Here is a 121,499-nt window from a genome sequence, read left to right on the forward strand (position 1 = left end):
CTAACCCTAGCTTACATACCAGGGATTCATGGACTTTCTAAGCACAGAAGAATCATACACACAGGAGTAGGGTATTATGCTTCATAGCGGCCCGAACCTGTATAAACCTCTTTTGTCTCATCGTCTTGGAGGAGCCTCCGAGATCAAGATCACACACAGTTTCGCTCACCAAATCCTCGAATCTCACCCGCTGCCCCCGGCCGAACTCTCAAAGGGGGGCCTCACAGCCTCCCGCTAGAGAGGGTCACCCCTCGACAGTTGCCTATCTGATATATCGATCCTATTTTTAACTGTACCGTTGTTTAGAGTCGTATTGGCTTAGTTAGATCTTTCTCAGTTAGGTCCGATATTCTAATTAAGTTAATATTTCTCCAATCACATTGTTGTTTTAGATTGATTCAATATATCCATCACGGTTTTGTAGATCTATCGGCTAAATAGGGTTTTCTTATTATCTTCAATCTTATACTGTTTCGGTCAGCTCCGATCTATTAGATTATTGCTAGTAAGTCTGATTCTAGTAAACCGATAGGTTTTTATGCAACGTTTCATCGGAGTTCTAGGTGATGAGTTATCTTGCTACTATTTCTAAGTGATGTATTGGCTTATACTCAAACTCGTATACTCACTAGTTAAATCTCTCTTTATTAACTTCAATCTTATATTGTCTCGGTTCGATCCGATCTATCAAGATTGTATTTGACAAAGAATGGTTTATTGATAATTATGTGAAGTTTAGTTCTAGCCGATGATAGCAAGAATCCCATTGTTTATCTGATATTTGAATCTATATCGAACCCATAACCGTTGATCTAAACCTTATCGATATTGGCTGGTCACTCGACTTCACATCAGCCCATTGGCTGATCAGCTCCTTGATCCGATACGATCTGTCTATTTATCTTGTTAGTTGCATGATTAAACGAATTGACACGTCCTGAACCCGATTGATAGGACCTGCACTGGATTTATTCAGATCTCTCAGGTCTTCATGTGTCGTGACAAATTTCACGTAATAAAAGGATGAAGCTAAAACTGTTTAGTTGACTTCAGTTCTATAAGAGGTGGAACATAAGTCTACCGAACATGCTTGAAGTATTTAACTATTTAAGTAGGACAACAAACTTTGTTCAGTAAATTGACCCCGACGAATTCTCCATGTGTTGTGTTCGTCTTCTTCCTCCAGCTAGGTAGCTCCCAGGAAAGCAGGGTGGCTAAGAATGGCGCTATGGCAGGCAAGGCACTTTCTAATAATAAAGCATGTGCCGCTCCCTAATTATGCTCCCCCTCTTCCCCGGGGCTTCTTCTTACCGCGACAATGCGGACGATCGATCGAACCACCCGGTTCTTGGATTACCGGGACAAACAACAATCATCATCACCTCGGGATTAATCATTTCAACCCTCCCCTTTTTGTTCCTTCTCGTGGCTCTCTCTGCGTGGGTGTTCTGCAGCGCCAATCCTGGATCATCATCGTTTGCTTCTGCACACGTCGCTCGAGGCCGCAGAAAGCTGCGTCCTTTACAGGTATATACACTTTGGGTAGTATCATGGTGGGATTTCCAGTCTTTTCGACGTGTCGTGTCACCGGATCCATTTCTTTGTTGCCGTTGTTGTTGTTGCTGTTTGGTTGGTTGCCGAGAAGCTGGCCACGGTGGAGTTGATCGGTTGATGGCAGCGAGCGGCGGTGGGTCGCTGCTAGAGAGACGAAGCTCGGTGCGACGGTCGCAGAGTATGGTGAGCGAGGAGGGCCGGGGCACGCCGGCCGATGAGGATCTCGGCGGCGGCGGCACGCTCAAGATTGGCGCCGTGCTCGACAAGGACAGCGCGGCGCCCAAGTCGCGGCTCGCCAAGGACACCGGCGAACACGGCGGCGGAGGACCTTCCGGTAAGTCGTCGCCATGATCGAACACGGCCCGCCGCCGCGCATGGACAGAACGGCTTTGGTTTTGAAGCGACGCTAGACGCTTGCGTGCAGAGATGGAGCTGATGAAGGAGAAGTTCGCCAAGCTGCTGCTCGGGGAGGACATGTCGGGGTCCGGGAAGGGCGTGCCGTCGGCGCTGGCCGTGTCCAACGCCATCACCAATCTTGCAGGTAAGGTGACTGCCTGCCCAAATTCCATCTCTATCTTGGGGGGGCACACGCAAGAAATGTAGCAGTGGTGAGAGCAACTTCTTTTGTCATCAGCTTCTGTGTTTGGTGAGCAACGGAAGCTGGAGCCCATGGCGCCGGACAGGAAGGGGAGGTGGAAGAAAGAGGTCGGCTGGCTTCTATCCGTCGCCGATCACATCGTCGAGTTCGTCGCGAAGAAACAAGTCTTGGACAACGGCGTTGAGATGGAGGTCAGCCATGCAGCAGCGGCAGCCGCTTGTAGCTCAGGATAGATCACAGCTCACACAAGTCACAGGTGTGCAGCTCCATCAAGTAACCTGCTATCTTTCTCTCTCTGCTCGTCTCAGGTGATGGGCACGCAGCAGCGGAGAGATCTCCAGGCGAACATACCGGCGTTGCGCAAGATCGACACGATGCTCCTGGTAAAAGCGCGACATACATCGATCTCACCATCGCTAGAACTCGCAAAGCTACCGAGACGAACAGCGTGATATTCCCCCATTGCGTTGCGTGGCAGGATTACCTGGACAACTTCAAGGATCGGAACGAGTTCTGGTACGTGAAGCGCGACTCGTGCTCGGATAGCGACGAGCAGAGATCAGACGAGAAATGGTGGATCCCGATCGTGAAGGTCCCGCCTGGCGGGCTCTCGCCGGCGTCCAGAGGGTGGCTCCAGCACCAGAAGGAGCTGGTGAACCAGGTGCTCAAGGCGGCCATGGCCATCAACGCCAACTGCCTCATGGAGATGGCCATCCCGGAATCCTACCTCGAATCCCTCCCCAAGGTGAGAACTGGCAGCTCACACGATCCATCCATCCATCCACCGTGCAAGAAGACATCTGTTGACAATGGCAAGAATGTGGGTGGCTGCAGAACGGGAGGGCGAGCCTCGGCGACGCGCTGTACCGGATCATCACCGACGTGGAGTTCGACCCGGACGTGTTCCTGTCGACGGTGGACCTTACGTCGGAGCACAAGATCCTGGACCTCAAGGACCGGATCGAGGCGTCGGTGATCATCTGGAACAGGAAGGTGCACAACAAGGACGGCAAGTCGGCGTGGGGATCGGCCGTCAGCCAGGAGAAGAGGGAGCAGTTCGAGGAGCGCGCGCAGACGCTCCTGCTCATCATCAAGCACCGGTACCCCGGCATCCCCCAGTCCACCCTCGACATCGCCAAGATACAGGAAAACAGGGTAAGATCACACACGATTTTACTCCAGTGTGAGCCGTCCGACCAATGTCGGGGTAGTGTCCAGCTTGATGACACACGCACTTTTCGCCTTTGGGCTGCCAGGACGTCGGGTTCGCCATCCTGGAGAGCTACTCCAGGGTGCTGGAGAGCTTGGCCTTCAACGTCATGTCCCGGATAGAGGACGTCCTCAACGCCGACGACCACGCCAGGGAGAAGGCCAAGAAGGAGGCGCCGCCGGCGCCGGCTATGGCCAACGACGCCGCGGAGCACCACCACCAGCAGGCTGGCGAGGTGGATGCCCCCTGCAAAATGACAGGGTCACCCAACGGCAGGACGCTGCTCGACTTCATGGATGACTGGAACGGTGACGCCGATAGGCCCTCGCCGACGGCGCCTGAGCCGGCCGCACAGGAGGACGGAAGGCTGATGAAGCTGCCCAACATCATGACGAACCTGAAGCAGACGTACATGGACAACCTGTTCGGGGCGCATAGAAGCCCACCAGGTCGCCATTAAAAAGTGGCACGATATTTTGCATGTATTATCACATAGTGTACATATATATTTTGATCAAACTGGGCTCTCGCTTGAGTAGCCCGCCGTTTTCGGCTTCTGGGTTTGTAGAGCTGAGAATCTTCTGTACCATTTCAAGGGGTTGAGGGGTTGACCAATGTATACGACAGAGACATCTACTGACGTTCATGCAGGTGTGCAAGAAAAGGACAATCCCCAGATGTGTCAACAACCGAAAAACTTAAGATATAACATTTCCTGGATGCAACAGAAATCGTAATCCGAGGGCAAGAACACAGAACGAACACAAACACCAATTCATAATACTACCTCCGTTTCGAAATGTTTCGCGCCGTTGACTTTTTAGCACATGTTTAACCGTTCGTCTTATTCATTCTTTTCCTATCATTTGATTCATTGTTAAATATATTTTTATGTAGGCATATAATTTTACATATTTCATAAAAGTTTTTGAATAAGACGAACGGTCAAACATGTGCTTAAAAGTCAACGGTGTCAAATATTTTGAAATGGAGGGAGTATTTGGCAATTTTGATTGGCACTTGCTCTAGTTTGAGCATTGATATCTTTCAAATTGTTTAACTACGATGAACGGGATTTATATGTTCATATTTACTGTGATCATACTTCAATAATATGTTCTATTTTTCAATACTCTTGTAGGTTTATCTATAAAATATTAGTGGTCAAGCTAAAACAATGCCAAGTCAAAATTACCAAGTACTCCCTCCGTTTCTAAATATTTGACGCCGTTGACTTTTTTAAATATGTTTGACCGTTCGTCTTATTCAAAAAAAATTAAGTAATTATTAATTATTTTCCTATCATTTGGTTCATTGTTAAATATATTTTTATGTATACATATAGTTTTACATATTTCATAAAAGTTTTTAGATAAGACGAACGGTAAAACATGTGCTAAAAAGTCAACGGTGTCAAATATTTAGAAATGGAGGAAGTATTATGGAACGGAGAGTGTTATATTATAGAGTAAAATACACCAGTAGTCTTTAAACTTGTAAATAGATAATTATTTAGGTTCACGAACTTGTAAAAGACAGATCCAAATCCCACTTATTACAGTACTCCAATAGCATATAAGTCCAGAGCTGCCTGCCATGTGTCCTTCTAGGACTAGGAGACTATGTGGCACTGATGTACCTAACGCCTTACGCACCTCTCCCGTCTCACCATTTTTATTCTTTTTTCTTATTTATGTGCCACATCACATGCATAGTGTGTCACCTCAACATCCACATCAGCACTAGAAAGGTATATAGTGATTTTGGATCGAGACAGCATACTTAAGCAAATTCAGGGACCTAGATTTGCTTTATACAAGTTTGTGGATCTAAAAGGCACCTGCTTACAAGTTTTAAGGACCGCTGACATATTTCACTCAGGTCGCTTTATATTATATACTGTGCAACCGTAAACTTGACACGCCCAATGGTTTTTATGATAGCAACATAAAATTCCTGAAGTAGATCGACTTACCCATTAGATGCCATGTAGATGAGGCATTCCTGCCTCATGGAGGTCGTTTGATCACTGCTGAGTCCAGTGAAAGTAAACATTCCAATTTGCTTAATAGTGTGGCTCCAATTCCAGGTGTTTCTTCATGAAGCTAACAAGGTAATGTTCAGAACATTGGCGGCAGGATTAAAAAGCACTGGAAAAAAAATAGAAAAGGTAGAATTAATAATCATAAAATAACATATCAATAGGCCAGAACTGCTCTGAGTTTTCCCGTTCAAAAAAATTGATGTAAAATCTGTCAACCCAGTTGCTGAAGAACCATTAGTTCACAGCAGTTGTATAAATTCTAGAAAATGGGGCAAGCAACTCAAAGTTGTAATAAAAGATCTTGAGAAAAAAGCATAGACTAAAAGGGCAATGATCAAGCCTTACCAAGTTTACATATAACTTTAATTAAATTGCCATAAAGAACGAAATAGAGTTGGTTGAAACTTCAACCATGGTTTTCTGCGTATAGCTGTTGCCTCAGATCTTGGTGTCCACAAATATGGTTCTGTGCAAGGCTGCAAGAAGAGACCAGAACTTATACTTCCATTCTCCAAAAGCTATGACTACAGCTCCACGGTCCATTCGTTGAATGCCTCACTAGTAGACATAATCAACAGCAAGAACTAAGCACTGTTTTTCTTTAATATTTCGTGAATCTGCAATAACCAATAAGCATGCATTTCAACCAGAACTGTAATATGAGTGTTGCTTGTCCTTAACTATGATAGGCATGAGAGGCACCATGAATAGGAGAGTTTGTGTATATAAGAATTAGAATAGTTACAAGCTTGAGTTGAGTTTCAACCCCAATAACAGCTATACAACACTTCCACAGACCTTAATAAGCACAAAATTGCAGTTTTAGTTTCTCAATGCAAATGCCTATTACCTCGTATCTTTTTATCAAAAATAAATCGCTACAAACAATTAAATTGAATGGGAATCAATGTAGAACATTACCTTACTTCAACATCGAAGTATCAGCATCACATGGTTGTTAATTTGTACTATGATCTTTGGAGCTGACAGAAATAAATAATTGTTCACCAACTTTCATCTGGCAGTTACCATAATGCAAGACTCCCATCCAACATCGTGAAACATCTCTAATTATATGATAGAAGAAATCACCTCTAGCTAGAGACTAAAACTGTAGGGATCAGTGGCTGCTGGAGACGACTAGTTTCTTTTGCCTGATAGAATATTCCTCTTTTTATTCATCTTGACACAATTGAGATATACAATTCAGGCATCTGACTAGGTCACTTCAGAACTACCTGAGCTGATACTTTTAATAGAATGACTAATAAAAAGAACAGTTGAGCCAGGGGGAAGACATCCCAAAATAAAATGACCAATAAGATGAGAAATGAAAAGGAGAGAAATGTATATGTTTGCCAGTTATTAATTACTAAGATCAACACCAGAGGAAGATGCCTGAAACCTTGTGCGTGTTAAGACTAGGATCACATCACAAAGGTGAAAGTAACAAGAGAGTGCTTTAACCAAAGAAGCAAACCTGTGCAAATTGTGTAGACAAATTTTCTTTTGTTATTTGATGATCTGGGGCATTTTGTACAGTGTTTATGAAAAGCCACACTGAAAAGAATATATTGGTGAAGTCCTAAGCTATATGAATCAACTAAGCTGAACATTTGTAAGAAGCCTTGTGAGTTTACTGAGGGTTTCTCGAGCAGAAACCGTGTTAGGATGGTGCTCGCCACAAATGGAAGTCAGGATGAATATGGCCTTCCTTATTAGGTCATCTCCAGTGTCATACTGTCCACCTCGAAGCATCAGCTTGGCCCGTGTTTCCAATACAGATGCTTTCAGAAGAGCCAGCTCCTGCCAAAGGTAGGTGTATTGGGCTTCTGACTGAGTTGGCCTGAAACAGGACAATGGTGTTTCTCTCCATTTGCCAGCATGAGAAAGCATTGAGTCAGCTGCCCGCTCCAATGCCTCAGTGCATAGACGCAGCAGCTCCAGTGCTGCATTACATCGGGAATATGTGATGAATGTGTTGATTGCAAGTGGCACGACGATCTGCTTCACAAAGAAAATCAACTCTGATGGCCTCGGTTCTACCAGGAAAGGATCAGAACCAAATCCAAAAAACATGAAGCAGGCAGCCCACAGATGTTCAGAAGAATGTTTAATTGAGCCTCGGAGGTAGATCGATTGGACCACAGCTTGTGCCATTCGTGTGCCTCCTCGCTTTCGAGCATATAGCCTGATCAGATCATGGAACTGTACATATTCAGGCTTTGTGCTGCATCTGGCAATTCCAAACCTCATCAGCATTGCAGCTGCTTCAGCTTCAGATCTCTTCATCCTAGATGTAGCCAAGCCACAAGTCAGCGTTCGCCACCACTTCCTCCACCTTGGACCCCTCCGATGCTTCTTTGGGACTTTATGTGCAGCCAACGCCAACATATGTATTGGGACCGCAGAAGGTGCAAACCAACCACACACTTGAACCATCCGGGTTGCCAGACTCCTAGGACCATCGGCATGGTCAAATATTGATAGGCAGACATCCAGGAGCCGGACAAGGATTTCATGATTTTTCAAACTGATAGCATCTCTCTCATTCCAAGAACAATCTCTTATGGGCAGTGTCCGACTCAACGTATCAAGAAGCCTGCTCGGAGTGATTGGAAGCTCTGAGAGTATAGATCCCACAATACCAAGGCCAAGAGTGAGTCTTCCAAGCTTTTCTTCAATGGCCTTTAGTGCATCAATTTCCACCAGTGGATAATCCTTGACGCCTCCCTTCATCAAAGACATTGCCTCGGCACCAGACAAATAAGAAAGCTTCATTGGCTCCAAGTTCATCACACGTGGAAGGCGTGTTGTTATGATGAAGTGGGTCTCTCCACCAAAATGTGGAAGAAGGTCTGTTATGACTCTCTTATCCCACCAGTCTTTCTCACTCTCAAGATTATCAATGATTACTAAAAACGGTATGTCCCGCATCAGCTCTTGCCGTATTTTGGCAATGGCTTCCTCTTCCTGCTCTTCAAAGCATCGGTCACTTCCTTTCTCATGCAAGTGACTATCAACACTTAAATCTACTTCCAGAAAAGTCCGCAAAGCTAAGTAGTTTTGTCGAATGTACCTGCTTTCCCCTCTGACCCATAAGACCATCTTATATCTCTGGGAGAACCTGTATGCATACTCCAAAACCAAGTCTGTCTTGCCAATTCCAGATTCCCCTGAAATGCAAGCAATACCCTTTCCGTAGAGTATCTTCCTACATCTTCTTTTCCTCCCATACCTGCCATCATTCTTTGTTCTCGATGGCCTTCCATGTCGTGGTGGACTCCCCAGTCTCTGCATCTCAATGTTTTCCTTGGTTTCCTTCCACAAAACCGGCTCCTTTCCTTTACCATCATCAGTATTTACTTGCTCATAATTGTTAACAGACCGTCCAATTACGAGGCCCTTTCTTCTCTGCTTTGTCTTGATCTCAAAATACTCTCTTTCCCCATCTCCGCTGACATCTCCAAATAAAATGAGTTCCAACTCTGAGAGCTCTTTTTTCCTACCAACAAAATCAGCATTACGAGGGAAAGGGAATTCCTCCTTCTCCACCCTTCCTCTCCACCTATTCACCCGATCAACCACACTTCTCCTGCCCAATTTTGTGGCCAAAACAATGATAGTTTGAAGTATGCAATGTCTCCAATTGCCATCATTTGCTTCTAATTGCACATCTGACACCCGAGAAAGAGCATCAACTGATTCCCTCCATTCCTGTTCCATTCCACCATATAACATCCAAAGCTCGCCGCCATGTCTCTCCCACAGTTCTCCTCTCTTCTCAATAATATCTCTGGCAAGGCAATCAGCAGCACCCAAGTCAAAGAATATAGGGATCAGATTTTTCTTGCCAAAGAAGTTCCTCAGCTCCTCGATGGTATAAGGATTGCCAAATGATTTTCTTGTAAGGATGACAACTCCATATGTGGAAGCATTCATAATCCTCTCAATAGTATCATGGCTGTGAGAACTCCGGCATCTAGACCTGTCAGAAGCAAAGCAGCTGATTCCATGGATCTCAAGCTCTGCACGAAGCCAATTAGTGAACCTCAGTAGTGAAGCCTTACGGCCATGAAATCCTATGTACACATCAAAGCTCCGAAGTCTGTTGACAGAGGTAGCTGATGTCGTAGGTTGAGAGGATGAAGATTTCCGATATAATCCCCACTGTCTCTTATGCTTCTCCTTCTGAGTTGAACGGACACCAGTGCTAGTTGCTGATGAACTGCCTTGACATGGGTCACTGAAGGTGGAAATGAAGCTAGGATTGTTATAGACAATTGCTGGAGTGTCAAAATTGCTTGAAGTGCAAATACTAGGAGGAGGAGAAGCATCCGATGGCAATAACCCCACAGTGGCTGATGGTAATTGCTCCCGCTTTAACAGAGTGTCGCTGGAAAGAATATCACTGATTTTCAGCACAGTACCACTCAAGGAACTATTGTTCTCAGGATGTGCGTGATCTGAGACACGGGCAGATAGACATCGTGGCGTGAAGAAAGGGGATTGGTTAGCAGAAACAAATGCTGATGAAGAGGATGATAGGTTCCTTGATGGCGCCGAGAACAAAGTCCCCGCATCCGAGCTTTCCTGCTGAAGCTCCATTTGGTCCCCTTTTCAGCAGTATCCAGCTCCCACAAGTTAGACCGTAGCTTAATGCATCCCCGTGAAAATCAGTATCTGCAGAAGAAACAAAAGATTCCCTCCATAATTTGAACTTCTAGAATAAATTTTCATAAACTCAAACTAGAACTTTGAGAATAGCAACACTTTTTACTGATCAACACGACGCATGAGCATTACAACTTAAATGCCAGATTTCAATGACCTTCATGATGCAGAAACTGCCAAAAGGTGAGCAGTACTAAACATTTCTATTTCAGGCAAGGACAGCTACCTTCCTACCGTTTAAATAGAAAATCAGGAAGAGTGAAAATCGGAGAAACAGGAAAAGAAAAACTGAATGAGAAATTGAAAAGCGCATCATACTGTCCAAGGAAAAATAACCATAACATCTCGGCAGGTACTTGCAGACAAATAGAACAGTTCAGGACGTTGATATGTTGATCTGAGATGCCGGCAAGAAAGAAAACAAAAAAAAAAAGTTGATATGAGCTGTGCGCTTTACCGTGCCAATCAACATGGGTGGAGCAGAAAATAGCATGGAGTTCGGTATAGGGATTGTAAGCGAAAAGGTGAAGGGGATTGGAAAACAGGGGATTTGGGGTTGAAGTGGGCGATTGCGGAATATTTTTTTAGTTTTCTGAACGATTACAAGGCATTGAATACCATTTCTGCGATTCGTGGAGTATATCCTGCTAGCTAGTAGCTAGAGCAGTGGAGAACGACAGGACGGAGATGGAGGAAATGGAAGGAGCAAGGCACCTCGGCTACTACGAGAACTCCGGCGACGAGCTTGACGCCGCGGCGGCGGCCATTGCAGTTGAGCTTGTGGCGCAGCGTGAAGAACAAGCAGACCGAGATGTTGCCGTGTGCCTCCGAGGATGCCGCCAGATTCGGAACGCCTCGCCCCGCTACCGGGGCCGTTCGCGCGGATGAACTCCCCGCCTCGGGAGGCCGACGCGTGGTGAGGCTGGCTCAGGCGAAGACGACGCCGTCCAGATCCACCTCCTGCTCGCCGGACTGCCGCTTCGCTGCACGCGGCGCTCTTCGTCCAGCCGCAACGCCTCCTCGGCCGCTATCAGCACGTGCTCGCCGGCCGGCCGGGCGCCTCCTCCCGCGTCGCTAGCCGCCGGGAAATCGAGTGAGGAGAGATGGGGAGGTCAGATCGCGAGAACGAGGAAGAAAGGATCGAGCTGGTGGCTGGAGGAGGAACCAACTTTCCATGTAAACGAGATCTGAAACCACTCGGTTATTAGGACTTAGTAGGACTTAGGAGTGTAAACGGGTTGGTATTGGGCCGGGAACCTTTTCCAGGGATCCGATAAAAAAATTTAAAATATGCTGGAATGTGGAATCTCTTTCCGCTATTAATCAAATCACGCCATAAAAAGTTGGAACAAACATTTGCTAGTATCCACTCATTTTAAGGGGACATATTTTCAAGAGGAACTCATTTATTTATGAGTTAATAGGGACAGAACAAGAAAAAATTAATCAGCATAGAGTTGAACAAATATACCCCAATTCAACATCCTCCTGACGGCACTGGGTATATGGTGAGAGTCTATTCAGTTTGTGGGTACTAAGTTTCTATAAGTAGATACTTAGGCTTCATTTGAATCAAATACTTGACTTAGCTACTTCATCGTTCTTTTTTTGGAGCATGCATTCTCAAACTGCTAAACAATATATTTTTTCTATAAAAGTTTTCTATATATATTCTTATAAAAACAAATTATTTTTCAAGTTTATAATATTTAATTACTCATGCGATAATGATGATTTGCCTCATTTCACATATAGCTAACCAACACCACATTCGAACGCAACCTTTAGAGCTAGAGATTCTGGGAGTACCTCTCCAGCTGTTAAAAGTTCCTCGAAACTTGGCTTTGTCTTACTCTGGGTATTTCTTCGGTTTGAATTTTATCTAGGAAGATTCCTAAGACAAGTTTGTTCAGTTTTACTAATAATTTATTTTGTTGTTTTCTTCAATATTTTTTGTGGTTTATCAGCCATAGAGTAGGGGATAATAGATATATTGATTAAAAGTTAGGACTACCACATTTGCTCAATATATAGTTAAAAGTTTTAGTAGCTATGGTATCCATTCCCACACCACCCTTGCCACTAACATTTGGGCTCCACAAATCTATAATATTAACCCACATTTCAAAAATTACTCCCCTATTTTACTATTGGCTCCACCAAATTTTTGATTCACCTACCTGTTCAATAAGAAAAAACCATAGTATTACTTAGACTTATTCGGTTATTAATTGATTTAATATGTTAGAAACTCTATAATTTCTGTTGCGACGCTCGGGTTTAAAAATATGTAGAGATTCATCAGAGTTTAAAACTAAAACTAGTTAAATTTCCTACGCAATTGTAAGGCTGTTTGAACTGAAGTTTGAGTACATGCTATATATCCTCGCAAAAATGTTTACTTATATAACCTGTTTTAGTTATATATTTGAACCCATTTCTAGAAATATTTTTATATACAATTATATCTATTAATCTACATGATATATGGAGCCACCATGATCTGATCAAGACGATTAACTTCTGGATGTGGAAGTGAAGGTGATTTGGTTCTTTAACTTTTCTTTATTATTAACATTGTAGTTTCTAGGCCGTCGCGAGTGGACATGTGCATCTCTCTTTTTCTTTAACGAAGTAATTTGCACTTTTGCAGGCCCTCTAAACGAAAGTGGTAGCTTATTACTCGTCTGTCCAGATTTATAGCATTAGTATGTGTCACATCCCTCTAAAATATCTTATATTATGGGACGAAGGGAGTAGCTCTTTAGTTTCCTCTTAATAGTAAAGATCCAGAGTCTTCAACAATGAACGGTATGGTATAGAAGACTGGAAGTGTGGCCACAGCAAAACGCATGTTTCATTCATGGCCTGTTTAGATCTCACCTTAAAATTTTACACCATGTCACATCAAAGGTTTGAACAGGTTGCAACTACTCTGCGAGATAAATCTTTTAAGCTTAATCGCTCCATGACTTGACAATGTGGTGCTACCGTAAACATGTGCTAATGATAGATTAATTAGGCTTAATAAATTCGTCTCACGGTTTACTGACGGATATTGTAATTAGTTCTTTTATTAGTACCCGAACACCACATTCGACACCCTATATAATACCTAATGTGACACGTTAAAACAGTTCTTTTATTAGTACCCGAACACCCCTTTCGATATCCTATATAATACCTAAATGTGACACGTCAAAACTTTACAGCTTTACAGCCCTGAAACTAAACACCCCCTCATTCTTTCTTTATTTTTCCCCTTTTTTTAAACAAAGGCAAGAGCTTTGCCCTGTGTATATTGATATAGGGCAAAACGCATGTTTCATTTCATATTAAAGGGCAGAACATGGCGTGCCCTACATAACCCGACTTAAATAGGAGTAATCAATACTGAGTTACTTGTGCATCACAGACCAGGTTCCACCAAATCCACATGTGACCAACTCCGCGAAAAAAAAAATGCATCTGAATGGCACTGATGCTCTGTATCAGCGTATGTCGTATACCCTGTCCGCCAATGGAAGGGAACGGAAGGTACGCATTTGTTCGCATAAAACAAGCACTAGCTTCCTAGAATTCTAAGATTATATAACGCTGCATATGGTAAAAGCATCACCGATGGAGCTTATTAGGTGATTCGAAATCACCACTTTTTCTGAATCCACTGGTACAAAACTGCTCCCAAAAGCAAGTCACACGAGTCTATTACAAGGAAACTTCCAGGATGTGCTCAGCCAGCAAACATCACTGTCTGAATCCTCAGAACACTGCTGCGGATGGTTTTAAGATGTTATTCTTGGAGGGAGCTGCTATGCTACCATCATTCACTTCAGTTTTGTGACTGCGGCATGGATTGCATCTGCAAGATGCGGAATGGTCCTCCCGCTCAAACCAGCCATACTGATCCTCCTGCAAGAGAAATATTTGGCTTGTAAAGATGAGCTAAAAAGGAACATTTAGCAAAGGAAACTACCATAGAAACAGTAAGATAGATCATCTACTGTTATAGAACTAAAAATTATATAGTTTGTATAACTGCAGACTTAGATCATACAAACATAATTGCGAGTGTTGCACAATAGCTAAATTAGACAATTACCCATCAGATGTCATGTAAATGTGGTATTCCTGCCTCATGAAAGCCACTTGATCACTGTTGAGCCCAGTGAAAGTGAACATTCCGATCTGCTTAATGATGTGACTCCAGTCTCCAGGAGTTTCTGCATGATGTTATCATGTCAACAATGATTAATATTTCTGACAATGTACCTCACTTTTAGCCATAGAGAATGGATTCAGAAAAAGGGAAGAAAAACTCCTTTTTAAAACAAAAATATTGAGCAATCATAAAACCCAGATCAACGAGCCAAATACGCATTGCAGCTTTTCCATGTAAAACAATGTCCTTCTATCATTAAGGTTATAAGTGCAAGCCAAGTAGAATCATATAAATGCTTTAAAAATATACTATTGGTTTAGTGCACTATTTGGAATTCAGGGAACTTGTCTCAGGAGCTTGATTAATCAACTCGAAAAAAATAGAATATAAAATTTTCTCATAGCCAAAGAAAATCTAGTTTAAAACAACATTACTGCTTTGACAGTAAGAAACATTAGTCAAAATTCAATTGTAGCATTCACAGAAAAAAGGGAAATAACGCCTCCAGATCAAATAAACGTAAAGACTAAACATAAACAGAATTAGTCAAAATTGCTGTCAAAACAGAACTTGAAATAAACGTAAAGACTAAAAGGCCAATGATCAAATTTCTTTGTACATAGCATTAGTTATGTACTTCCAGCAAGGACGATATAGAGGAGTTGACAGAAACTATTACCTCTCGTTTTCAGAGCATCAAAAAGCTGTTGCCTCATGCTAATAATCCTATCAGCCATGCCCTTCAGCTCCACAGTCCATTCATTGAACATTGCACTAGTAAAAATATAATCAAAAAGAACTTAGCACACACTTTTATTCCCTGAATCTGCCTCTAGGCATGCCTTTCTCAACATATAGCTCACTTTCTATGGTTGACTAGAATTATTATGACATCAATGTTACCTGTCCTTAAGTATGGTAGCCACGATAGATGCACCATGAATAGGAGGGTTTGAATACATAGGCCTAATTACAAGCTTAAGTTGACTTTCAACCCTGACAGCTACATCAGCACTTCCACAAACCTGAAATACAAAGTTACATTCCGTTCAGTTTTTCTATGCAACTAAATAGGATATTATTATCTGGGTCGGCATCAACTTAGAATCAAAATTTAATTTCAACAATTAAAGCATCGGTGGCATGTGATTGACAAAATTGAAAGAGATATTTGGAGCTGGAAAGAATAAAAATTCACTGTCCTACTTTCGTTTAGAACTTCCCACCTTGAAAGACTCTCAACCTCATTAAACATCTCCAATATTTTTTGGAGACAAGACAAAAAAACAATTATAATACTTGAATTGTAGCCATCATGGCTCATAGTGATTATATCTCTTACTAGTAGTAAAATAGCCAGTGTGAGATGAAATAAAATAGACACACAAATTTCCATGCATGACAGGTACATCAGTTGCTACTATGAACAGCATGAAGATGACAGCAACCTCGGTCAAGACTACGAACAAAGTATGGGCAAGCCACAAAGCTGAACTTGACAAATATTAGAGTGAAGATATCTTACTATGCTTAAAGCACCGACACGCTCTCCATACAATCCCATGTTCTTAGCGTAGCTCTGAGCCATGAGCAATTCACCACCATCAGCAACAAACATGCGCACTGATTGAGCATCTTGGTCAAGACTTCCACTTGCAAATCCCTGAACAAATAAAGCATAGCAGGCACAATAATGAAGTCAAAGTCTATTTTGAAATAAAATGTCGTATGGACAAAAACCAATGGAATTTACGGCTACAGAAAGAAAAATTAGTATAAGTATTAAGTATAAGAACTAGAAGTATAAGTATTAACCAATGTCATGCTTCCTAAGAACTAGAAGTATAAGTATTAAGGATGCCAATAATTTACCTGATAAGCGCTATCAAAGAATGGCAGCAATGCTTTTGATCTCATCAACTGCCTGATCTGTTCCCACTGGTCCAAAGTTGGGTCTACTCCAGTAGGGTTGTGGGCACAAGCATGAAGCAGTACAATTGCACCTGAAGGAGCTGAACCGAGATCTTCTAACAGCCCTGTAACACGAAAACACATCCTTGATCAAGTCAGACAGGTGCAAACAATCTTGCAATTAATCTTCTTCATAAGAACAAGTTCCTCCATGGAAAATTGAAATTGGTACCTTGGAAATCCAGTCCACGGGTTGCAGGATCATAGTAGCGGTAACTCCTAACAGTCAGGCCAGCTAAAGTGAACACTTTGGGGTGATTCCCCCAGGTTGGCTGTGGGATGTATATAGTGCGCTGGAGAACACGTTTATAATTTAGCGATCATACTTTGCATTGTAATGTAGAACCATATCAGTATCTATGAAGGAGCCAAGGCAGATTCCTTACTTCATGATAATGCCTTGCAAGAAATTCACCTCCCACCCTTAAAGAACCAGTTCCTGACAAGCACTGAACTGTAGCCACCCTATTCTCTTGAATGGCAGGACTGTTCCAATAAATAGTATAATCAGTTTTGTGAATTACCTAATACAAGAATAAGCCAAAAGTAGCAAAGGATCTGAAGAAGTTATCTTAGTGAGATAATTTTACTGTTTGTTACAATTGGTCAAAGGTAACAGATGAGGAAACCATATGACCATATATATTCTTGAGAGCAGGAACGCACCTGTCAGCACCAAAAATAAGCTTAGCACTCAGCTTATTGAAATCGGCCAGTCCAGTGATCGGCAAATACTCCTTAACACGTGACCTAGTCAAAGCAAATAATCACAGGTAAAATACAACTGGGAATATCATCATAAGTTTGCTGTAAAAAATAGTCAATGGTTTTTTCTTCCTGTAAACCCATCCAAGAAATTGTCTATACATAAAAAAAAATGTATACTGTGTACACACACAAAGCTGCAGACCTGCAGTACTCGTAAATTAACATACTGTGCCCCTCACTAAAAATATATATCTAAGTGGTAATAATGGGCCAAACAAACTAGTGGCAGTGTGGCACTGATAAGGCAAACCCAGTTGGATACCCAGCGCTGCAACAACATCAATCAATCCTACACGCTAGTATATAACAAAAGCAAAGCAAAAAAATGACCTGAAATATTATAAAAACAGGTAGGTAGAGCAGGAAAGGTCACTAAAAGACCAAAGGTCAACAATTATTTTCGTAGAATAAAATAAGTCAGCCGGACGATTCAAAGCAAGAATGGTGCCAAATACTAATATATTATTAGTACATAACCTGCAAGCGTTCGCAAAAAAAGTACATAACCTGCAAGCTAGGTGGAGTATACCGTATTATCTACAGGTTAGATCTAGAGGCAAGTTGAACACGGAATCTGTACACTCAGCCAGCCTAAAAAAAATTCCCAGGTCCGAAATCATGCGGATCATCTGGTTTTCAAATCAGACTTACGGGTTGTTGATCAGCATCTGCTCAGCGCGCCTGACCACATTCAGCACCAGGGGCTTCCCTTCCTACTCCGATCAGACCACAAAATCGAAGTCAAATCCACCACCAATCCAATCCAAAATACGAAGGAGCAAAAAATCAATAGAAATTCCCCCAAAACACCTTACCTCGGTCCGGTAGGCGCCGACGCCGAGATTGACCTTCACGGGGCTGGGATCCTTGTTGTACGCGACCGTCACCTACCACAACACCAACGGGAGCACCGATCAGGTCGAGCGAACCCAAAAAACCGCGCGATCACGGCCGAAACCGGTGAAGACAGCGATGGGGAGCGGGAGTGAGATTGGGAGACGAGAGGGGGATCTTACCCCGAGGATGGGGTCCTCCGGCGCCTGCGCGAGGCCAGCGAAGACGGACGACGACGCCATGGTGGGGAAAGCTTGGAGGGAGGAGTCGGCGTCGGCGGCGGAGGAGGAGGTGCTGGTGGTGGTTGCTGTTCGTGCGGAGGAAGGCAGTAGGTGGCGCACCAGCGTACTTAACCTGCGGTCGGCGCTAGGCTGCGCCCCGCGCACGTTAGCGGATGGCATCGTGGCCCAAGCTAGGGTGCGCCGCGCGCGTGAAGCGTTTCTCCCCTTTCTGGCGCGGCCGCGCGGGGGAAACGAGGCGGGGGAGCGTGGCGTGGGGGGGGGGGGGGGGGGGGAGCGGCGTGCGCAACCGGGTGCGGCCGCCGAGTCGCGCCTGGAAAAGGGAAAACGGCGGGCGGCCGCCGCGGATGACGTGGATAGCTGTTTCTCGCGGGGCTCGTGGACGCGAGTATGCGGCGTCGAGGCGAATGCGTGCGCGCTATTCTTTGTTCGATGGTGGTGCCGTGGCCCGTGGCAGTGTGGCACGACGACTTTTTATATAGGCAGCTTGGCCCGATCCGTCAGGGAAAGCGTACCGTGGCGGCAAGGGCCAGCTCCACGCCTCCACGAGGTAAGGCCCGAAATTTTGCGACAAAGGCCGAGTTTATTTCCAAACTCTTTAAACAAAGGTTCTGTTTAGATTCCAATCTTGTTCTATAAATTTTTAACTTTTCCGTCATATTAAATTTTTCTACACACATAAACTTCCAATTTTTTTATCCCATCGTTTTAATTTATTCAAACTTTCAATTATGGTGTGGAATAAATACAGCCAAACTTCCAACTTTTCCATCACATCAAAACTTTTCTACACACATAAACTTCCAATTTTTCCGTCACATCGTTCCAATTTCAACCAAATTTCTAATTTTGACGTGAACTAAACACACAAATTGGAGAACTTCATTTAGAGCAAGTTTAATAGTATAGCCAACTACTAACTACAAATCATCCATAGCCAATATAATAGTCAATTCATACAATAGTTGCTTACTATACTATTAACAAGCATGGTGGCCAGCGCAGATTGCGCGGCTAGCATCATTATATTTTCTCTCATATAATAGTATATATGTTTTCTCATTATATTATTAAAATATATTACAATGACAACATAATTTTAAATTTTGCAATAACTTTACGAAACTACTAATGTGTAATAACTACTCTAGTCTCCTCTTCTAATATTCCTTATTTTTTAATTCCGAATTTCAGTTATTTCTAAATTGTATTTCTATATGGACTCTGCTTTTTTTTCTCCGATTAATATGAGAATTTCTAGGCCAGGAGAGCGAACGTGGAGGCCTCTTTTTTTTCCGAATTTTAGTTAGTTTTAAATTCCTATATGGACTCTATACTCTACTTCTAATATTCCTTATTTTTTTAATTCCGAATTTCTATTATTTTCTTAATTGTATTCCTATATGGACTCTATACTCTACTTCTAATATTCATTATTTTTAATTCCAAATTTCTGTTATTTCCTAATTGTACTTCTATACGGACTCTATACTCTACTTCTAATATTCCTTATTTTTAATTCCGAATTTCTATTATTTACTAGTTATATTTCTATATAGACTCTATACTCTACTTCTTCTAATGTTCCTTATTTTTAATTTCAAATTTCAGTTATTTCCTAATCGTATTTCTATATGGAATCTATACTCTACTTTTAATATTCCTTATTTTTAATTCCGAATTTCAGTTATTTCCTAATTGTATTTCTATATGGACTCTAGTCTCCTCTTCTAATATTCCTTATTTTTCAATTCCGAATTTCAACTATTTCTAAATTGTATTTCTATATAGACTCTAGTCTCATCTTCTAATATTCCTTATTTTTAATTCCAAATTTCAACTATTTTCAAATTGTATTTCTATATGGACTCTGCCTTTTCTTTTTCTCCGATTAATAAGAGAATTTCTAGACCATGAAAGCGAACGTGGATGCTCCTTTTTCTATTCCTTTAATTATATAATAGATAGATACCTGGTCCCACCTGTCATACGCACATTACGTATTGGAGTTCATGCTGCAGCTGGCTATAGTTCTGCAGTCCGTTGCTTTTCTCTCTCTTTTTTTATCTCTTTTTATCCTGCTTTTAGACGAATTTTTATTGTGTTTGAGTTTTTATTTTCGTGTGCACACCCAGTGGCGAAGCCACCGGGGGTGCCGGGGTGGGCCTGACACCCCCATCCCCATGCACTGCAAACCCCCCGGGTGATTAGGCATCTAATCCATACAATTAACTCATTAGTTAGTTGCAAGTTGAGCCTATACATAACTGACCAATAGATTTTAGCTTTACGTGATTACCTGAGTTAACGTAACTAAGCGATGTGGTTGCAAGTCTCCAAAACTAAAAAGGATGAATAGAAATGATGTCTTGTCATTCATGTATTTTGTAAAATTGGTGCTATTTAGTTGCCTAATTTTAAAAAATGATTCTTTTGGCGACTACGCATATTAGAGCGAACAAGAGGTGAGGTGAGGCCAATCTGCTACTCAGCATGAACTGAGCCATCAAGATCCACACCATTGTCTACCGAGAGGTTTACCGAGGAGCTGGTGAGTTCTTACATCTCGTAGCCAGCACCCCCTATCACTAAATCCTGTCTTCACCACCGTGCACACCTTTGACCAGCCTAGTTGTGCACTGTTGCTACCAGCGCTGCACGCAAAATTGTTGAGAGGGAGAAGGGATTTGGGAAGCGGCGGCGACGACGTGCCGAGCAGGAGCGACGCGGTGGTCGGATTTGTAGAAGATGATACGGGCTCACCGACGCAGCGGCCCAACGTCATCGGTGTGGAGACGTGATATCATTACGTCTTGGGCTGGTCTTTACGTTTTGTTGCGTTCCATTGCAACGGATATGATCGAGTTCCAAGAAACCGCCCATGGCACGGCTCTCTGCTAGTTGCGGTGACCATAAAGAAGTCTGCAAGACGGGGGATTTTTAACGCTTAATTGTTGACTTTACAGTACCGTGTAGTTCTATAGTACGAGTATCCCTTTAGCTGTACACTTATGTTCATGGTAAGTCACGATGCAAATTTACTTTGCAAACATGGTCACGTGGAGTCGTGGAGTATCATACGAATAACGAATCCGAAGTAGGAGTAGAATATTTCCGCGTCCCGTGGACTAGAATTCCTCCTCGCACGAGTCGCACCCCAAGGCTTTCCTGATGTTACGCAGAGTGGAGGAGACCAGGACCGTCACGGCCTCCACCGAGTCCGGCGAGAGCGTGGCCGCCGCCGCCGACGGGCTGGCCGGGACCTGGAACGCCACGGTAACCAGCGATCCGGCCCCCGAAGCCTCGCCTCCCCTCCTCGACGCCGTGATCACCGCCGGCTTGGACTCGAGCCCGTCCGGCATCACCGAGATGAATCCGCACGGCAGGAGGTGCACGCCGCTCGAGTCGTGCCCGGCGATGACCGGCTGCAGCGCGGCGGCGTCGATCGCCGCGTACGCGATCGTCGACTCGCAGGGGTTGGTGCAGACGTCCTGGAGGACCCACTTGCCGCCTCTCTCTTCTTCTTCTTCCGGTCGAGCGGCCTGCAGTTCATCCATCCGAAGGAAAGCAATAATGTACGTGTCGACGAGATGCACATGTAGCTGCCAGGGAAGGTTAGCTTACGTAGGCGGTGACGCAGTTGGTACGGTCCTTCCCCTTTGCAAGATTCACGCGGCTCTGAACAGATTTTCCGGGTAGCATCACGTCCCACTACAACAATTTGATTAGTGAGTCAGAGTGTGCATAATGTGCATGCAGGGTAAGTTGAAATGCGCGCAGCGGCGGCTCACCTCTGGTCGCCGTGATTCATCCCTCAGTAAGTCGAGGAGAGCCGTCGGATTCACCGGCAGCCACGTCGACGCCGCGGCGCACGCGATCAGCCCCTGCGGCTCGCCAGGGTCGTCGCCGGCGTTCTCCCGGGACGTCAGCCAGATGTCGTCGTCGCCACCGCCGCCGCTGCCTCCTTTCGGCGCCCTGCGCCACGCCATGTCACACGATCCACCGGTGGTGCGGCAGAGGCTCGACGTCATCCGGTGCGCCAGTTTCAGAACGCTCCTCCTGCCCGCGAGCGTGGAGACCCCTGTGTACGGGAGAGATCCGTGAGACGGCCATGGATGATGATGGATCACGCGGCGCTGCATGCGACGTGTCAGTAATGGTTTTACCGGTCGAGTCCCTCGTTGGAACGTTGGTCGCCACGGCGAAGACCATCCTCTCGCACTGGAGCTGGAGCGCGGCCACCCAGCGTCTCGCGCCGAACGCCACGCCGCTCGCGGTGACCGCCCGGTACAACGGCGCGACCGTGCACCGGCGGCATCTGGTGTGCTCCACCCAGGTCATCTAGTCAAACCACGGTGCAGAGATTTGGTTGAAAGTTGAAACGGCCGTACGCCAGCTTGAACCATACTGTGTTCTACGTATATACCTTGCACCGGCCGTTGTTCTGCTCTTCGATGAGGCAGCCGGATGGGTTCTTCCAGCACCTGACCGCCGACGACGCGTGGACGCCAGTCTCAGACTCGTCGAAGGACACGTCGACGATCGCCCATCTCTCCGCGGCCAGCTTCTTGCAGTAGCGGGCGAAGTATAACTCCCTCGTGGGCACCATTGGTGTCAGTGTCTGAAGCTCTGCATACATCTGGAAACCATATCGAGCAAGGTATGACACGTTTAGCACTATGAATTTCGTCGGTCAGAAGCAGAGAGACACAAGACGGGTCACCAGTTGCAGGACGCCGTCTCGGCCATCGTCTTCGCGGTTGCTGATCATTTCCAGCGTCGCTGCCTTTGAGATCATGGTAGGGAATAGGTCCTTCCACTTGTCCTGCACAAAAAAAAAAATCATGCAAGGTGTATGCATGTATGAGCTAGTGTCCGTGTGTTCACAATATCGGCATATCGCCATGCACATACCACGTCCATGAAAGTGTGCACAAGATGCATCGTGTCAAGGTAAACTAGTCCACATTCCCTGGAAGCCTCAACCGTCCAGCCGGCCATCTGATCGCCGGAACCACCGTGGTCGCGGCGGAACAAGCGCACGTACTCGTCGTAGTTCAGAATGTCCCTGCCGGTCTCGACGCCCCGCACCCACACAGGCTCGCCGGAGGAGCACATCCCAACCAGCTCGTCCAGCGCACGGGTGGCCAGCTCCAAGATCCTCGGCTTGTCGTCGTCGTGGCGTAAGAAGCCGCCGTCGTGGTCGTGCAACGGCGGGCTCCTGCTGTTCGTCTGCATGGCGCCCGCGGACGCGGAGCACGGCGGCGAGGCGATTCCATCGGCGGCGGACTTTCCTGGCGTCCCTCGCAGCCTCTCTATCTGAAACAAGTTCAACATCGCCAGTTCGCCGGAGTCAGTGTCTTGCAGTGTAGCGCACCGGAAAGGACGGGCGCGGCTTCGCGGCGGCGGCATACAAACCTCAGCTTTGAGCTTGGCTTTCTCGAGTCGCAGCCGCTGTTCACGGGTGTCCGCCGCCGTGGCGGCGGCGGCGGCGTCGCTGGAGGTTGCCACGACGCCGCAGTTTAGGCAGCGAGATGGCTTCTTGGCGAGCTCTCTCATCGCGCGGTGCTCGTCCTGGAGCTTCTCCAGCTCGGACTTGAGCAGCGAGTTCTCGTGTCGCTCCTGAACCGCCTGCACAGATCAAAATCCCCATGCATTCATGATTCATTTGCTGTTTGCTGTTGATCGGTGGGACGAGCACACTGGTATAGTTAAGACTGAGCGCTAGTAATTAACCTTGATCTGAGTTCGTCGGTTCTGAAACCAGAACTTGACCTGGCGTGCAGAGAGGCCGAGCTGCTTACTGACCTGCTGCCGCTGCCTCTCATCCGGATGTGGGGACTCTTTGAATAGCCTGCTCATTCAACCGATTCAGAACAAAATTCCATTTTGAAAAATATTTTCATGTCAGATCATTGAGGAACTACTGGAACGCTTGCTTAAACTAAAAAAATCTCCCTCTCATGCAAGTTCATCCTTTCTGGGCCTGGCCCTATCTGATCCATGGGCCTGGTGAAGCACCCCTTTCACCCGCGGCCCAGGGGACAGGAAACACCTGACGCTGATATTCACGCAACAGAAATGGAGGAAATTCTCACGCTTCCATGATCCTGATTTGTTCGGCGGTGTGCCTGTGGTAGTTCTTCCTCCTCCTCTTCTTATTACTACCCTCTCCGTCGTCGTCGTCATGGCCGCCGTCTTCCCCGGAGCCACCGCCGGACTGGGACTGTCTACACCCCGGCCCCGCGTTCTCGCTGCTGATCTCCACCGCCGCCTCGCCTGCAGCCTGCACCTCCTCGTCGCCTTCCTCCACCCCGTCTCCACCCGACGCCGCAGGTCCATTTTTCCGGCCGAACACGCCTGCCTACGCACGTACATAAACACAAACAAGCACACAGGTGATTAGGTGAAAATTTCAGACAAAATGATCTACATAAAGATCGGGCCGTCGATAGAACGATGTGACGAACCAGTGTGAGGGAGAGCGCCGGAGCTGCGAAGAAGTCCTTGGTTCGTGGCCGCGGCCGGTTGGTCCCCATCTCTCTCTGAACTCTGAAGGCTAAGCTAACACTAGCAGATGGATGCTGTCTTTTGTAGGGCTTAGAAAGCTAGGGTTGATCGACCGGGCAAGACGGCAATGGCGTAATTGAAGAGAAAGGGAACAAAGAAGTTACGTGAGACCATCAGGAGGTAGTACAACTGTTCTACTGGTACTAGATACATGGCATTTTACAGACCGAGATGGAGAGAAATGGCAGACAGGCAGTTAGGGATTTGAATGGTAGTTATCTACGTACGCGCGGCGCGGGGCGTTCATGCAACCGGACGGTGCTTCTTGAATGAAATGCGTGAGCCGGTCGATCGATATGATGTTGAGCGGGCTCATCGAATTGGCATAGCTTGTGGCAGGAGCTTACTACTTAATTAGTAGTTATGCGAGTGCTTTTAATTAGTCCTATGATGGGCCAGCTACCCTCAAGAATGTCGCGTAAAAAGCGAAATTCCTTTATACTACTACTAGTAGTAGCACGCCACAGTACAGTACGAGAGTTGATTCACACCGTTATGAGAATTACTGCATGTATATATATGATATATCGGGATTCGGGAGTTGATTTCTCAAGCACAAAGGAAAAGATGCCCTGAAGTACTGAACGTACATGTATTTTTCCTTGATGATGCAGAATTTGCTGAATTCGTGTTCAGGTTTCCTTTTTACGAAGTCATCGGAGGGGAGAGATTCCTCACCTGAATCTTTGTCATTGATAATAAGGAGACAGATTAAAGTTTGTTACATGATATTGAGAGTTTGTAGAGGGGAAGAAAAACTAGCTTTCCAAGCAGATATTACTGCTCGATCCTTCAAGTTTGTTACATGTTCAGGATGATCGGGCCGAATTTACTGCTGGCACAAATGCAAAGCTAAACATACATGATGGTCAATGGACACTGGTTTGACAGAAATTGGGGATTCAGTGATATTAGGTTGTACATTGTTGCCAATCAATACTGAATTCATTAAAGTATGCGTGCATATATCCAGTCTCGAGCTATTCCGGTGGCGCTTTTGGCTCTTACGCATGCCGTCTACCTTTCCTGATAAATGACAAGATATTGCTGCCATGATTTGCCTTCTTCCTGTGTTCAGCTAGAACAATGGGAACGTCCTGCAAACGGGCATCTTGTTATGCTAAATTGTCACAAAAAGGGTAGCACGCTAACTGGCTAGTATGAAACTATTCGCCAGCGTTTTGATTTGGTAAAGTAAATAATGTTTAAAAACATATTTTTTAATTTGAAAAAAAAAAGGAGCTCTTTGCTCTTAAAGAGAATACCTCTGCTCTGAAAGAGAATGAACTCTTTGCATCCGTTGTTGGGCTTTCAGAGTCTGTAGTTGCCACCGAACGTTCTCTCCCTAAAGACAAACAACATCATGAAAATAAACAAACAGTCAATCTACCACAAATATCAAGAGAGAAAGCTTAACACATAACTCGGGATAACATGCAAATGCTATTATTATACGGAAAACAAAACTATAACTGTGGTAAACTATAGTCTATAGAAGGTTGATGACAAATCTATTCCATGCATAAAACATACACACTTAGGAGAAAAAAATGTACAGATTCCTCTATCAGTTAGTTTGTGTCATTACGTAATACATGTTGATTAGGGATCTTCACAATTTTCTTCAAGTTCATAACACAAGGAAACTAGACAATTATGATCTCATCAGAAACATATCAGAATTTCATATAACATTTCTTCTAAGATTTACATAGTTACTTGTAAAAAAAAACAGATTTACATAGTTACTACTTCCTAGTTCTTAAATTGAAGATAGTAAGGAGTACTAATCAATGAGAAATGTATATCATACACTGAAAACAATAATAAGCATACATATCTTCATAACATGAGCAAGATACCGAATTTACCAATGGTTGACTGAATATCATATGGCTTGAAAGTAAGAATTGCTCCAGGTATGGTTGGGCTGTTGTACTCCACAAATTTTACATCATCTTTCCTGTGTGCAGAACTACTAATGTTATAAATCGATATGATGCAGGTCACATGCTATAATAGTAAAATGATCAAAGGAAAATTTTAGTTGGCATAAACCTGGAGTTAGCACCATTTTCCTCTTTGGTTCCTCCAGTAGCTGTAGTGAATAATATAGTTAGTCAATGATAACAGAGTTGAAGCTGTCCAAATGACCACATATCAGCAACCCTTTTTTTTATAAGAAGTAATGGCGACAACACAAAATCAAATGAGTTAGAGAATTTACATTGCGAGAGGTAACGGCGATGATACTGAATGGCATCATTGTCCCCACGTACGGTCAATAGTTTGAGAGTAATTGCATACTGTTCACATGTCAGGAGCCTCTGGTACCATGAACATGAAGAGACTAAAAATTAAAATAAGTGGCAGTACTAAAGTGTCGTTTGATCGATGTTCATCAGCAGTAACCATGAACCGTTCACTTTCAAAATCTATTACACTAACTTCTTGAAATTGGAACGGAAAAGTTATCCCTGAATCAAAGAACGGAAAAAGTTGAAGGAGTACAGGATCTTCACTTGCCTTTTTTAGATAATGAGCTAAGTTACCTAATCATACTAAAGTACTAAGCATTTAAGCAGTGAGTACTCTGTTTCTTTCAACTACTTCTTCATCATTGAAATGGTTCAAGCTACTAGTCATGTTGCGAGCTACTAGTGCTATTTTCTGTAACTACACTGACTCTTATTGTCATGCGAAATTCACGGAAAATAGGTTCAGTCGACGGATGTCCTGACCTGCTTCAAGAAGTTGAGCTTTTTCTCTGTTTGTGTGATCTCAATCTTCTCCTGCAGCTGTTGCTCGAGCTTGGATGAGACGGTCCCCAAATGATCAATCACCGCTACAATCGCGTCGCAGATGTAACCTTTCGTGCTCTCCAGAATTCTTCAAGCAAAACAGTGGCAAGTGAGAGGACATGTTAGGCACGAGAGAAACAAAACAGTGGCGGGAGAAGTGTATAATTAAATGTGATAGCTGAAGCTTTGCACTGACAGCTTCTTCTTCTCGGTGTCGAGGAACGCCTTCTCGCAGCAGTCCGCCGTCTGGTGCAGCTGGGAGCGAAGGTCCTTGAGCTCCTGCGGATCACAAGACCAGCCCAAATGTTCAAGGTCAGAGACACAACGCACACGGGAGACACGATCGGGGAAGAAGGCAAGAAGCCAAACAAGTGCTCAACTCTCAGCGCGCCGTCGAATCCCGCGGCGCCGATGAGCGACGAGGACCTGCCGAACGGCGCCGCGCCGGACGCCTCCTCCTGCTGCCGCCTCCCCGCCACGCCGTCGACGCCGGCCTCTGCTACCTCCATCTCTCTGCTCAGCCCTTCGCCAGTTCACCCTCTCTACACGCGAGCGTAGGATGCTAGCTAGGACGGACAGGCAGGCAGGCAGCAACGGAGTGGGCACTGCTCGGTCGCTACTAGGCCAAGTAGTGAATAGTAGTGATGGTGATGATGGAAGCTGAAAATGGCATGTGCAGACGCGCGGGAAAGAGGTTCGCCCGTCCCGGTGACAAGAAGGAACCAGGGAGGAAGACGACACGGGGGGCTGCGCCTGTGCGCGCCAGGCGGTCTCGTGACACCCTCCGTGGCGCGGCGCGGCGCCGAGCGCCAACCCGGCGTGCGTGCTCGAATCTATCAAGCGGGGCGCGGTGGCAGCAGCGAGCGACGCGTAGCGAAGCAACCGAGCTGGACAGAGGCGACACCGCGGCTAGTCCGAGGAACGTGGGGGCGCGAGAGGTGGTGGAGGTGAGTGAGACTCGAACGCTTGGACGGCGCCACGCTGCGCCTGTGCGCGGGCGGGGTCACGGGGGGGCGTGTACTGCCGTCCTGCCGGTGCCACAGGGATCACAGCCTCAGTCGCAGGTGGTCTCGGACAGACAGATTCTCTCTTCCGCGAGAATTTTGGTTAAAGCTCGCCGTCGATTGTACGACCCCGATGTAAGTTAAGGAATCCGATGTTTGTTTACTGCTCGTTTAGTTTCTACAGTATTATGCAGAGTTACAGGGGAGCTTGCAGCAGTGCTGGTTTGTCATTATCGTACAGATTCCAGTTACGTAGCGCTCGTAGTATAAATAAAGGAAAAAAAAATGGATTTAATAGAAAGAAATGTTCACACATATCACGCGTAAAATCTCAACGTTAGCTAATCAAATCATAAGTTGAATACGAGTTTTATAAGTTATATCGTATTTACAATACAATTGCAATGTAGTTATACTTTAATTATATTGTAGTTATATTTTTTTAACGAATCGGTAAGCTGCCAATTTCATTGAATAGAGGAGGAGTAAACTTTATAAGTGTGAAGCAAAAAACAAAGCTCAGGACCTTCGGTTCGAGCAATTAAAAAGAAAGTCAACACATTTGAATGTTTTTACTAAAAAAGTTGTGACGGTTTAGTTTTTTAATATACTCCAAAAAAGATACAAACTGAAACATCTGTGTGTCACTAGTCAGTCACTATAAACCTAGCGAAATCTGAAGCTGTATCCCAGCGTGAACTTCCCCGGTCTCCCGGACAGGCAGGCGGTACAGTAATACTCGTAGAATGGAAATTAATCAGAATATCTGCAGAAGGCAAGGGGCAATCTGCAAATCTGCCAACCGATGGTGCTTTCGTGGACGAGGAGCCTTCCACTCGCATCCGCTGCAGCAGACGAAGGCCAAGCAGTAGTTCTTCCCAATATCCACCGCTCGCGACCTCCGCAATTCCACCGTATTCTCGGGGGAAGCTAACCGCGATGGCCTCTGCTCTCGCCGTTGCTCGGCCTGCGGCTCTCGTTCCGCGCGGCGGCAGCGAGAGCATCACCGGGAATCTCCCCATGCTGCCTGCAGTGCCAAGCACCAGATTTGTTTCAGGTGTTTTTCTTTTTAATTTCCTCCAAGGGTCCCAATCAATCTCAACCTTCTCTTGCACTTCTTTTTATATTGTTGTTTCTTTGCAAACGAGCCATTGAGTATCATGTGCTCTAATGTGCTCGTATGCAGGGAGGATGAGGAGTCGCAATGTCGTCGCTGCAAAGGCTGCGCAGGACAGTTCAGAACCGTCATCCGGGAGCGTTGTGAAGTATGTCCAGAGTTCGGTGAGTTTTTTTTATCTCTACTAATCAATTTGAGCTTTGAGGTAGATAGTAAGTTCAGGAACCCTGATGACATTGGCAATTTTTTTTTCTGACGCAAGTTCAGAAAGCTTCGTTGTACGCACTTACGCTTCTGATCAGCTTTCACAGTCTGCTACTTTACCTGGAGTAATTATGCACTGAAGACAACTTGATACCATAAATTGTTCTGAATTGTGTTTGAGGCACCTGATTATGTATGGAGGTTCTCATCATACTTTTGTTTCCTGAAAAAAAACTGAAACAGTTCAGCAGTCCTGAAGACCTCTTTGCTCTAGCTGGTATAGGATTTGCAGGGATTGCCGCATTATGGGCTTCTATAAATCTTGTAGAGGTAACTTCCAGATGATCTAGCTTCAAATGTGCAGTTTTTCGATTGTTGGAATAAGAGCGTTTTCATGATAATACAATAAATCAACTTCAGGTCATCGACAAGCTTCCTGTTCTCCCTCTACTCTTTGAATTAATTGGCATATTGGTTGCATGGGTAAGTTTTAGGCAGCGACTATTCTCCTTTATGAATTATATTTTCTAATCTTATGAATCTTCACTGTTGAACTCTTTGCAGTTGTTCATATATCAAAACCTACTATTCAAGCCAGACAGGTAACTTTGTAATCGCCATATATCACACTTGCAAAAGTTTACATGGATCTGTTTGAGAAATGGCTCCATTTCTGTATATTTACATAGCAGATGCTTCCAAGCTTGAAAGATCTAACTTGCTTTGTATCATTAACAAGCCCTTAGAGATCTTACTTTTTTTGAATCATTGATGAGAAGATACTGATAGTTTGATATACTTTACGATGAAGTTTTATGGAACTTTCACATTTACACACAACATAACGTCAATTTCTTTTTGGTTTGCTGCACTATGCCTGCATACCTGCATCATTGAGAATACTGGATATATATTGAACTGGCACCGTACTGACACTTTATAATGCAGCTCGGGACATCTGTATTATCGTTCTGAGCACCATAGTTGAAGAGTTTCTTTTGTTGCACTTTCTTTACTAGCCCAGTTGTTTTTCTGCAGGGAAAAGTTTCTGAACAACATCAAGAGTTCCGTATCTCGCGTCTTGGGGCAGTAATTTGAGGCGAAAATGGAGCACAAGCAGCCTTAACTCTTGCCGTCGTGATTCGCTTTCTTCAGGCCTGGAGAAACCAATGAATATTTAACTGTATGTGCAAAATGTGAGAAGCTTGTTTTCGCCATTGTCCACTCAAGAAGCAATGTCCATTTCATGTACAGGATAGAGTGATATCAAGTGTTCTATTAATAGAAAAAAAAAGTCTTTCTTGATCCCTGCTCCCTGCATTATTTTCAACAGAAAATTGCGGCTGATCGATATGATATTGAAGGATAAATCCATGAAATAGACGTCTCCACTTTCCAGTACTCATATGCATCCATGTTTTGCGGCACATTGCAGCGGAATAACTTCATCGGAAAAGAGTGTTACAGTATGAACTGAAGGCAAATTTGGAGATAAGATGGTTCTGCAATTCTGCAATTCTGGTAGTTGCCAATAGGATGAAGTATGGCTTCACACTTTCACAAAAAGTTTGAAGCGTAGGTGAACCAGTCTGGAACTATTACCATTTACAACCAGCCACAACCAATATGAATTAATCGCGTAAAGTGGAATAATCTCATCTAAAATACTAGCATGGTGATTGGCAAAATTTCACGAGGGAAATGGTAAAGGTAAAGGAACAAACAATGTAGACACTAAGATAAAGGCTAAATGCATATTTATGACTAAGCTAACTATCCAACATTACACTTATTTTTACCAATGAGAACAAATTGGAGCTTTCTTGAACCTAAGACAAGAATGAAGACTGATACAAGCTTCTGATCAACATGTTAGAGGGAGAAAACATGATTCTCTTGACCATGCTACCCAAAATACAAACCCCGGACACCTATGTATTTTCATGCTTGGGTTTTTTGTCCAAATGCCCAGTTGCGGAGTTTCCAGCAGCAGGATGTCTACTGGAACTCTGTAGAAATGTTTTTACAACAGGTACATCTACTTCTTTTGAATAAGGTATTCGTGAAACACCATTCGCCTGCATGGGATGGGCAGGCACTTCAGATTTGATTGCCATGGAAAACTTCTCCTCTGCAAGGAAGAACCATCAGGATCAAACTGTACACGTTTTACAAAGCAAAAAATGGAGAAGTTCAATAATTCTGTATTAGCATGACACATGGGAAATTTCGATGTACCTTTCATTCTTCCGAATGTCACAAGCTTATGGAGACAATCACGGAATTCTGTAAGCACACACCTTTCTTGTTCTGCATACAATTCAGACTGGTTCTGGTTGACAGGTGCTGGCTGCTGCGGAACTACATTTTGGGAAGTCATAAACATCGTGTCTTGTTCATCACACATCAATGCTAGTGTTCCTGGAGACATTGGCCTATTGGATTTCTGATCATCATTGCAATCATGTTTAGACTCTTCTAGAGAAGCTTTGCCTGCACGAGTTCCTCCAGTTGATGGGTCATCAGCTGATGCCTTTTGATTATTTGGATCATTATTGTTTTCTTCTCTGTCATGGTTTGTCGATGCTAGGGAACCTCCAATCTCACCTTCCCTCTTCCCTCCCATCTCATCTTCCTTCTCTACCACCTTATCCTGGGATTTCTTACCTGTTTCCCAATGAGACAGTTCCCAATGTATGAATGTGGTCATGCCTTATATTAACAAACATAAAACATGCTAATAAAGACTTGGTTATCATTTAAAAACATCAAGCATAACTATGATAAAACCATCACGCCTATTACAGCATGGTTTCAACAGGGAAAAGACATTAACCCTGATAACATTGGAAGTTACAGAATGGTGTTAATGGGATGCATCATGCACCAAATCAAGCCTGGAATAGCTTCATATTCATTTAGGGTTCCAAAAGAAATCTTATAAAACCATTTATTTGAAATACAAAAAATGGAGAGGAAGCAGCACATGGAACCCTATAGTGTTGGGTTTTTTCTCTCTTCAAAGTGACCAACAGATGGGGCATTTAACTATTTGCCACTTTTAGATTTGCCGTTTAACAATTTGCCACTCATGTGTCTATGATATGTGGGCCCTCATTTGTCTAAGATATGTGGGCCCATGTGGCAAATTGTTAAATGCTGCATCTAAGAGTGGCAAATAGTTAAATATCTTCACTGCGTAGGTATCCAAAATCCAAGCCCAAGAAAAGATGAGAGTTGAACTAAAAGCTTATGTGCTAGTGCAACTTAGTTTTCAAGAAAAGTAAAACATAGTTTGAATCTGGAATGGTAAAATGAAACAAGGATGTGCAGATTAATGCAAGTTGTTTGAATGGCTCTAAGCCTCTAACAAAGATTAAGTTATGTGCAGCACAGGATGCCCATGAATACTTTCTCAAGCAAATTAATAAAATCCCAAAATGTAAGACCAGCAATACCAGCGTATGCCTTTGCAGCATTTCCAGATACAACCACCAAAAGCTTGCAAAGTTCCTTTACGTCTCCTGGTTGGACAATATCCGCTAAAAGAGGCCTATAATGGAAGGGTACAAAGCCATCAACAAAAACAGGTATGATTGATCTTCTCAAGGAAAAGTGATAGAAGTTGACAGTTACCTGTAGGTGACCTTAAAGGGCCCCAATGTTGGAGGATGCACAGGCTGGTTTATTGGAAGCGGGCCATCGGATGGCATTCCATTCTTCTGATAAAAAACCTAATTAAATCACAAAGAGTATACAAAAAACCCTACCAGAACCCTGAAATAACTCTTGCTATTAGCAGCTTATGATTATCTGGGTTAGTCCAATTTTTTGGTGAATCTGTTGTAGAGGAATTTGTATCCCTCAAGAAAATATTTGCATACTCATTTATAAGTAGCAGTATATGAGGAGTTACCACTTCTGTATCACGGAGAACTAATAACTCAAAATTTATCTATAGTACAGTTGTTGGCCCCTTCAAAAGAGCAGTCCAGTGCATAAATTGCTGGTACAAACCCAAGAGTGAGGTAGATATTGTGTTAGTTGTGCTAAACTGATGGGGATGTCAATTAGAAGGGTATGTAATGTAACAGTGGGTCGTTGTAAACGTGCGGCACTGATACAAACGGAAAGTCCTTTTCCTTTCTGATCAAAAAAGCAATAGCGCTAGTCAATAACTATCCTATCCCTCAGAACCACACATCTGAAACACCGTTCATCAGATGACTTGTATGCATGGTATAAATAATTTTTTTTTGATGGAGCAGACCACTTCCACCCATCACTGAAGTCAATACCTCAAAAACACAAAGCTATGCAGTATGCACAGACGGAGGTATTAGGGAAAAACTGAACTGCCTGCTGAAATCTAGAAATTGTCATTACCTGAGGTACATGATTAGTCCTGTGAGCTCCATTTTCCTTGGCCGAGTGGTCAAGGGAAGGATCTATGTGCTTTCTCTTCCTGGATGCGGAAGGAGAAGAAAAGGCTGCTGCTCCAATAGCACCATTTACTGCTGCATTTGCTGCTTGCTGCATGTGAATGGAATTTTTATGATCCCCTTGGAAAAGAGCTTTTCTTTCTTCACTCCCTTCGAAATTCTTGCAATCCATACACTTGCAATTTTCAGAGCAAAGTATGTTAGCTTGGAAGCACTCACAGTACTTCTTGAGACAACCTGACTTCTTGCAGTGGCACCCTTTATTATGCTTCCCAACTAATGGAAGATCACCAGCCGCCTCCTGGCAATTTCAGGGACTAACATTAAGTACACGCATCATAGCAGGGCAAATCAGATAATGAGATGTACAAAAATGAAACATGGCATCCAAAAAATACTCGACCAGTTGGGGAAAGACCATGTTCACAGCTTTTCATTAAGAAGAAGCTTCAACCAATCCGACCGAGAAAGGCCACTAAACCCAGCCCCCCACACGTGGACTCGCTCCCTATGGATTGGTCCTTAACCCATGCTCGTCCTCCATAGGTCAATTCTTAACACGTTTTTATGAGGGGCCAATGAGTGACCTTTTCTAACTAAGCTTGAAATTCGCTCCCATGGGGAGTCGAATCCAGGACCTAGAGGTGCTACTTGAGCACTGTAACTACTAGGTTGCATGCCCTTTTACTGAAATATGGCATCCAAACTGTAAATTTCTTAGTTGTAGAGAGTAGCAATTTAGTTCCTCATTGAACTTGTGTAATTTCCCAAGCCTTCCCCTGTTCTACATTTGCATTCAATTAGTTTATAGCTTCATTTCGATTTTCAAATGAGAATTACATGTGATTGCACCATATGCACGGACATTCCTTGTATGAATCATTAATACTCCAGAAGTAACGGGCATCAATTATTGAACACCCTTAGCATGTATATCTAACTACTCATTTAAGACATGGAACTCAAAACATACCATATTATTCCGGTTAGCATGCGGGCTACTCCCAATCTTAGGCCTGAATGCATCAGGGTTGCGCTCCAATGTAGCATCAATAGCTTCACGCCTAGCAGTCTCGTTCTTAACATTATTAAAACAGTTGGAACAGTTGCATCCATCACAGTAAACACCCGATGCAAAGCATTCACAATACCTAAACATAGAAAACCATGAGATCCAGATTGATAATATCAACTATCAGTACACAAAACCTTACAAGCATAGTGAAAGAGGTACCAGAGACAACAGAGGTATGCGTTTTGAGTCTACAGTGGAAATCGAACAGAAACGCATTAAACTGCAGAACCAAATCATGTTCATGTACCGTGAATCAGATGAACCACATTTCTAGTATACATCGTTTTGGATGCATATTGGAACTTAGATGGTAAAAGCCAGAGCCCAGAGCTAACCCATAAGTTTTTCCGGATACATATATAATATAACATTTTATAATTATCCAGACCAGCTAACTTGCGACAAGTATATACTAGAGAAATCTTACAATACCATAAGATCAAGTATTTGGTCACACTGTGAATGCTATTGGTCAAGTTTGGGACCATGCTATTATCATCCAGCTTTTTATTAAAAAAAAGGATTGAGCATCCATCTATATAAGCTTTTGGATTAAAAGAAACTCAAGACAATTTCACTTTACAAGTTTACATATGTCCTAGCATCTGTAGCAAATAAAATAAACTCTTTTGGATCCAACGTTATCCAGACTAGAGTTACTCAGAAGGGTACTCCAGTTGCAACATTGCACCGTTTTCAAGCTAAGGCATGTAATCTGACTTACAACTTCAAACATTTGGAGTGCTTGCAGTTGCAGCACTTCTTCTTTGTCGGGGTGCCATCTTTCCCTTCATAAAGCCGTGCCCGTGGTGGCTTTGGTGACTCTGGTTTCCTACAATACAGATTCAAAGCACAATAAGAACATCTTGGAACATGACGCAAAATAACAAGAGAAAAAATAGAAATAGGGAATTTGCATCAACTAAGATCGTAATAAGAACGAGGGTAATATCAAATATAGATGCAAGTGAAAAAAAAAAACAAAGGGTCCATCCTTCCATTTCCAAGGAAAGATAAGGGCAAAGTAAAATCGAAACCAAGTTTGAAACTTTGGCTTACAAACAAAAAGAAAAAGAAAAACAGTCTTCCTCCGATGAAATGAATCACCAAAAAGGAGTTAGAAGAGAGAAATTACCCAATTGAGAAGTAAAAATGTAAAGCTTGATGCTAAACATAAATCTAGGTACTGGCACACTCACAATGGAACGGCGACCGGTGGCCGCGGCACTGGCTGCGGCTGCGCCGGCCGAACCTGTGGCACGGGCACCGCCACGGCCACCGCCGGCCGCGGCAGCGGCACATGCACCACGTGGTGCGACCGCATCACCGGCAGGCCCCGGGGATGCAGCTGCTGCGGCACCCCCACCGGCAGGTGCGCCCTAAGTTGCTGCGGCTGCGGGAACCCCACCGGGACCGCCCTCGGCTGCAGCGCCCTGGACACGGCGGCCGCGGCCGCCGCCATCGCGGGGTTACCCGCCAACGCCGCCGAGGTGAAGTCGAGCTGCCTCACCAGCTTCTTAATCGGCGGCTGCGACGACGCCGCGGGCACCGGCGCCCGCGGCGGCGGCGGCGGCCCTCCTCCCCCCTGTTGCTCCTTCCCCGCCATCTATCTAATCCACCCAACCCCCACGAAGCTACCAGATCAACACGCCGCCCCTTCTCCCTCCCTCCCTCCCCGCCACACCTATCGAAACTCCACTCCACCCCACCCCCACCCCCAATTCGCCGCAGCCGCCGAGGCGCGCGGCGAGATCGCGGCCGCCGTCGCCAGATCGGGGGCAAGGCGTCCCCGCGCGGCCGGGGCTGGCGAGGCTGGATTCGCCGCGAGCTCCCCACGCGCGCGTGTTTGCGGCGGAGGGGTAGGGAATGGCGGATTTCAGAGAGGAGGAGTCTCCGAGTTGGGGATTAGTGGATTTTCCCTCTTGCTGCAGCTTCTCTCCTCCTCCCCCTCTTCTCTCTCTTTCTTTCTCCACCCCCTTTCTTTCTCCTCCCACTCTTCGCTTTCGAAATCAAATTCATATTCTACGGCCGGATCCTGGGGGCGTGCGGGGATCGGACGGCGGAGCGCGGCCGGGCCACATCCTGCGGCTCGAATTCATAGACGTTAGGTTGTTGGGCCGCTCGCCGTTCGATTCGACGGGGTGGGGGGGTGGCTGAATGCTTCCGCCCTTCGCGATGAGGTGGGCGCGTTACGCGTCGCTCGCCGAGTCCACCGCGGCTGACGCGTGGGGTCACGGGCGCTGGAGCTTTCGGTGGGGCCGCGCAGCCAGTGGGTGGGGTGACGTGGGTGGGCCGGAGATCGGGCCTTCTTGCGGCGTCGGCGTCGTTGATGTGATCCGTCCTGTCACACGTGGAGTTTGTTTCTCTGGAAAGTGCTGGTGGGTTTGTTATTCTCCATGACGGGTGGGACCAGGCGCGGGTGATGTACCCACCTGTCATTGGTGTAAATAGATGAAAGGGATGTACACCGTGCGTTATGCTGAATCTCTTGTGGCGGGTTTGAAAGATGTGACTTGCAGTTCTGTCAGTTTCAGTAAGGCCCATTTGAGGCCCACTTGTTGATTCCGTCGAGGTTAACGCCGTATTAGGTTCGCAGGCTTTTCTTTGGATGGGCTAAGGCTTGCATATTTTGAGCCATGGGACACATATTTTGCTTTTCAAAAAATGCTACTGGTAGTTTCTAGGATAGCACTATGTGATGTATATTCAGATATCGCATATGAAAAAGGTATTTTGGAATAGATGTATGATACGGAACACATAAAGTTTCACAGTAAAGACACCTACAGTTGATGAGCTTAAAAAATAACAAAACAACCAAAATAGTTTATAAGTGAAACTTTTATTAGCAGTTTAAACACTAAGATTGAAAGTAGACTGCAATAAACAAAATCCCCAGTATACTTAAAATTAAGTTTTAGAATTTAAAATTCCGTTTACGTTTGATAATCCAACAAACAAGTGAGGTGATTGGTAAAGTGGCAACTAAGAAGAGGCATAATTCAACCAAGGTTTTGAGTTGACGGCCAAGGGCGTTGACTCGTGTATTTCTAAGGCACGAGTTTTTTTAAGCTTATCCATTCATTTACAATGGGGCTATTCGAGAACACTGGCTGCAACAGGCCACGCCGCATTATAGCCGTGTAGCATGGTTATCTTCAATGCATTCAGTTGGTTAGTTGTTGCAGGACGGCTACAAATAGCACTGCCAAACAACCCTAATGGTCTTAGGGCTTGTTTGGCACGGCTCTAGCTTCAGCTCCACCTCTCTTGAAACTGGAGCCCAGCCAAATAGTTTCAGCTCCACCTAAATTGGGAGCAGGTTTGGGTGAAGCTCTATCACAAAATAAACTAGATAGGTGAGCTAGGTTTACGCAGCTCCACAACCCCACTCTAGACTTAACTCCTGGAGCTAAATTTAGGAGTTGGAGCTCTACCAAACATGCCCTTAGTTCTATGTTAGAGACCCAACAATTTTTTAAAAAGTATATGTCACCCTTGTACTATTAAGTCAAAAGCTATTGTCAACGTGTAATAGCAGATAGAACAAGATTTGACAAACACGAACGAATTATACAGGTTTGGGCCTCCGGAGAACAATAAATCTACTCCCGTAGTCCCGTTCTCTTGATTAATATGTGGAAGTTCGGCTAAATCTGGGGCACCTAGAGCTTTTGTGTATTATCGTGTATCTAACTGTGTTCAACCTTCTTCTTGGCAATCCCTTGTCAATTTATACACCTTTCAAGGTCTACCTAACTCGGGGGAAGGGGGGGTGCGTTGCTAAGGTACTGTAGATATACATCATGATCTACACTGTACCTGCTGTCATACCGTCTATCCCTTGTTCATTCTTCCATGTCATGCTACGCAGCCCCGCCTCAAACATGCTATTGACCGTGCCTCTCTCTTAACATAATGGATCGGTCAAAGAAAAGATGGTTTGGGGAGGTGCGATTCACTGAATCACCCATATTTAATGTCCTCAACCGACTTTGAGTGCACTTATTAATATGGAATGATGGGACATGCGAGCCTTGGTGTCAGGATATAGGTATGTGTGGTTCCCCTATTGGGGTTCTCGTGCATGAGCCTACGCCCTAGTGCAAGGGCACACCATGTGTGAGTGTCAAGAATACCGACACAACGTACCTGCTGGCTCGGGCATCACCATGCGTCGCTTCTTGGGATAATCTCTTTACGAGTGCTCCCGAGTTGCCCTGAGCATTCGCCACGTGTTGTCCCTAGGACAATTTCCTCGTGGGCGCCTTTGGGCTATCTCAATCACTGCCACATGTCATCTCTCAAATAGTCTTCTCGCAGGTACTTTTGGACTTCCCTAAGCACACTGTGTCACCTTGCAGAATGTCTTCGTGCAAATGGTTCCACCCGAGTACCCGACTATGTGTAGGTCCTAGACAACCTCGAGTGAGGGGTACAACCACGTATGTAGTTTTAGATAGTACAGGCCATCACCAATCTTCACTAGCTTTCTATATAGGTCTTGGCTACACGTATCCTATTGGGCGAGAGGAATGGGCCAACGTCATGCCTCCCAGCATAGCGGTGAGGATTTTAAAAAACATCTTACTAATGATGATGATATGCATGTTTAAATGGTTTTTTTCTTATGTGAATTAGAGTAGAACTATACATTTGAATTAAAGTATAAAATCATTAAAAAATAGCTTAAAAATTTAAACTAATAAACTTATAAAAAAAATGGAACGCTTTATTAGAGATATGGATAAACAAGGAAAGAACATACTCCCTCCATCCTGAAAAAAAAATCTAGGACTAGCTGTGATATATTTTAGTATAATAAATCTGAACAGATGTATGTCTCACATTGATAATCTTCAGCAGACATTTAGGGCTGTTTGGTTAGTTGCCACATATTACTACACCACATGTTAGACATGCCACAGATTGTTAGCTTAACGTTTGGTTGCTTGTTTCAGTTGTGGCAAGCCACAACTTTCTTGTTCCATGGGCCTACATGTCATATACTCAATTTCTAGCCAAACATTGCCACACTTGTGGCTAACAAATTGTTGGCCACACTTTAGGGCTGTTTGGTTCAATACTTCAACTTGCCACACCACACTTTAGGCTGCCACACATCTTTAGTCTTGTGTTTGGTTCATTGCCATAGTTATGGCAAGCCACACTTTCTTATCATCTTACTACGCATGTCATAGACTTAATTTTTTTTGCCTAACTTTGTCACAAGTGTGGCTTACAATTTATAGGACACAAAAAGTGTGGCAAGCCACACTTGTCTAACATTGTGACAATGTTAGTTAAGAACCAAACAACCCCTTTATTTACCATGCCACACCTATAGCAAATTGAGTTGTTGCAATGTCAGACAACAACCACGACGCTGTGGCGCCGATAGCAGTCGATTGACAAGCCGTACCAACGTACGCCGTCGACGACCAAACCAGTACAGCCGGAGAAGGAAAAAATAAAAGAAAGGAAAGGAAAAACCGAAAAAACCGAGCAAACTGACGGCCCCGTGCCCCCGTCCGTCCGGCTCTTCCTCTTTCCCCCTTCGCGCGAACACGCGGGGCGCCACCGGCCCGCGGCCACCAGCGAGCGAGCAACCTACCGCCAGTCCGCTGCTGTGGTACGAGTACGAGCACGGAACAGTGCCGCGGCCAGGGGAGTTCACCTACCCGGCACAGCCTGCCCGTAAATGCGCGCACAGGCGTGGGTGCGCGGGGCGGTGGCGCGCTTGATGACGCCATTCAATTGCCCCGCGGCCCACGCCTCCTCCTCCCCCTACCACCTGCTCCTCCTCCCCTGCTCCTCTTATTCCCTCCTCTCTCGCCTCCGACGCCACTTCGCCTCCTCCTCCTCCTCCTCCTCCTCCCGCTCCTCCTCGCCAGGTCAGTCTCCCCGTTTCCTCTCCTCTTTTTTCTGCCGCGCCAGGTGTTCGTCGTTTTGCCGCACCCGCGTTTTGTTTTCGTTCAGGGGGGACTCTGTTTCTCCTCCGTGCTCTGGGTTCACGATCGGGAGGTGTTCGCTGTTTTGCTTCAGTGGCGGGGTGTCTCGCCTAGTAGCAGTATCCAGCCGCGGGTTCTCTCGGGGTGTGCCCCGTCATGCTTCGTTTTCGTTGTTTTGATGAGGGATTCGGTGTGCAAGTGGTCGAGCTCGAGTTGATCAGTGAATAAGTTGCGTCCTCTCCTCATGGAGATGGAAGAGTGGTCCTAGTGGGTTTCTAAAGGGCTACCTGATGAGTCTGCTGCGATGATGATCAGTGGTACAATCTGCGTTATCATGGAGGAGTGGTCCGAATTTGCTTCTAAACCTGTCTGTTGGGTCCTACGATGCTACGTACGCAGAATGCAGTTAGCTCTATATCCAATATTCCTAGTAGGTACAGCACGCATGGGTTGGTCGGTGGTTACTGATTAGTGAATTGTTATTGTTGAACAGCCGAGCCACTTCCAACTAGTCATTGATAATCACATCGACATTGATACGTCACGATTCATAACCACTCCTTCCTGGTTTGTGCTTAATTGAGTTCACCGGTAAGGTTGTGCCTCATAGAGGTGTTATGGATTACCTAGTGGTCTATATTGATTCGGTCTGTTCCGCGAGGAGCTACTGCCGATTGGGTATGCAAGGCCAGAACGGTGAACCATATGAATTAATTAGCAATTACTATTTTACTGTAAATTCTAGTGCATTTATATTTTCTGATATTGAAACTTTCATCTTGTGTTTTACTAGCTTACAACACCACACAAAATACTACTAGTACGTTCATGGAGGTTGTTCAGGAAGTCCTTAAGCATGGTTCGACACAAGGTGTCCATGCAGCCATCAGATCTGACCAAAAGAGTTATAACCTTGTCCAGCTCATTGCATCTGCACTGGATGTCTACAATATTCTGCGCAATAAAAATGTACCACCGCTCTCCTTCTCTGTATGTTGTTTTATCTTCGTTCACTTGAGATTTCCTGTTATGTGATTATAATATGTTTATCACGATCTTATCTTAACCTGATCAATGGCTGTTGATGATGCCTGATCACCTCTTCTGCTGTTTTTCTTGTAGATGACACAGAATGGAAGTACAGGTTCATCTGTCAAAGGAATAAATGGAACTGGATTCCTTGGTGGAGCTCGTATTGGCATAGTGGCTAAACCTTCTCCTGAATTTGTTGCCGGGATATTTGGAACCTGGCTTTCTGGTGGAGTTGCAGTGCCTCTAGCACTTAGCTATCCTGAAGCTGAACTCCTTCATGTCATGAATGACTCGGTTTGTTCTAAAACTTGTTGCAGTGATTTATTTTTGCAATAGATGTACTTACACAAGAAAGATGCCATTCTACTATCATACTACACACCTCTCTCTCTCTCTCTCTCTCTCTCTCTCTCTCTCTCCCAAAAAAAACGCCAGTTTCAATGAGAAAGCAGCAAGGTAAGAAAAAAAGAGGAGGGGCAACACCAGGAAAACACATCACGAGTTTACTTCTCTTGCTATGCACTTCTTTTCATCTTAATATTGTAAACTGAGCCAAAATTAGAAATAGATGTTTAAAAAGGGCCACGCAGCAAGCAGCATTTCTTCAATGGGCCACTGGGGGACAGTCTAGACACCTTCTTACACAAATACAAAGTCAACATTTTTTTGTACAAGGGCATACATTTGCAATTTACTATAAATTTTGAAATATGTCCCTTTTATTCTAACTGCTGAAACCTATAGGACATTTCGCTGATTTTAAGCACCAAGGAGCATCAAGACATCATGGAGAATATCTCTACCAAATGTTCTGCTCACTGTTCTCTTCTTCCATCTGTGACAAGTATACCAGTAAATATAGATTGCCAAGAACCATCAAGTACTGAAGTGACTTCGTCTATTTCTAGCTTAATAGCTGAGATTGACAGTTCAAAGGAAATCAGAGGTGAGTGATTCTGTTTTTCGTGGCAGTCATACCTATTGATTTCTGCTGCTACTTTTCTATACTGTATTTTGTGTCATTTTCAATCATTGATTTTCTCAATAATCAATATTAATTCCAAAGCTGCCTAACCATGCTGGGGTTTGATACTACAGGAGATGATCCTGCTCTCATCCTTTACACAAGTGGGACAACTGGTAAACCAAAAGGAGTGGTCCACACTCATAAGGGGATAGTCTCTCAGGTGCATTTTTTTCTAACTTTTAATAGATTATGCCTCTTGGGACAGTCTGAATGAAGTTAGCAATTTTCACTTTACTGATGTTATTTCTATATTTTACCACCTTTCACGATACTGCTTATCTACTTTTGACTGATCTAAAGGTATTTGTGGTTCATGTGGTTTGGCAGGTTCAAATTCTGTCAGAGGCATGGGGATATCGAAGTGAAGATCAATTTCTGCACTGTCTCCCACTGCACCATATCCACAAAAAGCTAATGCTAAATGCTATTTTAAGTACTTAGCACAATGTTTTATAGTAATGGATTGCATTAGATTTCCCTATAATTGTTTTTGGAGGAACCATGCCTTCTTTTGCGAGATTTATTAAGGTCCTTAACTTCAAATTTACATGTTCATGGCCTGTTCAATGCTCTATTTGCACCCCTCTATTCTGGATCAGTGGTAATTGACCTTACTTTTACTAATATCTCAAATGCTTTATTCAGCATGTGCATAGTGCTTCACTTGATCGATTGATGTTGTGATTTTGTTTAAATGAACCAGTCTTTTGTAGCACTTGGGTTTCCTTTCTGGTCGTATGATGTGTTACTTTAAGCCTTTAATTTTGTTTTAGGAGTCACATACAATGCATCTTGTGTCAAAATTTCTTCCATGCTAATATATATTCTCTGAGGTTGCAGGTTGAGTTCATGCCGAAATTTAGTGTGAGGGGAATATGGCAGAGGTGGCGTGAGTCATATCCCAACAATGGCAGTAAAAATGATGAAGCAATTACAGTATTTACTGGAGTACGGTTCTATGCCATATATTTTTGGTTTTTTAGATTTATGCTAAACTATTACCTGTCCTTAAATTGCTCGAGGCATTATGGTTATTCGATACTTTTGGACTACCAGGTTCCAACAATGTACACACGGCTATTGCAAGGGTATGATGGTATGGATCCTGAACAACAGTCTGCATCTTCCTTTGCTGCAAAGCAATTGAGGCTAATGGTCAGTTGTATATATATCTTGCAAGTAATTGTATTGATTCTTGGACCTTGGTTAGACTAAACTTCACGCGTCAGGCAAAATTACAACTCATGTGTTTCAGTCCGTACTATGTTCCTGAAAAGACTAGTAGATAGTTACTATGGACAAAATCTGATTACTATCTGTTGAAAATGTGCAAATATATGTATGTTATATGGTAGTACGATAGATAGATCAAGGGTCATGAACCCTTCAATCCTGCTATTCAACTTGCAAAGTCCAACTGGTTCATTGGCCATGCTTGCTCGATCAAGCACTAAAGTACTTAATTAAGCACCTCAGGACTCAATATATCCGATAACTGTGGTCTCACTGACTTTAGGTTTCTAACACCACGATAACTTGAAAAGCAGATGAAGTTTCTTGCATGATGCCTTTGTGAGCTTGCAATATGCATCTATATTTATTTTAGGTGTTTTATTTGATTCTGCTGGGCACTGAAGCCAAATGACTTTGTTTGTATTCAACTTTTCGAGCTCTAGGTAATGATGTATAGTATTCTTTGGCTTGTAGGCTTTATTAAGCACTATCATAATGTGGACTGATGTAATTATTATCTAAATTTTTGTTATTAACATTATATGAACTGGTGCAGATGTGTGGATCATCGGCCCTTCCTTCCCCACTTATGAAACGGTGGGAGGAAGTGACAGGTCACCGTCTTTTGGAACGATACGGCATGACTGAGGTTAAAAACACGAACTCTTCCTTTTCTATGGACTTACATTTCATAAATATGATATCATTTTTTCATGTTTTGACAGTCTTATTGGTTGTAGTTTGTCATGGCACTGTCTAACCCATTGCATGGTGCACGTAAAGAAGGTACAGTTGGCAAACCGCTTCCGTGTGTTGAGGTATGCTAAACGATTCCATGGAAGTTAGGATAACATCAAACTAATTTATTCTGTATTGCCTCATGGCACTTACAGAACCATTCTTTCCCAGGCCAAGATTATTATGGAGGATGGGGCTGAAACTACATCTGAAGTTGGCGAGCTTTGTATTAGAAGTCCATCCCTTTTTAAGGAATATTGGAGAAAACCAGAGGTATGGTTGTGTTTTCATAAACAAAAATATGAAGTCTATGATTGATAAAGTATTTTCCTCGTCAATTAAAACAATCATTTGCTAATTCTCCCAACAGTCAACCTTTATCTATTGTGAATGATGCACAAGAAATAAACTTATACATTTCATTTTGATTGCGTACATTATTTATTTGTAAATAATCTCCATGAGTTGCATCCTTATTTTACTAAAACCCATTCGTTGTAGATTGCTAATTAAAGGGTAGTGTTGCTTCATATTTTTTTCACCCAACTCTGTAGCCTGTTCTTTGTTAATATGGACTATACTTGTTGGTATGCTCTTGCCTGTTATTTGTGTCTTAATAAGAAACCAGTGTGGTGCATTCCTTTTGTGGGTGTTGTGATTGACATGACTTCTAAGCTGCACCATACAAACTTAGCAGAATTTGCTAACCACTAAGGAACCAAATGAAGGGTGCATGTTGAGAATCAAATGTCTTTGTTTCGTTGTTCAGCACAGTTAATTTGTATTGCAGGTTACTGCAGAATCATTTATTGATGGTGGGTTCTTCAAGACTGGTGATACAGTAACTGTAGACGATGAAGGATATTTCATAATTTTAGGGCGTAAGGACCACTTCATCGTTTTCCACTAGTTGTGTTTTTTTGTTTAAGTTGTGGTGCTACTGTCTATTTGTAATCGTTTTGGGTTATCTGTCTCATTTGTATTATCCTGTGTAGGCACAAATGCTGACATCATGAAAGTTGGTGGTTATAAGCTGTCTGCATTAGAAATTGAGTCAGTGCTGTTACAGGTAAATATCCCCACACTAGACATTATTAGCAAACGTACTGCCTTGAAAGAACTTGCTGATACGTAGTACTTTCCTTGTGGTAAGAATAAAGGTAGACAATAATAAAGGTAAAAACTTAAAATCTCCATTTTACTTGAATAGTTTCCAATAGTCACTTTGTAAACCTATCTAATTGAAGACAGCCCAATGGTTTAGTTGAAGGTTACTCATCTTGTTTACTCTGGTTTGATTTCTTGTTTAGCATGAAATTGTCCTGGAATGTGCTGTTCTCGGCTTACCTGACGAAGCTTATGGAGAGATTATCTGTGCAATAATTGTGCCTAAGGAGGACTCAAAGAAAAGAGCTGAACTGGACTCGAAACCAGCACTGACCTTGGAAGCACTGACAAGTTGGTCAAAAGATAAGCTTGCTCCATACAAGGTTTGATTTTCTACATGTTTTCCCCCTTTCCCTAGCAACTTTACAGTATGGCCTTATTTGTGAGGTTGCCTTTTTTAGTGTTCTCTTTTGACTGTTGCGTGATACTCCCTCCATCCACAAAAGTTACACATATTACCTTGGAAGTACTATGAAGTTCTCAATTCATATTTTGCGTGCGCAAGGGATGGTTCCTGACTCATGTTTTTCTCAACCACTTCTGGTTAAGTTTACATATCCTTTGCTTATATTAACACGTACAGCTTAGCTTTTATCTGATCCCGAACTGAAATCTTTTTCCCCGCTGGAGTTAATTCTTTTTCTATGCATGATAGATTCCTACGAGGTTGTACTTATGGGATTCGCTTCCTCGGAATGCCATGGGAAAGGTGCGGGCTGAAAATTTTTTCTTCTTTGCAGTTGTGTTGAGTTTGTTACTTACCTATTGCTTTTATCAGGTCAACAAGAAGGAGCTGAAGAAATTATTAGGAGCTTAGCTGTGGTTCCAGGAAGGCAGACATTGTAATGGTTAGCTAATAAATATTTTTCGCATTGATAATTTTGCTGAATAACCAAAACCAAAAGGAAGTCACTTCTAGCAAAACACTAGAGATATATTCATAGATTTGGTTTTTTATTTTCCAAATAAGAGATTCATAGATATAGTGTTTTCTAATAAATGGCCAACTGAGTTGCCGATATTTTTCCTTGGCCAATGCCACTGCAATGGACAAAGATGATCAACGTGACGATATTGCGTATGGTCCAGAGAATCAACCCTGCAAACTGCTATTTTCATGGGGCAACCAAACCATAGGCTTCATATTAGCATAACCATAGGAAAGGTTCCACATTGTCACAAGTTCCCAGCAATCCACATGCATGCTTCAGCACAAAACTACTAAGCTATAGTCGTCTCTCCCTCACCTTCGTCTTCCCACTCCACGTTCTGCCCCTCCTCGCCGTACGCCCAGCCGCACCAGAGGAAGTAGACGAAGTTGACGGCGCCAAGGCCGGCGAGAAGCCAGTAGTAGTAGTCGTAGCGGCCGGCGTTCAAGTCCTCCGCCAGCCAGCTCGTCCTCCCTCTCCGCCCGCTCACCTCGTGGACCAACTTGATGATCAAGCTCCCCACCAGGCTCCCCGCCCCCAGGGCCATGTAGAGCAGAGCCATGCTGAAGCTGGCCATGCTCTTGGGCAGCTCGGTGTAGAAGAACTCGATCACCCCGATCACGCCGAACGCCTCGGCGAGCCCCGCCAGCGCGTACTGCGGCACGAGCCAGAACGCCGACATGCCGCCGCCGCCCAGCGCCTGCCTGCGCCGCGCGGCCTCCACCACGGCGGCCGCGGCCATCGCCGCGGTGCCGAACACCAGGCCCCCGCCGATCCGCTGCTTCATGGTCAGCCCCCGCGGGTTGCCCGTCAGCCGCCGCAGCGCCGGCGCGGTCCACCGGTCGTAGCAGCCCGACCAGAGCGACATGGTGAGCATGTTGAACACGGCGAACGTGCCACTGGGCACGCGGAACCCGCCGGCGCCGACGCGCCGGTCCATCGCGTCGGCCTGCGGCACCGCGAAGTACTGGTTCATGGCCTGCGCGAGGAAGATGGTGGACGACCAGATCGGCATCACGCGGATCGCCGACTTGAGCTGCTCCACCTGGTCCACCGTGCACAGCCGCCCTCTGTCGCTGATGCCGTCCGCGCCGCCACTACCAGACTTGTCCTCCTTCGTGTTGCTGATCATGCACGCCTTGTTCAAGAACCTGAACAGATCGATCACACCACATGAACTTCGAATCATGCATCTTTGAACAGCAATTCGCACCATTGTCAAGCTGCATTGCTGATCGATCGTCGCTTACCTCAGCCTGTCCGTCGGAACGGTGAGCTTGCAGTCCTTGAGGTGATGGTACACGCCGTCCTCGGTCTTCGCCGGCAGCCACGCCCTACGGTTCCTGACCGCCGCGGCGACGGCGGCGCCTATCCCGGCGAACATCCGCTTGGAGCCCCTGTCCTTGATGTATAGGCCGGAGCCGAGGAGGAAGCTCGCAGCGGAGAGCAGCATGAGGCACGTCGGCACGGCGAGCCCCACCTTCCACCCGAGGTTGTCCTGCACGTACACGACCACCGTGACGGCGACCATGAACGCCACGCCGATGGAGCCGTAGTAGGCGTTGAAGTACACCTGCAGGATCCTGGACCTCCTCTCCTTGGGGTGCCTGGAGAACTGGTCGGCCCCGAACGCCATCGAGCACGGCCGGACGCCGCCGGCGCCGACGGACAGGAACACGAAGCCGGCCAGCAGCCAGGCCATGTGCCTCGCCTCCGGCGGCGCGCACAGCTCCGGCGAGGCACTCATGTCGCACGGTGGCGGCCTCGCTCCGGGTATCATGGCGCTCAGCCACAGGAAAACCATCCCCTGAAACAAGCAAAGCAAAGCACATCAGCTCGGTGTTCGATCTCCTCCGGTGTCAATGGAAATCTCATCTTCTTTTTGCACTCACAACGAAGCAGGCGATGGAGCCGATCGCGACGACGATGAAGCGGCCGAGGTACATGTCGGCAATGACGGCGCCGGGGATGGGCGCGAAGTTTGATACTGCGCCCCACACGAAGAGGAGGCTTCCGGCGTTGGCATGGCTCAGGTGGTACTGCATGTTGAGGTACGTGATGAAGTTGATGTTGAGCCCGAATCCAGCAACCTTCTCCAGTATCTCGTTTGCTAAGGAGATGCAAAGGAAACAAGAAACTCCGTCAGATTGAATTTACTCAATTGAAGGGCACAGTCACCATTGATGGACATCACTATCCTGAAAAAGTTCACATATGAATATCATAGGCCAATCATATGCATCTAGATTCTAGAACTTGACTCATGTCATCTCAAAGAAAACAAGAAAGAAACGAAGGATTTCATAAATCCATTTGCATAAATACTCTGATCAGTGGTTTCTGAAATCCATTTGTATGAATTTCAGTTCGAACTTACAGATGATAAAAGGGAGGGCTCTGAAACCACCCTTGGCCTTGGCCTTGAAGAACACTTGTGCTTCAGCCTCAGCAACAAGAGAGTGCTCCATGGCGCAGTAGAAATGAAATGCTAATTGCTACGCCTACAGGATTTAGCAAAGAGTGGCAGGATCTTGTACCACGGCGCATAACCTCGTTAAATTATATCAACCGGTAGACGGTAGTTAGGTCATAAGGTGGACAACTACTACTAGCTCTTAATCTAGGCAAAGCAGTAGCAAGTAGGAATCCTAGTAGGGAGGGAAACGCCTCTTCCGGAACACAGCATGTGAATATGCGTCACTGTAATCTTCAGTTTACCTGTTACTTGACTAAGTTGGAGCACTTATGCTGAAAATAACTAAGATGATATGCTTTAGCTATTTCTGAAATGCAGATGAGTTCACATATGTATCTCTCCTGCAATCTTCGGCAGCGCACAATTTAAGATGGCCGTTTTTTCCCTGCCAGTCCAAAAAATCTCTCTAGTACTCCATCGGTGGCTTTGCTTTCTAGAATTCCCAACTGAACATTACCATTTTCCCTTGATTTGCCCTCAAAGTGACAGCTTTATCGCCAGCGATCGTTCTAGGTTTGTCATTCTACCGCAGTGCCACTGAACTGCCACTGCCACACCGATAATCAAGACAGTTCTACCTGTGGTCCATTTGGAAATGCTCGGTGTGTCCAAGGCGCTTGGTTCAGTTTTGTTCCTTGTAGGAGGACATGGCAAGCTATGCAGTGCTCAATACATTCAAAGATAGGAAATACATAATCGAGTACATTAATTACTGGAAAATAAAGCGCGTAATTGCGTAAACCATTTGAAGTCACTAGTAAATTAACGAATGTATAAAATGAAGGTACTAAATCTAACAGCTTCAAGCGTGCAATTTGAGGTGATCTAACTATAACAAGAAAGATAAGGGCCTCACTGGAATGCACGGTTCTAAAACCGCAAGAAAAGGGAAAACCCATGAATAATTTTGGACATGCTACCTTATCCCACAAGATTTCAGGACACATGAATATGGGAGTCATTTGGCTGGCCCTGATCGGTTGAGCTACGATTGATATGTTATAGAAAAATAAACAAAAACAAAAAATAATTTATAATTAAAACTTTTATATCTCTATTATTAGCAGTCTAAAAGCCTTGGCTAGAAAATAGTCTATGACGAAAAAGCCCCCAAATCAATTTTGAACTTAAGTTTGAAAATTCAAATTTTGGCTACACTAGATAAGCCAACAAGCAAATGATAATGAATCCATAAGAAAGTATATTTGTTTTTTCAATAGAGAGTCAAAAGAGAGGAAGATAGAATGCACTGAACTTTAGAAAGTAAAAACATGGGTGTTTGAGCTCATATTTATTTGCTTTTAAATTTATTTTTTTTGAAACCCCACGGGGTGTATTTGTATTGTAGAAGGGGGAAAACTGTACAATATTTGCTTTTAAATTTAGGGCATATGAAACCAATTCATCAGAATATAATTGCTTCGTTTGTATGTTCCAAACAACTATTGCAGGAAAAAAAAATCTTAGTATCAGAATCCTCCAAAATTCCTTTGAAAATTCTGCCATCCAACGATACCCTTGAAGTAAAACATAAAAGACGAAAAAAAATGGTAACATACCTATGATGAACGGTAGGGCTACAAATCCACCTTTCCATTTCACTTTGGAGGCCTCACAGCTTTTCACATCACCTTCTTGAGCTTCCATCTTCTGCAAAGCTAAAAGGGCAGTAGCTGGTAAGTGGGTGGAGGTGATTAACCATGGGCAACGCTTTATACAGATGCATCTATCAGTGAACAGTATTTCTTATGTGTTTGTTTCCGTTAATGTTTACCTTAGAGGCTATAATGTACAAGTTATGTCTGTTGCCTAGCAGGAAAATGTAACTTTGAGGAACAGCAAAGAAAAAGGGCACTCTTTCTGGGACCTGTTTTTTTCCAGGAAAATTGCATAAAGGATCTTGCAACAGAGAAACCACTGCACCTCTTTGATCCAAGGTAGGAGATAGTGATCAAACTCGTGACCCCAACCACCGAGCTCAACACATGGTTTTCCCATAGAGATCAAGGAAAACGTATTCTTGAAATTAAGAACAAGCTATAAAATCATCTACCGATGCAAATGGTGGAGTACTATACTACTATTGCAGTTGGCGTGACACAAGATAGCGCTAAGAGGAAGAGAAGAGAAGATAAGCTAAGGAAAAGGATAGGGAATCGAGCAGTTACCTTAGTTTACCCGGAGCACACAGAGAAGCAACAATTTGCTATAGCACCTGAGGGAGAAGAGATTTATATCCGAAGTCTCCAAGGTTATGGCTTTCTTATCGGGAAATCGGCAGAAATAGTGGCAAGCAAACAAAATGTAACGCCAGCATTTAAGTGTTTAATGCCTATGATGGTCAGCAACAGTTGGACTGATGAAGACCATGATGAGAATTGGGAAACAAGGAGGCCTCGTTGAATTTTGTCTACATCGTATTCAACCACTGAATGATCCATGCGCTACGTCGAGCAAAACTGCATATTGATTGCAGTGCGTAACTGGTTTTAGCGGGAGCTATCTTGTCTGTTGGTTCATCAGCATTTTGGCGCCAGCAACAAGCACTCAAGCAGCATTAATGCTGAAGGCTGCAAGAGAAGCGGTGATCATCTTATCATGTCCGTTTGATGCTGGCGAATGCTGACGACTGCTGACGAGTAGGTCTCTACGGAGGATCGAAAATGGAAGTATCTCTATGTAAACGATTATCGGTCAGTCGAGAATTAGCTATACTTTTTTTTTTGAACGAATCGGCAAGCTGCCAATTTCATTGAATAGAGGAGGAGTAAACTTTACAAGTGAAAAACATTAGCTATACTTGCCACCATTGTAATATCACATTAAGGTCTTGTTCGGTTTGGAGGGGATTAAGGGGGAATAATTCCACACCACAAATAGGTGTGGAATAAATACCCTCCATTGCCTCCCTCATGAGGATTAACCGAACAAGGGTTAAAAGAAATTAGAAAAGTCAAATTTTATATTTACTACAGTAGAATCGAACCATACTACTTTTACCAAAACGATGTTCGGTCGGTAGAAAATTTCTGTCACCGTTTTTATCACTACTTATATGCAACCCATCCAAGTAACAGAAAAAAAAAAACTGCTGCTACTACTAGCATTTTAACGTTGCAGGTAGCAGCCTGTGCCCTGTAGGATCTTTGGATCCGGAGGGCTGATAGGATTCGAGGTCGAACCATCCATTTTTGCACCAACATATACATGTAAATATTACTACAATTTTCACAAGAGAGAACTAGAGAAGTAGAAAGCTGAAGCAGAACACAGCAGCAGCCTGCCTCACTAAAAAGGTTTTACAGTTTCTGCTGCTGTTCTTCCTTGGTCTTGGTGTCTTCCACCGCTTCCTCCTCCGCGGTCACCCGGTTCTGGCCCTCCTCGCCGTACGCCCATCCGCACCACACGAAGTAGGCGAGGTTGGCAACGCACAGCGCGGCGAGGACGAGGTAGTAGTAGTCGTAGTGCCCCCTGTTGAGGTTGCTGGAGAGCCAGCTGTCGCGGCCGCCGCCGCTCCTGGTGCCGGCGTTGATGGCCCCGACGATGGCGCTCCCGGCCACGCTGCCGAACCCCATGCCGAGCGCCAGCAGCGAGACGCCGATGCTGGACATGGTCTTGGGGAACTCGGAGTAGTAGAACTCGATCTGCCCGATCAGGTTCAGCGCCTCGGCGAGTCCCGTGATGCAGTGCTGCGGCACCAGCCGCATGGCGGACATGCGCACGGCGCGGCCCGACTGCGGGCCGTAGTCGCGGAGACCCTCGGCCAGCGCCTCGGCGCGGCGGGCGGCCTCGGTGCGCGCGGCCACGGCCATGGCCACGGCGAAGAGCGCCAGGCCGATGCCCATCCGCTGCCGCAGGGTGACGCCGCGCGCGTGGCCGGTGAGCCGCGACAGCGGGCGGACGAGCGCGCGGTCGTAGACGGCCACCCAGACGGTGAGCGTGAGGATGCTGAAGACGCCGAACGACGCCGCGGGGATCTCCAGCCCGCCCACCCGCCGCTCCATCGTCTTCGCCTGCAGCACGGGGAACATCTGCTGGCCGATGATCACGCCGGGCATGAACCCCGTCGACCATATCGGCAGCACGCGGACGGCGGCCTTGACGTCCTCCACCTGCTGCACCGTGCACAGCGTCCACGGGTCGCGCGCCGAGCCGTCGTCGGGGTTCACCTCCTTGTCCGGGTTGTCCCCCAGCGCGCACGCACGGTTCAACCACCTCAACCTGTTCGACGGAGTCCTCGGCTTGTACCCGGCCCGGTTGTGGAAGCGCGACGCGTCGGCCGTCTCCGGCGGCAAGGGACCCCTCCTCTTCCTGTAGCTGGCGACGAGCACCTGCACGAGGCCGACGAGCACGCTCCTGTCGGCCTCCGCCTTGAGGTAGAAGGGCGAGCCGAGGAGGAGCAGCGTGAGCGCGGTGAGCATGAGCACGACGGGCACGGCGAAGCCGATGACCCACCCCTTGGCCTGCTGGATGTACACGATGACGGTGGAGGCGAGCACGATGGAGAGGCCCAGCACGGTGTAGTACCAGTTGAAGAAGGTCTGCAGCGTACGCACGTTCCGGGCGCTGTTGTCGCGCCGGTCCAGCTGGTCCGCCCCGAACGCCAGCGCGCACGGCCGGATGCCACCCGACCCAACCGACATGAGAACGAACGACGCGAACAGCAGCGGCAGCTGCCACGGCACCAGCTGACAGTCATCCCGCCTCGCCTCGCACTCCGGCGTCCTCCTGTCCGCCGGCAGTATCGCCGTCAGCCACAGCAGGCACATCCCCTGCACGCACGCACGTCTAACGTGTCATCGCGCAAGAAACTCCGATGGATGGATGGATGGTTTGGTTGGTGTTTGTGCTTACGGCGAGGCTGACGACGGAGCCGAGGGCGATGACGCGGAAGCGGCCGAGGCAGGAGTCGGAGAGGACGGCGCCGAAGATGGGGAGGAAGTTGGAGAGCGCGTTCCAGAAGTAGAGCACGACGGTGCCGGTGGCCGCCGTCATGTGGTACCTCTCGGTGAGGTAGAGGATCATGTTGGCGTGCAGCCCGAACGTGGCCACCTTCTCGAACACCTCGTTCGCTGACACCAACAACACAAAGTAAACCAAACTTGCATCTCGATCCAGGCCAGCCAGCCTCGTACATATGTCTCGTGCAAAGCCGGCGTGCAGATGATGCCGGCAAAATCAGGGTGAAAGATGGATGGAATGCATGCAGGCAGGCAGGCTCGCTTCGCTTACAGATGATGAATGGTATGGTCCTGAGGCCTCCCTTGCTCGTCGTCTTCTTCGAGAGGGCCTCCTCCATGGCTGAGGCCTCCATGCTAGCTGGATCACTCTAGCTAGCTAGTGTGTCTACCTAGTACACTCCACTTATGTCGACGGACACAGCAAGGGGATAATATATATACTGCCACGAACAGACGACAAAGCATGTAGTACGGCGGTGTGGCAAGTCGATCGGCGAGGCTACTGAAACTCTCAGATACATTTGGAGAAGGATTTTCATCCTAAGAGATGTGACACATCTCGTTTCTCTTGGACCATCTAAATAATTAGTATTTTTTAAAAAAATTGATAAGATTAATTAATATGATATATAACACTTTACAAACATGAGTGGTCAAACTGTACAAATGGTAACAAAAGGAACTCATTAAAAAAATAGTTAACGCATATTTAAATTTAAATTTTTTATTTTAATATAACTCGTAGAAATTAAATTTGAATTTGCATATTTGTGAAGTGATATTTTTAAAATAATCTATATTGTTAATTATTATTTTTATAAAAAATATAAATATTTTAGACATGGTAAGAAACAAGAGAATATCTTCTTCAAGACACTTTTCCGAGACTCTCCGTAGCTAGAAACAAACAAAGACGTAGCTAAAAGCAAACAAAGACGCGACGGTGGCCGCTCGATCGGAGCTTGACAAGATCCTAAATTCTGGCAGGGTGTTCGCGGCAAACGATCAACGTTAACAGCACGTACAGGGGATATCGACATGGACCAGTTACTGCGCGAACGTACGAAGTAGCACAGTGTAGCAGGAGGGGTATCGCGCGCCGATCGATCTTTTGTTAGGTGCACCGGCTCCCCGTCTCCGGCGGAGTCTGGGCTCGGCCGGAGGCGTCTTTTCGAGACTGGGACGAATGTGATGACGATGAAGCTTTTAAGGCTTTAGCTGGGATGGGTGGAGTGTATGTTAGTGGTAGTGGGAACACTTGTGTTGTGGGCACGTGTGTGGTACAGTGCGCGCGTTGATGTGTATGAAGTATGAACAGGTCATGGCTTTATGGGGAAGTTCTAAGAAAAGATCTTCTGCATATATAGACAAGATTAATTAAATCAACAGAATCTATAGTTAGTCTTAAGAAACCTTTCTTAATTCAGCATGAAAGCCCTGTCTCCATTTGGAATCTACATACGAAGCAGCCGTATAAGCCAGACCTTAAGTAATTAAGAACCTAGCTTAATGATAACATGATTTGATCGTACGCCATTGGTATATTATATCATAGCTCAATAGACTCGCCAAAAGCATAACTTTGGTAGCTACAAAGCATCACAACCACGAAAACCTTAATTGATACCGGTTGAGAACCCTACAAAGATATCGGATTTTCCAATCGACACCTAAAAGACGACACTGATGTGGAGGGGAAATATGTGTCGGTTCTAGTGAAACTGGCACCTTTAAGGTTCCATGAATAAAACAAAACCTCGACCCGATCCATCGATAAGCTCCCCTTCACCCCCGACTAATTAAGAACATCCAAGAACACTAAGAACACTAAAAACACCAATATTGAGCTGATGTTGGGGAGGGCGCCGCCACCTCCCTTCCCGCCGGATCTGGCGGAGGGGAGGGTGTCGCCCTTGCTGCCACCTCCCCTTCCGCCACCACTTGCCACAGCTGTCACACGCCGCTACGGCTGCCTCTCCTCCCGCCAGATCTGGTGGAGGGGAGGGCGCCGCGAGAGAGAGAGGCATGCGCGAGGAGAGAGAGAGAGAGAGAGACGCGGTCCTCCTCTCCTGATCCACTCGGGCGCTCGGGAGGATAAGAACGAGCGGTCGGTTCGGCTTGGTTTTTAGGGGCACTATCATATATTATATGTCGGTTTTTAATTAACCGGCACCTATGATAAATTATAGGTGTCGGATTTAAAAAAAACGACAATTATAATATTGGTGTCGTTTTTCTATAGAACCAACACCTATAATCGCTTAAAGGTGTCGCTTTTTATATTTTTACCCTTTGTAGGTGGGAAAACACTATAGGTGCCGGTTTTACCTGTTCCGACACCTATAGTACCGATCTGTACATGTCTTTTTTAGCAGTGCATCAACATCAAGAGAACATATTAGGAGATGGATTTTTATCTCTTTTTTTATATCATCTAAGTAGTTATAAAAAAATTAAAAAAAAATTAACGATATATAATATAAATATATCTCTCAAACATGCAATGTCAAATTTGATTTATACAAATAAAAAAAATCTATCTAGAATTTGAACTTGCATGTTTATGGATTGATATATCTCATATTAATGTACTCCCTCCGTCCCAAAAATCTCAAATATAGTTCAAATTCATTGTACTAGGAGGGGTCCTAGGTTAAGTTTTTTTTTTATAGAGGAAGTATCTTGTTATTTTTTTAAAATTTATTTTACTGTTTAAATGGTACACAAGAAATTAGAAAATACCCTTTAAGCAATGAAAACACTTACCCGCACTGCCGAAACTGGCGAGCTAACTATAGCTTTAGCCAGAGCCAGCTCGATGGATGGAAGTATAATTGTTCTCTTTTTTACATGCATGTGATTGTCCTGTTTGTACATGTATGATTCTTTCCACTTTCGTCGCAGCATCGGCTTGTCGTGCCAAGACCAGGTCAATGGGCGATTCATCATGCTAGTATATACCACGCACTGCACATGACAAACATTGGATACATCACCTCATGAGAGTTGTTCCTCACTGAAATAAGGAACGCCCAACCTGAAGCCTGCAGGCAAGGCTGTGTTTTTTTCTCAATGTTCCCAACCCATCTCCCTCGTACTCGTATTCTACATGCACATTGCACATTTTTCAAACTGCTAAACGGTACTTTTTTTTAAAAAAAATTCTATACAAAAGTTGTTTAAAAAAATCATATTGATTCATTTTTCAAAAAAAAAAGCTAATAATTAATTAATCATGCGCTAATAGACCGCTCCGTTTTCCGTGCAAGGAGAAGGAGTTCCCAACCATCTTAAGGGTGTGTTTGGTTCGTGGTCAAGGCTGGATAGGATATGGCCATCTATATTTTGAGGGATATGGTGGTCCAATTTTTTAGTTTGGTTAAGTGAATATGACCATTCAGTTTCTTGTTTGGTTGGGTGGATGAGAATGGATTGAATTAAAACAATAACATATTAATTAATAATAAAATATGTTAATTATCATTAATATAGCTATAATTTGTACTAATTAACAATAAAATAGAGTAATTATATCTAATCAACACTAATTTTGACAAGTTAATTACTAATTAACAAAAATATACTTTAATTATTGCTAATCAAGAACTAATGGTCAAGATTAGCAAAGGTGGATATCCTCATCCGGCCAATTTAGCCGGATACACTCATCCAGCATCTTAGTGGAATATTTCCTCTTCGGGCCGCCCTATCCACCCTCACCCACCAACCAAACACACTCAAAAACTAAATCGCCATCTCCCATCCAGGGATATCCCTCCAACCAAGCACACCCTAAAATAACGCAGAATTCCATGTCTCTCTCCGTTGGACGTATTACCATATAATGTGAAACGCACAGCACAGAGAACTGCAGAAGCATCGACCCGTCATGCCGTGGATTCCACCAAGGGGTACCAGTTTACACCAAAATTGATTAAAGCTGTATCAACAGGAGAAAAAAGATGTGCACAGGAGCCAGGACGATACGTTGTTGTCCCCTCCTGAACCGCATTGAGCGATAGGCACGTAAAGATAAAGCCGAGAATAGGTACATGCGCTACTAAAGGGAAGATCATGAGATCGATCGGAGAAGAAAAGATCCGGCCCACTTTAACGATCGACCAGACGTTCGATCGATCCACTTACACGTCGTACGTTTTTGCTGCGTGATTTGTCGTCGATAGCGTTCGTTGGAGCAAAACACTGCTTAAATAGCTGATTTGAGGCATTCACAATCGTTGAGACATTTGGAATGATGTCTAATTTTACTTAGACGGCGCACCGCGCACTGGAGCAGTTGGGATAAAATAGACATCTGCCTAAAAATAATCCAGTAGTACTGTAACATATGTTGTCGTTTCTGTGCTATCAGATCAACTGAGATCGATGCTATCGTGTGTCTTTAGAGCATTCCCAGCAGCAGCTCATCTATCACGTCCTCTATCAACAAAATAGTGTAGGGGGGTAGGGGGGGAGAGAAAAAACCGGCTCGAGCACATATACCATCCGGTCCTCCAAATTAGTGCGTCTGCTATATCCTGGAGAAAGAAGCGACAAATTTAGCATTTCTAATTCTCTCCTCACGCCATATTGCAACCCTTTTTTTCTGCACCGAGCTCATGCCCATATCCGGATTGACCAAACGACGCCTTGTCTATTGTTGTTGTCATCACTACTCGGTGCAGCTGAGCCCCCCTCCCCCCCCTCTACTTTTTTTTGGCGGCAATGGCAACAATGGGGCACCGGCGAGTGGAACCACAGAGGAGTGAAGGTGGAGAGGAAGGAGCATACTAAATCTGTAGGTAGGGATGGATTGTAGGGTGGTGGATGTGGTCGGCGGCGGCATACCCACTCTGCCTGCAGCACCTCCGGCCATGCACCGCCCACACGGACCCCAGTTGCGCCATCCTTGCCCTAGGTGTCTGCGGTTGAGGTGGAGATGCCTAGGTGGCTGTGGCTGAGGTGGGGCTGGATTACTTGTGTTTGTAAATTGTATACATAATTTAGATTCCTTACATAATTAAGATTGCATATATAATTGAGATTAGATACATAATTAAGATTGCATATATAATTGAGACTGCATACATAATTGAGAGCCATTAAAAAAATATCCATTCCAAAATATTCCGTTCAAATATAGGTGTGTTACAAGTATAGCCGTTAAAATTTAGTCGTTGAATTATAGTGTTAACGACCAAATTTGGTAATATCAGCATCAGAAAAGGAGATTAGATTAAGGTGGAGTCGAAGGCGGAGATTGATCCGAGAACAGAGCAAGAATCGGCTGAAGTCCAGATCGGCTATAATTAGGATCGGCTGGGTCAGAGTCGGACTAGGTGAGCCGATGCAGCCGATTCTGACAGTATAATTTGGTGTATGACATTGGGTTGAATTGAGGTGCTTCAAGATGATTACCGCACATGGATAGAGTCCTGAGAAGGCAATTGTATCTATTAATTAGGATGTTTTATGTAACTTTCTTAGAGATATGTTTGGGCAAAAGTCTGCCGCAAAGACTTATGGTATCTTAGAGTTTGTTAGAGATAGTGGTCGTGTCCGGTATGGACATATCTTGTAATTCTCGGGTATAAATAGACCCCGAGCCCTATGTAATTTTTAACACACATGTTCAATACAATCTCGGCGCATCGTCACCTTTTTGCTTTAGTTTTATTTCGACGAGTTCTTGCTTTCGGGTTGAGCTGCATCGGTTTCGATCTTCAACAAGAGGTAAAACTTGTTATGACGGCTTGTGTTCTCGGGATTAGTGCTTCCATCTTTATGACACTCTAATCTTGTCTATATAATTCATCAAGTTATCATATATCTTACATAATCTTTGGCAACATCGTCATCTAACCTACAATCGGCTAACATATGTTGATAGAAGACAGCCGATTAGGTTAAATAGCGACGTTGTCTTAGATTATATAAGATATCTACCACTTTATGAAACACCCATCGGCTTGATTGTCTAGATATTGTTCTTCTTTTCATACTTAATGCTGCATCATTTGAGTTTGATCTATTAAGTCGTGCTTAGAATATCAATCTGTAGCCTGTTCTCTGGTTGCCGATTAGGGTAGTATCGGAGTTTCAGCCGACCTTATCTGATTTAACCATATCCGGTCTATGTGTTTCAATGACATGTTAAATCCGCCCTTTATGTCAAGATCTTATTGCATTTAAGTATATTAAGCTTTTGTTTGGTATATTATATTTGTTTTGATATCTTTATATAAAGTAGTATCGGAGTATTAGCCGATACATGCTAGATCTATCTGATCGGCTATGCTATAAACATATATAATCCTGTTATTAATATATATTTCAATCTAAGTGATTTATACTGTCTCGGCATGGTGACCGATCTATCCCAATCATTTGATTTAAGTATATATTAATATAAGAACTATATATCGTTAATATCTACTGCCGATCGAATAGATTTAGTTCCTTACTATTTATTTATAACCGTCGATCGATTCATATATGACATCGGCTCAAAGATAAATGATATGTCATCGGCACCTAGCCGATCGGCTATCATTTATAGATTTAACCACGAATTCTTTGTCTCTATTTCTTGTTGATTACAGGATCAAATCAACTGGCACGCTCATACATTCGAAGGCGAGCTTTGGACCTGCACTGGAGTTAAGCAGATCTCCCAGGCCTCGTGTTTTCTATCAACATATAGTCATTTTGATATAAAAAAGAATAAATTTATTTTACACCCCTCAACTATTATGTTTATCTATAATACACCCTCCAACTTCAAAACCGAGTGTCCATAGCTCTTAAGTATCAGAACCGTTCAGCTTACCCCCTCGTGGTTTTCATCTATGTTGCTTCCAATATGGCAATTCGGTAGGCGAAAAAAGTGTAAAGAAACTACAGGGGCCATCTGTAAGTTGCTAACAATATCTCTTTAATCCATCCTCTTTCTCTCTTCTCTCTCGATCTCATCTCTCCCCTTTCACGCGAGCTGCGATGCATAGCGAAACAGGATCACCGCCACCATCGGAGTCCTCCATGTGGAGTGTTGTTGCCGAGATCCTCCCCGAGGACCGCTGCCACCGAGTCCTCCAGAGCTACACTACCATTCGAGGTAAACCACTCAAGTTCGACCAGCAACAACGGCCAGAGGAGAGAGGCTGGATTCCACTACGGTTCTGACATGCGCCTCTCTGCTTCGAGTATGGCACCGATGAATACCACCATGTCCTTGCTGCCTCGCACTCCTTGATTTGAAGTGCCCACAGTGACCTCGATTGCATACCTCATTTAGATTGCTTACTTAATTGAGATTTACATACATATTGAGACTGGATACATAATTGAGATTGCATACATAATTGAGAACCACTAAAATAATATCCATTCTAAAATATATCCGTTCAAATATAGTTGTTTAAAAAAATCTATCCATTACCAACATAGTTGTTAAAATTTAGTCTTTCAAAATGTAGCGATTACGAAAAAAAGATAAGTCTATTTTACACCTCTCAGCTATTACGTGTCAAAAATACACCATTTAACTTCAAAACCAACAATCGAACACCCCTCAACCATCAAAATCGTTCAACTTACCCCCTCATTACAAAACCCACTATTTTTTCCTCTATGGCATCTACTGTGGTACTCCCTCCGTCCCAAAATAAGTGCAGTTTTGCACTATTCATCTCCAACGTTTGACCGTTCGTCTTATTTGAAATTTTTTTATAATTATTATTTTTATTATTATTAGATGATAAAATATGAATAGTACTTTATGTGTGGCTAATTTTTTTAAAAAAAATTATAAATTTTTCAAATAAGACGGACGGGTAAACGTTGGACACGTATTTCCACGGCTGCAGTTATTTTGGGACGGAGGTAGTAGTTCGGTCAGTGAAAAAAAAAAAAATACAGGACCCATATATCAGTAGCCAACTATGGTTCTGTCCCGCGCTCCTTGCTTCAAGTACAGCACTGACGAATACAACTGCGTCCTTGCTGCCCCGCCCTCCTCGATCCTTGATTCAAGCTGGCTACGGTGACCTCAATTGCAGACATAATTTAGATTGCTTAATTTGCATACATAATTAAGAGTCATAAAAAAACTTATCCATCCTTAAAATATATATCCGTACAAATATAGTTGTTTTAAAAAAATCTATTCTTAATTTAGTCATTCAAAATATAGGCATTATGAAAGTTAGAAAATACTTCCCCTATTTCATATTATAAGTTGCTTTGATTTTTTTCAAGTTTTTTTTAAAGTTTTACTAAGTTTATAATATAGTGACATTTTTTTTCAACACAAAACAAATATACTATTAATATATATATTTATTAAAATATATATTTAATGTTAGATTAATGAAACTAATTTGGTATTATATATGTTACTAATTTGTTTATAAACTCGCTAAAAAATAATTAGGGAAAAATCAAAATAACTTATAATACTAAATAGATATTGAACGATGTATATATAATATGAAAGATGTAATATAAATGACCTGTTGGAGTAAAAAGACCGTTCAAATGGAAATACGCAGAATCAAATTTGGCTGGTCTATAACTCTTTCTAGCTATGAGCATTTCCCGTAGCGCGGAAAGGTGAGCAACAACCGAGCCCCGATCGGTGGCCGGCTTGTTACCAGATCGGTCCCGTTGACTAGTACCTGCGCGCGTACGTGCCCCGTCGTCGTGCGAGAGGCCACGGCCTCACGCCCTCACCACCGATCAGCTTGCCCATGCCGGCCCAACGGGGACGCCTATCACAGCTGCCGTCTGGGCAGCGATACGTCGCATCGCGTATAAACCACCCTCGCTGCAGGGAGGCCGTGGCCGTAATTAGTACTTTTGCTTGCGTGGGTGGAGGAGGCGGCCGGGCTGCGCGGCGCGCGCGCGCGGAAGGCGTGACTACGCGAGCGCAACCGCGTGTCCGTCTTCCGCGGCGCGTGACGTACGCCGTCGCCTCCATCGGCTGGTGGTGGTTGACAGACAGGGGAACGGCCAGCCGTGGTACGTGTCGCCGTGCCGGCGGAACACGGCGCGTGCGCGCGGTTGGGTTCCAGGGATCGGGCATGCTTGCGTGCGTGCGTGTGCAGTAACCGTCATCGATCGACGCGGTCCGGCCGTCGACGCGCCGGGCGTTTTGGGTCGCAATCGGCACTGAGATTACTACCTTTGGTGTTACACGTTTCCATCATGCAACCACGGAATCAGGCACGGTTTCGTGCTCAGGTTTAGACGGATCATAAATGATTGGAAAAGTACTAATTACCCAGACCGAATTACCCCTAAACCCGAAAATCAGAATCGCTCATCCTAAACTTTTAATACTGGACAAATTATCGCCCTCGACATCCAGGACGATTTTGTCCTACGTGGCGTATGCACAGCACTCCAGTCAGCATTTTCTTTTTTCAATAGTGGGCCTACTTATCATATATAATCTCTCACCTCCTCTTTCTCCTCTTCCCCCCTCTCTCGGGCGTTCTCGCCTCCTCAGCGAGAAAGAGGAGGGGAGAGAGTATATATGACAGGTAGGCCCCACCATTAAAAAAAAATGATGACTGGAGTGCCACGCTTACACCACGTAGGACAAAACCGTCCTGAATTGGGTCAAGGGGATAATTTGTCCGGTATTAAAAGTTTAGGATGAGTGATGTCTGATTTTTGGGTTTAGAGGGTTAATTCGGTCGACTGCGATAGTTCAAGGGGCTAATTTGTACTTTTTCCATAATGATTTTGCTTTATATCGGTCCAAACTGCACAAGGCTCCCTTTGTTTTTTATTGGAAAAAGTCCACTTTGACTCCCTTAAAAGTTACCCGAATCTAATCCGTGACCCTCAACCGTAAAACTGGATATGATGACTCCCCAAACTATTCAAACTAGTGCAATTTGACTCCCTCAACGGTTTTGGATGGCGGTTTTGCTGACGTGGCACTGACATGGCGGTGTTGACCTGGTCTTCATCCCACGTGGCGCTTATGTGGCATTACAATTAAAAATATTCTGTGGGACCTGTCTGTCATTTACACACAAAATATATTGTGTGACCCACATGTCATCCTTTCTCTCTCCAACCCTTCTTCCTCCCCCCTCTCTCCCTTCTCTCTCTTTTCTCCTGCAGCCGCACCCGCTGAACATGCCGGTGCAGTTGAACCCGTGCGCCACCTCGCCGGTGCCGGACACCGCGATGAGCCCGATGAACCCTTCGTCCAGCCGTTCCTTGACGCAGTAGTCGATGGCCTCCTGCAGCCCGGCGCCCCTGTACTCCATCACGGCGGCGATGTCACGCGCCAGCGTGGAGCGTATGATGGCCTTGCCTTCCCCCGACCCGATCAACGGCGAGTCGCCGATGCGCCCGGTCATCTTGTTTATCAGCCCGCCCATGGACATGGCCGCCGTGGTGTGGCCGTTTGAGTGCGCCACTGCGCAACCCACCGTCTCCGGCGCGGGATACGACAGTCAAACTACTTGTACCAATTAATCACAGGATGTCACGGTTAGATGTTAACAATTTTCATAGGCGAATTGGTAACATGAGTCAATGCGCTGATCGACGAACCAAGATGCTGTTAGCCTCCTTGGCGAGCTTCAGCATGCCGACGTTGTCCTTGGTGATGAAGTAGCTATTGTCTACGACCTCAAGACCTTGCAAACAGTGACCACAAAGAATAAAATCAGACCAGTCCACGACCTCAAGATCTGTAGGACTCGGGTAGACCACGCTGGTAGGACGGATTCGTCCTGCAGCTGCTGGTCCTGCCAAAATTCGACTGGATTCCATGGCGGCTGCGCCTTGCTACCCCACACCGGCACTGCACTTGCATCTGCTAGGCAACGCTGTGCACATGCATGTTCTCCGGGTAGAAAGAAACAGAGGCGGCACCCCCTGCCGGCGCAGAGCGGGAGGCACGGCTGGGGCCAGCGGCGTCTCAGGCTTTGCCTTCTGCATTAGCCCTCTCGTTCGCCCCAGCCTAGCGCGGCACCATCGTGGGGGAGGCCACTGGCCGGACGCCCCCGCCTTCTCCGGCGAGCTAAGGCCGTCGCCGCCGAAGCCGCCGCTCGACCCGCTCAAGTTCCTTCCTTCGTGCCGGCCCTCACCCTGCCGCCGCCGCCGCTCCAGATTCCGCACTGAATCTGGAGGAAGAGAAATATACAGAGAAGGGAGAGAGAGAGAGGGGGGGAAGGAGGATAGATAGAGGATGACATGTGGGCCTCGCATTTTTTTTCATGTGAATGACGAATGGAGCCCATATAATTTTTTATTTTAGTGCCATATAAGTGCCACATCAACAACACAGATCAGGTCAACATCGCCACGTCAACGCCACGTCAGCAAAACCGCCATCCAGAACCACTGAGGGAGTCAAATTGCACTAGTTTGAATAGTTCGGGGAGTCATCCTATCCGGTTTTACAGTTGAGGATCACGGATTAGATTCGAGTTATTTTTAAGAGAGTCAAAGTGGACTTATTCTTTTTTTATTCTGATCAGGACGACTCCTACAGGCTACAGATAGCAGGGGCCAATGGTTTTTAAGTAGACATGGATGGTTTTTAAGTAGACATGGACGGGCCCACGTCTAGCATTTTTACCGATGGTTTTGTCAGCTACAGTATCATACATGTTTGCAAAAGTTTAATGGGACGCCAGTGCTGCAGTTTAAAGTTAAGTCTCACAAAAATGTGACTACCATGTCACAGTCGATAGGTGCCGTACATGTAAAATATATTTATTATGAGATAAATTTGTGACAAGTCAACAACCATGCATAGAAATAATATATTAGGTTAGAAGAAACCAAAACCAAAAGCATATACTCCCTCCATCCCAAAATGTTTGACGCCGTTGACTTTTTTAAAAATGTTTGACCGTTCGTCTTATTCAAAAAATTTAAGTAATTATTAATTCTTTTCATATCATTTGATTTATTGTTAAATATACTTTCATGTATACATATAGTTTTACACATTTCATAAAAGTTTTTTGAATAAGACGAACGGTTAAACATGTTTAAAAAAGTCAACGGTGTCAAACATTTATAGAAGGAGGGAGTATATATTTTCATAAACAAACAACAATGTGTTTGTCATGTAGCAATACAAGAGGTAATATGACGTGGCTATGATTTATCCACCTTCCGTGACCACATAGCAGGCACAACTGATTGTTTTACATCACATAATGAGATTACGACTTATTTATCTTTCGTAACTCCAAAACATACTAATAAATCCAACCGATTATTTTAAATCATATGCTCAACCAAAACATTTCATCACAAAATTAAAGCAATACACAACATGCGGTCCAGATTAAAAACAATCTTTTAATTGTAGAACATGACAAGAAGGATCCCTATAAAATAAAAGGAAAAGAAAAGAAAATTGAAAATAACAATGTGCCGCTCATGCATGTTTGTGAGTCCACACTCATCTATCCACCTTCCGTGTACCTTACTATCTAATGAGTCATTCCACATCTGGACATTAACAAACTTTATCTTAACTTTTGAACGAAGATACTTCACATCAGTATAAAAAGACCAAAATATATTACCGTTTCACACAAAGCATTGAGTTTAGTCCACAAGAAAAATAGCAACCATCAAATTCCCAGTAGTTTTCTCTGCCATTTGCTTGTTCCTCTTGTGTCATGGCTCATTAGCCCAATTTCTAAGTCAAAGTACTAGTCAATGGCAGAGTTCTCACCGTGGAAATCCAAGAGAGTGCAGATTTGATCATTTGCAGGCATTCAAGCCGATTCGCACCGTAAGGTCCCAAGCTGATACAACCGAGGTTTACGATATCTCTAATAAGTTATTTCAGTGTACCGGAGTATTTGTTGTCCGTCGAGTTATTGAACCTAGAGGTCTTCTACTACCTCATTACTCCAATGGAGTAACTCTAGTGTATATCATCCAAGGTTCGTGCATCTATTTAAGTATATATTGGATAATTGTTGCTTTTATATCCTTTTATTAATGTGGAATCCTGGATTTGTAGGTAGAGGTGTAACAGGACCAACTTTCCCAGGATGTCCTCAGGCTTACCAACAATAGTTTCAACAATCCGGGCAAAACCAATCATTCAAGGGACAAAGCCAAAATTATAAATTCATAGATGAACATCAACAGATCCATCGTTTCAGATAGGGAGATGTTGTTGCATTGCCTGCTGGTGTAGCTCATTGGTGCTACAATGATGGTGATGTACCAATTGTTGCCATATACGTCACTGATATATATATAACAGTGCTAACCAGCTTGATCCTAGAAAAAAGGTAATTAATCATAGCTTATTTATTGCCAACAACCCAAGCATTCTTTGAATTCGTTTGATTTATTGCAGTTCTCTCTTTGACATGCTGATTTATTTTGTTTATGGATTGATAGGATTTCTTTTTAGCTGGCAACAATAAGATTGGTCAATAATTGTATAGATCCAAGGCAAGGGAGAGTTCGAAGAACATCTTTGATGGATTTAGTGTTGAACTGCTTAGTGAGGCTCTTGGCATTAGCAGTGGAGTAGCAAGGCAACTCCAATGTCAAAATGACCAACGCGGAGAAATTGTTCTTGTCGAGCATGGGCTTGCATTTCTAAAACCATATGCATCAGTGCAAGAGCAACAACAAGAACAGGTGCAACCAAGTGAGTATAGACAAACACAATATCAACAAAAACAATTTCAAGGTGGTCACTCTAATGGTTTGGATGAGACCTTTTGTACCATGAGGGTAAGATAGAATATTGACAACCCGAACCTCACTGATACATACAACACTAGAGCAGGAAGGATCACATATCTAAATGTGCAGAAGTTTCCAATTCTTAATCTTCTACAAATGAGTGCCGTGAAAGTAAATTTGTACCAGGTAAAATCACAAGATATATTATCTTAGCAAAGAAAAGCTTTAAAAAATATGCTGACAACTTTTTATAATATTTTTGTTGTAGAACGCGCTCCTTTCACCTTTTTGGAACATCAATGCTCATAGCATTGTCTATATTACTCAAGGTCATGCCGGGTTCAAGTTGTCAACAACAATGGAAAGACAGTGTTTGATGGAGAGGTTCGTCCTGGGCAGCTGCTAATTATACCACAACACCATGTAGTTGTGAAAAAAGCACAAAGAGAAGGATGCTTATATATTGCATTCAAAACCAACCCTAATTCCATTGTTAGCCAAATCGTGGGAAAGAATTCCATCTTCCGTGCACTTCCTAACAATGTTTTGGCAAATGCATATCGTATCTCAAGAGAAGAAGCTAGGAGACTCAAGCACAACAGGAGAGTGGAGTCAGGCGTGTTCACTCCTAGTCATGCCTACAGTAACTTCCAAGATATCATGACTGCATCATTATAGTATAGGCTTGGATTGCTAGGGATGGTTTCCAAATAAATTACAAGAAATAAAAGACTGCATGCTTATTGTAGCTATGTAATATTGGATGGTTGGAATAAGAACAATAATAATTTTGTTTCCCGTCTAAATAGCTATATTAAATATTATGAGTACACAAGTTCCATTTATCTAATTAACAATCGATACATATATAACCATGTGCCTTCAAGAAATATTAATTTGTGATCCATAAAAAGGAGCATAAAAAGGAGTGTAAGAGATAGAGTGACTTGCATATATGTCATAATGAACATGTGAGGAATATTTTCCATCACTTCTATGAACGCGGTTAAAGTCTTGAGATGCAAACAACTTTGAAACCTTTCAAATATTGAAACGTGTTAGCTTGTTTGTAGATCATATAAAAAAATATCACTTATCTATTATATACATTAAAAGTTGGCTAGGCACTCAAATCACTAGTTGGACTTCCATTAAAAGTTTGGCGAGTCTTTTGAGCACCACAAAAACTGTGGCTTTGACTGCTTGTGGCACAAGAGTTCAGCATGTCAAAAGCAACAACACGTATCCAAAATTTTGGATTTGAGCATGCACAAACCAATCACATAAGTTGACTCACTATGCGTAGTTTACATCATGTATTGTAGTACCCATATTTTACTCCAAAAAAGAATGAAGTAATCCAAAACAATTTATGGGTTATTACCAGTTTAAAAGTCAATACTACAAAATAAACTATGATGAATAAATCCGAAAATTAACTCTAAAATCTAAAACTAAGTTTCAAACATTCAAATTTTGGTTGCAGCTGATAAGCCAATAAACACACGATCGATCTTATTCCTTGGATTATTGATTATCATGAGCACGCTTCCCAAGCTCCCCAACGGTGCATTTTTTGCAAAAGTTTTCTATCTATAAGTTTCTTATAATACTTTTTTTAGAAACAACTTTTCAACTTGGTAATAGTTAATTCATACTTTATATCTTGGAATATCATCATAAATTTAGATAATCAATCATCCATTTAGCTTAGAAGAATTGGACTTCTAGACAAAATACACATTGATTTCCTATAGCAAGGGTATTATTATCTTTGGGTGTTTGGACGACAGAGAAATAAGTGGTATAAAACATGTTCATTTCTACTTCACTGGATTTTTGATGTGGATTATTTGTTCCACACCTTTGAGAATATGTTTTTTTTAAAAAAAAACTTTCTTCTAATGCATTGCTTAGACCACTTATTCTAAGCCATTTATAAGTTTAGATTAAAAATATTTAATTTATCCCAGAATAAAGTAGATAGCCCGCAACAATAATCCAGTCAATAATCTCGAACAGGTAGAAACCGCTACGCATATTTGAATTCAAATTAGTTGCACCTAGTAGTAAGTAAGGCAATGCCATTGTATCGCCTTTTGTTTTATACCTTTGCTCTAGGTCATTGGTTAGCAGAGGCTAAATTACGTGCCAAGGCAACAAGGGACGCACCTTCTGTTCTCTTCTCGGGTGAACACTAGTAGGATAAATTGCTTCACATGATTCACTTCCAACCTTTGGTGGACAAAGTGGCAATAAGACACTGGGAAGGAAAAAGTCCTAAACCAAGAAGTAAATTTCACATTGCACCATACATTTTTAACAAAGTTTCACAATGGGAAATGGCCAAATCAACCTTTTCACTTAACATTACATATCTTTGCACTAGTTGGCACTTTGGACTTGGGATGAGCACATCAAAGGAAGTTGTCAGAGAAAAGCTAGTTTAAATCATCATCCATAGTGCCATAGTATTAAGATAAATATCTTTAAAAAAATATTTGCAAATCACAAAACAACTTTTTTTTAGCAAATCACACTAAAATAATGATGTGAACATGTTTAAAAGTGGCACAAAATGATCTATACGTAGGGGCAAATGAACAAAAATAAAATAGAAAATAAAACTAGTTATTTTTGAATTTAAATAAAAATATAAAATAAAACTAGTTAATTACCACTCACACTGAAAAGAAGAAGAAAGCATAAAATGTTTTGCCTTTTATAATTATCCGTATGCAAATCATATGAAGTTCTCTCACATATTCCCTTGTTTCGATTACCCTTAGACCCTAGTCCAAACTGAAAACTTATGTAAAGATGTATATTGTTAAGTGAAAATATTGATTTAACCCTAGTTTATAACAAAATCTTGATCAAAACATATGGCCCAATGTAAAATTTACTTAAGAAAAGGTAAAACTAGTTAATTACCGCTCACACCGAAAAGAAGGAAGAAAACATAAAATGTTTTGCCTTTTATAATTATACGTGTGTAAATCATATGAAGTTCTCTCACATATTCGCTTATTTTGATCACCCGGAGTCCAAACTGGAGACTTATGTAAAGATGTATTCCCTCCGTCACAACAAAATTTGGTCAGACTTCTTTCCAGATTTGTTGTACTAGATTATATCTCATCCCATACTTCTTAGGCTCCGTTTAGCTTCTTAGGTTGGTTTTTTTTTTACGGAGGGAGTATAGTGTTAAGTGAAAATATTGATTTAACCTAGTACATGTGTTCCAATGTACTTTAAAAAAAGGTAAATGAAAGGCGTTTTCAAAAATCAAAATGCAGCTCCCTCCGAGCAAAAGCCGTTGGCTTCTGTCAAACGTCAAATCCGTCAGGCTTACCAGTTTTAGTACTACCACACTCCTACTGCACCTAGCCTGACGAAATGAAAAGGTTGCAAAGAAAGTTTTGAGTTTTTAGCCGTTGCGCAGCAAATTTGCAATCAAGAAGAAGAGAGGGAGCGAATAGCGATGGAGCAGAGCGCCGGGCAGAGGAGCTCCGTCGCCACCAATGCCACCGTCGATCTGGAGGTACTCGACTGCACCGTCTGCTGTCATCCCCTCAAGCCTCCAGTCTTGCAGGTACTCAATCATCCTTGTCTCTAATATTGTAAAATTGGTTCCTTTTCTGTCTTTCTACCATGGATGTATGAGCAACATTCACCATGTATTGATCTTGATTAACCTGTTTTTCGGGTCCTCTTTTTTTTTTTTTTGGTAGTGTGGAGTTGGGCATGTCATTTGTTCGTCCTGCCATGGCAAGCTCCCGGACAAGAACAGGTGCCACGTCTGCGCCATGGACACCGCGTACAACCGCTGCTTCGCCGTGGAGCAAATCCTGAGGTCCATCCTGGTGCCTTGCCGCAACGCCGGCTACGGGTGCGACGCCAAGACGGCCTACCACGACAGCGACAGCCACGAGGACGGGTGCCCGCACGCGCCGTGCTTCTGCCCGGAGCCCGGGTGCGGCTTCGCCGGCGCGACCTCGTCGCTGCCCGCGCACTTCACCGGCGGCCACGGCTGGCCGCCCGCCACCGAGTTCAGGCGCGCCAGGGCGTTCGACCTGCAGGTCCAGGAGGGCAAGCGGGTCCTCCGCGACGTGGACGGCGGCCACCTGTTCCTGGTCGACGTCGCGCCGGCCGGACCCGCCGGCCTCGCCGGCGCCGTGCTCCTCCTGGATCCCCATGCCGGCGCGAAGGCGAAGCCCAAGTTCGAGTGCCACGTCGCGTTCCACTGCCGCGCCACGGGGTGGCGGTCGTCGTCGGAGTTCCCGGTGAGGAGCACGGCCCTCGACGGTGGGTCGTTGCCGGCCGACTGCTACGCGTTCGTCGTGCCCAGGGTTGCTCATCCGCCCGCCACCGCCAGCATCATCGTGTCCGTCTACGACGTCTCCAAGAAACGACCACGCAACGGTGACATTCGGCAACACCTGAAGTCCCGGGTCAACTAATTAGTTTTTGTATCTCTAAACCTAGTACTCCTACTCCCTCTAGTACAATGTACCAACTAATCATCACCCTGATGATGCTTAATCTTCCACAATTGTACGAACTGATCATCACCCTAGTGATAAGGTGAGCGAGTACTGCGCAGAAGTGGAATTTGTTTTGCTTTTGTCAAGCAGCAGCTTCAACAAAACCATTGACATTCTTTTCCTATTTACGAGGAATTTCATCAAGTTCAGCGACCTCTTTCCCTAGTTCACTAACCTACAATACATAACAAGATATTCCGTAATGTGCGAATTTAAATCGACAACAGAACATGGCGCACATCTGCATATGATTTACAACGAGCACTGAAGTTGTTTTTTCATATGATAAATCCAAAACTTCCCTTCTTGTCTTGACTTCTAATTGGTTCCTGAGGTGCAAACAACTTGCATTTCCTCGGAATTGTTGGTGTTGTTGCCCTCCAAAGTAGAACTGCAAGGCCCAGCTTGTACCGTTTCTGTGTCCAGGAATGTTTCCACTGGAGATCCGTTATGCTGCTCAACTTCATCTCTTCTAGATATTGGAGCATCAGCTTCGGCAATGAAAGTTGTAGCCATTATTTCACTCAAATTGAAGCCACCAGACCTATCATCTTCCAGAACTGAAACAGGGTATGAGGTTAAAGCTTCTACATTCACTTCATGATGTTGCCCAGTTTCACAGCTTTCTGAAAATATAACAGTATCTGCTGTTTGAGAAAAATAGGAAAATTCTTTATTAGCAGCCCCTGAGTCAACTTCTCCCTTCCCAGCACCTGGATTGCTGATAAATTCTGCATGCACTGTCCTCAGTCCTATTTTTGCAGAAGACCTCTCGTACATACTACTTTCCGTGCTCAAGATTGTTGGACGAATCTCCATACCAATATCAAAAAGAGATGAACCCTTTGATTTACTAGTAATTGTTTCAGCTTCACAATCTACTGAAGAGGACAGATTTATATTTTCTAGTGAAGACCCCTGGTGTTGTGTATTTTGGCTGCTCATGTTTGCTCTAGGGTCAATTGCTGCTTCATCACCAGCATTTAATCCCACATCGTCGTCATCCGAAGCATCATCAAGGCACTCTGTCTGAATTGTTTCCACGTCTGGTTCCTGCGATGTTCCCTGAAGCTCAACTCCACCTGTAGGTGTTAGAAGAGTATCCCTTTTCACAACATTAAACAGAATACCATTTTCAATCTTTTCGGGTTGCAGTAAGTCGCCTTCAGAAACCATGATACTTGTTGAACAACCAAATGGAGATCTAGGGACATTACTATCATGAGGATCATAACCTGAATTGCCCAAGCTCCTATCAGGAGTAATAGGCATTGCACTGTTGTCAACAGATTCTCTACCAATTGCCTGAGAAACCAAGAAATTAGCATTTGGTGTTACAACATCAGTTCTGTCTTCCCTCGATGAAATTGTTCTGAACTCTGTGTCAATCTCAAGATTCTGAACAAAACTGACGAATTTGTTGGCTGAGGCTGTCCTCATAAGAGGGCCACCACTTCTTGTCCATGAGTTTAAGTCTATACTCTCAGATTCACTGTCACTGCCATCATGTACATTTTGTTGGACATGATGGTTTTTGTTAGATGGTCCAGCAATTCCTCCATCTGCATGATGGTTTGTACGAGGAGATATAAGGAATTCTTCTTCAAGGGAACCAGATGAATTTTCTCTTGCTATGAGATTCCATGATGGAATCCTTCTAGATGGGCAGAGTCTGATTGTAGGACCATGTCCTTGTGAAGCTGCTGCTCTTTCCGCGCTTCTCTTTAGCCTACGCATATGGTTCAACAGGGCAACACATTCATCTAGTACCAGCTCAATAGCACAATTTGCCCTAATGGCTGATAACTTCTCCCAGGTGCATCGCCTACCCTGATTTGCAGCCTTCTGAAGCTCAGCGTAAGATGGATTCTGTATGATCTTGGAATACTGATGATAACAAGAAAGAATTCATTTGTAAGTTTACCAGTTAATGCCAAGGATATTTGTGAAAGAAAGGAATGGGAAATATTAAAGACCTGAGCAAGCGTGGCTGGCATAACAACTGTGACATCACCTTCCCAATCTTGAGCAAACAACTTGGCTATTCCTCCTAAAGGAAATCCAAGTTCGAGAATTTGGTTGCACCTATGCTTAACTTCCATCTCAGCAAGTTCAGCCAACTACATACAGATAGTATTGAAGAATCTATGAGATCATACAACAAAGCACTTAAATACATGCTTGCCCATAGAGGCAAAGCAAGGAAATTCATAAGCCTAGGGCTCAACTAATCTGATTTGTTAAATTTCAAACTTTTACATAGTTTTTTCACTTTTTAAATGGATTTCGAAGAGATTAAGGAGACAAGCCTAGAGTTCAAACCCTAATTTCCCTAGGCTTGTCTCCTCCCCTGCTTGCCCATAGCAGTTTTAGTATATTGAATTATTCATCAGACATAAAATTCAACTAATATCTGCAGTGAACTAAACCTTGCTGAGCATAGTTCTACACTAGGCTACTAAGCCACAAACATGCCTGAAATACTGAAAGTTATATCATGTAGCAATCCAAGTGAAAATAAAAATCCTTCCCACCATGAAATCGATATCAAGTTATATCACAGACAGCTCAAGTAAATAAACAATCAAAAATAAAGAATGCAATATGGAATGTTTTTGACACGCACCTTGGCAGCAAAACTGCCTCCATAAGCCCTGATAATTTCCTTGAGTCTCAACAGTGGAGCTATGTGAGGATTGGCTTGGCTTACTATGAAATGATTCACATTGAATAATTCCTTCAATTGCTTCATTGGCAAATCACTTTCCAAGCTCCCATCTCTCCAACGCCGAGTTGTAGCACCAACTCTTTCTTCCAAGCCCAACAGGAAAGGAGCATGAAAAGGAACTGTTTCTCCAAATCTGTCTTTTGCCATCAACTCTTGGGCCTCAAAAAGACCAGGAAAAGCACAGGAAGCAGTTACTGCACTCCAGATGAGAACATGAGGTGATGTCAAATAGTTCAGGCATCGAGGTGGCTCATGCTTCCTTGGAGAACACACAGTGACAACAAGAATCCGGCCCGTCATGTCATAGGCCTCTTGGAATGTCAAATTGCTGGTAAGATTTCTCAAAAGCGTCTGCAAATGTCTAATGTCATGAACAGCTCCATGAGTCAAAATCCTTTTAACTACGGGAAAGATCCCGCCCATCTGGTCAAAGAACTTCAAGGAATGCCACTCCTCGAAAAAGCTCTCCAGCTCTGGCCATGACCTTGTTGCTACTATGGAGCACATTATAGAACCAACGCTAGATCCTGAAATTATCCTTGGCAGAAGCTTATGTTCTACCAATGTTTTCACAACACCCACATGGAAACAACCTAGAGAAGCACCCCCGCTTAGCAGCAAGGCTGTTCTACCGAAGGCATGTCTTGTCTCATGCATAAATGCAAGTTTCTCTTCGAGAGGCAAGTCGTCTGAATCAGAATTACATACCATTTTCAGCTGAGTAGATACTTCCTCAATGTACTCCTTTATGAGTTTCGGCACCTGGCAATATGACATAGTGATATATAAGAATAGACATTTGAGTAGATGCTCCAATGGGGACATCAAAAGGGGATCCTATCAGGCTATCACTATGAATATGAGTACTTCGTATAATTTGTTGCCGTACTGACATAACACAAACAAATCATCCGAACAAAGTGAAAAAAATTTCCAAGACTATCTTGGTGTGTGTAATGGAAGTGGATCCACTTCGCAGATTTAGTGTAATGGAATTACTTTACTTCAGTTGTAACAAAGGGAAAGTAGAAGCATTGCTGAAGTTCTGAGAATTAGCTATCCTAACTCCTAACAACCATCTAATTGCATCAAATTTGCGGGCGTAATACAGGTTAAGATTAGAGCAGTTACCTGCAGCCTCCCCTTGTGGAGCTCGGAGTTGCACATGTTGCCGAGATTCCTGAGCAGGTCGGCGCGCATGCAGAAGACGATGTCCCTGAGCGAGCCCTCCTGGCGGCGGTGCCTGAGCTCGCGGAGCTTGTTGCGCACGAGCTCCTCGTCGTAGAGGTCGGCGTCGGTGGCGCGGCGCGGGGTCTCGCGGTCCAGCATCCGCGCGGCGTGCGCCCACTCCTCGTAGGTGAGCGCGGCGCGCATCATGTTCCGCCAGAACTTGCGCCGGTACGCGGACTGCACCCGCGCCCGGACCCCGGCGCGCCCGCCGCCCCGCCCCCGCACCCGCAGCAGGAGCGCGACGGCGCAGACGGCGAGCAGGATCCCGCGGGTGTTGTCCCGCGGGTGCAGCCAGCCCGCCGCCACGGGGAGCGCGGCCCGCAGCGCCGCGGCGAGGCGGTGGCGCAGCCGCCCCAGGGAGCCGCAGAGCAGCACCCGCAGCGCCAACGCGCGGCCCAGCGCCGTGGACGGGCCGATCGCGAACACCCCCACCGGCGCCTCGCTGCTGATCGCGTCCATGGCCACGGGCGAGCGGACGGGCTCAGGAGGCGAAAGAGCGCGGGGGGGTTTGATGGCTGCAAGCCGCGGGCGCGATGGGCATGGCGTGTGGGAGTCGCCGAGTCGGGGAGCTTGGAGATTTGGAGGTGGCGCGGCCGCCGAGCGAAGCGAGACGGGGGATCAAGAGGGGGACGAGTTGGTTTCGTCTCGTCTCGCGGTCGCGGGCTCGCGGCGGCGGATCGGCGGGTGGGGACAAAAGGGCGTCCGAGTCAGAGCCCAGGAATGGGAAGCGAGGAGATAAGGGAGGTTACGCGACGGAACCAACTAAACTGCATCCGCGGCAATCACGCCAAGTCGGGATGGGCGCGCCGGCTGCCTGGAACCGAAGAGAACCGCGCGTCCGGCGCGCGCCGGATCTAAACCGATCGAATGGATGGTGCGACGATTGATGTCAGGGGCGCGACCAGCAGTTTGGGCATCAGGAAGTAGATCTTGCCATGAGTAGATGGCAGAAGCCGCAGAACACACCATGGTTCTTTTTCTGATAATGAAATGGGGCGTCCCGGCCTTTTTTTTTAAAGAGTTACAACCAATTATTACAATCTCACACTCAAAATGATAAATTGATAAGTGTTGTTGTGTTGGTAACACCAACTTACAATTTTTAATCAGAAAAGGCTCATTACGGGACTCTGTGAGATCATCCGATGATTTAGTTGGATTTTGGTGTCAGCCTCATACCATTTTACATTAGCCTAGAGAGATGAGGAAGTGACCCATTTAACAATTAACATCTTGTATCGTGGTCCTCGAGTCAAACCAGACGCACACGTGGAGACGATATGTGATCTTCTGGGCTGAAAGACAAGTTGAACTAAACATAAACCTAACTACTCCAGTTATTATAGTCCTTGCGATGAAAGTATGAAACCTATGTAGGAGTATTTAGATTCGAGGCCAGACTCAGTTTGCTCATATCGCAGACATGGGTTTGTTCGGTGATCAAAACGCTTTGCATTGACGAACGAATAAACTGAGGCATCACGAAGTAGATCTTGCATACATGACGAACGAAACGTGTATGCCGCTTTTGGAAGGTTATAGTTTAGCTTGATGGCTAGATAATTCTTGTTTACAGCTCCAGAAGACCACAAGTAGTTGTCGTGAACGCACGTCCCATGAGATTTTGGGCTGATAGACTCTCAGAGGATGGTCATATGCTGCGTCATATGCATGGTATAGACAGAAGAACCATGACCATGATTACAGTGTACTATTGTGATACATCTCGATGAACCTATTTGGCCATTTGTAGTGGAGATATGTTATAGACAACTGTTGGAAATATAGTCATTATTCGGTATATTTTAATCCAAGGAATTGAAACTATGATCATGGCATAAGCAGTGTAGGGTGATCTTAACATAACCAGTAGCATACTATGCGCATCATGAATGTCAGAAACAGGAACATACCAGTAATGCGATAACATGCTAGAGGCATCATGTAGAACAGGAACAAGAACATAGCGCATACAGTATAGCGCTAACAATGGGAACAGGAGTAGCGCTAACAGCAGTAGAAGGAGAAGATTATACCCCGAGAATGGCCCTCCGCTGGATGGTGAGGCAGAATTGCCTCCGTTGTTGTAGTCGTTCACGGCACCTCCTCCTGGCGCACCAGCTCCGGATCCAGCTCCTGTCGGCGTCGGCGGCGGCGCAGCTCCTGTCGGCGGCGGCGCACCACCTCCGCCAATAGCGGCGGCAGCAACTCCAGACATGGCAATGAGCAGTCGTGCAGGAGGCACTCCCCAAAAACCTGATCACCCGCCTACCCGGTGCAGATCTCAGGCGAAGGTGTGGTTTCGGAGGCACTGCTTCTTCCAATCTCTCGTGCGCGCAAGAGATCAGAAGCGGGGAAGCGAGAGCAACTCAGGCGCGGAGAAGGAGAAACTAACACCGGGAAAGAAGCGAGGAACTCGGATCGGACTCGCGGCCTCCTTATCTATCAGGAGAAAGAACGTGGACGCGTTGTTGCGGAGGGAATCGTGGGAACGTGGGTTAGTGGCTGCAAAAGGATAGCGACGTGACGCACGCACGCACGCCCGCCGCCAGCCAGCCACGCCTCGCCCACGCCCACGGCCCGGCGCGCGCGCGCGCGCGTGTGGCATTCCGACCCCCACCTCAACTGGTCAACAGGGAGCCTCTAATAACTCCCTATTTAGGTTGAGATATTTCTCGCTTAAATCCAGAGGTGGTATTATTATCCTCAACATTTATTATGGGCCTTTGAGATTTAATATTATAAGTTGGGCCTAGCCCAATTATTCTAACAATCCCCACCAAATTTCAAGGCTCATAAGAAATGTTCTCAAGGCTGTGCCTGTTTGATATATCAGAGTTTTTGTGGAGACTGTTAAGTTGAACTTCCACCTAGGAAATGAGCTACATCAGACCACAACTGAACAATGGACTATGCCTTGAATTGTAAGTTTTGTGTGATCAGGTTTCACTCAGAACCTTGACTGGTACTGGGCTGCCGTTCGCATCCCCTCTGTTTGGAGCATATAAGTCAAACTCCAGGCCTTTCATGAGTATCTAGAGATTGCCCAAACCTCATAGACTGTGACTAGCAGTCGAACTCATATAGGTGTGTTCCTTCTGAGATGTTCTGCAGGTCAACATCTCTGCTTGGAAAAGCCACTCGGATCACATTAAGACATAAGCCATCCTACCATGCAGGAAAGAAGAGAAGCACATCATGAAAATGAGCCCCTTTCAAGAGTCTCTTCTCTCAGTCACACAATAATTTGTTTCACCATCCAAATTCACGGGATCTCCGATCACAATGGACAGGTTTCCACTATTATGCAACCTTAGGTGGGTATCAAGCCCATTTCCCTCGATGCACTGTCTATCACATTACGTGGTAGCCCCTTGGTAAACTGATCTGCCAGATTTCTAGCCGTTTGGACATAGTCCAATGCTATCACTCCGGAGTTTTTCTGCTTTCTGACAGATTTCAGTCTTCTCTTGATGTGTCTAGATGACTTCATGTTGTCCTTTGAACTGTTCACTTTAATAATCACTGTTTGATTATCGCAGTTCATTAGGATAGCTGGCACTGGTTTTTCAACCACTGGCAAATCCATCAGGAGTTCACGAAGCCACTCAGCCTCAACTGTCGCAGTATCTAGTGCTGTAAGTTCTGCTTCCATTGTTGACCTCGTTAAGATGGTCTGCTTGCAAGACTTCCAGGAAACAGCGCCACCTCCAAGTGTGAACGCATATCCACTTGTGGCTTTTATCTCATCAGCATCAGATATCCAGTTTGAGTCACTATACCCTTCTAGTACTTTTGGATACCCGGTATAGTGAATTCCATAGCTCATAGTGCCCTTTAGATAGCGCATTACTCTTTCCAGAGCCTGCCAATGATCATCTCCCGGATTTGAGACAAACCGGCTCAGCTTGCTTACAGCAAATGAGATGTCAGGCCTCGTTGCGCTAGCCAAGTACATCAATGAACCAATGATTTGAGAGTATCTCAGTTGATCCCTTGCTATTCTTCGGTTTTACCTTAATAGCACGCTGGGATCATAAGGAGTAGGAGCTGGCTTACAGTCACTATATCCAAAGCGACTCAAAACCTTGTCCACATAGTGGGATTGCACAAGTGTAATCCCACCCTCATCTCCTCTTTGTAGTTTGATGTTAAGAATAACATCAGCCTCTCCCAAATCCTTCATTTCAAAACTCTTGGACAGATAGTCTTTGACCTCCTCAATCACATTAAGGCTGGTCCCAAAGATCAGTATGTCATCGACATACAAGCATAAGATCACCCCTTCTCCCCCACCATAGCGATAGTATACACATTTGTCAGCTTCGTTCACAACAAAGCCTGCAGATGTAAGCGTGGTGTCAAACTTCTCATGCCATTGCTTAGGTGCTTGCTTGAGGCCATACAAGGATTTCAATAGTTTACACACCATTCCCTCCTGACCTTCTAGTACATACCCGTCTGGTTGATCCATATAGATCTCCTCCTCCAGCTCTCCGTTTAGGAAAGTTGTCTTAACGTCCATCTGATGGACGAGAAGACCATGAGAGGCTGCCAGAGCAAGTAGTACTCGAATCGTAGTCAAGCGAGCAACTGGTGAATATGTGTCGAAGAAATCCTCGCCTTCCTTTTGGGTATAACCCTTGGCCACAAGCCTTGCCTTATACTTTTCGATTGTACCATCAGGCCTAAGCTTTTTCTTGAAAACCCATTTGCATCCTACGGGCTTACATCCATATGGACGCTCAACGACTTCCCAAGTACCATTAGACATAATCGAGTCCATTTCACTGCGTACTGCTTCCTTCCAGTAGTCAGCGTCAGGAGATGAATATGCCTCTTCTATGGTTCTTGGGGTGTCATCCACGAGGTATACAATGTAGTCATCTCCAAAGGATTTTGCAACCCTTTGTCTCTTACTCTTGCGAGTATCTACAATGTTGTCCTCCTCAGGATTTTCCTCAGGCGTTTGATCATTGTGTTCTATCGGTGCAAAGTGCTCATGGGGCATGACAGTTTCTTTACTAGAAGTGCTAGGTGTATATTTCATAGGAAATTCATTCTCAAAGAAAGTAGCATCTCTGGACTCAAAAATTGTACCAGCATGCATGTCGGGTACTCCAGAGTTTACTATTAAGAATCTATAACCCACACTGTGGATAGCATAACCAAGAAACACACAATCAACAGTTTTTGGTCCAAGTTTCCGCTTTTTGACTATAGGTACATTTACCTTGGCCAAACAGCCCCATGTTCGTAGGTATGAGAGATTTAATTTCTTCCTTTCCCATTCCTCGAATGGTGTTACTTCCTTGTGCTTCATTGGAATTTTATTCAGGACATGACACGCAGTCAGAACTGCCTCACCCCACCATTCCTTGGAAAGCCCCGCAGTGTCTAACATGGCATTCACCATCTCAGTTAGAGTACGGTTCTTTCTTTCGGCCACCCCATTTGATTGGGGTGAATAGGGAGGCGTCATCTCATGAATAATTCCAAACTCTTCGCAAAAGGATGCAAACTCATTGGAAAAATACTCCCCACCTCTATCAGACCTCAACCGTTTGATTTTCCTTTCAAGTTGGTTTTCTACCTCAGCTTTATAGATTTTAAAGTAATGCAATGCCTCATCCTTTGTTTTCAATAGATACACATAGCAAAATCTAGTGCAATCATCTATCAGTGTCATGAAATATTTCTTTCCCCCTTTAGTCAACACGCCGTTCATTTCGCACAAATCGGAATGAACAAGTTCCAGAGGTGCCAAATTCCTCGCCTCAGATGCCTTGTGAGGCTTGCGAGGTTGTTTCGATTGAACACAAGTATGGCACTTGGAACCTTTGACCAAAGTGAATTTTGGAATTAAACTCATGTTAGCTAAGCGCATCATACAACCGAAATTCACATGACAGAGTCGCGAATGCCACACATTAGACTCATCATTCTCGCTAATATGGTTCACAGCGTTATGATTATTACACATGTCATTCAAAGAAAAGCGGAACAAGCCTCCGCTGTCATAACCTTTTCCAACAAAAGTCCCATATTTAGATACGACACATTTATTGGACTCAAACACAAGTCTAAAACCTTCTCTACACAATAGAGAGCCGCTAACTAGATTCTTCTTTATTGAAGGGACATGCTGCACGTTCTTCAGCTGCACGGTCTTTCCCAAAGTAAACTTCAGATCGACCGTACCAACACCATGAACAGCCGCAAGCGACCCGTTTCCCATCAACAAGGAGGAACCTCTCCCGACCTGATAAGAAGAAAACAGAGAAATGTCAGCACATACATGAATATTAGCACCAGTATCCACCCACCAATCAGGTGAATGAAAAACAGAGAGAACTGTAGGTAATATTTTACCGTACCCCGATGTTCCTCCGCCCTCGCTAATGATCATGTTGGCAGACTTCATGTCTTTGCGCTCAGGACAGTCCTTGGCCCAATGCCCAGACTTGCCACACACAAAGCAGTCTCCCTTTGCCTTTCCCTTGCCTTTCTTCTTAAAATTGGTTGCAGCCTTGGGTTTGACATCAGGCTTGACTTTCTTGTTGTTGTGGGATGCATGAGGGTTCTTCTTCTGTACCATATTGGCACTAGAACCTCCCTCAACCTTTTTGCCCCGGACGTCCTTTGCCCTCACCTTCTCCTCAACACCCAAAGAGCCAATGAGATCAGGAACACTGAACTCTTGTCTCTTGTGCTTTAGAGAAGTGGCAAAGTCCGACCAAGAAGGTGGTAGTTTGGCAATAATGCCACCCGCCACAAACTTGTCCGGCAACTCACAGTTGTTGTTCTCAAGTTCCTTAGCCAGCATCTGAATCTCATGAGCTTGTTCTACTACAGAACGGTCATCGACCATCTTGTAGTCATAGAACTGCTCCATGACATACAGCTCACTACCGGCGTCAGAAACTCCGAACTTGGCCTCAAGTGCATCCCACATGTCCTTCCCAGAAGGCATGTGCATGTACACGTCCACTATGTTGTCAGTGAGTACACTGATCAATGCTCCACGGAACAGGCAATCCGAAGCCTCGAACTTAGCCTCTTCCTCAGGAGAAAGAGGTGGTTCACTTCGTTTACCCCGTGAAACATAGAAGCACTGCATCGCTGTCAACCACAATAGTGCACGTGCTTTCCATCTCTTATAGTTTGAACCATCAAAAGCATGTGGTTTCAGTGCAGCAGCAAAGCCAACTACCGAAAATGACCTATCAGGTTTTTGGATTGTTGGAAATATAGTCATTATTCGGCATATTTTAATCCAAGGAATTGAAACTATGATCATGGCATAGATCTTAACATAACCAGTAGCATACTATGCGCATCATGAATGTCAGAAACAGGAACATACCAGTAATGCGATAACATGCTAGAGGCATCATGTAGAACAGGAACAAGAACATAGCGCACACAGTATAGCGCTAACAATGGGAACAGGAGTAGCGCTAACAGCAGTAGAAGGAGAAGATTATACCCCGAGAATGGCCCTCCGCTGGATGGTGAGGCAGAATTGCCTCCGTTGTTGTAGTCGTTCACGGCACCTCCTCCTGGCGCACCAGCTCCGGATCCAGCTCCTGTCGGCGTCGGCGGCGGCGCAGCTCCTGTCGGCGGCGGCGCACCACCTCCGCCAATAGCGGCGGCAGCAACTCCAGACATGGCGATGAGCAGTCGTGCAGGAGGCACTCCCCAAAAACCTGATCACCCGCCTACCCGGTGCAGATCTCAGGCGAAGGTGTGGTTTCGGAGGCACTGCTTCTTCCAATCTCTCGTGCGCGCAAGAGATCAGAAGCGGGGAAGCGAGAGCAACTCAGGCGCGGAGAAGGAGAAACTAACACCGGGAAATAAGCGAGGAACTCGGATCGGACTCGCGGCCTCCTTATCTATCAGGAGAAAGAACGTGGACGCGCTGTTGCGGAGGGAATCGTGGGAACGTGGGTTAGTGGCTGCAAAAGGATAGCGACGTGACACCCGCCCGCCGCCAGCCACGCCACGCCTCGGCCACGGCCACGGCCCGGCGCGCGCGCGCGCGTGTGGCATTCCGACCCCCACCTCAACTGGTCAACAGGGAGCCTCTAATAACTCCCTATTTAGGTTGAGATATTTCTCGCTTAAATCCAGAGGTGGTATTATTATCCTCAACATTTATTATGGGCCTTTGAGATTTAATATTATAAGTTGGGCCTAGCCCAATTATTCTAACAATGGCGGCGGTGGTGCGCCGCCGCCGACAGGAGCTGCGCCGCCGCCGACGCCGACAGGAGCTGGATCCGGAGCTGGTGCGCCAGGAGGAGGTGCCGTGAACGACTACAACAACGGAGGCAATTCTGCCTCACCATCCAGCGGAGGGCCATTCTCGGGGTATAATCTTCTCCTTCTACTGCTGTTAGCGCTACTCCTGTTCCCATTGTTAGCGCTATACTGTGTGCGCTATGTTCTTGTTCCTGTTCTACATGATGCCTCTAGCATGTTATCGCATTACTGGTATGTTCCTGTTTCTGACATTCATGATGCGCATAGTATGCTACTGGTTATGTTAAGATCACCCTACACTGCTTATGCCATGATCATAGTTTCAATTTCTTGGATTAAAATATACCGAATAATGACTATATTTCCAACAACAACAACTATAAACACAATATTGACCTGGTCTGGTCATGCCATATCCTCCTTGTCCAACTCAAACTGCAGTGCTAGTGTTAATCAACACGATTCAAATTAACGATTTTCAGCCGGTGAAGAATCTTCTCCATGACTGCCACGGAAGAAAACCGCCTGTCAATGAAACACGGCGACACACATTGTCAGTTATCATACTGTCAGCACACCACACAGTTCAAGTCCTGAAAAATTGCTGCTGCAAACATACTGAAACAGAGGATTCAGTACGTACCACACCCTTGGCAGCGAACGTAGTAATCCTTCTTCATCACAAGCCCAGAGCCTCCACAGATTTCACATTTCTTCTGTGCAATCTGAAATACAGGAGAAGACAATAATCAAGTGAAGGACAGTAAAACTTGGTAAGGAATGGTCTGAAACTCTGAATGTCTGATCGATAAGCACTATCCTCTTCACACTCGTATTTCAGTGTCAAACTGTCAATAAGAACTGTTTAATGAACATTAGTACTAACAACTAGCTGCTCCATCCGTTCCCAAATATTTGTCACTATTGCATAACCCTCACTTTCATGATAAGTACTCCCTCCGTCCCAAAATATAGCAACTTTTGGTTGGATGGGATAAATCTTAGTACTAACGAATCTGGACATGCCTCTATGTCCCATCTAACTAAAAGTTGCTATATTTTGGAACGGAGGGAGTAGTATTTTTGCGTTCAGTTTAGAGGGGCAGCAAAGAGGACTGGAGTCTGGAGGGTGCAATTCTACTCAGCAGATTTCATGCAGCTAGCGACTAGCGAGCAAGGAAACAGTAAACCAACACTCACAATTCTCTTGCCGAACTCGACCCCGGCGACGACGAAGGGAGTCACTCCAGCTGCACAAAACCCGGTCAATACCATACCATGATCAAGCACATCACAATTTGTGGGAAGTGATGAGGAAGCGAAGCCGAACCGAAGCGTACGACAACATGGACGCACCTACAGCGCCGACGACGATCTGCCACGTGATCTGCGGGGGCGGGACGTCCGCCGCGGCGGACGCCGCCGCGGCGGCAACGGCCGCAGCGGCGGACGGCCCGTCCACTGCGCGAGCGACGGCGCCCCGGCCGGCGGGAGCGGGAGCGGCCCTCCTGCCGACGACGCTGCCGGCAGCCGGGAAGAGGTCGCCGCGCCCGGGGACCGCCAGGCCAGGCAGCGGGCCACTGCCCGGCAGGCAAGGGGGAGCAAAAGCACGAGGCCGCATCGCCGCCACAATCTGCACGGGCTCTGCTTCTGGTTGGTCGGGCGAGCGTCCACTTGTATTCGTTCTGGCAGTGCTAGCCGGGAGCGAGGCTCTATGGCCTCTACCACACGATGCTTCTTTCCACGATAAATACTCTATCCACCATAAATACTCCGAGTTTCCAACATCAAATTTATCCACATTGTGAGGCTTGGCGAGGGGTGAGGATTTTTTAAAAAAATTCTTTTTGCCAACACTTTGCTTACTCACAAGTCCATAACTACATAGGAGTATTCACAATTCCAGATAAAACTAAAAATTCCCGAGTTGTAGAGTTCACCTTGTTACGCCGCACGAGATTGCAGCAATCAACAAAATATTATTACGCCCGGAACTCATGTGAGCGAATACCAAACAAAATTCTTTTAATGACATGTTCCTCACTTGATCGAATGTGCTTTGATCATAAAATTCCAGCGTAATTTGGTTAGATACCTATCCCTCGGTACGAATAAGAAAAAAGGGGGGGGGGGAACGTGCAATAACTATCAAAGTAAAAGGTATCTCTGGGACCCAAGTTGACAAAATTACAATTCCGAAATTAAAAGGCTCACTCAGAACTCAGAACAGAGGTGTCGTGCCTGTAAAGTGTTGTAGATTACTCAGATTTCCTTCCAAAAGATCTATAATCATCTCCGCCATAAGCGGCCCTGATGCTTTTGCTCCTGCATGCGCCTACAAAAATGGCAGATTATGTTCGTTAGGTTGTGGTAAAAATGTGGCTTGCAACACATTTTTTTCCATGTCCAGGTTAATGTGAAACAGATAGTTTGTTCGTTTACATCAGAGAATCCACAACGAAATGCTCGTTGCCAAACAAGAAAGAAAAATGTCTTGTAGTTACAAGCATAACAGCATTTCCTATATTCGAGCATTCGCACAACTATAACTCTATATTAACAATATTGAAGAATAATATCGTGTGAAAAACATATAAAATATACGGTGATTTTAATTAATATTTTTAAAATTTTGAGTATTAGCATGAGAAAAAAAAATATAAAGGCCAACATTTTGGGATAGTACGATATGAATATAAATGGAAGGTCAGTTTAATAAATATTTTAATGTAAAAGCAGAGCATAAGAATTTTTTTTATTCAATGTAGGGGATCTATTTGATATTTGCTAACTAAATATAACTACATAAATCAACATAAAAATTAATTTTCTGTTCTCTTCCTTTTTAATTTTATTTGGTTTGCAGGTGAATCGAGCTGGCTAGCTAAGTAGTACATTCATCGTAAAATAAACCTACTTTTATACATAAATGTTGACATAACCTATGTTGAGATTTATATGCATAAAATAAATAAATATTTTTTTATATTAATATGGATATAGATTACGAATAATGTATAAAAATAGTTTATTTAGGCACAAATCCTATTGTTAGTAGGTGATGATGTGACATGGTTACGTGTTGAGCTTTAGGAGTTAATGGATACCAACTTTATACTAAGATACTCCATCCATTCCATAATATAAGGCACAACCACTTTTTTAGATGTTCCATAATACTACCTCCGTTTTTTAATAGATGACGCCGTTGACTTTTTCTCACATGTTTGACCATTCGTCTTATTCAAAAATTTTATGCAAATGTATAAGATATAAATCACACTTAAAGGACTATGAGTGATAAAACAACTCATAACAAAATAAATTATAATTACGTAAATTTTTTGAATAAGACGAATGGTCAAACATGTGAGAAAAAGTCAACGGCGTTATCTATTAAAAAATGGAGGGAGTATAAGAAATGCATGCATGTAGGCAATTAATTATGACCCCTTCTCCATTAAATTATTACTTTTTTAAATCCTCCACTCTCATGTTCTCTAATTCTATTGGATGCATGCATTGTATTTATTAGGATAATCCAAACTACAAGATGATAATAATTATTTTCTTGGTTTTTGGGTTAAGGGTGGTTATGACTTATATTTTGGAATGGAGGGAGTAGGATACGGCAAAAATTGAAAAGGGTACGGGTACATATAGTTCTTTCTGTACTCTTCCTGCTATTCTCATTCTCAAGAGTGTTGGAAGGGTCCAGAGTTTTAACGGTAATGTTTGCTTTTTGACTGCTCCTGCTCTCTTCGATCCAACGGTCTTTTTTCATTTCAATTGTGCATCTGATGAGTCATACTTGTTTGATGGCGTGGCTTATTCTGGTGCAATCCATGGATTTACTTTCACTTGAGAAGATTAGCATCAGCTACAACTATTTGAAGATTATGGAAAGCATCTGCTTACCTCTGGTGCTCCTTTGAACGCTCAATAAACTCAGCAGGTATATCACGGCCTTGATAGGACGCAAGAACAGCCCTGATATCCGAAGGTCTTGCCATAGCAACATCTGCCGCACAGATTGACAAGAATGAAAAACAGAAATACCAAGGATGCAAGTGGGGCAATCAAGCATGCTTCAAAAACCACAGGAATGAAATAATATGAGGGGTTAGTTGGCTAATGCACTTGCATTCCTAAGAACCACAAAAATGGAAAAAAAAAATAACTGGATGACAGGATAATAAGAGAAATTGATTAAAAGTCTTACATTCAAGAAAGGGAATAAGATCAAGCAGTTGAGTGTCATCATTTTCAAGCTTCCAAGGTTTGATCTCAACACAATTTTCAGGCTGCAGGCATGATTCCAGAGCATGCCCACTGATATAAATGACTTGTGCGGGATTTCTGTTTAGCTTTGATAAATCCTGTAAATGACAACATAACATAAAAGACACAAAAAAAAAGTTATATGCTGCAAAAATACAGCTGCCCAGGTGTTTTAATTACAAAAGAATAATATTGCCTCGTACTCCCTCCGTTTCACAATGTAAGTCATTCTAGCATTTCCCACATTCATTAACATCAATATGAATGTAGGAAATGCTAGAATGACTTACATTGTGAAACGGAGGAAGTAGATTATACTACCTACATCCCTAAAAGATAGTCTTCTTGGTTATGATACTTTAGTTTTAAGAAAACAAATCCAAGTTCAAATTCAAAGTAGGATTTGTCAAGGAAAAAAGAACACCTAACTGTCAGCAAACTGTTCGGTGAGCAGCTTATCAGCACTTAGATAAACAACATGGTCCATGGTTGATTTCTATGGTGGAAATAAGCGCAAAACAAAAGCACCATAATCAAGAGTAGGCTGCAAGCTGATCCTATTCACCGTGCCCATCATAAATGGAAATAGTTAAACAGCTTAGAAAATAAATGCCTGTGTAATAGCTAACAATGACCAATACATGTCAAGCTCAAGGAAGGAAACCTTATACTGCAAATTTCCAAAAGTTTAAAAGCATTAAAGGCCATTGAAGAAATTGTAGATACAGGGTGATCCAGACTTTGGACTTACACTGTTAACTTTAAGTAACAGTCATGAGCAATAGAACATGCAATGATATTTACCCCAGCCAAATAATGCTACCAGCTACTAGTTCACACCTTATGTAAAGTATTTGTTGCAAGAAAAGTCTAAGATGACAGCAACCTGCTGAGAAGAACAACTGACGATGTCATAAGGAGAGGGAGCTTTTCGATAGGTGCCGTGCAGTTCAAAGAGTTAGTTAGCAGTAGGATGAAGATTTTTGCACATGGCAATGAGAAGTTAATTATGGTGTAGGCAACCCAAATGAAACACCAAAATATGCACAAGACAGTTTGTTGTATTCTGTAGTACAGAATAAACTAAAGTAATGAAAGAAGATGGTGTTAGAAAATGAAACAATATTATGAGTAATGTGTGAGCATTATGGGACCACGAAATAAAAAAAGAACATTTTTATGAGCAGTGTGTTCTCAATGAGCCTTGAATGTTATCACCCAGGATAAGAAACCCTTAAGCAATGAAACATGCAAGCGTTTAATGTGCAAAGTTGGCATTCTCCACGACATAATGCAAAAGAAGATATAATCTATGACATAGCAAGTCATGCATCATTTCATGCCTCTGTCAACCTATTCATTTCTAGTCATCTAGGTAAGTATCTTAAGCTAAAGTGTTAGAACTTCCCATACATAAGTCATAACTGATGACAATTGGGTGTAACACATGACAAACCAGAGAGTCAAGCAAGATAAAGCAAAAGGATGTGTACATAAAACTACAGAGCTATATGTCATGTTGCGAAAAGAGGAGAGCTTATAAGACAAGCCATGACTCAAAAAAAATTCACATGCCTACTGTGGCCCATATATCATGCAACAATCCAAAAACTCACAGGTCTCGGTGTTGATCGTGTCAACATGTGACCACCCTAAAAACTCTTCACTAAATATTAAAGTATTGCTAGAACAGAGCTTCAAGATATAAGTCATGATCACCAACAACCATGTTCAAAAAGAAATAGAAAGCTATGGCACAGCAACAAAAAGCAAAAGCATGCATGGATATAATCTTTAACATCATCCATGTCATATTGCAAAAGAAAGAAAGAGAGAACAATACAAATGATGTGTCAATTACACATCCATCATTATCCATCCACCTTCCGTGTACCACACTTCATATATCATGAGTCACTTCATGTCTGGACATTAACAAACTCTATCTTAACATTCAAATGCATGAGACTTTATCTCACTATAAATGCACAATGATTTAGCATTGTTTCTCACAAAACCATTCAAGTTCATTAGTACTACAACAACATGGCATCCATAAATCGCCCCATAGTTTTCTTCACAGTTTGCTTGTTCCTCTTGTGCAATGGCTCTCTAGCCCAGCAGCTATTAGGCCAGAGCACTAGTCAATGGCAGAGTTCTCGTCGTGGAAGTCCAAGAGAATGCAGGTTCGATAGGTTGCAAGCATTTGAGCCAATTCGGAGTGTGAGGTCTCAAGCTGGCACAACTGAGTTCTTCGATGTCTCTAATGAGCAATTTCAATGTACCGGAGTATCTGTTGTCCGTCGAGTTATTGAACCTAGAGGCCTTCTACTACCCCATTACACTAATGGTGCATCTCTAGTATATATCATCCAAGGTTCGTGCAACAATTTAAGTGCATAATGAATTAATGATCAGCTTCCATGTTTATATTGCTTGTAATTAACATGCATGCCATACTTTCAGGGAGAGGTATAACAGGGCCAACTTTCCCAGGCTGTCCTGAGTCCTACCAACAACAGTTCCAACAATCAGGCCAAGCCCAATTGACCGAAAGTCAAAGCCAAAGTCAAAAGTTCAAGGATGAACATCAAAAGATCCACCGTTTCAGACAAGGAGATGTAATTGCATTGCCTGCTGGTGTAGCTCATTGGTGCTACAATGATGGTGAAGTGCCAGTTGTTGCCATATATGTCACTGATCTCAACAACGGTGCTAATCAACTTGACCCTAGGCAAAGGGTAATTAAGCAGAACTTTTCCAAAGCTAAACATTTTTACTACTATTTTGATATTTTTATTCCACTTATCTTAGATGATGATTTAGCCTTTTAATCAACTGTTAGGATTTCTTGTTAGCTGGAAATAAGAGAAACCCTCAAGCATACAGGCGTGAGGTTGAGGAGCGGTCACAGAACATATTTAGTGGCTTTAGCACTGAACTACTTAGCGAGGCTCTTGGCGTAAGCAGCCAAGTGGCAAGGCAGCTCCAATGTCAAAATGACCAAAGAGGAGAAATTGTCCGTGTCGAACACGGGCTCAGTTTGCTGCAGCCATATGCATCATTGCAGGAGCAGGAACAAGGACAAGTGCAATCAAGAGAGCGTTATCAAGAAGGACAATATCAGCAAAGTCAATATGGAAGTGGCTGCTCTAACGGTTTGGATGAGACCTTTTGCACCCTGAGGGTAAGGCAAAACATCGATAATCCTAACCGTGCTGATACATACAATCCAAGAGCTGGAAGGGTTACAAATCTCAACACCCAGAATTTCCCCATTCTTAGTCTTGTACAGATGAGTGCAGTCAAAGTAAATCTATACCAGGTAAAATGAACAGCACATTTTTTTCTTGGTAAAAGCTTTAATGCACACAATATGCTAATGATGTGCACCTTTTCTATTGCAGAATGCACTCCTTTCACCATTTTGGAACATCAACGCTCACAGCGTCGTGTATATTACTCAAGGCCGTGCCCGGGTTCAAGTTGTCAACAACAATGGAAAGACAGTGTTCAACGGCGAGCTTCGCCGCGGACAGCTGCTTATTATACCACAACACTATGCAGTTGTAAAGAAGGCACAAAGAGAAGGATGTGCTTACATTGCATTCAAGACCAATCCTAACTCTATGGTAAGCCACATTGCAGGAAAGAGTTCCATCTTCCGTGCTCTCCCAAATGATGTTCTAGCAAATGCATATCGCATCTCAAGAGAAGAGGCTCAGAGGCTCAAGCATAATAGAGGAGATGAGTTCGGTGCATTCACTCCAATCCAATACAAGAGCTACCAAGACGTTTATAATGCGGCAGAATCCTCTTAGGTCGGCTTGCGGATAAAGAATAACTAAATAAATAAATTGCAAGCAATTGTTTTGCTGCTATGTACTGTCCAGTCTTTCGACTAATGATGATAAAGCCTCTCTTTATCCTTATGTTTGTTCTTTACTTCTACAGTAATGTTCGAAAATAAGCAATTGTTTTGTTCTGTAATCCATAAAAATATAACACCCCTTTAAGTAGTTATTTGAATGACCCACCATAAAATTAATACGCATGCCACGGCTATCAAGGTTCCACTGCACCGAAGCATTTAGGGAAGCTCACCGCACTGGTCTTCTTACTTCACAGGAGAAGGGCAAAGGCCTTGGCCAAGATGCAGATAAGAAATGACTACTCCAATTCAAAGATTTTATTACATTCAATGAACATTGGAAGGAAAATTTTAATAGGAGTACGAAAAAAAACCAGAATTATTTACAATACAATATAAACCCATCATGTTGGATTGATATGATTTGTAGACATTTTTACTGTATAAGAGGAAACTATACAAGATAAAACATGATGTGTTCTCTCGGTCATGAAAGCCAGATCCCAGAGAGCAAAGTGGACAAAGTGGTATATGCTTAATGCATGGACAGAAACAACTTTGTCATAACATCAATTTTCACTCCTGCCAGTTATTTGAAGAACATAAAACACATTCTAATCCATCTCATGCATACATATGCGTAGCATACAGTTAGTTACTCAATAATCACAATACTATCCAAAAAAACATAGAACAAGCTAGTGTGCAACTTAGCTTACCAAAAGGGTGCTTAAAGGATAAATATATGAAACTGTTTCAACCAGTGTATAATACAACTAAGAGAACAGATGATAAGAGCATAAGACTACCATACCCGATAGTGTTTTCCATTTTCATATTTAGTTGCAACTCTTGATAACCTGTGCTGAACACAGCCCTTTGGATCCAGTCTTTCAATAACAGGATCAACATACTGTCCATGTAAAAAAAGTTCATCTGGGTTTATATATTTTTCAGAAACAACCAAATTGTTGAGGAAATTCTGGTAAACCTACCATACTCAGCTGATCAGAGTACACAACAATTTCATAGAATTTTCCAAGATGTTCCAAAAAGGCATCCACTCCTGGCCTCTTAAAAGTTCTCCATCCTCGCTCACGCTATACATACATAAAAGAAATTATGGGTCAAGCAGCCTCCCAAGGGTCATAAACATTTTATACTATATGATATGCATGCTTGAAAACTTAACTAGAAAACATAAGGACTTCCACAATAGTTTGGCAATTTTGCAGTAGACATACAGAAAGTGATTACCCTTCTCTAGAGAGAGAGCACAAAAAGACGGTATATATTGTTTCTTAGGAAGTTTAAATTTAGATCAAAGTTGATATAGGAGAACAGAGATACAATTGATAGATGAGTGAACTGAAGAAAAATGATCACAAGCTTCCAATCGAACAAGCAAATAAGTAAAACCATTTTAAATAACCATCCCTTTTTAGATCAATCTGAATGGGGATTACGATACTTAGGGCCTGTTTGGATCTCTGGTTGTACCAAGAGTCCAAGACTAGATCTTGTAAAAAAAAGATTTTAGAGGCTAACAACCTAAAACTTTGTTTGGATCACATAACATATTTATTATGTGTCCCAAACGAAATTTAATAAGGCATTAGGTTCTCAAATCCGTGTAACAAAACAGTTCTGGTAAAACCAGAGAATCAGAGATCCAAAACAAAATCAGCATGAGCACTTTCGAGTTATGCCATACAGCACAGATGGTAAAGTTCAAGTGCAAATTTGTGGAGAGACGGGGAAGCCAGAGCGTTAAGAGTTTGCGTAACTGTTAGGATTGGGTCATATTGTATACTACATAAGGACTACATATCAAATACCAAGATAAGTAACTTCGTAGAAAACATAAATGTTCACCTTCCAATCTGAGTATACAAGAGTCTCATTCAGATCCAGAACTAGGGTGAAGACATGCTGCTCTTGAGGAAGTAGATCCGGAAGAAGTTTATCTGATGATGGTTCACTAAAGCCCTTTAATAAAAATGAGTATTAGCATGATCTGCACGTCTGTTCACAATAGCCAACATGGATAATGGAGAACAAAAGATTTAATATTTTTTACTGACCCGAATTTGATCTTCTATTTGGCTCCTGGTATCCAAATAGAACTCAATAGCAGCAACAGGAACTGCAAAACAAAACATATGTGTTTAAGAATTGAGACGCAAAGAAAAGGAACAACAATAATTATGCCATGCAAACAGGAGGATAACAATTTATAGTACATGAAAGGGTTAAATGACGAACCCCTGCTATCTAGGGCACTCATACCATGCTTCTTCCCTGTGGTGTATGTTTGTCTAGAGCCATAGAGCGCTCTAGACAATGCATCAATTTACTAGATATTTAACAAACAGCTTTGTACCAAAGACACATGCCCTCCGTAGCAACTAGGTGCAGCGCATGTAAATAGTATAATGGTTAGATCACAGTTGCTCTAGCTAACTGATTGTTACACAAAGTGGGTATTCCCTAGCTATTTTACACGAGATTATAGTACCCCTAGTTTTTTTTTCCAGTTGTGAAGTTTGGGTTACATATTTGGAATTTATTGTCAGCTTAACAACAGCACCATGCATACAGTAAAGTAGATCTTTCTGACTACCATTACTTTAGTGCATACAAAATTATATTTCAGAGAGTGACAAGGCTTAGTTATTCACTGTGAAGCAGGGTAAATTTCCCTAAGGTTGGCTGCAAACAAGTATTTTACAAAGAAAAAATAACATGTAATGGTAAATTGCTCCTGATGTGGATGAAGAAAGGTATGCATGACATGTTGAAACTCTATAATCCCGAGGTAATATGGTAAGATAATGAAGGAGTCATGTGGTCAGAACCTTTCATAGCTGCTGAATAAGCCATAGCCTGAAACTTCTGCAGAGAGGAAGCAAATCGTCTATTAGACATGGCTGAAATCCAAATTCTTTAACCCAATTCAGAAATTTAGCTTTTATCCATACTCTCAGAATGCAGGTCTACAATAGAACATATTGTGTCGTACTAGAATAACTTTTAGTTTCAGATGCCCAAATCTCAACTACCCTATAGCTGTGTACAAATATTCACCCCATGAAACCAAGTTTTTTTACACAGGAAATCAGAATTATGCGGTCATATTTCCAAGGGCATCACTGCTTACTTATGCAGTCACGCTACTAACCAGCTAGCGACAAGTTATCACACACCCAAACATGACATATTGACATGCTACCATATTACCTCGAAACCGGACAGGTCATCACGGATGGGCTGCTTCGAGTTCTTCCGGAACTCCCGCGTCCTCTGATCAATTTCATCCAGAGAATAAGCTACACAAGACAAAAACACGAGCACGAATCATACGCACAGCACCAAACCGAACCCCTCCCACTTTAAAATTGAGAATGGTAGTAGAAACACTGCAATGCGAAGTAGCAGGGCCGAGAGGCATCTAGGAGTTTTAGGGATCAGAGATCGCACCATAGCTGACGTAGCCTGTGGCGCCGAACGCGGCGGCGACAACCGCGAGGACGCCGCCCTTGAGCAGGCCCAGCGGCTTGCGGGCCGGCGGGGGCGGCGCGGACGAGGGATCGCCCGCGGAGGACGAGTAGTCCGTGGCGGCGGCCGCGTCGGAGGCGGCGACGGCCGCCGCAGCCGCCGCTGGCTCTGACGCGGGGGAGGCGGCGGAGAAGGAGCGGGCGGAGATCCTGGGGAGGAGCGGGACGAGGAGGCGCGACCTCGCGACGCCGTCCATGGCGTGGTGGCCCAGCGAGAGGAGGGGGAGAGGACCTCGGTGGGTGGGCTCGGGTTTTGGTTTTGCTTGGAGAAGACGAATAGAGGGTTTAAGCAGGGAGAGAGGCGGCCGAGCGCGAGATGGCGAGGAGCCGAGGAAGGGGGAGGGGGGAGACGGCGGATAGGCGAAAGCGGAAGGAGGTGGAGCCGTGGAGGCCTGGAGGGGAGTCAAGAGTGTTCCGATGTGGCCCACTTGTCAGAGAGTGGCCACTTTTTAACGAGTGGGCATATACGCCTACACGATACTCTTCTGTTTCAGGTGGGCCACAGCCCATTAGAAGTGAGCCATAAACGCTGGCCATTATGGGCCGAGACAAAGATTTGAGGGCTTCTTTGGTTGGCTTGGGTTGGTTGGTTGCCTAAGCCAACCCTACCAAATTTTGTATTTCTAAATGGAATAAGTCCATTTTGCCTCTCTCATGTCTTGCGCTTGTGTGAATAACATCCCTCAACCGGAAAACTGGGTATAACGCCTCCTTCTTCTCTGAAAACCAGAGCAAATCACCTCCCTCGGCGGTTTCGGAGACGGTTTTGTCCTACATGGCAGCTGAGTCAACTTGTGGGTCCCACTTGTCAGCAACTTATCTCCTCTTCCTCTATTATCTTTTCCATCCCCCGTGGCAGCTGCGAGATGAGTGCCGAATGGAGGACGCCGTCCGGGGGATCTAGCGGCGTCATCTCATCGGAACTCTACTGCAAGATTTGCCGAAACGTGATGGCCGACGCGGTGCTGGCGAGCAAGTGCTGCTTCGACAGCTTCTGCGACTGGTGCATCCGGGACCACATCGCCGCCAAGTCCAAGTGCGCGTGCGGGGCGCAGGCGTGCGTCGACGACCTGATCCCCAACCCAACGCTCCGCACCACCATCGCCAACGTTCTCGCCACCACCAGCGGCACAGCGAGCGTTTCAAGTGGAACCGAGAAGCCAAGGAGCTCCGCCAGCAGCAACGCGACAGAGGCGGCGCCGCAGAGCCTGGCCGCTTCGCAGGTGAGCCGCAGTAACGTGTCTTCCAAGAAAAGCGCCACGATCTCATCAGGTGTCCTCGGACCAAGAAAGGCGTGGGAGACGGTGGCGGGTGACCACTCCACAGAATATGGAGCCCTCGCCGTCGACGGCGATCACCACGGCAGCTATGGCTTCCCGTTCGGCCCGGCGCCAGGCTACGTCGACCCCTTCTTCGGCGTCGGCGTGCCATTCGGAGCTGATCCTTACATGTACTACGGCGTGCCTTACGGCTGTTGTGGTGCTGCTTACGGCTACTACGGCGACGAGGATCGCCGTGACACGAAGAGGACGCGCCTACGATGATCACACGTCATCGGCCAATTGTTGCCTGCTGCCCCAACGCAAGATTGGATGGCGACACTACCAGTCGCTGCCGGCGCAGCGAGAAGAGTGCCGAATGTTGGATGGAGGACGCCGAAGCGCGGGAAGGTCATGGTGGCGGCGTTCTGGCTCCGTCCACGTCGGACTAGCGACGCGTGGTCGACGACCCCTGTGCTGCATCCTACCATGCCAACTTTGCGTATCCGTCGGCGTCCATCTTCGCCAGGATGCCGGGGAAGGAGAAGAAGAGGCGGCGGCGAGGCCGAAGAGGCGAGGATAGGGATGAGGTGGCGGAGGAGGGGCGTGGGAGGGGAGGCAGCGAGCTCCCGCCGCCCCGTCACTCCTGCCGCTCTCGTCGCCCCGCCATTCCGCCGAGCTTCCGCCGCCCTGTCGTTCCCGCCGCCCCGCCATTCCGCCACTCCGCCGAGCTCCCGCCGCCCCGCCTCTCCCGCCGCTCCACCGAGCTCCTACCGACCTCCCGCCGCCCCGACTCTCCCGCTGCTCCACCGAGCTCCCACCGCCCCGCTGCTCCGCCAAGCTCCCGCCGCCCCGCCGCTCCACCGAGCACCCGCCGTCCTGCTGCCGCCGAGCTAGCTCTCTCCATCTCGCTTGCCGTGAGGATAAAGAGGAAGGGGAAAGGTAACTGACATGTGGGCCCAATATTTTATTTTTATTGTTTTACTCACTAACATGTGGGTCCTATTTACATTTGTTTTTATTTTAGTGCCACGTAAGCGCCACGTCGATGCCATATGGAAGTCAACCCGCCACGTAGGACAAAACCACCTCCGAAACCGCCGAGGGAGGTGATTTGCTCTGGTTTTCAGAGAAGAAGGAGGCATTATACCCGGTTTTCCGGTTGAGGGATGTTATTCACGCAAGCGCAAGAGATGAGGGAGGCAAAATGGACTTATTCCTTTCTAAATTATGGTACACTTTTGGACTGCTATTTTTTTTAGGTTGTGTTGTGAGTTGTGACGAAAATGCTTCTTATCAGACATCCGACGCCCGACAAAAAATCGAACATTCCGTCGGAGCAAGCAAAACGTAGCACGAAAATGGATTATTTATGGTGGAGATAATGGCAGCATGCAACAAAGCATGGAAGGATGTGATGTGATGAGCTGCAGCATGCAATGGATATGATGTAACCAACTATTAGCTTTTTATCTCTCCCACCTCCTTGTTTAAAATGATTTTTCTTCTAAACAATTTATCTAATCTATAATTTTATTATACAATTATGTTTCTTATGATTAAATCTTTACAATGACATCTCGTTTGACTATATTCTAATAAAAAGTATGTATATGTTTCAATTGTTTATATTTGATGTTTCATGCATATGAGCAAAATGTTTCAACAAGCATTTTACTGTGTTGCACGTATCGACACTATTTGGCCGAGAGAATTGAACGATCTAGATATTTACGTATACATGTTCCTACACATGTAGAAGAACAAATAAATAAGGAAAATAATATTGTTAAATCCTAACTAAAATATTTTTACATTATACATGACATCGACTTATAATTGTTGAAACATTACAAAACATTTGTTGAAATATCCCAAGAATACCATGTGCAACATTTCAAATGAATAAGTGAAACATAAGAAAATAGTTATTAAACCATCCAAACAACACCATGTGCAACATTAAAATTAAATAAATATCGCAACAAAGAAAACTTAAAATCTGCAACAAACTCGAATTTCATGTGAAACATTTGCTTCCCTCGCATGAAACATCAAATTTCACTAGTTGGAACATATATATATATATATATATATATATATATATATATATATATATATATATATATATATATATATATATATATATATATATATATATATATATATATATATATATATATATATATATATATATATATATATATATATATATATATATATATATATATATATATATATATATATATATATATATATATATATATATATATATATAATCAAAATATATTCATGTGACATCTTATTGTAAAGATTTAATTGCTATAAGTATAACGACGTAATCAGATGGTAGATCAGATAAAGAATTTAAGAGGAAAAATTGTTTATAGGTTGTTGATAAAGTGGTCATAGAGGAGAGAGAGTGGTGAAGAGAGTAATCATGTAGGAATAAGCACCGATGAAATCGATAGGGCAGATTCGTTCGGTGCATGCAACAATGGTAGGTACTGGGGTATGTCCGATTTTTTTTAATTCTCCATACATCCGACGCGTAGTCTTCCCTAAGTTGTGACCCAACGTCATGAACATAATGGGGATAGATGAGGAAGTGTTTCCCTCGCCTATCCTTGTAACGAGATGAGCTTGATATGAGTCAAATGACACTCATGATCGCTATTTCAGTAAAGTATAAATCGTGTTGCTATATAATTAGATCGGCTTATATAGCCATGGTAGTTACATGCGAAGTTACATGGATAATCCAAAGGACTAGAAACCCTAGGGAACTTGTAAGAGAATATTCTTGCTGGGTAACGTAGCCGCCAAGCTTCTTCTCCATCCTCCACGCACCGCTTGCCTTTCTATAACAAGCTTGAATACTATTTGCCCAATTAACATGTTTCCGTCCATAGCAACTTGAACTCTTTTTTTGTCACCTGCTTTGAAACTCAGGAATATGCCCATCAAGGCCTGAAGTCGTGTCTTGGTCGAATAGGAGGTATGACACCTAGTCCTCACTGCTACAACAAGTAGTACGTGTTTCGGTAAATCTGGTTCAGAACATTTAATAATTGCAGTACTATATTTAGTGGTGGACATTTTCAAAATTATCATTTTTTGTAAGATATCACTGTGTAAAATACATTTGGTGGTCTTGGAAATTTAGGTAGCATTTGGCTAGCTGTGAAGCACCATAAGTAACACCAAAATTTAGTAGGATAACATTGTCAAAAATATGTTTGCTATGTTATTGATAGTTTTCTAACTAGGAACCATCGATGATGTGTTAGTGATGTCATAGGTGCATAATCTTGTATTCTAAGGTTTTAAATCCTAATGTCCATAGATATTGCGCAAAAGTTGTAGCAGTTACGCCACTAGCCTCTTCTGTTTGAGCGTGTGTTAGCTGTTCACAAGGATGTGTGATCGTGATGTGTGTACGTGATGACGTGTGTGCATGTGTGTCTTTCAAGTTATTGGAAAAGACATACTTCTTCCATTCCCAAAGAAAAACTAAACATCGTACTAGGATATGACAAATCTGGACACATGCAGTTCTAGATTCGTTTTTTTTATGGATGGAGTATTTACTAACTACTCCACATCCATCATGACCATATTCAAATCCATTCGAGACAAAAATATGTTTGTTATGTTGTTGATAGTTTTCTAACCAGGAACCATCGATGATGTGTTAGTGATGTCATAGGTGCATAATCTTGTCTGCTAAGGTTTTAAATCCTAACGTCCATAGATATTGTGCACAAGTTGTAGCTTTATCAATTAGAATTTATTATTGATGTCGCAGTTACGCCGTTAGCCTCTTCTGTTTGAGCGTGTGTTAGCGTGTTTGCGAGGATGTGTGACTGTGATGTGCGTGCGTGATGACGTGTGTGCATGTGTGTCTTTCAAGTTATTGGAAAATACATACTTCTTCTGTTCCAAAAGAAAAATCAAATATCGTACTAGGATATGATGAATCTGGACAGTTCTAGATTCATTTTTTTAGAACAGATGGAGTATTTACTAACTACAGAACTTCACATCCATCATGACCATATTCAAATCCATTCGAGACAAAAATGTTTGTGCATTTTTCGGTGTCCGGTCACCTTCTTCTCCTATCGTCCTCTCGATGTCAGTTAATCAATAGAATTGGCTCATTAGCATATAACTACGTAGCTAGTAAAACCTGCTTCAACCTGTTCAAGAAAAAAAAACATATTCAAGAAAAGAAATGCCCCAACTAAATTCATTTGTGCCAAGAAATGTCACCATGGAATCCAAAGCTCAAAGAGACCATTACGTCAGCACCATGGAAGCACCCGACCAGACCACGCGGTGGCCACGTCAGACGCATTGACCTATGCACCAGAGAATATAGCATGACGGCCTCGTCTTCCTTTATAAAAACCGTATCAAGTTCAGCCTCGTGACAGTGACCATCAGGCCTGCGTCCGCTCGATAACAGATGAGAATTAGTAAGACGGGGTCCTACTACGGCGACAACGATGGGAGAAACGCGCGTCCGTGACCGTCCGAACCGGCGTCGCGTACGAGCAAAACTGGACGGCTGAGTGACCGGTTTAGCAACTCCTTAACACCGAAAGAGTGTCGGTCTCCGATTACGCCGAAAGGGCATCCTGCTACCACGCTACTATCAATCCATTTCTCTTTTCCGTCTTTATAGCTTTTCTCACGGAACATCAATGATGCGAAATGAGATTTACAATTGCACCATTTCTTTTGCTTTCAGCTCTCGATGAGTGAATCTAGCTTTCTAAAGCGGGATGAAGAGGAGAATTTTGAGGCTCGAGGAGGATTGGCAGACTCGCATATTCTTCGAGCGTAAGTATAGCTTAACTGCTTAAGACTCTCGCCTTCATCTTCATGGCGTTACAGCGAACCTGCGTTGCATCAACTCAAAGCAAGACGCGATCATAATGGAAGTCGATACCGAGTAGTACTAGGACGAATTTATGCCATGTTTTTATTGAGAATGGTATTGTACACCCCGGACCACAACGGAGGCGGAATCCTACGCTAACACAGAGCCCACGGCCGCACCGTACACCGGGGGTGGCACGCACTTCCAGGTGGGCCCATGCTGGCGATTACCCCACACAACCCCACCGCCGCCCGGCGACGAGGCGCCGCTGATTCCGCCGGCCGCCCGCGCCACGCCCGCCACCCTCGATTTTCTAGATCTCCGGCTCCGGAGGCACGTCCACGGCGGCCTCCGCCGCCTCCGGGGGGTGGTGCTCCGGGCGGCACCCGGCGACGAAGTCGATGAGCTCCTTGCCGGACTCGTCGATGGTGCTGGAGGGGGGCGGCGAGATCCGGAGCAGGACGGCCACGGCCACGAGGAAGAACCCCGTGGAGACGAGCAGCGGCCAGAAGAAGGAGACCACGGCGCCGAGCCTGGGCCCGATGGCGGAGATCGACACCACCGTGGCCGCCACCAGCGCCACCACGGCCGCCGCCTGCAGCCGGTGCTCCCACATTACCTCCCCGAGCTTATTCCCCTTGGTCGCCATCGCCAGGTCGATCTGCCCAGCGCCCCGCGAGAGAGAGATCTAGAGCGCTCTCTCTACCTTGCTATAGCTACTAGCTACTACTACGGTGGCTAGGGCTTTTGGCCTTGCGAGATGTGGTGGTGGCTACTGGTGAGTGGGGAAAGGGATGGAGGGGGAGAGAGAGCTTGGGGTTATCCCGGACTGATAAGGAGATTCGGCCTGCCGCCGCCTCCAGCCAAGGTTGTGTGCTCTTTTGGGCATGTTTTTGCTTGCAGCGCCGGGGGAATGGTGCGGACTGTGGATGACTCCGCCTGCCTTTCTGTCCGGAGTTTACCAAAATGCCCTCACTCTGGAGTCAGCTTTGTTTATGCTGCCCCTGGTTGCCAAGTAATTTGATCCACGTGTATTATTTGTGCGCTAAATTGAAGTGCAAAATAAGATGACGTGAACCATGTTACCGCTAAAATGTTTATTAAATGACTTTGTAACCGTTATATCTATTGCCGAAAAAATAAAGATATCGTTATGAAATCTTTAACGATGTGACCATTACCTTTGTTGTTTTCTCTAACTAGAAACCTATATCACTACTTTAAAAACTTCTTTTTGGACGGTGATGGGCCATCGCTGCTTATGGGGCAATAATCCATGCAAAACTTATAGTCTATTATCGATATAGTTGACTGCTCAGCACTTTTCATCTCATCACGTGAATAGTTTGGTAATTAAATAGTTTTAGGTTTTTAGATGTGTTATAATTTTTTAAAATATTCTGTCATAATGCACGGATGCATATTTATCATTTTTGTTTGTTCGGCTGCTAGATTTGTGACTGCACTATACTCGACATCAACAGTGCCATGCACGCACACAACGACGGCATAGCCATAGCCGCCGTTGTCCGCCTACTAAACAATCCCTTTCTTTCTTGTTAAGATCTTAAGTGTTAACTATAATATTTAACATTAAATCAACACTCGTATACTAGTGGAGTCATATCGCTTAGCATCATTTATTTTTAACAAATATCGCTTAGCATCATAAAACTTCAGTCATGTACTAAGGGTTTATAAACTAAAAAGAAAAGGTTCTTGAAACACAAAGGGTTTATAATCAAGAACACCACTCGATCGCCGGAATAGTCACAGCTGGTCCATATCCAACCCGTGCCAACCACCGGTGGTGCGGGCAGTGTGCCGGCAACCAAAAAGGGTTCCAACTTTGGGGAGGGCATTTCGGGGAAAGCGATTGGTGTGTATCAGCGGCTTGGATTTGTCGGGGCCCATTTGGCGAGACACGCGGCCGCAGGCAGAGGGCACAACGTCGGGAACGTGCGGGAGCGCGCGTGACGGGCGCAGGCGGCTGCGTCGCTCACGTGCAGGGCACCCGCCGGCCGCACCACTCCCCCTCCGGCCCTCCCGATCTCGACTGGGCCGGCCGTTGCATATCGTCCCCGCAGCTCGAACGGCCTCTTGCTTGCCTGCCTTGCTTTGATTTGGCACGAGATGAGAGTAACGTTACGTGGTGGGTTCTACTGTTCGGATGAGATCTCGTTTGTTTTCTTTTGTTTGAAAGAGGGGGAGGAGGAACAGGTGCGGCACTGGCGGAGGGAGTCTGGTCCATGTCTCGACGCCGACGGGATATGGGATCATGGGAGACGAATGCACACAACGGCACCGGGCGGCGGACGATGCCGAATTGCCGAGACACTTGTTTACTGTTTTTGCGTGTTTTGTTATGGAAGGTTTTGATGTCCTGGCCATGCTCTGACATGACAGTAGCAAACGTGGGCAAGATTTTTGGGTTAATGAACCCGAGCTACAAGAAGGAAGCCCCTGTTAGAGCAAGCTTAATAGTATAGCTAAGTAGTAGCTACAATTCATCTATAACCAATCTAATAGCTCATCCATACAATAGTTACATACTACACTATTAATACCTGGTCCCACCTGTCAAACACACATTGCGTCTTAGAGTCCGTGCTACAGCTAGCTACAAATCTGTAGCTCGCTGCTCTTCTCTCTCCTTATTTATCTCCTTAAAATACAAATCTGTAGCTTGCTGCTCTTCTTTCTCTTTATTTATCTCCTTAAAATATGTTTGCAGCTGGCTTATAGCCTGCTATTGGACATGCTCTTAGGGCACCCACAATGGTTATCTATAAGCTATCTATAAGAGATCAATGTCAGCATATTTTCCTACTTGGAAGATATTAAATGAAGAGAGAGAGCAAAGCTATCTACTAGATTAGAGATAGTCTATAGAGAAAAACGAGGCAATGCATGAGAGAGCTATAGATACCTATGTAGACATACTATTGAGGTGATTTACTATTAATCTAGTCTATTGCTGAGATGTACATGTTTTATAGAGAGCACCCTACTTTACCATAGCGGGTGCTCTTAGGCCCTGTTTAGTTCCAAAGTTTTTTTTTCCAAACTTTCAACCTTCCATCACATCAACCTTTCATACACACACAACTTTTCTATCACATTGTACCAATTTCAACCAAACTTCCAAACTTCAGCGTGAACTAAACACAGCCTTAGTAACAATAGTATACTTTTTAACGTTTCAATGTATACGAAAAATTTGGCAGCCCGCTAAATAAAACCGTAAACATGAAGAAAACAACCTCGCTTGACATGGAGGGAAGAACAGAACAGAGAACATCTTCAAGGGCATCATGCACGCAATAAGTTGGTAAAAAAGAGAATAATAGAAGAGCTTTTCCTCGGAATAATAATAAAAAAAAGCTGATCCGGAGTTCCGGACACACCGATAAGCTGCATTATGGGGAAAAGACATGTAAACCGGAAAAACCGCAATATATGCTACTTTCCAATTCTTCAGTTTGAACAAGCACAGACGGAATGGGAGCACACACTGATAAACATCTGATAGACGGAAATATATCTGCCAAAACTAATACACTTGTTTTCCGCAGTGGGTGGGATTACCCACCATGTAATGTAAATCACCACATAAGGCTATATAAATCCTTTTGCAAAAGAAAAGGTTTCTGAGTTCTAAAATTAATCTTCTACAAAATCCCTGGCCTCTTCTTCATCTGAATCATCTTGCTGTCTAGCTTGTTCAGCATATTCGTCAAGGGATGCAGCAGGGAAAATGTCCCCTTCACGACTTCTGTCAGCAATCTTTGGAACCGACGGTCCGCTCTCCCCGCCACCTTTGTTCATCTGCAACAAAATGTTGATGTTAATAAATATGCATGGAATTACTAGTTCACGTGAATAACTAAATGGACCAGCAATTCTAAAAAAATGATTTCCATTTGGTTACCAAAATGAAAATTAGAATAATAAGCTAAGGCTTCAGTTCCAATAAGGTACCATGATAATTTGGAATCTTAATGCACTTTCATCTCGACAATTTCAAGTCAAAAGTTTGGCAACCAGTTTGTTTAAGAATTGATGTTCCAAAGCTGAATAATAATAATAGTACATCTCATGTACTATGGATCTTGATATTGCAACCATTCTAAGCAAGCATGCTATGTTTTTCTTTTTCCATACCTGAAAAGCTAAATTAACAGATCATATTTACATTCTACAGGGAGCGGGGTATAAAACAATCTTAACTGATACTACTAATTAGTAATTACAGGTCAAAATGTTTCAAGACAGGTGAAACTTTAGAACATGGACCAGCCATTTATATTCACATGCTCAGATTTAATGTATAGCAATATAATAGAACTCCAGATAAAGACCTGTAAAGAATCCTTACAGTTAAACGAACCACTGATGCCAGAGCAAACAATTGTGTACAAGAATTTAAAACAATCAAAGTTCTATTCACATTTAATGCTACATATTGGAACAACAAAAACCATGAATAGCACAAGAAGAGAAGGTGCATAATATTAATTCATTCAACTTGGACATCGAAACAAAGGCAGTGGCACCTTAATACTAGAATACACATAATTTAGAGATCTCCATAATTTAAGTTGTCCAAAATAACGATGCATCCAAAGAAACACATAAAAGGGAAAAATTCAAGGGTATATGCGAAATACTGTGGTGAACTGGGGATTATTTTCAAATGATAAATCAAACAATACAATTATGACAAAATCTTTGTTCTAATTTCTTGCAGTGCTGCCTTCAGATATCATGGGAAACATATATTGTGATTAGGCATCCCTTGAAGACAAACATTCGCTATACCTAATCAGATAAAGATATATCATTAAAAACATGCCATAGTAAGTACTCACAAGGCGAAGAAGTGTGCGCCTCTCCCTCTCCCTAGCACCTCTTATGGCCTACAAAATAATTTAATAGTCAGCACAAAAGAAAACGTTCACAACAATCTCCATTCAAATATAGCACAACCAAACCTCCTCTAGTTCCTTGCGCTCACTCTCCTGTTCACTAAGATCCCTAGAAAATGGTAGAAAATTGTTAGCCACCTAAGTTTCAAAGTTAGGATATCATTTGGTTATGCTAATACTAGTACCACAACATAGTAAACAAGCAGGGATCACCTTCCGACAAGCGCTTTAACACAAGTGCAGCACTTCGCGCAAATCCCAAGGTCCTTGGAGCAAGCTGCATTGAGCATATGCAACAGAGAAATCAGTAACAACATCAACACCATCATAGCAAAAGACGACATGGTGGAGTAGCCGAAATTCACCCGTGCAGACGTTGTGATACGCCTGTCGGACGTTCCGTTTCCCACACTTCTGACTGCAAAAACCAAACGAGAACTATCAGCATCCATCACTGCCCACTCCTCCATAGTTCCATCAATCGAGTGAGTGCGATAATTACGAAAAAGGGCAAGAGAAGGTACCATTTTGCCGGCTCAACGATAGGCTTGTACTTCCCGTATCTGCCAAGAAGAGACAAACAGATCGGACCGAGAGGCCAAGAAGCTAAAATTACGAGCTAAGATTAACGACGACTACAGAAGGGGACTCCCGACCTTCTCTTCCAGTCGATTTGGTCCTTGCAGCGCTGGCAGACGCCGGTGATCTCCGACAAAGGACGGAACCTGCCGCCGGGCTCCTGCAGCGGCGAGGATTCCAGCCGTGAGACTCAGGCCTTGAAAAAAAGAGGATAAAGAAGGAGAGGGAGGCGGCTCGAGGACTCACGGTCTCGTTGATCTTCTGCCCGAGGTTGGGCTTCCACGCGTAGCGGTTCTGATGCTTCGGGGGACCCTGCCGCTTCGACATCGCTCTCCTCCCCCCGCGAGACTCGCGCGCCGCCGGGAAGGTTTCCGTCGTCCTCCTCGAGCTGAGCCCCCCTCCGCCGCGGCGCCGCCTACCCTTAAAACCTTCTCGCTGCGTCGGCTACGCAATCGCGACAGCAGCAGCCGTTCGATCGAGAAATCAACGGCCTACGTGCGGGGAAAGCGGTCGTGGACGTTTGATGGGCCGCGGCCCAAGCAGTAGGCCCAGCGATTCCCCCTTCCGTGTCCTTCCCGAAGCCGGAAGTTGAGAAATTGGAGCTGATCAACCGGAGAGCGCAAAGCCACCGGCCGCGCCGCCGCGAAAGCCCGAGGCGGAGGAGACGGCGGCGGAGCGAAGAGTAGGCGGCGGGGAGCTAGGCGGGAATGGCGACGGGGAGGAGGTTCCTGCAGTTCCAGTCGCTCCTCGCGCAGCAAGCCCTACGCCTCCGCGCCGCCCCGAGACCTAAACCCCAACCAAACCCCCCCCACCGATTCCTCCACGCCCCATCCAGTCCCGCGGCCGCCTCGCCCTCCCGCCTCCCCCTATGGCGCAGCACTGGCTCGCTCCTGCCGGTGAGCGCGGCGGCGGCCGCGGCGGCGGCGGCAGCCGCCCGGGCCGCCGCGGCGCGGTGGCTGATGGCCGCGCGCGAGGCGGGCTCGCTCGAGCTCTTCTCGCTGCAGCGGCGCAGGTCCTCGGGGTGGTTCCCCTCCTCGTCCATGTTCCTTAGCGGCGTGTCCTGGTGAGGTTTCGGTTCGTATGGTTTGAAATGGGGGATTTTCGTGGTGGTTTAGTGATTTTTTTTTGGGTTGGTTTTGATGTTCAATGAAGGACGAAGTGGTTGCCGTCCGCCGATGGGGCAGTGTTGATGCTCGTGGGCGCCAATGTGGGCGTGTTCATGCTATGGCACCTGGCTGATCCTAGCTTCATGAGGAGGCATTTTATGGTTAGTGATCAGTCGAAGAGCTTCTGCTTTTGTTTCAGAAGTGGTTGATTAAGTGTGGCTTGATTATTGTTTGATGAGCAGATTTCTCTTGATAACTTCAAAAGCGGGAGGTTACACACGTTGCTCACGAATGCCTTCAGCCACGCAGAGAGTGGTCACCTCATCAGCAATATGATCGGTCTCTACTTCTTCGGATCAAGTGTAAGATGTTCAGCTGCTCACCATTCTCTCTTGTTATTACAATGCAGAAGTCTGTACTCCCTCCATTATCAAATAGATAACATTTTAATATCAAAATATTAAGATTTAATGTGTGCAAATGACATCAGCAGATTTTCATGATTTTCATGTAGTTATCTTCGATAATCTTTATAAATATATGATTAAAAAAAACAATGATCAAACAAGTGCATTGGTGACTATGTTGATGTCCTAAACGACAAGTAAAAAGGATTAGTTTGTCCTTCTATGCACCTATGTGCAACTTTATGCATTCTCAAATCCTAAATAGAAACAAAGGAATGGATATGGTGACTTGTCAATATAGTGGAAATCATTACTATTACTAGTTTGCTTTCTGAAACACCTGAATTATAGCTGTTTTGAATTATCAAATCAGTCAAAGAATCATAAGTTGAGTGTAGACTAAAAACATTATCTAACACTTGATCCAAGACATGATCTTGTTGCTATAATATATGCTCATCTGAATTCCAGCATCTTTTGTTGAATATTTCAAGCAAGTCTGAATTACCATCAACTTGTTGGCATGATTCATGCTGGGTGAACTTGACCGTGTAAAATTAAGAAAGAGTAATATATTTGGTAGTGGAGTATTGAATTTGATCTAGCAATTTTTCTTTATTTTGACATTATTGAATTTGACCAATCAAATTTTGATTATATTTTTTCTCTAGTAAAAAAAATTAAAATTGGCTTGATGTTTGTAAAACAATTCTTTGTTTCATTAGTTTCTTGCAAAGGTCACATGTAATGAAGAGTTATAATACTTCATTGCCAAGCCCCCCTCCATCAGTCCAGAGACACACAGAGAGGTTATTGACATTTCCTGTGCTAGTTATTCAACCGAGCCAATCAGAGTTGTACGTATTGATGACTGATGAAGGCACCATGCAGGAGAAGATGTGAGGCTGTTTTTCAGGTCTGATGAAATAGCCAGCTAGGTAGAGAGATCCTGCAATGATTTGCCATGGGAATTCAATGTCTACCATGGTTTGAATGTACTAGATACGGTTTATCCATTTTATAAAAACAAAATCAATAGCATATAACTATTCCCTTCTAATTTTAGTATTTCTATTTATCATGTTTAGTGTAGTTAAGATTCGTTCTCCAAATGAAGGGACTAGTATATATATTGTACTCTGATTTTCTATTGGCCATTTATTACTTATATTGCATGTGCTGAATTGCTTTTTTTTTCCTTTGTGAATCAGATTTCCAACATGTTTGGTCCTGCTTTTCTACTGAAGTTGTACGTAGCAGGAGCACTTGCTGGATCTGCATTCTTCTTGCTAGAGAAAGCCTTCCTAGCTCCACGAAGACAGGTAAGCCTGGATATGATGTGAATTCTTATGCATCAGGGAACCAGGATTTCTAATCCTGGACCAGGATGTCCTATGTCATCCAATTCTGAAACAAAATCCTATGTCAACGTGATTTCTAGTTAAGAAAAGCTAACCTGTGAAAATGCTAGTACCTGGTAGTTCGCTGCTAGCTACTAGATGCCAACCAGCCTCTTGGTATTGGCACTCGTGTGGGACATATCCTGCATGAAAAGGGTTCAATATTTATGATTTTGCAATAATCTCCCTAATCTAATATGTAATATTTATTTTGCAGTTTTATGGCGGATGGGACAATTCAAGAACTCCTGCGCTTGTATGTGATTTATTGATTTCTTGTTCTTGCAGTTCACTTTATTTCGCGCTGGTATTCAGAAAACAAGCATTATTATGACATAATCACATCAGTAGTCTGATGGCAGCGATTTTTTCCCACCTACCTATTATGTGTTCATCTTATACACCCAAATAATTAATTAAAAAGCAGTACTGCAAATTTGAATCGCTATGATAGTTTAATTTAATGTATATATAGCCAACAAAGGGATATCCTATTTGCTACTGTACTCAGAGATGTCAGTGGAGCCTCGTTCCCTGTTCCCCCACAGGGAATTCTTCCACAGGGGACGGGGATGGTTGCAACTGATTCTCCACGGGAAATTAAATGTGGAAAAACTTATGCCCCCTTGGGTCTAGCATGGGCGGGGATGATCTTCTGTTGCCCATCCCTGTCCTTCGTGAGGATACCCGATTAAAAATCGGGATAGGGATCCAAGTCCATTGCAAATTATGTAGGCCTAAAGGTCCAATCGAGCCATAATTAGTGGATGAAGATCTTGTGTTGTTGTCACGTGGATTAGTGGATATATGCTAGTATATTTATATAAAGTGTGGATATTATTTGTTAATTACATTTCGATTTGAGATGTATATGTTGTTTTAAACGGGCCCTCCATGAGGATTAATTCCCCGCGTGGGGTGGGATGGGAAAATTGTTCCTGATTGCAGTTTACGAGGGTGGGGAAATTTGTGGCCCGCAGGGATAGGGATGGGTTGTATTCCCCAGCGGGGATTACCCGTTGCCATCTCTACCTGTACTAGTACTAAGTTATTACTTGTTACACCCAAAACATAACCTATTATATTCATGTGAATCAGGGTGCAAGTGCTGCTGCTAATGCAATTATCCTTCTTGACATCTTTTTGTATCCAAAGAAACTAGTCTATCTTTACTTCTTCATTCCTATTCCAGCTGCAATTATGGTGAGAAGCTTTTTTTCTTCAAAACTTTCTGTTAAGCATGGTTGCTATGATGTAAAACAAAAACTCTTTGACTTTTCAGGGGGCTATTTTGATCGGTGCTGATTTGCTGAGGGTGAAGGTATGCAGTAACTTAAAATGTGACTTCTTTTCATGTGGATTTGCTAATGTAATAAGTGCTCCTTTTGGTTTTTTGGTGCTACCCTGTTGCTTTTCCATGAGTTTTGACTGTGGTAGTGTGCTGGTTCAGCAGATGCATTACAGTATAGCTGTTGGACACTGCTACTTTCATTTTTATTTCAATTTTGGGATTTTTGTGAATCGCTTACTCTGTGAAGTTCCTGCCTGCAGTAGCTCTGGTCTTAAATTAACCTGATATTTTTTAAAAAGTTGATATTCACATTTAGGGTGGCTAGGAATATTTTACTGATTTTTCCATGTGATGTTTCTGTTTCTAGAATGTACTAGCCTTTCCTGGCTAGTTGAAATTCTATGTTTTATATCTTTCTTCTTGATGATTACATTTATCTAATTTATGCTTTTTATATATATACTTCCTTTTCCCCAAAAAAAGTTGTACAGAGGCTGATATCTGTTTATTTTTTAGAGGCAAGGTCAGGTATCAGGTACTTCTCATTTAGGTGGTGCCCTAATAGCTGCTCTTGCATGGGCTCGAATCAGGAAGGGTTGGATCTGATCATGTACTCCATCTGGTGGGCTGATAGTTGCAACATGTCATTTGACGAGTTACTCATGGACCATGCGACTCGTCCAAGTCTCTGATGTAGGAATGCTTAAAAACTTCCTGGAGAATATCTCGGTAGCATCGTACTAGATATTGTTGACTGATTGGCAGGAAACCATCCTTAACATAATAACATTTATCCCTGTGGTGGATTGCAAGGGCATTTTCATGGCTGGTCATCACAATTTGTCAATAGCATACTAACATGTGTGATGCAGAAATGTCTCTGCTCGCGTGCAAGCGGGTGCTATAATTAGCTGGACAGATGGTACTGTAGTAATTAAGCTCAGAAGTTGCCAGGGAACGGGAGGTCGGGATCGAAGGCTCCAAGCAGATGGCACAGTTGGTTTATTATGGTCCGACTGCGTTGGAGAGGGTTTAGCTCGCCACTACTGCTCTATCCTGCAATGATAATGCGATGCTACACGCGGTACACCTGTGCTGTGCGGCCGGCTGTGTCACGCATCAGTATTACCATTTGCCAGTCGCCTCGCCTGGCATGGATGGAACCATCGATGCATGTTCTCTTGATGAGCCTATAAGTCGGCCCATCAGGCTGCAGGCCCAGCTCGAAGTCCACTGCAAACACAGATGTACCAGCCTCTTAAGGGCCGGCGACAGGTTGATTGTACACACATGCGTCAGCTGCAAAGGAACAAGGTCCAATTAATCCTCCGTCAGGTACTCCCTCCGTCCCAAAATATAATAACTTATAGCCTCTAAAATTTGTCCCAACATATAACAATTTTTACACTAACATTGTCTTCTCAACCAATCACAACCCTCCACCATTCAAATTTTCCACATACCTCCACTTATCGAATTACAACTCTCCTCTATTCAATTGTACCTACTTTTCTTAATAACCATGTTTAACTCTAAAAATGTTTATATTGTGGGATGGAGGAAGTAATACCCGTGCATACTGTAGCGCCAGGTTAATTGTACATATGCAATGGGTCTGCTGTATGCTGCAGTAGTTATACGTACACGTGCAATCACTACATTATATTGGAACCGTTTTTTTTCCTTCACAGGTAGAATTCGTCAGGACCGTCGGTTAACACACTGATTTTTCGCGATATGGACGTACGACGGCCTTCAGAAGACATTCAAGTGATTTTTCCTTCTTAATAAAAAACGAATTAACGCAGTTGCAATATGTTCGCCTTTTGTGTTCCACTTAATTAAGCTTTTGTGATTTTTTTTTTGAAAAATAGCTCAAAATATGCAATAGATCATGGGGAGAATCAGTTTGACGACTAAAATACCGCGAGGAGCAACCGCCCTTTGCATGCATCGATCGCATTCTGTTAATTAATGAAATGCATGCATCTGCTTACAGAATTTAGGTTGGTAGCAGCTAGTTAAGGTAGCTGATTTTCTTTTCTCCCCATTTCTAGTTAAGAAACTCACGGTTCGATCTGTACCTAGCGGCTAGCGCACGTACCTACTATAGAATTAGTCATGCTACAGAAGAGATAAACGAAAGAGTGATCAACGAAATGAGGATAATGCATGGTACAGGCTATGCATTTGGTAGGCCACTCCCCTATACTGCTCTCCAAAGCATAATCTTACGAGAGTATCATTGCTCGTGTGTCCAATTTGCTCGTCTGTCACGTACCATGCAAGACACATCCATTTGCCACAGCCCACACTACACAGTTCATCATCATCTCCCTTAATAATAATCAACCTTAACTGCCATACACCATATATTCACACCTAAGGATAGCCAGCGTGCAATCTATTGCTCTAGCTAGTTGGCTACATTGTTGATCAAAATCGGTTCATGTGTGTGCATGCATATAATTACATAATTACTAGATGCGTAGGCTAGGTTACTTTTCCAGCATGAGAACAGCTAGTCTAGCTAATTACCGGTTTGTTGCTAAGCTAGTTAGCTATACTCAAAGTTAACAAACGGATGAAACTAAAGATGAAAGGAAGATGAGTTTGATAGGAAAAATGTGGGGAGGAATCGTGGTAGCCTCAGGGGACCATTCATGTGAAAGGGTATATATTGGTCCATGTCTCTCCGTGGCAAAAGATACGAAGGGTACATCTGCTTAGCTAACTGCTTGCTGCATGCATGCAAACCCTAGCTACAGGGCTATGCAGACACAGTGCACGCAGAGAGAGAGAGAGAGAGAGAGAGAGAGAGAGAGAGAGAGAGAGAGAGAGAGAGAGAGAGAGAGAGAGAGAGAGAGAGCGCTTTAACCGTAGGGGGCCTAGCTCAGCTCGCCTCCAAAGACCAGCCCCCCGGCCAGGCCAGGCCAGCCACAGAGCCAGCCCCACTGCTGGTCTTTTACTACTCATCAACCCCACTCACTGGTCACTTCCCTTCGCTTGCTGCTTGCTAGCTATAGCAGCTTGATTTTTCTTTTTTTCTTGGGGAACTGCTAGGCTAGATGATTGGTGGTCACGGAGACAAAATTTTTGCAAACTTAAGATGCTTGTCCTTTTGTTTTAGGTATGCCATTCAAAGATAAGACATGGTTGTGTGTGTGTGTATATATGCCTCTGTATATACATGTGTACATATACAAATCAACCAAAAGGCTGTCTTTTCTCAGCTGGGCAATGTCTTTGCAGATATTCATGTTTTATTCAGGGGTGTAGAGCTGAACCTAGAGCAGAGCTAATGTGCCCTTGGTAGCTACTTCTTAATTTATGTTTTGAATTATTGTATAGTATTTTTTATAGCATGTAAATAGGATTATGGAGCTAAAGCCTAACTCCTAAGGCTCAAGTCCTAGTAATTACGAAGTAGTATCTTCAAAACCCTGGCTTTCTTTTTGAAACAAAGTCCTAATTACTCTTAGCTTGTCTTTGACCCTGCAGGGTCTTGTCCACGGTAGACAGCAGGAGTTGTTTGGAAGGGTTTTTGTCAGGAAATGTTTTCGGCTCTACTAGCTAGTAGTAGCCGCTGCTAAGGCAGGGGAACAGCGTCTTTTTTCCCCAAATAAGCAGAGAAGCACATATACGTGCAGATGATCGAGTAGCTATAGCTTGTTAGATCAGTGCACAAAAGAAAGGTCGCTTTGGGATTTGGGTTCAGCTTTGGCAAAGGTGCGTACGTGGAGGGAAAAAGATCTACCTAGCCCTGATATATTGCTCTCAATCGATCGATCCGGCACGCAAGATGAGATAGTGACCCCCACGTACGCAGTGCTCGCTTTCCTCTTGGTCAAATGGGTAGGATGATGGCACGCAGAATGAACCGCTGATACGCAGGTCTTAGCTGCTGTTTGGTCTGCTAATTAATAATCTCACTTAATTACCAATTAGTGATCGGTCAAATATTGGTGGTGACTGACAACAAGAAGAATAACTGTCATGTTGGGTTAATTAAGTTTGCTTGAATAATATTAATCTAATACATACACATTGTCAATGTATTCTAGTATCTCAGTGGCTAGCTTTCTTGTCTCAGGAATGATTTTCTTATGCCGCACGGTGATTCTCCATTCATGGATATTGGTGGCTCAACATGTAAGACAGAATTTTCAAAGAAGAACTTCAGTGCGAGTTGATAGTACGTCTTAATTATGATTTTCACCAAGGTTGCTTGGCAAATATGGGACCGATTATCTTAAAGCATGAGAGGGTGTCTTCACCATAATTTACTGGTCGTACCAATCAATCCTCCAAAGTTGTCGAGAATGTTGATCTGCTCCGGTGTTAATTTGGAGTACAGTGGGAGTTGTTCATTGCCTCCATTTTTGGCTACATATATATGGTCAGTATGGAGATCTTTGATGTGTGCCTCGAGATCTTATAGCTGTTGTTCACTTGTTCGGTTTGTTCTCTTCTCCTTTAATTTATTTGTGGTCTGTTGGTTGCCATTGCTTCTTAACGTACACCATACTGTTAAATTTTGTGGTTAGCTAGGTCTTTGTGTATTACCCACTCAATTTAATGAATGGTGTGTAGAAGCTTTTCTTAGAAAACTTTACATTATTACACAGTAGTAATCCAACAATGAGGAACATTATATTTCTAAAACTTAGGACTTGTTAAGAGATGCATGTGTAGTTTTTTTCATAGGCTTAAACTATATAGAATATTTCCTGTAGAACCTTTTTGAATTATCGGATTTTTTTAGATTGAAAATTACCATGGAATCCCTTTCCTTCCTCCATATTTTGGATGACTTCAAACATATGCTGAGACCTCATATTTTCATTTCCTTTGAGATGTTTCAGAGCATTCTGATCTTTCTGATCTCTGTGTGTGTGTGTGTGTGTCTAAGATAAATTGTGCAGACTTTTTCTTTAAGAATTTCTGCAAATTTCAGTGCCTAAACGATTCTTCATGTTTAATTCTTGTATGATTAAACTAGCCATGCATGACATGCATCCAAATTCTTGTATATATAATACATTACATTCCAAATGGGCCCTATATAGACTGGAGCAGCCTATATATGTCTAAAACAACTACTCCAGATCGTTGTGGAATATCCATAGTACTAGTTAATTACTCCCTCCGTTTCAAAATGTTTGACACCGTTAACTTTTTAGCACATGTTTGACTGTTCGTCTTATCAAAAAAAATTGTGAAATATGCAAAACTATATGTAAACATGAAAGTATATTTAACAATAAATCAAATGATATGAAAAAAAAAATAATTACTTAAATTTTTTGAATAAGACGAATGGTAAACACGGAGGGAGTAGGATATTACCACTGCTTCTGCTGCTGCGGATAATTCTTAGTTAAGAATGTTAGGTGGTTGTGTAGTAATTGTCATGCATATACAGTACCCGTGATTAGATTAACAGATAATTTCTTGCGTGTAACTGTGCATGCCTTTCTGCTGATGATCTTCCTTTTACACGATTGGTACTTTTAGCTAGCTAGGTAAGCTAGCTATCTAGGCATGTTACCATTTACAAAAGTGATATGCATATTATGTTGATGCATGCATGTTGTCTATACTAGCCTCTAGCTTAATTAGGTTTGTGCTAAGCTAGCAGCTAGCTGGCTGTGCGTTAGTTGGTGGGTCTGCGCCAACAAAGTGTGTCCACCGTGTCTTATTTTGTTGTTTTCTTTGGGCATCCCGTTGCTGGTGGGGGTGACGCAGGATGATGTTTACGGGTCAGAGATCTACCAGAGAGAGAGAGATAGAGGACAGATCAGTACAGGGTCGAGTTGAATGTGCTAGCGAGCTGGTCGGTAATACTGCTCTCTTTACATCGCTACTTTACCATTATGTTTTGTGAGCTGTGACCATCTAACTAGCTAGCTAGTCCCAACAGGTAGGAGTGTATGGTGTGAACAGTGTTTGAGCTGCTCAGTTTGTCTTTCTTTCGCCAACAATCGTCTAGAATTAAATGCATTCTGCATGCACGAACAAAATATATAATGAGTGTAGTCATCTGAGGACAGGTCTTGACTTCTGAAATACTTTGTACTAGCTGGCTCTGAAAACCGGATTGTCCGAAAAACAAGTACGTATAACTCTTCTCTACTATTATAAAAATTTAAAATGTTTTTACCAGTATTTTGGTACGTCATCTGTGTATGAGTTGGTTTTTAAGTTTCCTTTTAAAAATACATATCCGTATTTGAGTCAGTTTTTAAATTCGTTCGCTTTTGGAAATACAGAATTCGTCGTATAAGAAATCTCATTAAAAAAACTCACATGCTAACTTGAGACGATCCTAACTGTAGCTCATGATTTTCTAAAAAATATATATATCCAAGCGAATCCGCACAGTAAATTTTACCTTAACTAAACTGTATAACAATAATAAGATGAAAAAACCTTCCCCTGTTGCAACGCACGGGCATCTTTTCTACTATATATAAATATTTATATTTGTAGAACTGGTGTGGATCTGAGGTCATTTTGACTTTCCAGAAGTGCACATATCTATTCATATGAAATGAAGAATGTATATATTTCCCATATACTCCTTCCGTCCCAAAATAAGCGCAATCATGAGTTTCCGTGCCCAACTTTAATCGTCCGTCTTATTTAAAATTTTTTTGAAAAAAAAACTAAAAACATAAGTCACGTATAAAGTATTGTTCATGTTTTATAATATAATATCAATAAAAATACTAATCGTAAATTTCAAATAAGACGGACGATCAAAATTGTACGCGAAAATTTATGGTTGCGCTTATTTTGAGACGGAGGGAGTATATACTTCATGAGTATTCAAATACTTGTCATTGTATTCATTTTCAAACTTTGACCATTCATCTTTTGTTAAGAAAATTTTTAAATGCTTAGAAGTATTCCATATGAACAAAGTGTGTTGCATCCTAAATATATTCATGAAACTTTTGTACATCATAATCTAACTATTAAATTAAATTTATTGATGATCGAAGACTCAAAGTGACAATTATTTGAAACCAGATATAGTATATAGAGTAATGAAAGAATGGTATATATATATATACAATCATATTGTTTTCTTTTTTTTCTATGGGATCGATCAAGCCGCATAAAACTTCAAAAGCATTTTCAGCTCTACCATTAATTAAGTTTAATTATTTTTTTCTTGAAGGAAGTTCCATCTTCCATGTGATAAGCACAATCTTTGCTTAAACATGTCCGTATTTTAAGAAATAAACATGACCAATATTTCCTTATTTGAATTTATATCAACTCAAGTCAGTCATATGATTTCCTGTACCTAGTTTAATTTATTATTTCGGTAAAATCTGCCTTTAATCATGTTATATACTAAATGAAAAGTGTAAAGCATATGCATTTTTTTCATAACAAATTGGCAAATTAATTAGTGAGGAGCAGATCAATTTGACTGAGAAAGTTAATTTGGGAACTTAATTGACATATATATTAATTTGACAATAATACGTATGAGAAAACATAGTAATTGATGATTTCTTAAGCTATATAGGATTAGCCGGCTTATCAATCAAGTGAAAACATATATGCCCCAATACATATACTAGGAGTATAATTTATTGATCCTCCTTTTTCACATGTCAATCTGATCATCAATTTGATCAGTTGGTACGGTTATACGTATCTTTGACCTAATTAATAAATGGATCGAAAATCATTTTGCTGCATTTTTACAATTTCACAATTAATTGCAACGTTGTGCTGATCCTTTCCTAGCCTCAATATACTTTTTCCTGGGTACTTCAGCATCCTCTTCGAATTTACTTTGCTACTAGCTTCTAAATTAAGTTCTTAATTTATTTGTGACTAGGCAATATAATGCTACACTTGCACGTACGTACAACAATAAGATGATGCTTAGCTAGATTATGTTTATCTTCCTATCATGCTTCAGTGAGCTGCTTGCCGTTTTCATAATTGTAGGCATGTACTATCAATGTGTTTCATGGAAGAATGCCTACTATTTTACATAACTCTATATATTCATGTGGACCATGTCCCTAAGCGGCCTAAACTCTAAACTGAACTAGCTAGGGTAAGAGTTGTAAAGAGGTTCCTTCTCTAGTTAAACTTAGCTAGGTAGGAGTTGTAAAGATGTTTGGGTGTTAATAAACATTAACCTGCAGATAGAACCTTATCTTGTTACTTTGGCACGGTATATATCTAGCTATATATATGTGACCTCATGTGTCGTTCAAAATAACAAGATGTGTACACGTAAGATTAATTGTACTGGTAGAGATCTCAAATTAATACAATGACGACGCATGTATGTATTATTCATACATATCCATTAACCCATATATAGATATTTCATTGCATTATGTATATTATGACTGCAATTAATAGCCTTGTGGAATCACATGGATTGACTATTACCCAAGCTCATATATGCATGAGGTGAAAAATTGTTTACTTTGTGTGAGTTGTAGCCCTTTATAAGTTTTAATTCCTCGAAAAACATTCAAGCATAGGGTTAAACATCAAAGCACACTATACTATTTCCATGTTTCTGAAATAATTTAAAAATACCATTTTAATTTATTGGGACAGTTAAGAAAAATAATCATGTGTATATATATGCTTCCTTCACATAAGAAACCAGCATTTTTTTTCCAACATTAAGAAATAT

The 121,499-nt window shown here is 43.8% G+C and overlaps 19 protein-coding genes and 2 pseudogenes across 26 annotated transcripts; 8 read left to right on the forward strand and 13 right to left on the reverse strand.

The window, feature by feature from the left end:
- The first annotated feature begins 1,275 nt into the window (after positions 1-1,275).
- LOC4325619 (rop guanine nucleotide exchange factor 11) lies at positions 1,276-4,008 on the forward strand. Its single transcript, XM_015773108.3, has 8 exons — positions 1,276-1,527; positions 1,646-1,888; positions 1,979-2,095; positions 2,189-2,343; positions 2,461-2,535; positions 2,631-2,897; positions 2,987-3,307; positions 3,409-4,008. The coding sequence occupies exons 2-8, from the start codon at positions 1,672-1,674 to the stop codon at positions 3,820-3,822; spliced, it is 1,566 nt and encodes a 521-aa protein (XP_015628594.3). The 5' UTR covers positions 1,276-1,527; positions 1,646-1,671; the 3' UTR covers positions 3,823-4,008.
- Positions 4,009-5,105: 1,097 nt separating this feature from the next.
- Positions 5,106-11,256, reverse strand: LOC4325620 (uncharacterized). Its single transcript, XM_066304186.1, has 4 exons — positions 10,538-11,256; positions 6,328-10,089; positions 5,752-6,023; positions 5,106-5,512 (listed from the first exon to the last, which is right to left on the reverse strand). The coding sequence occupies exon 2, from the start codon at positions 10,012-10,014 to the stop codon at positions 7,006-7,008; it is 3,009 nt and encodes a 1,002-aa protein (XP_066160283.1). The 5' UTR covers positions 10,015-10,089; positions 10,538-11,256; the 3' UTR covers positions 5,106-5,512; positions 5,752-6,023; positions 6,328-7,005.
- A 2,428-nt stretch (positions 11,257-13,684) lies between these two features.
- On the reverse strand, positions 13,685-18,259 carry LOC4325621 (aspartate aminotransferase, cytoplasmic-like). Its single transcript, NM_001401467.1, has 12 exons — positions 17,998-18,259; positions 17,797-17,868; positions 17,633-17,694; positions 16,880-16,963; positions 16,600-16,699; positions 16,386-16,506; positions 16,115-16,278; positions 15,768-15,905; positions 15,146-15,267; positions 14,922-15,016; positions 14,183-14,303; positions 13,685-13,992 (listed from the first exon to the last, which is right to left on the reverse strand). Exons 1-12 carry the CDS (start codon positions 18,214-18,216, stop codon positions 13,908-13,910), a joined length of 1,383 nt encoding a protein of 460 aa, NP_001388396.1. The 5' UTR covers positions 18,217-18,259; the 3' UTR covers positions 13,685-13,907.
- A 2,716-nt stretch (positions 18,260-20,975) lies between these two features.
- Positions 20,976-24,788, reverse strand: LOC4325622 (homeobox-leucine zipper protein ROC9-like). Its single transcript, NM_001401468.1, has 11 exons — positions 24,525-24,788; positions 24,153-24,418; positions 23,791-23,908; positions 23,473-23,685; positions 22,969-23,373; positions 22,778-22,879; positions 22,481-22,693; positions 22,221-22,395; positions 21,846-22,135; positions 21,679-21,765; positions 20,976-21,596 (listed from the first exon to the last, which is right to left on the reverse strand). Exons 1-11 carry the CDS (start codon positions 24,591-24,593, stop codon positions 21,183-21,185), a joined length of 2,352 nt encoding a protein of 783 aa, NP_001388397.1. The 5' UTR covers positions 24,594-24,788; the 3' UTR covers positions 20,976-21,182.
- A 511-nt stretch (positions 24,789-25,299) lies between these two features.
- Positions 25,300-28,229, reverse strand: LOC4327017 (probable protein ABIL5). Its single transcript, NM_001409037.1, has 8 exons — positions 27,806-28,229; positions 27,622-27,704; positions 27,366-27,513; positions 26,852-26,951; positions 26,683-26,722; positions 26,496-26,587; positions 25,890-25,969; positions 25,300-25,721 (listed from the first exon to the last, which is right to left on the reverse strand). Exons 1-8 carry the CDS (start codon positions 27,932-27,934, stop codon positions 25,629-25,631), a joined length of 765 nt encoding a protein of 254 aa, NP_001395966.1. The 5' UTR covers positions 27,935-28,229; the 3' UTR covers positions 25,300-25,628.
- Positions 28,230-29,206: 977 nt separating this feature from the next.
- On the forward strand, positions 29,207-31,150 carry LOC4327018 (protein CURVATURE THYLAKOID 1C, chloroplastic). Its single transcript, NM_001409038.1, has 6 exons — positions 29,207-29,486; positions 29,616-29,710; positions 29,994-30,080; positions 30,171-30,233; positions 30,315-30,352; positions 30,789-31,150. Exons 1-6 carry the CDS (start codon positions 29,369-29,371, stop codon positions 30,841-30,843), a joined length of 456 nt encoding a protein of 151 aa, NP_001395967.1. The 5' UTR covers positions 29,207-29,368; the 3' UTR covers positions 30,844-31,150.
- Positions 31,151-31,485: 335 nt separating this feature from the next.
- LOC4327019 (protein tesmin/TSO1-like CXC 5) lies at positions 31,486-37,196 on the reverse strand. Of its 2 annotated transcripts, none has more exons than XM_015766215.3 (8): positions 36,467-37,196; positions 35,992-36,099; positions 35,166-35,343; positions 34,137-34,493; positions 33,387-33,469; positions 33,209-33,303; positions 31,989-32,417; positions 31,486-31,881 (listed from the first exon to the last, which is right to left on the reverse strand). In XM_015766215.3, exons 1-8 carry the CDS (start codon positions 36,871-36,873, stop codon positions 31,682-31,684), a joined length of 1,857 nt encoding a protein of 618 aa, XP_015621701.1. In that variant the 5' UTR covers positions 36,874-37,196; the 3' UTR covers positions 31,486-31,681. The 2 variants fall into 2 exon arrangements, with proteins under 2 accessions (XP_015621701.1, XP_015621699.1); XM_015766213.3 differs by having other exon boundaries at positions 33,387-33,472.
- Positions 37,197-40,770: 3,574 nt separating this feature from the next.
- On the forward strand, positions 40,771-47,436 carry LOC4327020 (probable CoA ligase CCL8). 4 transcript variants are annotated; one of them, XM_066304187.1, is made up of 17 exons: positions 40,771-41,161; positions 42,012-42,208; positions 42,341-42,544; positions 42,995-43,196; positions 43,349-43,437; positions 43,605-43,673; positions 43,825-43,878; positions 44,118-44,225; positions 44,334-44,432; positions 45,067-45,159; positions 45,251-45,328; positions 45,420-45,521; positions 46,039-46,129; positions 46,244-46,317; positions 46,559-46,738; positions 47,071-47,124; positions 47,194-47,436. In XM_066304187.1, exons 1-17 carry the CDS (start codon positions 40,969-40,971, stop codon positions 47,230-47,232), a joined length of 1,926 nt encoding a protein of 641 aa, XP_066160284.1. In that variant the 5' UTR covers positions 40,771-40,968; the 3' UTR covers positions 47,233-47,436. The 4 variants fall into 4 exon arrangements, with proteins under 4 accessions (XP_066160284.1, XP_015621757.1, XP_066160291.1 ...); XM_015766271.2 differs by having other exon boundaries at positions 42,012-42,187; positions 43,605-43,674; positions 43,826-43,878; XM_066304194.1 differs by lacking the exons at positions 47,071-47,124; positions 47,194-47,436 and adding an exon at positions 46,817-46,968.
- Positions 47,437-47,527: 91 nt separating this feature from the next.
- On the reverse strand, positions 47,528-52,026 carry LOC4327021 (protein NRT1/ PTR FAMILY 1.2). Of its 3 annotated transcripts, XM_015766279.3 has the most exons (5): positions 51,989-52,026; positions 51,380-51,478; positions 49,237-49,454; positions 48,595-49,151; positions 47,528-48,495 (listed from the first exon to the last, which is right to left on the reverse strand). In XM_015766279.3, exons 2-5 carry the CDS (start codon positions 51,465-51,467, stop codon positions 47,637-47,639), a joined length of 1,722 nt encoding a protein of 573 aa, XP_015621765.1. In that variant the 5' UTR covers positions 51,468-51,478; positions 51,989-52,026; the 3' UTR covers positions 47,528-47,636. The 3 variants fall into 3 exon arrangements, with proteins under 3 accessions (XP_015621765.1, XP_015621763.1, XP_015621762.1); XM_015766277.3 differs by lacking the exon at positions 51,989-52,026 and having other exon boundaries at positions 51,380-51,542; XM_015766276.3 differs by lacking the exons at positions 51,380-51,478; positions 51,989-52,026 and adding an exon at positions 49,722-50,145.
- An 813-nt stretch (positions 52,027-52,839) lies between these two features.
- LOC4327022 (protein NRT1/ PTR FAMILY 1.2) lies at positions 52,840-55,210 on the reverse strand. The gene is made up of 3 exons (XM_015780574.3): positions 55,053-55,210; positions 54,675-54,892; positions 52,840-54,592 (listed from the first exon to the last, which is right to left on the reverse strand). The coding sequence occupies exons 1-3, from the start codon at positions 55,132-55,134 to the stop codon at positions 53,120-53,122; spliced, it is 1,773 nt and encodes a 590-aa protein (XP_015636060.1). The 5' UTR covers positions 55,135-55,210; the 3' UTR covers positions 52,840-53,119.
- Positions 55,211-64,367: 9,157 nt separating this feature from the next.
- On the reverse strand, positions 64,368-65,575 carry LOC107281093 (probable isoaspartyl peptidase/L-asparaginase 2; annotated as a pseudogene).
- A 2,199-nt stretch (positions 65,576-67,774) lies between these two features.
- LOC107277680 (glutelin type-A 3-like) lies at positions 67,775-69,243 on the forward strand (annotated as a pseudogene).
- Positions 69,244-71,911: 2,668 nt separating this feature from the next.
- LOC9269391 (E3 ubiquitin-protein ligase SINA-like 10) lies at positions 71,912-73,392 on the forward strand. The gene is made up of 2 exons (XM_015783858.3): positions 71,912-72,074; positions 72,214-73,392. Exons 1-2 carry the CDS (start codon positions 71,964-71,966, stop codon positions 72,940-72,942), a joined length of 840 nt encoding a protein of 279 aa, XP_015639344.1. The 5' UTR covers positions 71,912-71,963; the 3' UTR covers positions 72,943-73,392.
- On the reverse strand, positions 73,085-77,688 carry LOC4327023 (triacylglycerol lipase SDP1). Its single transcript, XM_015765899.3, has 4 exons — positions 76,886-77,688; positions 75,653-76,516; positions 75,003-75,146; positions 73,085-74,913 (listed from the first exon to the last, which is right to left on the reverse strand). Exons 1-4 carry the CDS (start codon positions 77,441-77,443, stop codon positions 73,345-73,347), a joined length of 3,135 nt encoding a protein of 1,044 aa, XP_015621385.1. The 5' UTR covers positions 77,444-77,688; the 3' UTR covers positions 73,085-73,344.
- A 7,878-nt stretch (positions 77,689-85,566) lies between these two features.
- On the reverse strand, positions 85,567-86,895 carry LOC4327025 (uncharacterized). The gene is made up of 4 exons (XM_015759659.3): positions 86,606-86,895; positions 86,450-86,499; positions 85,893-85,974; positions 85,567-85,774 (listed from the first exon to the last, which is right to left on the reverse strand). Exons 1-4 carry the CDS (start codon positions 86,868-86,870, stop codon positions 85,728-85,730), a joined length of 444 nt encoding a protein of 147 aa, XP_015615145.1. The 5' UTR covers positions 86,871-86,895; the 3' UTR covers positions 85,567-85,727.
- Positions 86,896-87,190: 295 nt separating this feature from the next.
- LOC4327028 (mitochondrial import inner membrane translocase subunit TIM50) lies at positions 87,191-97,287 on the reverse strand. The gene is made up of 10 exons (XM_015759649.3): positions 96,882-97,287; positions 96,642-96,730; positions 96,260-96,296; positions 95,486-95,547; positions 95,277-95,390; positions 94,397-94,501; positions 94,216-94,314; positions 89,472-89,628; positions 89,168-89,270; positions 87,191-87,584 (listed from the first exon to the last, which is right to left on the reverse strand). The coding sequence occupies exons 1-10, from the start codon at positions 97,153-97,155 to the stop codon at positions 87,539-87,541; spliced, it is 1,086 nt and encodes a 361-aa protein (XP_015615135.1). The 5' UTR covers positions 97,156-97,287; the 3' UTR covers positions 87,191-87,538.
- LOC4327027 (glutelin type-A 1-like) lies at positions 91,541-93,552 on the forward strand. Its single transcript, NM_001406297.1, has 4 exons — positions 91,541-91,907; positions 91,997-92,271; positions 92,376-92,855; positions 92,938-93,552. Exons 1-4 carry the CDS (start codon positions 91,577-91,579, stop codon positions 93,349-93,351), a joined length of 1,500 nt encoding a protein of 499 aa, NP_001393226.1. The 5' UTR covers positions 91,541-91,576; the 3' UTR covers positions 93,352-93,552.
- Positions 97,288-97,824: 537 nt separating the features above from the next.
- Positions 97,825-98,502, forward strand: LOC107275391 (E3 ubiquitin ligase PARAQUAT TOLERANCE 3). The gene has a single exon (XM_015783872.1). The coding sequence runs from the start codon at positions 97,825-97,827 to the stop codon at positions 98,500-98,502; it is 678 nt and encodes a 225-aa protein (XP_015639358.1).
- Positions 98,503-103,184: 4,682 nt separating this feature from the next.
- Positions 103,185-103,966, reverse strand: LOC4327029 (uncharacterized). Its single transcript, XM_015777637.3, has one exon. The coding sequence runs from the start codon at positions 103,752-103,754 to the stop codon at positions 103,419-103,421; it is 336 nt and encodes a 111-aa protein (XP_015633123.1). The 5' UTR covers positions 103,755-103,966; the 3' UTR covers positions 103,185-103,418.
- A 2,576-nt stretch (positions 103,967-106,542) lies between these two features.
- Positions 106,543-109,002, reverse strand: LOC4327030 (uncharacterized). The gene is made up of 8 exons (XM_015772189.2): positions 108,859-109,002; positions 108,690-108,772; positions 108,558-108,596; positions 108,399-108,451; positions 108,247-108,310; positions 108,100-108,142; positions 107,977-108,024; positions 106,543-106,933 (listed from the first exon to the last, which is right to left on the reverse strand). The coding sequence occupies exons 1-8, from the start codon at positions 108,937-108,939 to the stop codon at positions 106,769-106,771; spliced, it is 576 nt and encodes a 191-aa protein (XP_015627675.1). The 5' UTR covers positions 108,940-109,002; the 3' UTR covers positions 106,543-106,768.
- Positions 109,003-109,202: 200 nt separating this feature from the next.
- On the forward strand, positions 109,203-113,639 carry LOC4327031 (RHOMBOID-like protein 12, mitochondrial). 2 transcript variants are annotated; one of them, XM_015771764.3, is made up of 8 exons: positions 109,203-109,675; positions 109,765-109,879; positions 109,961-110,080; positions 111,337-111,447; positions 111,743-111,781; positions 112,624-112,728; positions 112,808-112,846; positions 113,333-113,639. In XM_015771764.3, the coding sequence occupies exons 1-8, from the start codon at positions 109,320-109,322 to the stop codon at positions 113,420-113,422; spliced, it is 975 nt and encodes a 324-aa protein (XP_015627250.1). In that variant the 5' UTR covers positions 109,203-109,319; the 3' UTR covers positions 113,423-113,639. The 2 variants fall into 2 exon arrangements, with proteins under 2 accessions (XP_015627250.1, XP_025876960.1); XM_026021175.2 differs by lacking the exon at positions 112,624-112,728.
- Positions 113,640-121,499: the final 7,860 nt, after the last annotated feature.

Source organism: Oryza sativa, chromosome 1, assembly GCF_034140825.1.
Source record: "Oryza sativa Japonica Group chromosome 1, ASM3414082v1".
NCBI classification, from domain to species: Eukaryota; Viridiplantae; Streptophyta; class Magnoliopsida; order Poales; family Poaceae; genus Oryza; species Oryza sativa.

Bases quoted from the DNA above. Each gene is read 5' to 3' on its own strand.
- LOC4325619 (XM_015773108.3), top strand. From the start codon at position 1,672: ATGGCAGCGAGCGGCGGTGGGTCGCTGCTAGAGAGACGAAGCTCGGTG. The intron at 2,344-2,460 runs GTCAGCCATGCA...TGCTCGTCTCAG, and splicing joins ACAACGGCGTTGAGATGGAG to GTGATGGGCACGCAGCAGCG. The intron at 2,898-2,986 runs GTGAGAACTGGC...GGGTGGCTGCAG, and splicing joins ACCTCGAATCCCTCCCCAAG to AACGGGAGGGCGAGCCTCGG.
- LOC4325620 (XM_066304186.1), bottom strand. From the start codon at position 10,014: ATGGAGCTTCAGCAGGAAAGCTCGGATGCGGGGACTTTGTTCTCGGCG.
- LOC4325621 (NM_001401467.1), bottom strand. From the start codon at position 18,216: ATGCCATCCGCTAACGTGCGCGGGGCGCAGCCTAGCGCCGACCGCAGG. The intron at 17,869-17,997 runs GTAAGATCCCCC...GTGTTGTGGTAG, and splicing joins CGGAGGACCCCATCCTCGGG to GTGACGGTCGCGTACAACAA. The intron at 17,695-17,796 runs GTAAGGTGTTTT...TGATCGGAGTAG, and splicing joins TCGGCGCCTACCGGACCGAG to GAAGGGAAGCCCCTGGTGCT.
- LOC4325622 (NM_001401468.1), bottom strand. From the start codon at position 24,593: ATGGGGACCAACCGGCCGCGGCCACGAACCAAGGACTTCTTCGCAGCT. The intron at 23,909-24,152 runs GTGAGAATTTCC...TTGAATGAGCAG, and splicing joins CAAATCAGGATCATGGAAGC to GCTATTCAAAGAGTCCCCAC. The intron at 23,374-23,472 runs GTTTGTATGCCG...AACTTGTTTCAG, and splicing joins AAGCCAAGCTCAAAGCTGAG to ATAGAGAGGCTGCGAGGGAC.
- LOC4327017 (NM_001409037.1), bottom strand. From the start codon at position 27,934: ATGGAGGTAGCAGAGGCCGGCGTCGACGGCGTGGCGGGGAGGCGGCAG. The intron at 27,705-27,805 runs GTTGAGCACTTG...TGTGATCCGCAG, and splicing joins GATTCGACGGCGCGCTGAGA to GAGCTCAAGGACCTTCGCTC. The intron at 25,970-26,495 runs GTAAATTCGGTA...GTTTGTCTTTAG, and splicing joins TGATATTCAGTCAACCATTG to GGAGAGAACGTTCGGTGGCA.
- LOC4327018 (NM_001409038.1), top strand. From the start codon at position 29,369: ATGGCCTCTGCTCTCGCCGTTGCTCGGCCTGCGGCTCTCGTTCCGCGC. The intron at 30,081-30,170 runs GTAACTTCCAGA...AATCAACTTCAG, and splicing joins CTTCTATAAATCTTGTAGAG to GTCATCGACAAGCTTCCTGT. The intron at 30,234-30,314 runs GTAAGTTTTAGG...AACTCTTTGCAG, and splicing joins TTGGCATATTGGTTGCATGG to TTGTTCATATATCAAAACCT.
- LOC4327019 (XM_015766213.3), bottom strand. From the start codon at position 36,873: ATGGCGGGGAAGGAGCAACAGGGGGGAGGAGGGCCGCCGCCGCCGCCG. The intron at 34,494-35,165 runs GTATGTTTTGAG...TGAAATTGCCAG, and splicing joins ATGCTAACCGGAATAATATG to GAGGCGGCTGGTGATCTTCC. The intron at 31,882-31,988 runs GTACATCGAAAT...TCTTCCTTGCAG, and splicing joins GACATTCGGAAGAATGAAAG to AGGAGAAGTTTTCCATGGCA.
- LOC4327020 (XM_066304187.1), top strand. From the start codon at position 40,969: ATGCGCGCACAGGCGTGGGTGCGCGGGGCGGTGGCGCGCTTGATGACG. The intron at 45,329-45,419 runs GTATGCTAAACG...ATTCTTTCCCAG, and splicing joins AACCGCTTCCGTGTGTTGAG to GCCAAGATTATTATGGAGGA. The intron at 45,522-46,038 runs GTATGGTTGTGT...TTTGTATTGCAG, and splicing joins AATATTGGAGAAAACCAGAG to GTTACTGCAGAATCATTTAT.
- LOC4327021 (XM_015766276.3), bottom strand. From the start codon at position 49,812: ATGGAGCACTCTCTTGTTGCTGAGGCTGAAGCACAAGTGTTCTTCAAG. The intron at 49,455-49,721 runs GTAAGTTCGAAC...GCATCTCCTTAG, and splicing joins AGCCCTCCCTTTTATCATCT to CAAACGAGATACTGGAGAAG. The intron at 49,152-49,236 runs GTGAGTGCAAAA...TGCTTGTTTCAG, and splicing joins GCTCCATCGCCTGCTTCGTT to GGGATGGTTTTCCTGTGGCT.
- LOC4327022 (XM_015780574.3), bottom strand. From the start codon at position 55,134: ATGGAGGCCTCAGCCATGGAGGAGGCCCTCTCGAAGAAGACGACGAGC. The intron at 54,893-55,052 runs GTAAGCGAAGCG...TGTTGGTGTCAG, and splicing joins GACCATACCATTCATCATCT to CGAACGAGGTGTTCGAGAAG. The intron at 54,593-54,674 runs GTAAGCACAAAC...GCGTGCGTGCAG, and splicing joins GCTCCGTCGTCAGCCTCGCC to GGGATGTGCCTGCTGTGGCT.
- LOC9269391 (XM_015783858.3), top strand. From the start codon at position 71,964: ATGGAGCAGAGCGCCGGGCAGAGGAGCTCCGTCGCCACCAATGCCACC. The intron at 72,075-72,213 runs GTACTCAATCAT...TTTTTTTGGTAG, and splicing joins TCAAGCCTCCAGTCTTGCAG to TGTGGAGTTGGGCATGTCAT.
- LOC4327023 (XM_015765899.3), bottom strand. From the start codon at position 77,443: ATGGACGCGATCAGCAGCGAGGCGCCGGTGGGGGTGTTCGCGATCGGC. The intron at 75,147-75,652 runs GTGCGTGTCAAA...ATCTGTATGTAG, and splicing joins GAGGCAGTTTTGCTGCCAAG to TTGGCTGAACTTGCTGAGAT. The intron at 74,914-75,002 runs GTCTTTAATATT...TGTTATCATCAG, and splicing joins TGCCAGCCACGCTTGCTCAG to TATTCCAAGATCATACAGAA.
- LOC4327025 (XM_015759659.3), bottom strand. From the start codon at position 86,870: ATGCGGCCTCGTGCTTTTGCTCCCCCTTGCCTGCCGGGCAGTGGCCCG. The intron at 85,975-86,449 runs GTGAGTGTTGGT...CCTGTATTTCAG, and splicing joins TCGAGTTCGGCAAGAGAATT to ATTGCACAGAAGAAATGTGA. The intron at 85,775-85,892 runs GTACGTACTGAA...TTTCATTGACAG, and splicing joins CGTTCGCTGCCAAGGGTGTG to GCGGTTTTCTTCCGTGGCAG.
- LOC4327027 (NM_001406297.1), top strand. From the start codon at position 91,577: ATGGCATCCATAAATCGCCCCATAGTTTTCTTCACAGTTTGCTTGTTC. The intron at 91,908-91,996 runs GTTCGTGCAACA...CCATACTTTCAG, and splicing joins TCTAGTATATATCATCCAAG to GGAGAGGTATAACAGGGCCA. The intron at 92,272-92,375 runs GTAATTAAGCAG...ATCAACTGTTAG, and splicing joins AACTTGACCCTAGGCAAAGG to GATTTCTTGTTAGCTGGAAA.
- LOC4327028 (XM_015759649.3), bottom strand. From the start codon at position 97,155: ATGGACGGCGTCGCGAGGTCGCGCCTCCTCGTCCCGCTCCTCCCCAGG. The intron at 96,731-96,881 runs GTGCGATCTCTG...TGTCTTGTGTAG, and splicing joins CACAGGCTACGTCAGCTATG to CTTATTCTCTGGATGAAATT. The intron at 95,391-95,485 runs GTCAGTAAAAAA...TTTTTATTAAAG, and splicing joins AAATAGAAGATCAAATTCGG to GGCTTTAGTGAACCATCATC.
- LOC107275391 (XM_015783872.1), top strand. From the start codon at position 97,825: ATGAGTGCCGAATGGAGGACGCCGTCCGGGGGATCTAGCGGCGTCATC.
- LOC4327029 (XM_015777637.3), bottom strand. From the start codon at position 103,754: ATGGCGACCAAGGGGAATAAGCTCGGGGAGGTAATGTGGGAGCACCGG.
- LOC4327030 (XM_015772189.2), bottom strand. From the start codon at position 108,939: ATGTCGAAGCGGCAGGGTCCCCCGAAGCATCAGAACCGCTACGCGTGG. The intron at 108,773-108,858 runs GTGAGTCCTCGA...TCGCCGCTGCAG, and splicing joins GGCAGAAGATCAACGAGACC to GAGCCCGGCGGCAGGTTCCG. The intron at 108,452-108,557 runs GTACCTTCTCTT...TGGTTTTTGCAG, and splicing joins ATCGTTGAGCCGGCAAAATG to TCAGAAGTGTGGGAAACGGA.
- LOC4327031 (XM_015771764.3), top strand. From the start codon at position 109,320: ATGGCGACGGGGAGGAGGTTCCTGCAGTTCCAGTCGCTCCTCGCGCAG. The intron at 110,081-111,336 runs GTAAGATGTTCA...TTTGTGAATCAG, and splicing joins TCTACTTCTTCGGATCAAGT to ATTTCCAACATGTTTGGTCC. The intron at 111,448-111,742 runs GTAAGCCTGGAT...TTTATTTTGCAG, and splicing joins TCCTAGCTCCACGAAGACAG to TTTTATGGCGGATGGGACAA.